The 121,546-nt window shown below is 40.6% G+C and overlaps 1 protein-coding gene across 2 annotated transcripts; it reads left to right on the plus strand.

Moving 5' to 3' along the window:
• The first annotated feature begins 60,836 nt into the window (after positions 1-60,836).
• On the plus strand, positions 60,837-109,470 carry BCHE (butyrylcholinesterase). Of its 2 annotated transcripts, XM_084638458.1 has the most exons (4): positions 60,837-60,953; positions 64,781-66,305; positions 96,987-97,153; positions 106,524-109,470. In XM_084638458.1, exons 2-4 carry the CDS (start codon positions 64,783-64,785, stop codon positions 106,646-106,648), a joined length of 1,815 nt encoding a protein of 604 aa, XP_084494584.1. In that variant the 5' UTR covers positions 60,837-60,953; positions 64,781-64,782; the 3' UTR covers positions 106,649-109,470. The 2 variants fall into 2 exon arrangements, with proteins under 2 accessions (XP_084494584.1, XP_084494585.1); XM_084638459.1 differs by lacking the exon at positions 96,987-97,153.
• The last annotated feature ends 12,076 nt before the right edge of the window (positions 109,471-121,546 follow it).

The following is a 121,546-nucleotide window of genomic DNA, read 5'->3' on the forward strand; positions in this document are numbered from 1 at the left end:
GGAAGAGGTGGGTAAAAGGCAAAAGTGTTTACTTAAGTTGCCTTTGTGCTTTCTCCTGGCATAACTGCGTCACAGCTCCATTGACTTCAGCTGAGCTAGGACAATTTACATGAATTTAAATTCTGTATTCTAGGGCTATGAAGGAGCCTGCTTAGTTTGTGGTATAACTTGGAGCAGCCTCAAAGCTGCTGTAAATTATGCTTTGCTTTCCATGGCCCCTTATGAAGTCTGGAAAGCAGAGAATAACCATAGTGAAGTGCACTCTGGCCAAGTCCTCTGACTGTTTTACACCAGTTCTGCGCCAGCCAGGGAGGCCCGAAATATAGAGGAGGGCATTGTCACTGGCCTAAAGGTTCCTTTATACTTCTAGAGTAGTGTAAAACAGCCTTCAAATATCTGCAAATCAAGCCCAATATCTCCTATAGAAATCCAGCTGTGCTAGTCGTATGCTGGTAAAACACGTAGGCCAACGGGTGGTGCAGCAGTACAACAGCTGTCTCTGTTTTTCAGTGGTGTTCAAACAATCTTATGTTCTGCTCCAGAATTAATTATTCATCAACTGCTGGGGTGAACAAGCCATGGACAGCTGCAGATGCTGGCTGAGTGGTAGATGATATATGCAGGGTGAAGGTCACCCACTATAGATAGCCTGGTTATGGCTGATGCTGCAGGTTTTGACATGCTTCTGTGGGCATAGTTTAAAATGTCCATTCTGATTTTTGAGATCTAGCCAGTTACTGGGAAATCCTTCTAAATAAAATGGAGACTACCATTAATACTAATAATAACTAGCTGTTATACAGCATTTTTCATCAATGGATCTCAAAGCGTTTTACAAAAGGGGTCAGTATCATTATCTTCATTATACAGATAGGAAAACTGAGGAATGAGGAAGTAAAGTGACTTTCCCAAACCCACCCAGCATGCCAGCAGTGGAGCCAGGAATAGAAATCAGTTCTTCTGAGTCCCAGTCTCTGTCCACTAGGTCACTAGCATTGGAATGAGCTTTTTAAGTGTGCCCACTGTAGCTGCATAAATAGATTTGTTTGTCAGTATAAAATACATAATATATTCAAATTATTGATTGAAAAGTTCACAACTTTTTCTTCTATTCTGGAGCACTTTGCCAATTTTCCTTGCTGCAGTGTGTCTAGCATGTAAGTATGCACTGGAACGTCCACCTAAAATAGAGGATAATATGTTCAAATTAATGTTTCTTTTCTAAGCATTGGTCATACATTCCGTATAGTCTTGCATTAATTTTCTCATTATGTGGAATACATAGGTATATTAGAACTGCCACTTAAAATGAAGTGTAACAAAATGCTTTGCCTCTGTTCTCACAAATCAATCATGTGTTGCATTGACTCAAAAGGAAAGGAATGTGAAAAAAGACAAATTCGACAGTAACTTATGAGCTGATTTTGTAGAAAATGTTGCAATGTTATAGACGTAATAGTGGTGCTGTATGTAATAGCTATATAAAAGGCATCACTTCTAATTATGAATGATACAGGTCATAAAATAAAACTGTTCGGGATACACACCAGTATCTGTAAAATTAACATGAAATATTTTGAAATGATCAAAGCACAATGTTTTGATTGAACCAATTAAGTTTGGTTTATCAATTCAAACATTTTTTGAGACTTTGACTTTTTAATCCTCATTTGGAATGGGATTTTTTTCTGAAATCTCAAAATTTTTTGTGGGACTGGAAAACAATTTCCCATCCAGCCCTACTACTAGGGACATTTGGCACATCAAAACATCGAGAAATATGTTCAACCCATTCAAGGCGGAGGGAATGTAAGTATCCCTTTCGGGGTTTGTTTTTTTTTTGGTAGGACTATGGACTTATTTTGATAAGAAGGTTGACTTATGGATAAGTCTGTTAAGAGTCAACTGTAGATCAGATCAAAAATGAAAAGTGAAGAGTAAACTTGACCTCTTGGAAGAATAGACCTGATAAAGAATAACATTTTAGCACAAAATAATTTTCCATATAGCACATTTCTGTTGAACAATGTAATATTTAATTGTTGTGATTTATGAGATGTTTAAATGCTAATTTTTATTATTGAAATTACAAAATGTTATTCCTCTAAATATATCTATTTTAATTACTCTTTTGTTGATTATGTAAGGAATTTCCATAAGTCAGTGACAATATAATGCTCATAGTACACAATATGAAATTTCAACTTTCCTTTTCTAGGACTTGATGTTATAACTCTTCAGTGAGCAATTGTAACATCAACAGATCCCAGTCGTCGGTGGGTGGGATTGAACCTGAGACATCTGGAGCTAAATGCATGCACCTCTACTGCAGGAGTTAAAAGCCACATGACTCTTAGCCATGGCTGTAGCAGGCCCATCAATCTGGCGCTTGTGTCAGTGTAATTTTGATGCTCGGGGGATGGTTTATTCACACCCCAAATGACATAAATTATGCCAACATAAGCTGTAGTGTGGACATAGCTTCAGTCAACATCAGACACAAAAGCTCTTTTGGTTTTTCAAGGGTGTCACTGTGCTTACAGGCTTCTGCTTGGCTTTTTCTTGTCTCTTTTAACTCTGCCTCTTTCTCTTTTTTTGTCTGTGACCTCAAATATCTGTGCGTTCTTTCACATTCCAACACACACCTACCAAAATAATACTCAGCACAAAAGCTCTTTGGTAGGTTCACACACACTTTTCTCTTGGGTGGGATTTATGTTTACAATTAGGTATGAACTCATCTTTCAATTAACCTATCAACCTCAATAGGGTTTTAACCCAACCCATAACAAGATTCCACCCAGCTCATAACAACATTCCAGTACCTCAGATTTAGTCAACAGTACTTATTTTACAAAGATATGAAGAAAGATATCTAGTGAAATCACTTTTAAAGAAAGTGATCTAGCGGATCTTAAACATAAGATCCTAGCGGATCTTAAACATAAAAAAGAAGCTTACAAGAAGTGGAAGGTTGGACATATGACCAGGGAAGAGTATAAAAATATTGCTCGGGCATGTAGGAATGTTATCAGGAGGGCCAAATCGCACCTGGAGCTGCAGCTAGCCAGAGATGTCAAGAGTAACAAGAAGGGTTTCTTCAGGTATGTTGGCAACAAGAAGAAAGCCAAGGAATGTGTGGGCCCCTTACTGAATGAGGGAGGCAACCTAGTGACAGAGGATGTGGAAAAAGCTAATGTACTCAATGCTTTTTTTGCCTCTGTTTTCACTAACAAGGTCAGCTCCCAGACTGCTGCGCTGGGCATCACAAAATGGGGAAGAGATGGCCAGCCCTCTGTGGAGATAGAGGTGGTTAGGGACTATTTAGAAAAGCTGGATGTGCACAAGTCCATGGGGCCGGACGAGTTGCATCCGAGAGTGCTGAAGGAATTGGCGGCTGTGATTGCAGAGCCATTGGCCATTATCTTTGAAAACTCGTGGCGAATGGGGGAAGTCCCGGATGACTGGAAAAAGGCTAATGTAGTGCCAATCTTTAAAAAAGGGAAGAAGGAGGATCCTGGGAACTACAGGCCAGTCAGCCTCACTTCAGTCCCTGGAAAAATCATGGAGCAGGTCCTCAAAGAATCAATCCTGAAGCACTTGCATGAGAGGAAAGTGATCAGGAACAGCCAGCATGGATTCACCAAGGGAAGGTCATGCCTGACTAATCTAATCGCCTTTTATGATGAGATTACTGGTTCTGTGGATGAAGGGAAAGCAGTGGATGTATTGTTTCTTGACTTTAGCAAAGCTTTTGACACGGTCTCCCACAGTATTCTTGTCAGCAAGTTAAGGAAGTATGGGCTGGATGAATGCACTACAAGGTGGGTAGAAAGCTGGCTAGATTGTCGGGATCAACGGGTAGTGATCAATGGCTCCATATCTAGTTGGCAGCCGGTATCAAGTGGAGTGCCCCAAGGGTTGGTCCTGGGCCCAGTTTTGTTCAATATCTTCATAAATGATCTGGAGGATGGTGTGGATTGCACTCTCGGCAAATTTGCGGATGATACTAAACTGGGAGGAGTGGTAGATACGCTGGAGGGGAGGGATAGGATACAGAAGGACCTAGACAAATTGGAGGATTGGGCCAAAAGAAATCTGATGAGGTTCAATAAGGATAAGTGCAGGGTCCTGCACTTAGGACGGAAGAACCCAATGCACAGCTACAGACTAGGGACCGAATGGCTAGGCAGCAGTTCTGCGGAAAAGGACCTAGGGGTGACAGTGGACGAGAAGCTGGATATGAGTCAGCAGTGTGCCCTTGTTGCCAAGAAGGCCAATGGCATTTTGGGATGTATAAGTAGGGGCATAGCGAGCAGATCGAGGGACGTGATCGTTCCCCTCTATTCGACATTGGTGAGGCCTCATCTGGAGTACTGTGTCCAGTTTTGGGCCCCACACTTCAAGAAGGATGTGGATAAATTGGAGAGAGTCCAGCGAAGGGCAACAAAAATGATTAGGGGACTGGAACACATGACTTATGAGGAGAGGCTGAGGGAGCTGGGATTGTTTAGCCTGCAGAAGGGAAGAATGAGGGGGGATTTGATAGCTGCTTTCAACTACCTGAAAGGGGGTTCCAAAGAGGATGGCTCTAGACTGTTCTCAATGGTAGCAGATGACAGAACGAGGAGTAATGGTCTCAAGTTGCAATGGGGGAGGTTTAGATTGGATATTAGGAAAAACTTTTTCACTATGAGGGTGGTGAAACACTGGAATGCGTTACCTAGGGAGGTGGTAGAATCTCCTTCCTTAGAGGTTTTTAAGGTCAGGCTTGACAAAGCCCTGGCTGGGATGATTTAACTGGGAATTGGTCCTGCTTCGAGCAGGGAGTTGGACTAGATGACCTTCTGGGGTCTCTTCCAACCCTGATATTCTATGATTCTATGATTCTATGAAAGGGAAAGGGTCAAATGAGTAATATCCTCCTATCCTTGCAATATTCAGGGGAAATTGTGCTATTAATGTGGGAAAAAATGTTTGGCGTAATGTACAATCTATATATTATTTTCATTTGAGTTTCCTTGTACAAATAGAAAATGAAGCACCTATGCATGTAATTCTTCACTGCATAAATCTCTTCTGGGGAAAGGTTAAAGAGTCAGAGACATTATTTTATTAGACAATTTCATAGTGAATTAGCAATTAAAATATAGGAAAATCTGCCCTGGTGAGATCTGACTTCTCATCTAGTATGAACAATAGGACATTTAAAAAAAACAATATTGGGATAGTATGACCCTGATTTTTAGAGGTGTCCAGGACCTAGAGTCTCCACTGATTTCGCTTTAGACTGTAAGCTCTTGGAACAGAGACTGTGATTTATGTGTTGGAATAATGCTCAAAAATGAGGGCTCAACTGTGACATTTTTAGGCACAGCCATGAACATGGGGAGATGCATAAACTGTGTAACACCAAGAGTAGCCCTGAGAGGCCTTTTGACTTGGAGACATGCCCCTGAGTCACAATTCCTCTTTGCTATGAGGAGACAGTACATTGCTGTTGATCTATACCAACAGCAAATTGAACTTTACTAAATTTGCCCAGTTAGCTGTGCTAGTTAGCGAGTCAGGGAGGGGGAGGAAGCAAGGTGTGAAAGATCTGGCAGTTTTCAGCAATGTCCTTGGGGAAAAAAAAACCTTATTGAATTAAATTAATTATCCTGGGAGTCCATTGCATTAAATGAAAAGATTTTGTGTTCTTTTGGGACTGAATGATCAAAGTACTCTATTGAACAATGTTGCAGACAAGAATGTGTTTTGGGACAATACATGTGAAGTGGAATTCCTGGAAATATCTAGGAGGGAGGTGCAGAAACCCAGCCTGTCAGTTATGCGAAAACTCATCCTTTTGAAACTATGCCTTGAGGAAGGGGCCTTTGTCTACTGATCACCTCTCCTGGAAACTATCATAGGTCCAAACTATATAAAGAAACAGGCTGCTCTGCCCAGCTGGTGTGCTTGTGCTGAGCTAAAGCTGCTACCACAGAAAAACTCCTTCGTAGGGTTTGAAAGACTGACTCCTACCAGAGCACCTGCTGGAGTTGGGCTGTGGAATGATCTCTGGTAAGCTTATTAGTATTTGTGTAGGTTTTACTGTTTTTAATGTTTTCTCTGTAAGGCTTTCACCTTACGAATAGATGTGTTTTCTTAGAAAGAACTATGTGGTAACTTATAATTGCAGACAATTATGTTGTTCATAGGCTCTGAAGAAAGAGCAAAGCACAGAGGCTGACCTGTTTAGGCTATCTGTCTTGCTGGTAATAACACAGTATAGACAGGGAACTGTGGAGCCTGGAAAACCCCCGTCAGGAGAGAGAGAGATGGATCTCCCCAGGCAAGGGAAAGAGAGATGACAGCTAGGACGTCAGAAGTTTAGAATGGGTGCCCCTGCTGGACCCATTCCCTGCTCCTCCCTTCCCACTCCCCTTTCACCTGTTGCTTGGGAGAGTAAGTGGCCATGCAATGTCAGTTTATTCCTACAAACCCAATCTCTGTAGCCAATGTGGGAGTCAAAGAAGAGTTCTTATTCCTGCCCATGCTCCCTTTTATGACAGTCAATATTAATAAAAACATTGAAACTGAGAGTTTTCTGAGCCTCTGGAAATCAGTCTTTAGGTCTATATCATCATCAGATCTTTCACTGAGATGCTTCTGGCTAAAGTACCATTGGCTACGAAAGTACAGCATATGGCAAAAAGGCCAGGAAAAATGTCAGAGCATCTGCATACTTCATCAAATGAAAAAGGAATTTCAGTGAATGGATGGGTTTCTAATTTGGCAGGATCAAGGGTCTTGCCTGGATTAGGTAAATGAAGAGCTACTTTTTTCAGAATCAGAATGGAAATCCAAAATATATCATGGATATGAGGAACAATGCATGCTAATAAAATTTGAAATTAGAATATGTTAAAATATGACTTTCTGTCATGGGTAGCATAGATGATCACATCATTTTAGGATTTTTCAAATGCAGATGAAATTATTATTATTATTATTATTATTATTAATAATATTATTATACATAGTATGTATTGTTGATCTGGAGAACCAGTTTGGAGCTCTCTCTGGTTACTAGGAGAACTGTTGTTTCATCTGGAAAGACAAACTTTAATATATATTCAAGAGACACAATAAAGTAATAGCCCTTTAATTCTCAGACAGTGCAAAAAACCATTACTTCTGTTGTAACTATATCTTTGCATTAATGCTAAACTACATCCTACACTCATAGCCCTCTTTCCTTTTGGTCTAAAACACAATTACTACCAGGACCGGCTCTAGGCACCAGCAAGCAGGCACATGCTTGGGATGGCACCATTCCAGGGGCAGCATTCCGGCCACCATTTTTTTTTTTTTTTTTGGCGTGGGCAGTTGTGCTCTCAGAGCCTGAGGTGGCAAATTTTTTGCTTGGGGCGGCAAAAAACACCAGAGCCGGCTCTGATTATTACTACTGCTCATGTAAATACTATAATAACGTCTTTTGGGGTTTAAAAATCTGTTTCTATTTCCTATTCCAGGAGGTTTGAAAGTTCAGGATGACAGCATCAGAATTCAATGTTTGTTTATTGGCAATAAATCATACTTGCTTAATATGTACCAAAACGATTGACAGGTGATGCTCAAATATAATGCTGCAATTATATTAAAAAGAGAAGGTCCGCAATGATTTGTGATACTTTATTTACCTCTGGACCTAGGGTGACTCAGGGATCTAATGGTATAGGTAGAATGGGTGGAATATTGGACCCAGGCTCAGGATGAATATCTGTACCAGGAGATGAAGTAAAATTCTGCAAAGTAAACTCTGGATTTAAATGGACTGTGGATTGTTCATCCCAGAATAACTATGCATACCTGAAATTTTGAGAATAAATCATTTACTGTTTGTGAGGTGTCCAGACACTACTAGATCAATAGCACAATAGTGATACCACCATCACATTTAACCACAATGACAGTTTGGGGAACTGCACGAGGTGTGAGTTGCACTCCTAGGCAAACTCAGGGGTACATGACACAAGTAGCAAACTTAATGAGTACATAAAATCTAGTACAAAGAAATATGAAGCTTAATTGATTCACTCTTGGGTGGGAGTGGAAACATCCTAAAGGAAAGTTAAACAGGGACTGATTTTTTAGCATACAGAAGATGATCCATAATACTGAATTATCAGGTCTCTTCCAGCTGCACAATAACTCTGTCTACCCATACTTACTGCTTGGTGTTTTTATCTAAATGCTACCAGTGAGTTGAAGGACTATTAGTTAGGGCTGAGCCAAATTCTTGATGACAAATTCAGATGAAAGATGGCAGTTTCTCCAATTCATTCCATGCAATGCACAAAAGAACTGCCATCTGGAAACACCTATCAGTCACCGGTGCTTTGAATGGGATTTAAACCAATCACTTCTCATCGACCTATTGAATAATCTTATAACTAGCTCCCATATCAACATCCTTTCAGCTGGAAATAAATTAATAGTTAAGGAGAGCAAAGGGGCAGAATTTTGTTTTTTTCAGATGTAATTTTCAAATTGTAATTTCCCTGCTTTTCTTTTATCTGAATGTTGGGTCTGTCCAAGTTTTGAAAACATTTGAACTGTATTTCTTTAGTGGACATGCCCATAAAGGTAGGTGAGCAAAATTTTATTTTAAAACTTCAGCTTAAATTAAAATCAAGTCTTGCTTAGGAGATAGTTGACAGCACTGTGCATCAGGTGTGACTTCCTTGTGCTCTTCATATGCTGGCCAGATAGGTGAGTTGCAATAGTCCAATGTGAGGTGATGAACACATAGGTCAACATCCTGGAGATGTCTTGCTAGTCAGGAATGGAAAATGACGATTAGGTGATGGCTGCAGTTTGTTTTACCAGAATCTTGTTTTAAAGGGCAAATTCTGTACTCAGTCACAAGGCTGAAATTCCCATTGATTTCAGGTTTCAGAGTGGTAGCCGTGTTATCAGCAAAAACAAAGAGGAGTACAAAAAGGAGTGGCACCTTAGAGACTAACACATTTATTTGGGCATAAGATTTCATGGGCTAAAACCCACTTCACCAGATGCATGGAGTGGAAAATACATGGATGCATGGAGTAGGAAGATATATATGTATTTCAGTACATGAAAAGATGGGAGTTGCCTCACCAAGTGGGGGGTCGAAAAAATTCAATTAAAGTGGGCTACCCTACTTGCACTACATTGATGTCATCTTCATTATCTGGACCCATGGGATTGCAGAGCCATTGGCCATTATCTTTGAAAACTCATGGTGATCAGGGTAGGTCCCGGACGACTAGAAAAAGGCTAATGTAGTGCCCATCTTTAAAAAAGGGAAGGAGGAGGATCCGGGGAACTACAGGCCAGTGACCCTCACCTCAGTCCCTCAAAAAATCATGGAGCAGGTCCTCAAGGAATCAATTCTGAAGCACTTAGAGGAGAGGAGAGTGATCAGAAACAGTCAGCATGGATTTACCAAGGGCAAGTCATGCCTGACTAACATAATTACCTTCTATGATGAGATAACTGGCTCTGTGGATGAGGGGAAAGCAGTGGACATGTTCTTCCTTGACTTTAGCAAAGCTTTTGACATGGTCTTCCACAGTATTCTTGCCAGCAAGTTAAAGAAGTATGGGCTGGATGAATGGACTATAAGATGGATAGAAAGTTGGCTAGATTGTTGGGCTCAATGGGTAGTGATCAATGGCTCCACGTCTAGTTGGCAGCCGGTATCAAGTGAAGTGACCCAGGGGTCGGTCCTGGGGCCGGTTTTGTTCAATATCTTCATTAATGATCTGAAGGATGGTGTGGATTGCACCCTCAGCAAGTTTGCAGATGACACTAAACTGGGAGGAGAGGTAGATATGCTGGAGGGTAGGGATAGGATACAGAGGGACCTAGACAAATTAGAGGATTGGGCCAAAAGAAATCTGATGAGGTTCAGCAAGGACAAGTGCAGAGTCCTGCACTTAGGACGGAAGAATCCCATGCACCGCTACAGTCTAGGGACCAAATGGCTAGGCAGCAGCTCTGCAGAAAAGGACCTAGGGGTTACAGTGGATGAGAAGCTGGATATGAGTTAACAGTGTGCCCTTGTTGCCAAGAAGGCCAATGGCATTTTGGGGTGTATAAGTAGGGGCATTGCCAGCAGATCGAGGGATGTGATCGTTCCCCTCTATTCGACATTGGTGAGGCCTCATCTGGAGTACTGTGTCCAGTATGGGCCCCATACTGCAAGAAGGATGTGGAAAAATTGGAAAGTGTCCAGCGGAGGGCAACAAAAATGATTAGGGGACTGGAACACATGACTTATGAGGAGAAGCTGAGGGAACTGGGATTGTTTAGTCTGTGGAAGAGAAGAATGAGGGGGGGATTTGATAGCTGCTTTCCACTACCTGAAAGGGGGTTCCAAAGAGGATGGATCTAGACTGTTCTTAGTGGTAGCAGATGACAGAACGAGGAGTAATGGTCTCAAGTTATAGTGGGGGAGGTTTAGGTTGGATAGTAGGAAAAACTTTTTCACTATGAGGGTGGTGAAACACTGGAATGCGTTACCTAGGGAGGTGGTGGAATCTCCTTCCATAGAAGTTTTTAAGGTCAGGCTTGACAAAGCCCTGGCTGGGATGATTTAGTTGGGGATTGGTCCTGCTTTGAGGAGGAGGTTGGACTAGATGACCTCCTAAGGTCCCTTCCAACCCTGATATTCTATGATTCTATGAAAGAGGCCCTTGAGGAATTCCACTAGGTTTTCAACAATTTCCACCCCACCATCAACCTCAGCCTGGACCAGTCCAAACAAGAGATCCACTTCCTGGACACTACAGTGCAAATAAGCAATGGTCACCGGAAACCTACTGACCACTATACTTACCTACATGCCTCCAGCTTTCATCCAGACCACATCACACAACCCATTATCTACAGCCGAGCTCTAAGATACAACTGCATCAGTTGCTCCAATCCTTCAGACAGAGACAAACACCTACAGGATCTCTATCAAGCGTTCTTAAAACTACAATACACACCTGGTGAAGTGAAGAAACAGATTGACAGAGCCAGAAGGGTATCCAGAAGTCACCTACTACAGGAAAGGACCAACAAAGTAACAGAACGCCACCAGCCGTCACCTTCAGCCCCCAACTAAAACCGCTCCAGTGCATCATCAAGTGTCTACAACAGGGGTCGGCAACCTATGGCACACGTGCCAAAGATGGCATGTGAGCCCATTTTTAATGGCACACTGCTGCCTGTCGGGGTCCCAGCAGGCAGCAGCGTGCCATTAAAAATCCAGCCCGGCCCGGCCCCCTCTTCTCAGCTCCCTGCCCCCTCCCGCGGGGGCAGGGGGCAAGGGGCAGAAGCTTGGTCCTGCCGGCTTCCCTGCCTCTTCCCGCAGTGTGCTGGGTTCCTGTCCCCCTCCTCCTCCTCTTCATCCCTCCCTCCCTGCCAGCCCTTGTGAGGGTGAGGGTGGGGGAGGAGCGGAGTCAGCATGCTCAATGCTCCCGGCGGAGGCAGAGAAGAAGCGGGAGCAGGGCCTTGGGGAAGCAGGGCATATCCCCTCCAGCCCCCTGCCATGAGCACCCCATGACCCCAGACCACACCCCCAGCCCTCTGCCCTGACCCCTTCACACACACCGAGCCCTCTGCCCTGAGCCCTGCAACCCCACACACCCCCAAGGCCCCTGCCTTGAGCCCTGTACCCCCCCACACACACCCCTCTGCTTGACTCCTTCACCCCCTCCTCACAAGCCCAGCCCTGACTCTTGCACCACTCCCCACATACCGAGCCCCCCCACGTCCCATGCACACCCACATCCCCACACCCACCCTGAGCACCAAACGGGAGCTCCTGCACACACACACCCACATTCCCACCTGCACCCCTCCCACCAAATGGGAGCTGCCAAGGTAAGCGCTCCAAACCCAAACCTCCTTCCCCAACCCTGAGCCCCCTCCTTCATTCTAGCTCCTGGCCAGACTCTACACCCCAACCCCCAGCCTGCTCCTTCACCCCCAGCCCTGTGCTCCGTGCACTCCCACCCTCAGCTCAGTGCAGAGAGAGAGGAAGAGAATGGGCCAGAACCAGGGAGAAGGTAGGTACCCTCTCTATGTGGGCAGGGCCAGGACCCCAGACCGGCATCAGGCCGAGCGGCTCCGGCAGCTGGGATCCCGGCTGGCAGGAGCCAGCGGATGGAACCCCTGAGTGGCAGCGGGCTGAGCCACTCAGCCCACTGCCGGTCTGGGGTTCTGGCTGCCGGCCCCTTGCCAGCTGGGGTCCCGGCCACAGGCCCCGCTCAGCCCTCTGCCAGACTAGGTGAACGGAACCCCAGACCAGCAGCGGGCTGAGCGGACCAGCAGTGTAAGATCAACATTTTAATTTAATTTTAAATGAAGCTTCTTAAACATTTTGAAAACCTTGTTTGTTTTACAATACAACAATAGTTTCGTTATATAATATATAGACTTATAGAGAGAGAGACCTTCTAAAAACATTAAAATGTATTACCGGCGCGTGAAACCTTGAATTAAAGTGAATAAATGAAGACTCGGCACATCACTTCTGAAAGGTTGCCGACCCCTGGTCGACAACATGTCCTGAAGGACAATCCCTCACTCTCACAGGTCTTGGGAGAAAGGCCAGTCCTCACTTACAGACAGTCCCCAACCTGAAGCAAATACTCACCAGCAACTCACACCACACAACAAAAACACTAATCCAGGAACTTATCCCTGCAACAAACCCTGTCCACATATCTATTCAAGGGAGACCATCATAGGACCTAGCCACATCAGCCATACTATCAGAGGCTCGTTCACCTGCACATCCACCAATGTGATATATGCCATCATATGCCAGCAATGCCCCTCTGCCGTGTACATTGGCCAAACTGGACAGTCTCTATGCAAAAGAATAAATGGACACAAATCAGATGTCAAGAATTATAACATTCAAAAACCATTCGGAGAACACTTCAACCTCCCTGGACAGTCAATAACAGACTTAAAAGTGGCAATTCTTCAACAAAAAAAAACTTCAAAAACAGACTCCAATGAGAAACTGCAGAACTGGAATTAATTTGCACACTGGACACCATCAGATTAGGCCTGAATAAAGACTGGGAGTGGATGGGTCACTACAAGAACTAAAAACTAATTTCCCCATGCTAATTTCCACCTACTGTTACTCACACCTTCTTGTCAACTGTTTGAAATGAGCCACCCTGATTACCACTACAAAAGTGATTTTTCATCCTGTTGATAATAGCACACTTTAAATTGAATTGTCTCAACCCCCCAACTTGGTAAGGCAACTCCCATCTTTCATGTACTGTTATATATCTTCCTTCTGTATTTTCCACTCCATGCATCTGATGAAGTGGGTTTTAACCCACAAATGCTTATGCCAAAATAAATGTGTTAGCCTCTAAGGTGCCACAAGTACTCCTCATTGTTTCCATTGATTTCAGTGGATTCAACAGCTCCAATTATGCGAGGTCTGCCAAATAATCTGAACGTTTTTGTGTACAGGTTAACATTTATTTTTTAACCAGCTTAGCCATGTTTTAATCTGGACCTATGGCAACTGCATTTGCTACCCCAGGAAATATGATGAGTTTTCTTTGCATCCAAATTTCAGTGTTTCTTCTGAATTGAAATGGATGACAGACATGTTTGTCAGTTCCTTTTAGAACAAGAAAATAGTAACAAAGAAGACTGCTATTTTTCTCATTACAATAAATTCAGGGTTTCATATCATTAGTTTAGGAATAAAAAAATGAGAAATAGCTACCCAAGTAAAAACATGATGTAGTACACTCAAAATTGCTGTTACTGTAAAAGTGGAAATGACTGCTCTTGATTAAACCTCACTGTATTTGCTAATTTGAAAAACAGGGAAATAGAGGAAAAATTACTTTCTTTGTAAACATGTATTTTTATTACAAAACTTAATTTAATTTAACAGTAATTACTCCAAGTTTTACAGTAATTTTAAGGTAACATTAAGGGATAGCTGATAACTTTTTTTTTTAACTGCAGCATCTGTTGGAGTTATTCTTTTTAAAGGTACTTACTTGCAAGTAATTTTATATCTAATATTAAATAAAATGTTACGTTATGATAATTTCTCTGTTAGCAACTTTTACTTGCAACTTTATTCATGCAAGCACAGTAGCTCTAATTTTACTCCTGCAAGTAGTCTCACAGATGTCAATGGGACTCCTTGCAGGAGTGAGGATTGTGGCCTGGGTCCTGTCATCATCATTCTTATTCACTGTCTATTCTTCTGTTTAGTTTGGGAAAACATGAATAGTGCAATCAGGCCCTAGAACCCAAGCAATAACAGTTACTGGATTTAAAATGTATTTCCTTTTCCACACTGAATAAAAAATTCTATTCTATAATAAATGAAAATAAAATGTTGTTGAAGAGCCAAAGCCATGTAAGAGACCAGAATGTTGTAACAATATTTAGGGGTGGGGAATGTCTTGGGCTTATCTTCTGGCCCATCCTTAGGCATCAATTGCCCCTCAACCATGCTGATTCTGTCCATAGATGGTGGAGCCATTGCTATGCTCTGCACACTGATTTCTTCAATGACACCGCTCCAAAACGAACATCATAAGCACATAAGACTGGTCATACTGGGTCAGACCAATGGTCCATCTCACCCAGGATCCTCCCTTCCAACACTATCCAAATGCTTCAGAGGGAATTAACAGAACAGGGCAATTATCAAGTGTTCCGTCCCAAGTCGTCCAGTCCCAGATTCTGGCAACCTGAGGTTTAAGGACACTCAGAGTATACGATTGTGTCCCTGACCATCTTGGCTAATAGCCATTGATACACCTGTCCTCCACATACTTATCTAATTCTTTTTCGAGCCCCGTTATATTTTTAGCCTTTACAACATCTCCTGGCAACAAGTTCCACAGGTTGACTGTGAAGAAGTTCTTCTTTATGAAATGAATAAACAGGAGGTTTAAAACAAACATAGAGTGACCACTGGTTCTCGTGTTATGTGAAGGGGTAAGTAAAAAGTCCCTATTCACTTTCCCCACATGACTTATGATTTTATAGACCTCTATCACAACCTCATTGGCCATTTCTTTCCTGAAATTAACAGTCCCAATCTTTTTAATCTCTCCTCATATGGAAACTGTTCCATACGCCTAATCGTTTTTGTTGCCCTTCTCTGACCTTTTGCAATTCTAATGTATCTTGGAGATGGGGAAACCAGAACTACACACTGTATTCAAGATGTGGGTGTACCATGGACTAATATGGTGGCATTGTGATATTTTTCTGTCTTATCGATCCCTTTCCTACTGGTTCCTAATATTTTGGTGTGTTTATATTGCCATTACTTATAAATGAGAGCCCTATAGTTAGCCAGCATCAATGCACAAAAATGATTATGCGAAAAGCAATTTAGAATCCAGAATGGAAGTAAAATAACATGTTTTATAAAAATTAATTCATCCATCTCACCCCTACCACTGTAATGGATCTTAGTAGGCTACTGTGTATGGTTGGTCTTACTGATGAGCCATAATCAGAACAAAAGGAGCACTTAAAGACGATAAAGTCATCGCGGAGAAACTAAATGAATTCTTTGCTTCAGTCTTCACGGCTGAGGATGTTAGGGAAATTCCCAAACCTGAGCCGTCTTTTGTAGGTGACAAATCTGAGGAATTGTCACAGATTGAAGTGACGCTAGAGGAGGTTTTGGAATTAATTGAGAAACTTAACAGTAACAAGTCACCGGGACCAGCTGGCATTCACCCAAGTGTTCTGAAAGAACTCAAATGTGAAATTGCAGAACTATTAACTATGGTTAATAGGGATGTTAAGAATCATTAAAAAAGGGATAGAGAATAAGACAGAGAATATCTTATTGCCCTTATATAAATCCATGGTACGCCCACAACTTGAATACTGTGTACAGACGTGGTCCCCTCATCTCAAAAAAGATATACTGGCATTAGAAAAGGTTCAGAAAAGGGTAACTAAAATGATTAGGGGTTTGGAACGGATCCCATGTAAGGAGAGATTAAAGAGGCTAGGTCTTTTTCAGCTTGGAAAAGAGGAGACTAAGGAGGGATATGATAGAGGTATATAAAATCATGAGTGTTATGGAGAAAGTGAATAAGGAAAAGTTATTTACTTGTTCCCATAATATAAGAACTAGGGGCCACCAAATGAAATTAATGGATAGCAGATATAAAGAAAGTTCTTCTTCACTCAGCGCACAGTCAACCTGTGGAACTCCTTCCTGAGAAGGTTGTGAAGGCTAGGACTGTAACAGGGTTTAAAAGAGAACTGGATAAATTCATGGAGGTTAAGTCCATTAATGGCTATTAGCCAGGATGGGGAAGGAATGGTGTCCCTAGCCTCTGTTTGTCAAAGGGTGGAAATGGATGGCAGGAGAGAGATCACTTGATCATTACCTGTTAGGTTCACTCCCTCTGGGGCACCTGGCATTGACCACTGTCGGTAGACAGGATACTGGGCTGGATGGACCTTTGGTTTGACTCAGTATGGCCATTCTCATGTTCTTATGTAACTCCACACCTAACTCTCATTCACAGATATAACTGACTCTCTCTCATCCTCTCTCTCTCAGGTGTGAGTGTGTGTGTCTTGGTTGAATCCCAAAATCAAAGAAGCCTATTTTTGGAGGAGACTGAAACCAAAGCCTCATACAGCATTTTTGAAAGATTAAAATTCCCCACGGCTGGGGGAATTTTATGAAAATATCTGATCTTGACATTCCTACCATTTTGAGACCCTTCTCACATGAGGTCCTGATTTGGATTAGAACCCAAACCTTGAACCCCAATCATGAACCTAATCCAGATTTGTATACCATCTACTTGATTTTCCTCTGGTCTTTAATGAAAAATTAACATGGCTTTGTTTTTTTCCATTATCTGAAATTTCCAGTAAAGATATGGCTTAGATCCATTCACAATTCATTTTTAAAACGAGAACTTGTCTAACAGTGGAGTAATGCACACTATAGGGGTGTGATTTCCAAAGTGCACTGACATGTTGCACAATAATTGCTCTGCGTAGCCCTTGCTGGTGTGCACTCAAAGTTCTCTAGTGGACTTTAACATTTAATGTGCAACAGCAGGGGCTTCATGGACGAATCAATGCACAGCCCATTAGTATACTTTAGAAATCATATCCCCGGCGTGTGCATTGGTGCTCCATGTAACACAAGCCCTGCGGTATCCTAAAACACTTTCAAATCATGTTTCCACAGTTTCACGTAACCTGAGTTCTGGATCAGTGTAGATGAATCCTGGTAGAGTTTACTAAACCAGCAGAAAACCTCGTAATGGCCTGCAAAGGACCTTCCAAGCATTTGAAAGTATTTAACAGAAGCGCTAACTATAACTACTGAAGGTAAAGCAAGCCAAAAAAATGTTTGCAATTTGCTGAGCAGCAATATGTTTAGACATATCTGATAGTCTCTGTGTAGCAATTTATGCTACAGCAGCTACAGCATAGAAAATGCTTTTGTATCCAATTTAAAAACATGAATGTTCTTGTCTTCACCCTAGAGCTCAAAGACAATTTACGGAAGTAGGACAGTATGAAGTATTGCCACAATAAACTGTTGTTTTACTTCCCTTTTATAGCAAAAATTAGGGGAACACTGCACTGCAACTGCTGTCAAGCCTTAAAATATGTCTGCAATAAAAAAAGAAGCTGTTGCCTTTATTTAATGTCAATGGTTTTCTTCATTATTCAAAGGCCTTTTTAAATCTTTCATAGATTCAAATGTGATTATTTGTGAAAATTATCATAAACCTTAACCAATTAATGTAAATTTCCAGTTCACGCAACTATAGAAAAGCATGGTCCTATTGTACTTTAAGTCATAAGAGAATGAGAAAGGATTTTAATTCCATAATTTCCTTCAAATACATAGTTTTGGATGCCCTGGCAGCACTTTGAATAGAATGTAAAACCATGGGCGGTGTATTTCGGTCCATGAGGAGAAATATGCCTTATAGCCACAGCAATGGGTGTGAATGTCTTCCAAAGTCAATGGGAAATCATTTTAATGCCCGGAGACCTTCATTTTTATTGTTGGCTTGGTTACAAATGACACACATTCTGGTTTATGCTCATCTGCTTTCTCTTCAATCACATGGACAGTTGGAAACATCAAGTGCTTTTGTCTGAGATTCTGGGATGGATAAAGTAGAAATACGGCCTGGATCAATCCCCTTCCTAACTGCTTTCAGGGAATGAAGGTGATTAAGTGAACGGGGGAAAATAGTTGAGGGGCCCTCTTTTGGAGAGTTTGATTATATCCCTATAACTCATTGGTGAGACTACTCAACTGCTAACTAGAGAGAAGTTACCAAGTGCAGAGTAGGAAGTTTGTATAACGTTTATGATCTTAAACTGAGAATATTGTATTTTTCTTTTTACTGCAGAGAGACTGTCCTCTGACAAGGAGGATTTCAGGAGCACCATGTTTAGCATAACAGTCTGAAATATATTTCTAGTCCTCAGAGATGGAGTAATCTCTGATGAAACAAGGGAAACTATACAGTGGGACTTGATTTTAATCTCACACTGATTTTATAGTGGAACATACCATTTACCTCAAGGGGTTAATTTTAGTTTACACCAGGGTAACTGAGATCAGACTCGGACCCATACGAAAGAAAACTAAAGACTGGAAAGAAGTTACAATGGGTATGATTAAATCTAAATTTAATTTAAATTCACAGCCCAAGATACTGAGTAATCAATAGTGTCTTTCTATATTTAAAACAGAAGATACCACAGTCAGTAGAAAATGACAAATGTTGTTTTTTAATAGTGCCCACTATCAGACTATTAGACTATCAGACTATTAGCATAAATCAAGGATTGGTGAAAAAGGAGCTCATATATGAAAACACATGAGAGGGAATAAAACGTAACTGATCTGCAAAGACCATTCCTGTACTTGCACTTGTGAATATAGAACTCAGCCAATCAATGCAAAGATTTACTCAAGCAAAAGGAAAGATTGGCCCTGGTTCTGGTGCAGCCATGGAAGGTGCACAGGTCAGTGGCCCTGCCTTCTCCCCTCTCCCTTCCTGTCTCCTTTGTGGCAAGTTGCTTCCAGTATGGGCAAAAACCTCAGAAGTAGCCCCTGTGCTATTCTGTACTTCCCTTATGTGAGGTTCTGCAAGGAAGGGGGTGGGGGCTTCTCAGCAGTGTGTGGGGGGGGGTTCTCAGCCCTGAATATAATGGGTCTTGTTTAGCTCCCTTTAAATCAACAGGAATGCCTGAGGAGTAAGGTACTACTCAGTGTAAATAAGGATGACAGAATCAAATCCTTAGGGCTTGGCTACACTTGCAAGTTAGAGCGCATTAAAGCAGCCCTGGGCGCCCTAACTCCTGAGGTGTCCACACTGGCAAGGCATGTAGAGCGCCTGGACTCTGCAGCTGGAGCGCTCCTGGTAATCCACCTCTACGAGAAGCATAATGCTTACTGCACTCTGGCTGAAACACCCGGACATCAGTGTGGACGAGCTGTTGCATTATTGCGCTGTGATTGGCCTCCGGAAACCTCCCATAATCCCCTGAAGTCAAGTGGCCACTCTTCTCATTGTTTTGAAATCGGCAGGAAGCATGTGGATATCCCCTTTCAAATCTCCGTTTCTGACATCCGGCATGCTTATCTGCTCCGGGAAAAAGCAACCATTACTGTGGAATGTTGCTGTTGTGAGTGTGTGGTGGGGAGGGGGGACTGCTGCAGTCTGAACTTACAAGAAAACATGCTGACGCGCTCTCAGCTCCCCAAAACACACTGTCTCTCCCCCCACATATACAGAAAACACTCCCTGTCACACTCCACCACTCCCCATTTGAAAAGCATGTTGCAGCCACTTGCACACTGGGATAGCTACCACAATGCACTGCTCTTTGTGGTGTTGCAAAAACTGCTAATGTGGCCACGCCAGTGCGCTTGCAGCTAACAGTGTAAATACACAGCAGCATTTTCCCTGCTGAGGTCTCTAAAGGCTGGTTTAACTCCCAGCGCTCTACATCTGCAAGTGTGGTGGCCTTCCATAGTAATGGAACCATGAACAATGAGAAGTATGGGTTTAGAAAGCCTGTGGGCCAGATTTTCAGTTCTAGGCTCAAGCACTACAAAGTAGCTGTTTTATGGTTTCAAGTGGAGGGGAGCTCCCCATTGACATAAAACCAATGGAGCAGACTATTATGCCAACTTCACCTCCTACCTCCAGCATAGAGGGCATATGGGTGTGTGTAAGGGGGGGCAGGTTTCCCAGAGCTCTGGCAACCCTCACTGGCATAGGGCCACTTAAGGACCTGGTAAAATGGAAGTGAGGTAAGCTTCTCTAACTCACAGGAGGGTTGCCCATTACAGCATGAGGCAGGGGTTCTGGAACAATTTGTCCAGTGTGGGTGCTGAGAGCCATTGAACCAAACTGTAAACCCTGGAAACCACTTCAATCCAGGGGCTGTTGCAGTACACTCAGCACCCCTAGTTCCAGCACCTATGGCATCAGGGAGCCATAATTGCCTCCTGAAAGGCCCCACACCCCTTGCACCAAATCATGCTCAGACACAAAGAACAATCAGTATTGACAAATACAGTTGATTGTGGTGTTGATTTACTTTGTTTGTTTGGGCTTTATTGCAAAACAAAGTCCTGATACATAAAGTGCTGTACCTAGGGAACAGCTACAATATCCCTGGGAGATTTAACTGCAGAGCACTTACAGGATTGTATCTTGAATTGGGGGGTGGGGATGGGGAGGCGCGGAAATGCAGTAGCGGGAAAATATTTGGACTTTAGGAAAGCATTTGATACTGTGTCTCCTGAAATCTTAATTGAAAATTTAATTTAAATTGGCTTGGTCAGGGTCACTTTCATATGGACTGAAAATTTGCTGAAAGGCAGGAAAAAAAAATATGATAAACAATGTTGTAGTAAGTTGGTGGGAATGTGTCCAGTGGGGGGTACTACAGAGGTCAGTGTTAGGTCTGGGATCATTTTCATCTTCATTAATTATCTGGAAGAGAGTGTAAACAGGATGTTAATGAAATACACACATTATACCAATCCAGAAGACCTTGGAAACACCAGTGAGGGTAGAAAAATAAATAAATAGATTAGGAAAATGGGCAGAATATGGCAAAACAAGATTCAGCTAGGGAAGAAAGCATGCTAATGCAAATGGAAGGAAAACAGCCCAAAACTCCCACATTCTGTGGGAAGAAGAAACCTATGAATTAGGAATACTACATAGTAGTGGACAGAAGTTTAGGCATGTGCATGCAATGCATTATGGTAAAAAGTGCAATGAAACTTTGGGATCCAGTGCCCTTTGAAGTCAATGTAGGTTGACCAGATAGCAAGTGTGAAAAATCAGGACGGGGTGGAGGGTAATAGACACCTATATAAGAAAAAGCCCCATATATTGGGACTGTCCCTATAAAATCGGGACATCCGGTCACCCTAAGTCAATGGGTAGACATCCGTTGACTTTAATAGGCTTTGGATCGGTGCTAAATGCAGAGGGTATAATGAAGCAATAGTCTCCCTATATAGGACTCCAGTTTGATGTCACTGAACACATTGCACTTAGTGCTGGACAATACCTTACCAATTAGCAGAGGAAGTTTTGTCACCATAAGCCTTGAACGAACTGACTCAGTCAGTTTCCATTCCAATGCATCCTGATATTTCACATGACATGGGGCTTCTTGTTTTTTATCTCAGATCATCTTCTCTGACCATTCCTTAATATATGTAGCTTCTCTAGCCTTTTAGCTAATAAAAAATATTTATTGCCCTACAAACTTGTAGATATTTCCACCTAGGCAGATCACAGCCATACTTCCTTAACATCAAATGAACCACTTTAGAAAATGGTATTAGGTACATAAGCCCCCGAGAACACAGATAACCTGTTAAGTATTCTGTATAAATATCAGGTTTCAGAGTAGCAGCCGTGTTAGTCTGTATTCGCAAAAAGAAAAGGAGTACTTGTGGCACCTTAGAGACTAACAAATTTATTTGAGCATAAGCTTTCGTGAGCTACAGTACTCCTTTTCTTTTTGTATAAATATCATTTCTCCAACTCCTCTGAAACTCCAAAATAGTATATTTTTCCACTTTATGTAGCCTCCCACAGGACTACATAAAACAACATTCCAGTGCAATTCACGCTAAAAAGTTAAAGCATCTCTAAAATAATCATCAGAGGATAAATGTTCACAATTCATTTTTCTTCCAAAACAAAATTAATATTCATGACTGGGAGAGTAATTGGTCACAATTAATAAACTGTTCCATTTTCCCCGTTTTATTTTTTTCTTCCAGTTCTTTGGGTTCAAATGCAAATGTGGGGGTAGAGAGGCATGGAGGAAGGCAATTTCAGTTTCAGATACACATTTGTATATTTGAAAATAAATAAATTTGACAATTTGATTTCAATGAAGCCATGAAAATACACAGCATCTGTGTTGGTCTCCACAGTGTTGGTCTTCTTGGCTTATAGTATGTATTGGTGTGTTCAAAAGATATAGAGGGCTTGAGTTTTATTCACAATGGATAAAATCTGGCCCTGTGCCAAGGACCATCTATAGGCATATGTAACACTTAAACCCTATCTTTAGAGCTTAAATGCCAAATGTAGCCCATATTAAATGGATTAAAAACTGATTTCCTTTGGGGTCCTGCAAGGATCTGTCACAGCTCATTCTCTTCCTTATGTTAATAAATGATTACAAAAAAAATAAAAAATCCCTGGTGGTAATACTTGAAGATGATAGAAAAATTGTTGGAGTGGTCAGTAATGATTGGTAAGGCTACGTTTTAGTCATAGGTATTTTTAGTAAAAGTCATGGACAGGTTCATGGGCAGTGTCATAAATATAAAGGGAAGGGTAAACCCCTTTGAAATCCCTCCTGGCCAGGGGAAAGCTCCTCTCACCTGTAAAGGGTTAAGAAGCTAAAGGTAACCTCGCTGGCACCTGACCAAAATGACCAATGAGGAGACAAGATACTTTCAAAAGCTGGGAGGAGGGAGAGAAACAAAGGGTCTGTGTGTCTGTCTATATGCTGGTTTCTGCCGGGGATAGACCAGGAATGGAGTCTTAGAACTTTTAGTAAGTAATCTAGCTAGGTATGTGTTAGATTATGATTTCTTTAAATGGCTGAGAAAAGGATTGTGCTGAATAGAATAACTATTTCTGTCTGTGTATCTTTTTTGTAACTTAAGGTTTTGCCTAGAGGGGTTCTCTATGTTTTTGAATCTAATTACCCTGTAAGATATCTACCATCCTGATTTTACAGGGGGGATTTCTTTATTTCTATTTACTTCTATTTTTATTAAAAATCTTCTTGTAAGAAACTGAATGCTTTTTCATTGTTCTCAGATCCAAGGGTTTGGGTCTGTGGTCACCTATGCAAATTGGTGAGGCTTTTTATCCAACATTTCCCAGGAAAGGGGGGGTGCAAGTGTTGGGAGGATTGTTCATTGTTCTTAAGATCCAAGGGTCTGGGTCTGTAGTCACCTAGGCAAATTGGTGAGGCTTTTTACCAAACCTTGTCCAGGAAGTGGGGTGCAAGGTTTTGGGAAGTATTTTGGGGGGAAGGACGCGTCCAAACAGCTCTTCCCCAGTAACCAGTATTAGTTTGGTGGTGGTAGCGGCCTGTCCAAGGTGTAATATTTTGTACCTTGGGGAAGTTTTGACCTAAGCTGGTAAAGATAAGCTTAGGAGGTTTTTCATGCAGGTCCCCACATCTGTACCCTAGAGTTCAGAGTGGGGGAGGAACCTTGACAGGCAGTAAACAAAAAATCATGTCCCGTGACCTCTCCATGACTTTTATTATATACCCCTGACTAAAACTTGGGGGGGCCCTCAGGAGGATGTCCTGGGGGGTGCGATGGGAGCTGAGGGGGAATGGCTCGGGAGGGTGCCACGGCTGCTCGAGGGGGTGCCGCGGCTGCTTGACGGGGGATGTGGGCCCGGGGCAGGCGTCCTACCAGGCTCCTGGGAAGAGAGGACCCCAGTTCCTAGCTCCACATGTTGCCTCTGCTCCTCCCCAAGCCCCAGTTCTGCAGCTCCCATTGGCTGGGAACTGCAGCGAATGGGAACTGTGGGGGCGGTGCCTGTGGGCAAGGCAGCATGTGGAGCTAGGAGCTGAGGGAGGGGAGTTGCCATCGCCCTTCCAGAGAGCCCCCCTCCCAGGGAAGCACCACCCCAACCCCCAGCCCTGAGCCCCCCCCCCCCCATCGAAACACTTCCTGATGGGAGCCAGGGGTCCTGAGACTGCCCCAGCAGTGGCTGATGCTCCTGGCCCAAGCTGCTCAGGTCACCCCCAGGCCAGGTCACTGGCTGCTGCAGAAGTCACAGAGGTCACGGAAAGTCATGTAATCTGTGACCTCCATAACAAACACAGAGCCTTAATGATGGGTACTGGCCAATAAGATGGGATCATTTGATCAACATGTATTTTAATACAATCAAATGCAAGGTCATATTTCTCAGAACAAAGAATGAGAGACAGTATCCTGGAATGCTGTGACACTGAAAAGGACTTGCATTGGTGGTAGATAATCATTTGAACATCTGCTGTCAGTACAATGCCGTACCTTAGGGGGCAAATGTGATCCTCTTCGGCATAAGCAGAGAAGTAGAAAGAAAGTAGGAAGGTGAAATCACCTCTGTATACAGCATTAGTGAGACTATTTCTGGACTGCTATGTCCAGTTCTAGCACTCACACTTCAAAATGGATATTGAAAAATTTGAATGGGTTCAGAAAGAAGGGGAGAGTTGACAAACCTGTCTTACACTGAAAGACTTAAGAAGCTCGGTATATTTAGTTTATCTCAGAGATGGTTAAAAGATAACTGGATGATCTTCTTACATTAGGAAGAGATATGATAGCAGATGGCTCTTTAACTTATCAGAAAAAAGGCATACTGCGATCCAGTGCTGGACGCTGAAGCTGGACTAATTTAGGCTGGGGAAACGAACAAATTGTTAACAGAGAGGATAAGTAATTTTTGGAACAACTTACCTAGTAATGTGGCAAAGTCAGGAAGTCAGACTAGATTATATTATTGTCCATTCTGGCATTAATATCAATGAACCTACTAAATCCTCGGCTGATGTAAATCATGATAGTTGCAGTGGAATCAGTGGAGCTATGCCAATTTACATCAACAGAGGATCAGGCCCTAAGTCAGACTTAACTGGTGCTAAATGCAAAAGCCTGGAATTTACGCTCGGCTCAGGGCTCAATTTCACCTACAATGTTTTAAAATCATTGACTTTACTGAAGTTACTTCTGATCTGCAGACACCAGAATGCAGTTTAGATATATATATTTTAAGTGGCATATACCTGAAATTCAGGCACGTGAAAAGTAGATGAGAGAGAGAAACGCAAAAATGAAAACTGAAAAATATAGTGACATTCCATCCGGAATAAAATTCTGTGCTTCTGCATATCTCTAGTAATACATACTTAAGAGCATGGCATATATTGTATTCTTTTGTTCATTTATTTTAGGAAAACATTGATTCTGTTCCCTATTTTCACTGGAGCTAAAATTAACCTGGCTGTTTTTGTTCAAAAAAACAACTTGACTCACAATATGCATCATTTTATCATGCCAAAATATCTTTGTGCAGAAGCATGATGCTAGCAAACAGCTAGGAATAGTTTGTTGATAGTTGTTGCAGAGCCAGCACAAAGATCAAAACTGTTATTGTAACTTCTTTGGAATATACCTTTTCTATCTCTGCATATTTGATCTATCTAAATATGTACATCCAAAACTTTAATATTCGGTAGTTCAGATGCTGTGCCTTTTTAGTGTCCCTTAATAATGTCACTTCTTTTTGGCCTGAGCAGTTAGCCAATATTTAGGGCCTTGCCAGTTGTTTCCTTTAGAAATGCTAATTGTTGATATGAGTTATATATTTCTTTGTTGCAATCCTGTGTATTTACAATGTCTGCACACAAAGCCCTGTTTCCCTGAACACAGTACAAGCAAACAACAACAGGTGGAATATCTTTATAATGTACAGATTCAAGTCTGCCTTTCCAGGGAGAAGTGCACCCAAAAGAACCTCTGTTTCTCAGCTCCCTCCCAGGCCCACACTCACCATTGCTTCTCGCACTTTCTGCAGCGTTCTGTCTCTCATGCACACAAGGCATGGCTACACTTGCAGCTGTAGAGCGCTTTGAGTTAAACCCGCCTTCGGAGAGCGCAGTAGGGAAAGCGCTGCAGTCTGTCCACACTGAGAGCTGCAAGTGCACTGGCGTGGCCACATTTGTGGCACTTGCAGCGGCATTGGGAGCCGTGCATTATGGGCAGCTGTCCCACAGAGCACCTCTTCCCATTCTGGCGCTGTGGCTTGTGGGAGGGGGACGGCGGGGCATTCTGGGTCGTGTCCCAACCCCCCATGATGCATCAGTTTGCATCCCAGCAATTCCTGTGCTTCCGTCCCCATTTGGCGCCATCTTTCAACGCTTTTTGTACTGCGCGCTCTGTCTTCCCTTTCGGTCTGCGGGGATGGAGCCTGAACTGCTGAGGAATATGCTGACGAGACTCGCCAGCATGTCATGTTTGGCAGTCGAGTTATTCCTTATGATCCAAAGTGACAATGAGGGCTCCGACGATATTGATTCGAGTAACGCATATGACGCGAGATTGCTTGTGGCATTCACGGGCATGCTCACCACCGTGGATCGCCACTTTGGGGCTCGGGAAACAAGCACTGAATGGAGGGATCACGTTGTCATGCAAGTCTGGGATGACGAGCAGTGGCGGCAGAACTTTCGGATGAGAAAAGCCACTGTCATGGGACTGTGTGATGAGTTCGCCCCGACCCTGTGGGGCAAGGACACAAGATTGAGAGCTGCCCTGACGGTGAAGAAGTGGGTGGCTATTGCAGTCTGAAAGCTGGCAACTCCAGACAGCTACTGATCGGTCGCTAACCAGTTTGGAGTGGGAAAATCAACCGATGGAATCACGTTGATGCAAGTTTGCAGGGCTATTAATCGCATCCTGCTCAAAAGAACTCTGACTCTGGGTAACGTGCATGACATTGTGGCTGGCTTTGCACAAATGGGTTTCCCTAACTGCAGAGAGGTGATAGATGGCACACACATTCCAATTCTGGCACCAGCCCACTTAGCCTCCAAGTATGTTAATCGGAAGGGATATTTCTCTATGGTTCTCCAAGCACTTGTGGATCACCGTGGGCGTTTCATTGACATTAACGCAGGCTGGTCCGGAAAGGTGCATGACGCACACATCTTTCGGAACACTGGCCTGTTCAGGAAGCTGTAAGCTGGGACCTTTTTCCCAGACCAGAACATCACTGTAAGGTAAGTTGAAATGCCCACTGTGATCCTTGCAGACTGCGCTTGCCCTTTAATGCTGTGGCTTATGAAAGCCTACACAGGGAGCCTTGACAGCAGCAAGGAGCAGTTCAACAACAGGCTGAGCCGGTGCAGAATGACTGTGGAGTGTGCTTTTGGCCGTTTAAAGGGCTGCTGGCGCTCTCTGTAAGGAAGCTGGACTTGGCCAATGACAGCATCCCCATGATTATATCCACATGCTGTACCCTCCATAACTTTTTTGAAGGGAAAGGTGAATGATTCACTCAGGCATGGAACTCAGAGGTTCAACACCTGGAGGCTGAATTTGAACAGCCAGAGAGCAGGGCTATTAGAGGGGCCCAGCGCAGCGCTGCAAGGATTAGGGATGCCTTGAGGGAGCAATTTGAGTCTGAAAGCCACCAGTAATGTCTCGTGCCCTGCACGGGAGTGAAGTGCAGTGGTTCCAAAGTTAGTAGGAATCTGTGTTTGCTATGCTGACTTGCAGTGCCTGTTTCTTTCCTGGGCTAAGGTATCTTTTACTTTATGCAATAATAAAGAATGTTTTCAAAGCCAAAAAATCCATTTATTGAAAAGAAAATTCATTTATTGAAAAGGAACACAACTGTTTGGGAAACAGAAAGGGCAAGGGGGTGGGGTGGGGAATGGTACAATCACAGATTTGCGTATGTCCTGTCGTCATACTCAGCCTTCCTGTCTGGAGTGCTGTGCAATGAGTTCTGCACTTCAGGATGGCTATACTGCATGGTGATGGGAGTTGAGTGCAGAGGTTAAGGGTTGTAGTTTTCAGGGCCAGGTGGTGAAGCTACAGGTGTTGGAGGCAGCTGGTGGCTGTAAGAACCCGGATGTTGGGGAAAGTGGGTTGGAGGTGGCATGGGGGCACAAGGGAAAGAGTTTTGGGACAAGTGCTGTGGGGGGAAGGGAGGCAGGCACGGTAGTGTGCTACCTGCATGGCTATGAGTGCCTGGATAGAGTCTGCTTGGTGCCCCATTATGCTTATCAACCGATCCGTGCTTTGCTGCCAGAGCACCGCGCTTTTGTGCCGGCGCTCCTCATTCTGCTGGTGGATCCTCCTTTCACTGTCCCGCCACTCCTGCACTTTTTGATTTTCATGACTTGAATGCTGCATTACTTCATGCAACATGTCTTCCTTGCTTCTACATGGCCTCTTTCTGATTCTTTGAAGTCTTTCGGTCAGTGATAACATGGACAGCTGAGATCTCAAGGTTGCATCTGTAAAGGCAAAATGCAACACTTAACAGAGGCAGCATTGTTCACACCAGACAGAGCAATGATTCCCCCATACTTAAGGGCGAGCACAGTCAACACAATAGCATAATTTGCCCATCCCAAAGCAAGTGCACGTAACCCACGGAAGCCCCAAAATGGTGAGTAAGCACAAGGTCAAGCATGACTGATTGTTTCACGGCTGTACTGTCCTCTGGGTTTCTGTGCCTTGGGGAGAGCCAACAGTGGCAGGAGGCCCCTACACTGAACACTGTCCCCACATTTTCCACAGGAGTTTGTCCTGGAAGATATCTTGCTGCTGAGGGTTACCCTGGAAGCAAGGGAGGGTCTTCTACTGCAATGCGGATTCCGCCCTGGCCCATATGCAGCTTGCCTGTGTGCAGCAATGGTCCCCCTGCCCCTCACGGTACAGTGGAGCGGACAAGTTAGCCTTACTGGAACCAGGACCACAGTGGCTCTCCCGAGAAACCTGTACAAGCGCATTGCCATGTTCTGGATGAGACCTTTCAAGAGATCACTGAGGCTGCTTCCCGCGATGTGAGAGAGCACATCAATGCCCTATTCCGCATCTAGGCATGCATGCAGCCCTAATCCTCCTCACCCCAAGAGCCTGCACTGAATAACTTCCTTCCCAAAATAAAAGCCGCTTACTGGGAAACTCCTCTGGTGTTTATCCTTCCCTAAGCACCAGCCACCGTGACTGGCTACCTTCCTCCGGGCTTGAGAACAGCTCCTGGCTGCATGCATCGAGGGATGCCGGAGTGTATTCCTCTGCCTCAGCACCCTCGCTCCCACTTTGCTCCTCCTCCTCCTGCCTTGTTGAACTGGGCTCTGAAGTGTCCATGGTGGTACTCGTAGTGGAGGTGGGGTCGGCCCCAAGTATCATGTCCAGCTCTTTTAGAAACGGCAGGTTTGGACCTTTGTGGTAGGCATTCCGCAGCTCCTTCACTTTAATCCTCCACTGCAGTGCCTCCCGGTCATGGCTCCTTTCCATCATGTCCCTTGATATCCTCCTGAAGATATTGTAATTCCTGGGGCTGGAGCGCAGCTGGGACTGGACAGCTTTCTCCCCCTAAACACTGATGAGGTCCAGCACCTCACCATTGCTCCATACGATCGCCTGGCACGTGGAGGCATGGTCACCTGGAAAGATTCACTGAGAGCACTCTATGCCTGGCTGAGCAAACAGGAAGGGGATTTTCAAAATTCCCAGTGAATTTAAAGGGTGGGTCTGACGATTGGTCACCTGAGGGCAGGGCAGTAGAGTTCAAAGTGATGACCAGAGTGGCTAGCACTGGCATTGTGGGACACTTCTGGAGGCCGATCAGAGCGCACTATAGGGCCAGGGTGTCCACACTGGTGCTGCGGTGCTCCAGCAGGAGCTCAGCAAACATTATTTTACTCGCCGAGATGGAGTACCAGCAGCGCTGTAGCTGCAGAGTCAGAGCGCTCTACGTGCCTTGCCAGTGTGGACGGGTAGTGAGCTAGTGCGCCCGGGGCTCCTTTAATGCATTCTAACTCGCAAGTGTAGCCAAGCCCACAGACACACACAGCCGCAGCCAGGCAATCCCATAGTGCCCTGCATTTTACAATCACTCTCAGGAATCCCTAAGCCCACAAACCCCAGCTGACAGTCAGTTCTACCACAGCATCCATTGCCTTGGGCAGTGGCTTCTTATTCTTTCTAGCTATCACTACACAAAGGGGCATCCAATTGTTCCTTCCATTTAGCTGGAAAGAAAGGTTCTGAGCACATCCATCAGCTTCAGTGAGGTCTGTGATTGTCTATAGATCAAAGACCCACTGGATGGCATCCACCAACACCTTCAGCATAAAAATACAATTGAAATCTACAAGACAATTACACTGTTTGGGTCTTACATCATTTAGGCTTGATAGTTCAAACCTCTCCAAAGACAAAATTCCCACTGGATTCTAGGGGAGCCCTTGCTCCAGTCCTTGTGCAGTACAGCAACTTCCATGGGTGAGCAGAGCCAATTAGGCACCCAGCGGAGAGTTTGCTCTAGTATGTCAACTCCATTCATAAAGCCTCCACACCTAGTTGGCCGGTGCACATCTTTCTTTCAGCGCTCAGGCTCTTTCAGTCACAACTGAGCCTTTTATTATGTTTATGCTTTGTCTGAGCAGAGATGCCCGATTATAATACCATCTACAAGCCTAGGCATGCTTTTGCATGCATTTCACACTGTGGTCTTTCTTTTGAAGCTCTGCCTTTAGACTAGGTTTTGCTCTGAAAATTTTGGGCTTGATTCCCCTGCAGATCTGATGAAATACAGGTTTATTCTTATTTGTTCTATGTTACTGTGGCAGGGTGAAACAGCAAGGAAAGGGTTATACGATGCAGCCAGGGGATTGACAAAATGGGCGTGTCCACTTTCTGGGGCTGAGACAGGCAAGGAGAAAGGTCTCTGGGGACTGCAGCCTGCTGTGGTCAGAAGAATCCCTTTATTTTTTGTTTCTTCATGACTCTTTGTGTTTGGATAATAAATGCTGTCCTAGAACAGACTCAGGAAAGGCACTGATCCTTTCTTGGGCTGGTGAGATAGCCCACCAGTTTTCAGTCACTTTCTTAGATTCTCAGTGTGTATTTGTAATTGAGAATCTAACTGTAATCTAGAGGGTCTAGTTGTCACAGTTCAGGGCAACCGCTCCTGTGTTTCCATTCTGTGGTCCAGCCAGGGCACCTACTCTAGGCTCCAGGCTCCTCAGTCATCACCTCTCTTGGGTGTGATATCTGCAGCAACAGATAGACTGCCTATGTTGACCTGTTTTGCTTCTCTCCAGTGAACAGTCCTTCAAACCTCACCCATGTTTTTTTTCCCTTTGATCACAACTTCATAACAGCTTTTGGTCAGAACAAGCCCCCTCAGTCTTATGGTGCCTTACTATGCCAAAATCCTGCTAACCTTTCCTTAAGGACTGGGACCCTCTTGGATCAGAGGTCTTATCTTGCTGGATCAGAAAGAAGGCTCTGAGTCAATTTAAACTCAGGCTATTTAACCAAAAATGCTTTTTTTTATTTGTTGGTCCCTGGAGAATCTAGTCAGAACCAGTACATGCAAGCCTTTCTCCAGGAGGTGGTAGCTCTTTGGAGGTGTTACAACTTGAGTGAATTTGCCTAACTGCCCCGCACTGTTCTTAGTTCCTGGAGGGGTATGGCAGCCTTTCCCCATGGAGTTACAGGCAGTCTCTCAATAGTACAATGACATTTGCATTGTTAATACAATTAGCTCCTAACATATTTAAACTTAATTCAATAACGTCTCTCTAGGATGTTGCAGGATATTTTCTTATCTGTCACAGTGGTTATGGCTAAAATCTCACTTACAGACATTGTCATCTTCAGCACTGCTTACCTGTCTGTCTCACAGTGACCTTGAGCTCTGTTCTTGCCCTGTATTTAATACTGCAATTATCCATTAGCTGGCCTCTCTTTCTGCTCTATGTCAAAATTGTAATATTTCAGAACAGCACATCAAACAGCCTCTTCAGTGACTTTCCTCAGTTGAAGCTATTTATGGGCTTGTCTCCGAAGCTTATTCACACAATGAAGTTCTGTTATTTTTTCTGCATCATGTCACACGCTGGCAGAAAAATTATGGACCTGGTAAGAACCATATGGGATTCTACTGAAGTCATAAAAGAGGAATGTCAAAATAGCTTTAATTGTTGTATTTCTTATGTCATTTTCTTCAGCTACTGCTAATATAATAAAAAATACCTTGCACTTTACCCGCAGTTCTCAGCACACTTTACCAATATTCACTAAGCCCCATGACACCACCGTGAAATTCATCCTGCTGTGGAGAGCTCTCACAAGGAATTATGTACTGCTTTCTCTTCCCTGAGACTGGGGAAGTCTCATAGGGGGCCTCTGTCTCCCATCCATGCTGGACCCAAATATGTGAGCATGGAAGCAATGATTGGTGGGTGGCCAAAGACATTAGTGTCCCAAAAACCCACACAAGGAATGCAGAGGGACTGCAGCCACCATTCCAACCCATGGGCTAGATCAGCAACCACAGAGGGACTGTATTCCAATACTGCAACCTGGCAGAGGCTTGTGGGTGGTGATTCCCATACCCCAACCCTCACAGACAAGACTGGTTGGAAAATTTCGGTCAATGACTAAATGAAAATGTTCACAGAAACTATTGGCTTGCCTCAAAAAAATTAGATTTTTATCTCAGAAATCTGAAAATTCAAAAACTGACACATTTTCAGCTGAAAAGCAAAATAATTTTGGTTTGGGGGGATTTTTTTTAATTCAAAATTTCCCACAGACACCCCTCCCTCTCTCCCTCCTCCCCCCCCCCCTGCCATTTTTCTCACTAGCTCTATCTCAGAGTTTTCTGCAAAAAGTCTAATTATTCAGTCTGGGGGTGGGGGAGACAGATATGTCAGATTCAGTCAGCAGGACAGTGCTAGACACAAGAATTGAGTCTAGGAGTTCTGAACTCCAGTCCAGCGCTATAAAGCAGGGGTGGAAATCTAGGAAATGGAGTAAAAAGACATCCATGCCAAATAAAGCAATCACATGATGTGCAACTAAGGGGGAAAAAAGGAGGGGGGAACCAAAATTCTGGAGCTGCAAAGAAGATTGAAAATTCATAAAAACGAGTTTGTAATATGAACCCCAATGATAAAGTAACACAAACCACAATGGTTCACAGCAAAGAGAGAAAGTAACAAGCAAACACAGAAAGTGCAGGACAGCTATTTGAATCTTGTACCACAGCTTGATATAGAGAGAGTCATACCACATTGCTTAAAAAGTAAATAAATAGGCTTATCTCACTGGTCACTTGTTAAGCCATCACTGACCTACCTAGCTCCTTGCCCTGATGTTCATCTGATTGTTTATGCCAGGTCAAACAGAAATTGCTGATATTACTAGCTTGTACCTCTGGTCTGGAGAAAACAGCTCTGGTAAGTGTTATGGAGAAATAGTCTGGAAAGTCAGTGGGAGAGGTATGTGGGTTTTTTTTTCCTTAATGAACTATTTCTGTAAAGCAGGGCTAAAAGCAGGGATGAAGGTGTCAATCTAGAGTCGGGTGGGGGATGCCAGAAGAAGCAAGCGGGGAGATGATTGTCTGTTGCTGGGTATGTGAAGTTTTAGTGCTTAAGAAACTGATGGTTATACCAAGAGCTAAAGCCAGAGACAGTGTGGACAGGAGCTGGATAATCTGTCCCATACAGCTCAATGTACTTCCAGATCGCCTTCCTTTTAGGGCCTGATCCAAAGTCCATTGCAGGTCAAAGACTCCCACTGACTTTAGTTTGGCCCCTCAGTCTTAAACTGTTCTGAGCAAAGAACACTGATCATGCCACGCTGGAGATAGTTTTGTAAGGTGGACCAATTTACGCTAAGGAAGTGAATGACAACAGGATCTAGATCCTGCCATGAGAAGTGCTAAGAGGACAGAGAAAGCTGTCTAAATGGGAAGTTGGTCAGTTCCTCATTGTGCGGAATCCCCACATAGTATAAAACCAATACAGATGGCTACACTCCTCCCTTTGTTGTCCCCTATTTATGTCCCTCTCTCCCCAGCTTTTTCAGTTTGTGGGCAATTCCTAAAAATCAACAAAGAATTAGTTACAGGTTGATGCAAAACAAATTAAAAAAAAAAAGATGAAAACTTCTGTGAAAGGAAATATTTTGAGGAACCCGAAATGAAACATTTCATTTAGTTTTTGAGCCTTTCTTTACATTTATAAATTTTTTATAAAATTAAAGGAAATTTCTGAACAAAAACTCATTTTGAATAAAAAAGTTTTTATTTCAAAAATGTCTCTGTGGAAAAATGTTGCCCAGCTCTAATGTTAATAACACTGTCAACTGTGGTGCGTGTTATAAACAAAAGAAATGGAATAAACATTTTTGTCTGTTGATTTTTTGTTATACCATGTGAGTGTATCAGTTAGCAGTGCCATCAAATGAGCACATCCTGAGCACTTGAGTTTTACAGCAACTAATATTATGGTGCTTCATATGCTGCACTAATGTATTACTCTTCATTTATATTTGGGGGTGGGGGAGCTTGGTGGAGATTGAGTTTGTGTGTGTGATGACGGCTGGTTGCTGCTAATCCATGGACATGGCTCATCAATGCACAGCCTGCTGTCCTGGAGTTTTCACTATTACTAATTCAGTTATTAATTTCACATGCCTAACACTTTACTGCTTGGAGCTGAACACTCATAGAAAAGCCTCTTCTAAGTCCTCCGGAGATGCATTCAGTTTGTTCCCACTCCTCTGTTTCCTTCCCTCCCTTTCCAGTAAACTAAAAGAGCTATGATCAGTTCTGTTCTATGAAACAGTATTGGACAAACACACAAGGATGCTTAGCACCAGGATGAGCAGGTTCAAGACTGAAGCATACTGCAGACTAAAACATACTTTAGGTAATAGTGTTTATTAGCATGAGATAATGTGTGAAAACGTAGAATCCTGTGTTAAAACATCCATTTGAGTAATACCAATCATGCCATAGATGATGCACCTGTATGTATAACCATGCTCCATAACAGCTTGATCATAAGAAAGAACAAGGAGTACTTGTGGCACCTTAGAGACTAACAAATTTATTTGAGCATAAGCTTTCACGGGCTAAAGCCCACTTCATGAGATGCAGGCAGTGGAAATTCAGTAGGAAGATTTTATATATATATATATATATATATACAGAGAACATGAAAAAATGGGGGTTGCCATACCAACTCTTATTGAGACCAATCAATTAAGGTGGGCTATTATCAGCAGGAGAAAAAAAACTTTTGTAATGATAATCAGGATGGCCTATTTCAGACAGTTGACAAGAAGGTGTGAGTAACAGTAGGGGGAAAATTAGCATGAGGAAATAGTTTTTAGTTAGTGTAATGACTCATCCACTCCCAGTCTTTATTCAAGCTTAATTTAATGGTGTCCAGTTTGCAGATTAATTCCAGTTCTGCTGTTTCTTGTTGGAGTCTGTTTTTGAAGTTCTTTTGTTAAATAATTGCGACTTTTAGGCCTGTAACTGAGTGTCCAGGGAGGTTGAAGTGTTCTCCGACTGGTTTTTGAATGTTACCTTTTATGTATTCATTAGTCCAAGGGCTGGCAAATGAGGAAAACACTGGCAAAGGACTCTAACAAGTGACTTATAGGTTGTGTTGATGAAGACAACCTGAATGATACTACAGACCCTAATGCCCTCTATCTACAGTTGTAGATGTTCATTGGAGACATAAAAAGCACTATGTCATGATAGGGGAAATCACTATTCCCAAAAACAAGCTTATATTTCTGGTGTTAGAAGAAAATCAAATTTAAATGCCCCACCAAGTGCGATCTCAGATGGATGGGTGTTTAGCTAAATCCTCAGCTGCTTTCGTAAGCCATTGTGGCCAAGTAAGAGTCATGTGGTTCTGGTAATCAGGCACTTGCTTCCCAGATCTTTGTATGAGGTACTGGATGGTATAGCTTGTGTCTCAGGTCCCCACAGGTGGTCAACCTGGTCACTATTTGCACAAAACCCTGCCTTGCCTCTGTTACACAAATAAACTGTTTGGACTCAGGACAGGTACCTGTTGGGTGCATTATGGCATTGAATCTTTACCTTTCCATAAATTATAAAAATAAGTTTCTAGCCTTCCTGGATTGTAGAACTGTTGCCTTTCCAATACCTGATCTCTCAAAATCACAGCTATGGTGGGTATTAACTTTTCTTCCAGAATTCCTAAACATCAGGCCCTAACTATGATTAATTTTAGTTTCCTGTTACACATTTTCTCTCTCTTTCTGTCTCTTTAAGTTAGACTTGATATTCTGACTTTAATAACTCTCCTTCTCCTTTCTTTCTTTTCTGACGGCTTTTGCCTAATTTCACATTCTCTTGATTTTGCCCTGTATCATAAATATAAAGGGAAGGGTAACCACCTTTCTGTATACAGTGCTATAAAATCCCTCCTGGCCAGAGGCAAAATCCTTTCACCTGTAAAGGGTTAAGAAGCTAAGGTGACCCTGCTGTCACCTGACCCAAAATGGCCAATGAGGGGACAAGATTCTTTCAAATCTGGAAGGGGAGGGACAAAGGGTTTGGGCTGTCTGTGTGATGCTTTTGCCAGGAACAGATCAGGAATGCAAGCCTTACAACTCCTGTAAAGTTAGTAAGTAATCTAGCTAGAAAATGCATTAGATTTTCTTTTGTTTAATGGCTTGTAAAATAAGCTGTGCTGGAGGGAATGTGTATTCCTGTTTTTGTGTCTTTTTTGTAACTTAAGGTTTTGCCTGGAGGGATTCTCTATGTTTTGAATCTGATTTCCCTGTAAGGTATTTACCATCCTGATTTTACAGAGGTGATTCTTTTATCTTTTCTTTAATTAAAATTCTTCTTTTAAGAACCTGATTGACTTTTCATTGTTTTTAAGATCCAAGGGTTTGGTCTGTGTTCACCTATACCAATTGGTGAGGATTATTATCAAACCTTCCCCAGGAAAGGGAGCGTAGGGCTTGAGGGGGGGGATATTTTGGGGGAAGATGTCTCCAAGTGGTCTCTTTCCCTGTTCTTTGTTTAAAACGCTTGGTGGTGGCAGCAAACTGTTCAAGGACAAGGCAAAGTTTGTACCTAAAGGAAGTTTAAGAATAAGCTTAGGGGGTCTTTCCTGCAGATCCCCACATCTGTACCCTAGAGTTCAGAGTGGGGAAGGAACTTTGACACTCTGTGATGGTTCGACTTTATGGTTTCTTCTACCTTTTGAACCTCGTCTTAGGGCCTGTTTCACACTGGTATAAATCTATTGTCATCAGTGGAGCTACTCCTAATTTACATCAATGGAACTACAACCAGAATTTGGCCGTTTAGAGCATCCTGTTAAGGATTACAGTTCTTTAGGTCTGAATAACTGGTATGATTTGTACTAGTCTGGACCAATAGATTGTCTTGTTTTTCATTTACACCAGTGGAATCCAGAGTAACTCTGAAGTCAATGGTGTGACATTGGTGTAAAACTGATGTTAGTGGAAAATCAAATCAGTGTGAAACTAGACACTGGGGATGGAATTCATTCCTGAACTAGTGCTGTGCCTTGTGCAAGGACAGAATTTTGCACTGCACTCAATCTATCTTCTTTCCTCCATTACTGTGAGTGAAGGTAGAAGGACCTGTGTGGGGTGCCTGATGTCTTACCTGCTGTCAGCAGCAGTCAGATTGTAAGGGTACTATAGCATCAGGGAAGGTATCCTAAAAGGAAAGGGGAAAGCTGGGAGATAACAAAAATGAGCCAGATGTTTACTAGGCAAGGGGGATTTGCAACCTGCCAAAACAACCTCCTTAGGGCTACTGAGGGCTATTTTATCTGGATTTAGAGGCCAATTAACAAATAATAATATTTTTCAACATTATCCACTTCCAATGATCAAGGTTTGCCACCAAATCCTCACAACTGGTCTTCCTGGTATCAATATATTTTTAAGTAGTACCACTAAAGGGAAAAGGATGGCTTCATCAAAGTATCCCCTTGTAAGCCAGGACAACTTCCACTGAGGTAATATTCTGCCTCTTCTGCCAAACTCTAAACTCTCAAACATTGGTCTTCTCTACTGGTTCAGTGTTTTGACGCAACATAAGAGGGATCAATCCTGAGTCCCCACCATAGCCTCCTTTGCTCCATCACATTTCTTATACTACTTTATCTTGTGGAACTGAGGCCTGTTCTACACTACAATGTTGGGTCAGTGTAAGGCAGCTTACCTTGACCTAACTCTGTAAGTGTCTACACTACAGTGTTGGGTCAGTGTAAGGCAGCTTACTTCGACCTAACTCTGTAAGTGTCTACACTACAGTGTTGGGTCAGTGTAAGGCAGCTTACCTCGACCTAACTCTGTAAGTGTCTACACTACAGTGTTGGGTCAGTGTAAGGCAGCTTACCTCGACCTAACTCTGTAAGTGTCTACACTACAGTGTTGCTCCTGCCCATGTAAGTCGCCCACTACACAAACTTAATAACTCCACCTCAGCGAGGGGCATACTGCTTAGGTTGATGTAGTTAGCTTGATGCAGTGTCAATATAGATGCTGTGTTGATTATAGCAGACTATCCCAGCTGTCAGTCCCTGAGTTGCCTGCAGAACATTCAAAAATTCAGTGGGATATATGCTTACTAAACATGTCACTATCTCCATTATCAGACTTCTCTTTAACCAGACATACTGAGGAACACACTGGATAGTGAAAAATTTCAGAACTTTCAATATCTAATTACCATCAGACCAGATCTTGAAGTGATCGGCACTCCGGCAGGTTCCCCTGGTTACTTCTGATGTTTCCTTCACCTTAGAAACCACACAGCAGGGAGTCAGCCAGACAGCCTGCAGGAAATTGCCACAAGTAACTGAAAGAAACAGATACACTTTAAAAGACTAACAAGTAGAGAAATAGCATGGGGAATGTCAGGAAAGTGAAAACAGGACCACGCTAAAGAATTACTCTGAAAAAATAACAAGGAATACTTGTGACATCTTGGAGACTAACATGTTTATTTGAGCATAAGCTTTCATGGGCTAAAATCCACTTCATTGGATGCATGCAGTGGAAAATACAGTGTGTATATATATATATATATATATAGACACAGAGAACATGAAAAAATGGGTGTTGTCATACCCACTATAATGAGAGTGATCAGTTAAGATGAGCTATTATCAACAGGAGAAAAAAAACCTTTTGTAGTGATAATCAGGATGGCCTATTTCCAACACCTGACAAGAAGGTGTGAGTAACAGTAGGGGGGAAAAATAAGCAAGGGGAAATAGTTTTACTTTGTGTAATGACCCATCCACTCCCAGTCTTTATTCAAGCCTAATTTAATGGTGTCCAGTTTGCAAATTAATTCCAATTCAGCAGTTTCTTGTTGGAGTCTGTTTTTGAAGTTTTTGTTGTTGCACTATTGCGACACTAAACTATCTAAACTATTACATGCCTTAAGGGGCCACAACAGTGGTTCCCTTAACCCACCCAGCAATATTGTTAATCTATCCAGCTATACTCTTAGCCCAGCAGAAGAATCTGCCTATCTCGGGGCCTCTCCTTCTGCCCCCTCCACCCCCACGAACACAACACAGTTCTGTGGTGACCTAGAAACCTATTTTCAATGTTTCCGACTCAAGGAATATTTCCAACACACCTCTGAACAGCATACTAAGCCACAGAATCCTGGGTGGACTCCTCCTGAAGGTCAAAACAACAGACAGGACTTCTACATAGAGTGCTTCTGTTGGATCATATTAAAGACGTTCTGTATTAAAATCACAAATGAGTTTGATTCCCCATAGTTTAAATTCCAGTGTATTACTAATTAAGAGGTCTCTTGGTTTTTGGTACTGTTTCTCTCCCTCTATGTGTGAAACTTGCAAGCTGCTAATTGTGTTAGTACATTCTAAGACAGAGTCTGTTCTCAGGGCAATTCTTTGTAACAACAACTACTCACACAGAGAGAGACTCAAAGCAATACTCTGTAACAACAGAAACAGCACCCAGAGACTCCCCGCCCTTTTGTTGTATTCGTCTTGCTTTGTTAACAATTGTGATTAAAATAGAGATAGAGGATGGATGTGGATGGATGCTTGGTGTGGATAATAACTGAATGATCAGGGACGTGCCAGCCTAAGAATCCAGTGTCCATCGGCTGAAGAAGGCGTCAAGTGGAAATAACTAGAGAACCCCCTGGAGGGCAGACTGGATTCCACCCAACAGCCTCAAGAATGGGAGAACCAAAGAACAAGATAATATCTGGCAGCACAGAGCTGGCAGGAATGTGCCATCTGCTGATTGATTCAGCAACAGCATGATGAAGCAATTCCCATAGACTGGCATAGGAAGAAATTCCTATAAAAATGGACTCTAGAAAGTGAGAACTTTGGGGTCTGATTCTGCAAACCAACTTCTAGGAGCATCAGATGAGCATCTGACAAGGCCCTGCTCCCTCCTCATGTCCAGGCCACCTGGCCAGTGGCTTGGCATGAGTAACTCTAAGGCTGGTAACTATGATAACAACCTTGCAGAACCTGTGTGTGTGTGTGTGTGTGTGTGTGTATGAATGAATGTGTGAATAAATATGAAATTGAATAGAATGTTATAGCTATAACTAACTGCTTACTATGATTCTTTCTGTACTCACAATAAATGTGGCATTTTGCCTTTTCACCTTTAATAAGATCCTGCTGGTTTTTATTTTATTGGTATGACACTTCCGCCAACATGCATGGGCTGAAATTATGGAAAAGCATCACTTGCCCCATAACCTCAGCCGTACAGAACACAATACCATCCACAGCCTCAGAAACAACTCTGACATCATAATCAACAAGGCTGACAAAGTAGGTGCTGTAGTCATCATGAATAGGTCGGAATATGAACGAGGGGCTGCTAAGAGCTCTCTAACCCACATTCTACAAGCCATTACCCTCTGATCCCACTGAGGATTACCAAAAGAAACTACTCCATCTGCTCAAGAAACTTCCTGAAACAGGACAAGAACAAATCTGCACAGACACACCCCTAGAAACCCGACCAGGGGTATTCTGTCAGCTACCCAAGATCCATAAACCTGGAAATCCAAAATCCAAAACCTGGACGTCCCATCATCTCAGGCATTGGCACCCTGACAGCAGGATTGTCTGGCTATGTAGACTCCCTTCTCAGACCCTATGCTACCAGCACTCCTAGCTATCTTTGTGACCACTGACTTCCTGAGGAAACTACAATCCGTTGGTGATCTTTCTGAAAACACTATCCTGGCCACTATGGATGTATAAGCCCTCTACACCAACATTCCACACAAAGATGGACTACAAGCCGTCAGGAACAGTATCCCCGATAATGTCACGGCAAACCTGGTGGCTGAATTTTGTGACTTTTTCCTCACCCATTACTATTTCACATTTGGGGACAATGTCTACCTTCAAGTCAGTGGCACTGCTATGGGTACCTGCATGGCCCGCATAGTATGCCAACATTTTTATGGCTGACTTAGAACAAAGCTTCCTCAGCTCTCGTCCCCTAATGCCCCTACTCTACTTGCGCTACACTGATGACATCGTCATCATCTGGACCCATGGAAAAGAAGCCCTTGAGGAATTCCACCATGATTTCAACAATTTCCATCCCACCATCAACCTCAGCCTGGACCAGTCCACACAAGAGATCCATTTCCTGGACACTACAGTGCTAATAAGTGATGGTCACATAAAAACCACCCCATACTGGAAACCTACTGACCACTATACTTACCTACATGCCTCCAGCTTTCATCCAGACCACACCACACAATCCATTGTCTACAGCCAAGCTCTAAGATACAACTGCATCAGTTGCTCCAACCCCTCAGACAGAGACAAACACCTACAAGATCTCTATCAAGTGTTCTTACAACTATAATAGTCGCCTGCTGAAGTGAAGAAACAGATTGACAGAGCCAGAAGAGTGACCAGAAGTCACCTACTACAGGACAAGTCCAACAAAGAAAGTAACAGAATGCACTGGCCATCACCTTCAGCCCCCAACTAAAACCTCTCCAGCGCATCATCAAGGATCTACAACCTATCCTGAAGGACAATCCCTCACTCTCACAGATCTTGGGAGACAGGTCAGTCCTTGCTTACAGACAGCCCCCCAACCTGAAGCAAATACTCACCAGCAACTACACACCACACAACAAAAACACTAACCCAGGAACCTATCCTTGCAACAAAGCCTGTTGCCAACTGTGTCCACATATCTATTCAGGGGGCACCATCATAGGACCTAATCACATCAGCCACACTATCAGAGGCCCATTCACCTGCACATCTACCAATGAGATATATGCCATCATGTGCCAGAAATGCCCCTCTGCCATGTACATTGGCCAAATCACACAGTCTGTACGTACACAAATAAATGGACACAGATCAGATGTCAAGAATTATAACATTCAAAAACCAGTTGGAGAACACTTCAATCTCCCTGGTCGCTCGATTACAGACCTAAAAGTCTCAATACTACAATAAAAAAACTTCAAAAACAGACTCCAATGAGAAACTGCTGAATTGGAATTAATTTGTAAACTGGAGACCATTAAATTAGGCTTGAACAAAGACTGGGAGTGGATGGGTCATTACACAAAGTAAAACTATTTCCCCATGCTTATTTTTCCCCCTACTGTTCCTCACACCTTCTTGTCAACTGTTGGAAATGGGCCATCCTGATTATCACTACAAAAGTTTTTTTTTCTCCTGCTAATAATAGCCCACCTTAACTGATCACTCTCGTAATAGTGGGTATGTCTCTCTATATATATCTTCCTATTGTATTTTCTACTGCATGCATCCGATGAAGTGGGTTTTAGCCCACGAAAGCTTATGCCCAAATAAATTTTTTAGTCTCTAAGGTGCCACAAGTCCTCCTCATTATTTTTGCTGATACAGACTAACATGGCTACCACTCTGAAATCTGAAAAAATGGTGTGCCAGTAAGTGTACACCAGAAACACACTGGGGCAAAATAATGATGTGCAGCAAGCAGCACTGCTCTACAGCATCATAACAAAGAGGCTCCTTTATTGTCACCCTTTCAAATGCAAGTTTGGGTTTCGTTGGCTTGGTTGTTTGTTCCTCCTAATATACATATTGGAGGTGGTGTTTATACTCAGTCCTCGGTGTGCTTCAGATTTTGAATATAGTATATGGCTTTAAAAAAGCTGCAAAAAGGGCCATTTCCAAAAAGGAAAAAAGAAAGTAAGGCAATGAACTTAATGGATGGTTTGCTGGAAACTGCACTAAATGTTACATCAATCTAGAGCTCGGCTTTGCAGTGTTTGCATCCTAAGCCCGTGCAGATGGGTATTCTATTTTGTACCTGAATTTCATGGCCCAGAAACACTGCCAGTGGTTTACAAAACAAGCCAAAGATCTCTGAGAAAAAAAATGAGCAGTAAAACCAGGAAGAAAATGAGTCTGAAAGACTTCTTTTTCTGGTTTTAAGGGTTTGAGGCTCCTCCCAGATAAATAATGTCCACAGGCTGAACATAGTAGCACAATTCCATTGTAATGTATCCTGCATAAGGGCAACAGCACAACCTCGTGGTATATGGTTGTTATGATACCTCAATCCAGATTTCTACACAGGAAAATGCAGGACTTTCAAATGTCACACAAACTATCTAATTGCCTGTGCAAGTTTGAAACTATGTTTTATTTTGTTTTATTAGCTTGTTTGCAGAATACACATTTTACGCAGGTTTGCCTGATAAACAAAAAGGACCTGCAAATGCTGGGAGATTAAAGGGAGTTTTACAAACTAGATTGGACTGCAGGGTTTTTTGCAAAGAGACAGATTAATAGGTCTTTTCCATTTCTAATGTATCTCATTCCAAAACCTGTAGATGTAGCTGTGGCCAACTATTTCATGTGATTTTATGCTGGATACGTTTGGAGTTAAGCTTTGTTCCAAAATAATAGCCTGAGGCGGCTAGCTAAAAAGAAAAGCTTGCAATGAGTTACAGAATGCACTATGCAAAATAAGAACATGTGTGAAGTGTTTGGGGAAAAAAAGTTTATCTTGCTTGCTTTTTCCATGATGATGAAGCTGAGCAAAGTATAATACATTTGCATAGACTGACTATGCAAACACAAAAAAATAATATTTTTTCTCTTTCTTCTGTTTCTTTGGGATATGTGACATTACACAGAGTGTATCTTGTGATGAAGATGCAATGAAACAGGCAGAAAAGTGCTCAGACAGGATTTTCAAATAAAATTCATTATATGTTCTATTTTGCTTTGTACTGAGGAATGGGCTATGTTACTATTATGAATGCAGCTGGGCAAGTGATGCGGTATTTGAATGAAATTCCTGCCAACTATAATTGATTTCCAATAAAGTACTTATTTAGCATACAGTGGTTCAAACACTGCTCACCTTGCTCAGATGAGTAGTCCGACTAAATGAGTAGTCCTAATACACTGGTGGCACTACTCTCAGGAGAAAGCCAGTGGAGTCTCCGGTTTACATACGAAACACAGGGAGTCCAATTCACCTCCCACTGAAATCAGTAGGAATACTCCCATTTATTCCAATGTGAGCTAGATTGTGACAGGAGAGAAAAGACTCTCAAGAGATGGTTATTAATAATCGACTGAGAGAGAAACTCTACACACACTTAGAATAAGTCACATGGATGGTGCCTACAGCTGAAAAGTAATTGTTTGTTATACCGTATAAATCTTATAGGAAGGTCACTATAAATAAATGCTATAATTTATTTCTCACATATCAATCTTTCTGTGCTCTTAGGCACCCGACCTTTCAGCACTGAACTCAATGGGAGCTTTGCTACTGACTTCAAAGCACGCAGGTACTTCAAAGCACGGCCCTACTTCAGGAAAGCACTTAACCATGTGCATAAGCCCTTCCATAGTCAGCAAAGCGTTTAAGCTTTGACTTCAGTGAGACTTAAATATGCACTTAAATGTAAGCATGTGCTTAAGTGCCTTTCTTGAATAGATCTGGTCTCCTGAACTGAGGAATTACAGGGGAAATGTTAACACACAAGCTGTGAAAAATATTCTCTGCATCAGTGAAGCCAGGAAAAATCACGTTTTTGAGAAACTGCAAAAGATTATGGCAGATTTTGCTTCTTTTTTCCCGTTGATAGTATTTTTTAGGATAATTCTTTATTCTTTCCCTAGGGGCAGGGATGTGAGAGGCAAAATATCCTAAAAATGGTAAAAAAAAATTTCCATACTGCAATTCATTACCTTTCTCCAAAATGTAGCCAAGGGCATGTAAGGTGATACCATTTCATCATACTCAATTCAAACACTTGGGAGAAATGTACAAAATTTTGCCCTTTGCACATGTAACCCCCAAGGAGATTACCTAGATGCCTGGGACTCTGTCTGCCGGCAGCTCAGGGAGAGGCATGTTGTCCCTGGTAGGGATGGGGAGCCAAGGCAGACTCAGAGTCCGCTCGGCAACCAATAGGGAGTGAGAGGCCCTCCCAGGGAGAAGCCATTTGGGAGTCAGTCTGGAGCTGGCCAGGAAAAGGGCAGGACTGGCCGTGTGGGGAGCTGGTGAGGCCTGCATGCAGGGTTCCTTCTGAGAACAGGCCTCTAGGGACCTGACAGCAGATCTTGCAGCTGGGTTTTTTCCTTCCCCACTGATGATTCCCAATTTGTAGCATTTGCTGGGAAACTTCCCAGCCAGGCTGAGTTCACCCTCCAGCTCCCTAGGTGAGACCAGTCACCACATGGTCAGCTCTGCTCTGTCTGCTAGTCCAGGGATGCTGCCTGCTGAGTGTGTGACTGGAGGCTGGGCTAGGAGCCTAACATTTGGATGTTAGTGTAGTTGTGTAATCTACACCTTGAGCCCTGCACCCCTTTGTGGTGAGGGGAAATCCTGGGACTGATGCAGCCTGATTCCTGTCTGAGGAGGATCCCTGCCAGCAGAAAGCAGCCCCTCTGCAGTGACTGAGGAGTCCAGAGTCATCTTCAAACCTGAGGATCATTCATGGAGTTTGTGAGCACACCATCGTTTAGTTAGTTAGTCAGGGAATTAGTTCTGGGGACCCCCTACTCCCTGAACTGTGTCCTCAAGCCAGGGAGTAAGGGTTTGAGCATTTTATAACCTGCTGCATATTGCACCTGTGGACGGATTTACCACCTTCTCCCACTTGTGAGTCCTTTGGGCTGTCCTGAACCCAGTCAGCCACGATGCTAAACCACTGCAGAGAAAAATTTTGTGGTTATAGGTCATCAAGGGCCCCAGCAAAGTACGCATACAAATGGAACCCTAATTTTACATTTGCTACATCAAGTCATGGGTATTTGCAGTGTGGGCAACGGTGACCCTAAAAGTAGTGTTTTACCGTGTTGTGTTGATTTGTCTCCTGTTTAATATAATTATTGTGTTGAATATATTTTTATGTGCTTGTGTTATGTCTTGGAAGTCTCTAACTATCTGGCAAGTAAGTGGGGATTACTCTGTAGTTAGAGTTTTCTGCCCAAGCTGCCCTGGTGACTCTGCCAGGAAGGAATGAGGGGGGTGAAGGCACCGCCAAATAATTTCATAGGAAAAAATGAAAGGAAATACACCCCGCTGAGTGGGTGGCGGGATCCAAAAGAACCCAGACCTGTCCATCAAAACCTGTAAGCGGATTGGCATTAAAGGAGGTAACCAGGTGGAGAGGGGGCGCTACACACAAATGTCATTAACAATTCAAGGAATCATAGAGTCATAGAATCATAGAATCATAGAATATCAGGGTTGGAAGGGACCTCAGGAGGTCATCTAGTCCAACCCCCTGCTCAAAGCAGGACCAATCCCCAATTAAATCATCCCAGCCAGGGCTTTGTCAAGCCTGACCTTAAAAACTTCTAAGGAAGGAGATTCTACCACCTCCCAGCTTCTTGCAAGTAAATATATGTGAAACCAAATGTGCTGTCCACAGTGCTTTCCCACACCTCTGTCCTCTTAGTATTTGTCAATAACACCAGAAAAATACCTTGGCATTAGCTGACTAACTGAGAATTACTGATGTGTACATTGACTTTAGGTTTACCAAGATAACACTTAATATATTTTCTTTCTAACACATATTAGTTATTATCCATCACTCTAGATAATAGCAAATAGCTTTGAAGTTTTGTTTCTATCACACTGTAAGTGACAATGCTAATTATTAGTTTAGCAGTGTAAAACTCTGTAGATTAGATCTGATGAGTCAATCAACATTTGCTATTGTAACTTTCTGCCAGTGTCTGAAGGAGTATGGCCATCATAATCATTGACGTGATCATTCCTCCACTCGGCTCCCCCTCCTACTTCCTGACACCACTTGGCATTGTTACATTATGCAAAATGAATTATGCTGCAACAATTTGACATACCATTTGGGGACGTCTGTCAATCTGGGCAAACAATGATAATTGACTTTTAGCATCAAACACCTACTCAGTGAATAAGCGTGAAACCAATTTTTGTGTTCTGAGAAGGAGGAACCTATCCTCCTTTGCTAGCTAAATTAAGTAAACATTCATAGATACTGTATTATTATAAAGGTGCCAGTTATGCCATAAAAGTTCATACTGTGTCAGCATCTACCATACACTCAGAGAAATGTACTTTGTTTCTCACAGTAGTAACAATTATATCATACCCATTCAACTTGCTGTCTTGAATTGTTTTCAGACACATTTTGTTGTTGCAAGTTTTGAATCATATTATTTTGACCACTTTATAGTTAAAGAAGAACAAAATAAACATGAATGTTTGGACTCAATTATGTCTGTGTAACCGTAATAATGAAGTTTAATTCCTAAATTGAAAAGGATGCAAGCGGTTTGCCAGGAATGTGAATTGGATTGTTCTGCTTGTTCTGTTTTTGGAAGGCTGGTAGTACCAAGATATTAACATTAGAAAAGGCCTCTGCATGGAAAGTAACAACTGTCCATTACATATTTAGCCTGCACTGAATGTGATGGCATCTCAATTATGACAATGCACAATTTCCCTTTGATTTAATGAGTTTCTGAATATTCACTTAATGGCTTCATAATATGCTATTGCAAATATGGTTATAGCACTTTGACTCTATACTTCTTAATGGCTGCTTCAGAGCCATTAGGGTTGGCATATCAATAACAGGGATACAATGATTAAGGGTTGCCTAATAGCATGCATTGTCGTGATATGGTATATTGCATTAAATGTCTGCTAGTTAAGAGCTCTATAGTATGCATTGACATGATATATTGTAACGGCTGTCCTGTGAAGAAGCTCTTAAAAGGCATCCTGTCAAAGAAAGACATGTTAATGATCCTATAGCACACATTGGCACAGTGCATCAGGAGAGCTTTAAAACCCTACTTGTTAAGGGCTCCATAGTAATTATTGACACAATATATAGTGTTAAATATCCATGTAATGACTCTATTTTATGCACTGTCATAGTACTCTATATACTGTCAAAGATCTAGAGTAGAAGAGCTGAGGAAATCCAAGCCATGATTTATTTCAGCACACTTTGAAAATGTTTAAATGAAACATTTTTACTATTTTGGATTTTTTTATCACACGAAATATGACAAAATCAACACAAATTCATGAACCGTTTCAAGGTTGCCAAATATGCATTTTTTCCTTTCCAAAAAAAGTTTCAGATGAAAAATTTTGCTGAGCTGTACACCCCATAAACTTTCACAAAGCCACCTCTTTGTCCTCCTTCTAATCCCTCCTTTACCATAATGCCTATATCAAAGTTGAGTGCTGAGACTACTGCTGATCATGCAGACCAACATTGTCTCGTTGTTTCCTTGTTCTTCTCTGTCTGTCTCCACTATTGTCTTATATTTGGACTGTAAGATCTTTGAGGCAGGGACCATCTTTTTATTCTCTGTTTGTACAACACCTAGCACAGTGGAGTACTTGTCTATGACTGGGGCTCTGTCATAAATATAAAGGGAAGGGCAAACCCCTTTGAAATCCCTCCTGGTCAGGGGAAAGCTCCTCTCACCTGTAAAGGGTCAAGAAGCTAAAGGTAACCTCGCTGGCACCTGACCAAAATGACCAATGAGGAGACAAGATACTTTCAAAAGCTGGGAGGAGGGAGAGAAACAAAGGGTCTGTGTGTCTGTCTATATGCTGGTTTCTGCCAGGGATAGACCAGGAATGGAGTCTTAGAACTTTTAGTAAGTAATCTAGCTAGGTATGTGTTAGATTATGATTTCTTTAAATGGCTGAGAAAAGAATTGTGCTGAATAGAATAACTATTTCTGTCTGTGTATCTTTTTTGTAACTTAAGGTTTTGCCTAGAGGGGTTCTCTATGTTTTTGAATCTAATTACCCTGTAAGATATCTACCATCCTGATTTTACAGGGGGGATTTCTTTATTTCTATTTACTTCTATTTTTATTAAAAGTCTTCTTGTAAGAAAACTGAATGCTTTTTCATTGTTCTCAGATCCAAGGGTTTGGGTCTGTGGTCACCTATGCAAATTGGTGAGGCTTTTATTCCAACATTTCCCAGGAAAGGGGGGGTGCAAGTGTTGGGAGGATTGTTCATTGTTCTTAAGATCCAAGGGTCTGGGTCTGTAGTCACCTAGGCAAATTGGTGAGGCTTTTTACCAAACCTTGTCCAGGAAGTGGGGTGCAAGGTTTTGGGAAGTATTTTGGGGGGAAGGACGCGTCCAAACAGCTCTTCCCCAGTAACCAGTATTAGTTTGGTGGTGGTAGCGGCCAGTCCAAGGACAACGGGTGGAATATTTTGTACCTTGGGGAAGTTTTGACCTAAGCTGGTAAAGATAAGCTTAGGAGGTTTTTTCATGCAGGTCCCCACATCTGTACCCTAGAGTTCAGAGTGGGGGAGGAACCTTGACAGGCTCCAAGGTACTACCGCAATATAAATAATAATAGTCACAAGCAGAAATCATAGTTCTGCAATGGTTGAGCTTTTAGGGGGAGGGCATTTTTCTGTTAGTAAAAGTCAACTTTCAAATTAAATGAGGTGATGTCAAAAGTGGTGTCCTGTCTCTGTGCTAGGAGTTTACTAGTCCCCCGTCACTGTAAAGTATCTGCTCTGGGGTCTCCACTGCATCCTCTAACCACAAGACCCTTCCAGTAAAGGTCACCACAGGCTCCACCATTGGATAAGTTTTATTAGAGTATGTTGTCCCTTATCATGGTCATCAGGTGACAGTACTAGTAGACAAGGCCCATGGTGGTTTATTTCAGTATGTGTCTAGCTTAGATAAAGCAGGTATAGGAAGTACTTATGCATCCTGTAGAATCATGTCCCTGCCTGCAATTGGACAGTGAAAAGCATGAAACTCTCTACTCAGCTGCTCACCACTCCCTTGGTTCCTCACTGGTATTTGGAGTGAAAAAAATGACATTCAATATATTTTATTTGAAATCAAGATATAATAGTTCGCCTACATTATCAATACAATGGTTGGGCTCAAGAACAGCAAACCATATGATCCGGACCCATCTCCTTCTTCGTCTCCTCTGTGCAATAGCCCTTTCATAGTTACAAAATTCCACAGCACAGATAGAATCCTGTGATTTAAGAGGATTGGCTTAATGATAGCCAAGATAATTGAGGGATGACAGGGCCTTAGTCCACCATAGCCATGTGGACATGTTAGAAAATGGGGCAGAACCCAGTTAGTTACTTGCTTGTAAATCCTGTTATTTGCTGTTCATATGATAGTCTAACCCAGTAGACTGCACTGAGGCCAACATCCCATTAGCTTAAATTTGGAGATTGCCTGGGGCTGGCTTTAGACAGTGCCATTTTCTGTCTAAGAGTTTCTTTTTCCTATTTCCTTGTGAGGACCAGACGGCCATAATTAGAGCAGGCTCCAGCCATAGTAGATTCCTCAGGGAGTGGCCTATTGAACAATCAGCCTAAACCCCAGCATCACTATCACTTGCATGGTGATATTTTGGGACCACCTGATGCCAAGAGGACAGCAGCCTAGGAGGGAGGGGAAACAATCTACTGAGTTGTTTCTTCTTACACACAGCCTCCAGCATGCAGTTCACTCCTAGTTATATTGTATGAGTGCTGCAGCCAGCCAGTCTTGAATTACATTACAGAGCAACACTACTCCCAGTCTTTCTCTTCTTTGAGAAGCATCTCCAGCTGAGGTTCAGGAGACAGAAAGTTTGTGTGGACGGAAACCCGAAACTGTTTCTTTTGTCAAGATGTAGATTTTTCACCCACACCCTCTTTCCTGCCAAAAAGTGGCCACTTACTCAGGTGATGGTCCATTTGTATTTGATGACACCTGTCTGAGGTGTCAGCTTGCCTTTTGTTTCTGAGGAACTGGTTTATAGCCACTCCCCAGACTTGAAACATGTCTTACTAATACCATATGGTAGAATCTTCTAACCTTACAATGTTGCCACATGTATTTTACCAGGACAATAATGGTCAGCAAATTCTGAGTTACAAGTCATACTTTGTACAAAATTTATCATAATCTTTTAAAAGGTGTGAACACGGGTACAGATCATCACAGGAACATATAAAGTTCTGCTTTTCCAAATGCAAGAAAACCAAAGACAAAAGGAGTAGTTTCTTAGCTTACAAGCCCAGGCTTCTTTTCAGCCAATCCTTGACCCAAAACCTCTCTCTAAGTTTCTCTTGGGGTCACGTTGTGCATAAGGCTTCTGCTTGGATTTTTTTCCTCTGCTCTCATCTCTCTCAGTTGTTTGTGTTCTGCATACATACATCCCATTAGCCAAAACAATACTCAGCAAAAGCATCCACTTACACAGTCCAAATCTCCTGGGTTCACATTGCCCTTTTGTCTGAGGTTGGGGATTTTGATTAACTTACCTACAGTTATGTAAATGAAGGGTGGGTTCATACCCGTCAGACTCAACAAGGTTTTAACTCAACCCACAGCAAGGTTTCACCCAGTTCATAACATTAAGTTGCAGCTTCAATCACTGAACACAGCATCTTGAGGTAGCTGCCAGACCCATATTAAGTAAATGTGAACTCTCTCTGTCTGGGTCTATATTTTCTACATATTTCTCCATATTTTATATGCTATTTACTTAGTAAGAAATTTATTCAGGTATTGTTTATTGTTTTTCTTACTATGTGGTTTTTCTTATACTTGTTCCTACTGTTATTCTTGTTAATATTTACTGGTAAAATTATCTTCCTCACATTGGTTAGAATGTTCCATTCTATGCATCTGATGAAGTGAGCTGTAGCCCATGAAAGCTTATGCTCTAATAAATATGTTAGTCTCTAATGTGCCACAAGTCCTCCTGTCCTTTTCACACTGGTTTGTGTGCATTCAAGGGCTGCACTTGTACACTGGTTTTACTTTCAACAGTGCCAAGAGCTGTCTGCTAAATACGAGAACCTCTTTGGCCTCATGCAAGGGAGGAGAAGGTGAGCAAGAGGCTGTGAGCACAAAGCAACTGCTGATTTACATGGCTGAGTGATAACCACTGTTAAATATTTTCTCATTGGGGAGGACAGTTTGGAAGTACAAGTGTCTCCAGAGTACAAACTCAGACTACATTTGCACTACTTTGTGGTCCATGTCAAAATCTTAGTTCGCTTTCATCAGCTGGTGTCACAGCTTTATGTGTGCACATGAAAATTAGAAGCACTCTAATGTTCTCATTATCATTCAATCCTTAACCATTCCTATTTGTGCCTCCAATGACATTAGAGAATATTCTTATCCCCACATTTTCACACAGGAAACACAAGGCTTGAGCTGCTGAAGTGCAAAGTCGGCAACAAATGGTGCAAAATGACTGCCTATTTGTCTCTGGCTGCAATGCAAGCCAGTTGGGGCAGCATTTGTGTAGTACAAGCATACTCATGTGCAAATTATTGTGCAAACATTTCTCATTTGGCCCTTTGGTCTGGGGGCTCATTTTTCAGGCCATGCTCTCACTACACCTCTTATTAATAAATATTATGTATTGCATAATAGCTCCTCCTGGCTGCTGCTTTTGGAAACTTTTACCAAGCACAATTCCCTATATCCCTAGTTTGATCTCCATGGACAGTGGTCGTTAGGAGCAAACACCACTATTGCCTATTAACTGCAGATCCAAAAAAATTTTTTTAATGTGGCATATTAAAAATGCAACCCTATTTATTATATTTACAGAACTAAGAAGGAATTAAAATAAGCAATGGTCTTGTGATTAAAGCTCTGGAGATCTGAATACAAGTCAAACTTCTTGAGTGACCTTGGGCAAGTCTCTTCACCTCTGTGCCTCAATTCTCCATCTGTAAAAAGGGGGTAATAGCACTCTCTTTCCCTAATCTTTGTCTGTCTCATTAATTTCTTCCTGTCCGGGACTGTCCTCACTGTGTGTTTGTAAAGACCCCCACCCAATGGGCAAAAGTAAGGGAATGGGTGGAGTGCCTCCCTTCATTGCTGAAAACAGAGGGAGAGCTACTCTCTTCTCCCTGGCTAGGCAGTGCTCCCCTAGTGCTCCCCTTCCTCCTTGGATGATGCAACAAGAGCTCCCCCTCCTTGTTCAACCTATTTTAACCACTGAAAACCCCCAATCACAGATGGGGTCTCTAGGTGTTACCATAAAACAATAACAAGCAGCCGGTGATGCGGGGTAAAGAAATATTGAGCTAAGTGCCTGCATTCCATCCTTAATTTTTATTCTTGTACCTATGTACTGAGTATATTTTGGAAAGATGCCACCATCTTTCTGAGAATGCTACTTCTTAAAAGTAAATTAACTTGGGATTTTTAGAGTTAATTGACAAAAAAACGCAAACAGAGGGAGGGGGAAAACACGTCCATAGCAATGTTATTTCAGACTTGAATGATTTCATCAGCCCATGTCAAAGTGAGAGGAAAAAAAGAAAACTAACTGTGTACCATTCATGGAGTGAGTTAATAAGGAAAATGATCATTAGCAAGTTATATGCTTAAGAAATTAATGAAAGTGACTGAACCAATCCCTTTATCCCTACGCAAAATAGGTTGGAATATTTAGGAATGATTCATGGTTTAAGGTCTTTGTGAGACAGCAACTCAAAATTCCCTTTGTAGGGTTATAATCATAGAGTTTAAGGCCAGAAGGGACCACCAGATCATCTAGTCTGACCTTCTGTATATTACAATTTGTATTCCCCTCATTGTATTATTTTAACATCCTTTTTATTTTAATGTTCTGCGCTTTATATATGTACTTTATATAACCTGAAGGAGTTTACTGTACTTTACCAATAAACCACCTGTCCTGACAGCTCAGTTTTTCAAACAGATGGTACTGTGATGAATTACCTAATATGTAGGAATGATGGCATGTTTCTGGGAAATTTGCACAGATGCTTATAATGAGATGTTCATGGTCACACACTGCTTGCCCATTCACAGAATGATGCTACCTCCTGTTACGAAAGGCTCTCCTACTGCCTTTATGCTTTTATGACTACATTATAACAGCCTGTATCATCAGAGGTCTGATAGGCTTTTGACGACATAAGTGATGTCAGTGGTTCAAAACATGAATGTAATTTTTCCCTATTTGTAGAAACTGGATAAAGAACAAATCAGCTCAGAGTAATCTTGTTTTTACAAAATGAAATCAATTTAATAAAATTTGGTGGAGGGGAAGAGCTAAATCAGTTTTGAATGATTGGAACTAAATAAAAAGATACTATGGATTGAAGAACAGTTTTTAGTTTTGTCCTAGTGCACTTGAAAAAGCCTTGAGAAACCTGCACTTGATGCTAACAATTTAATGTCATTGTGGCCTCCTATCTCTTGAGCAAGGTTACTGAGGAAATAGTAGAACTAAGATGCTGTTGAAGATAGCTAGTCACTAAGACCTTCTCTTGTTCAAGCTTCTGACTTGGTTGTACCAATAAGATGGTATTGGTTGATCTGATAATAGACCTCATGACTAGGAACAAACATCTGAACTAATGTTATTAGTAATTTTCAGCATCATCACAAGGTAATGCTGCCCTGTTCACTGGACCTTACAAGAGTGGACTAAGTTGGATTGAACTGGTTTTACTTATTCCTCCAGAGAGATCCCAGAGGATCATGATTCTATTCTGCAAGCATTTAAATTTCAATTATTTTGAAAAATTTACTCTTATCACCCCTCCTTCTAAAAGCCTGTGTCAAACCTTTGGGGGAGATGGGAAAATGCTATAAAAATGCAATGTCATTTAATTCTGAGGTCATCTAGCTGCACATCTCTTTCCAGCCAGATCTGAAAATTGCTGTTTCTCCACTGTTCCAGTGTCAGACGTAACTCAGAATGTGGATAAAATATTGGATTCAACTGATTTGAGGTAGATGGTGTGACTTATTTACATAGTGCTTTATATTTCAAAGTGCTGTACAAAAATTTACTACTTCAATCTTACAACAACCCTATGAAATAGGTCATTAAAAATTGTTATATCTCTTTTACTGTTAGAGAAACTGAAATATGGAGAGGTTAGTTCACAAATTGGCTAAAACCACACAGAGAGAAGCAGAATTAGGTCTCAGGAGTTCCTGGCTTCCAGCCCCATGCTCACCCTACTAGATCCAAACATACTCACTTGTCTGTATCCCAGTCAGGGTCTTATCATTGACCAGAGTCTGTTCAAGAGTCTGTTTGCTTGTAGTACTTATAAATTGTCAGAAAATTGAAATAATTTGGGACATCAATTATTTTCACAAGTGATCTTTGAACAAACACCTGGATCTACTTTTGTGCCAAGTCAGAACAGCTTGGATACCTACCCAGTGGAGTGGTTGCTACCTGTTGGACGCAAATCTATTTCCCAGATGGACAAAAACTTAACTAGTAGAAGTGGAAAACAGCACAGCTGTAACATCTATGCAAAGACTGAATCTCTTGCAGAATGCACTGGAACCTAGACTATAATTTAATTAGCCCCAACACATTAACATAACATTTCAACTGTGTGCTGACACTTAATTTTGTCTGTTTTCTTATAAGCCAAAGACGGGAAATGTAAAAGTGTTTTGCAAGCCATTTTGTGTATATATTAATCTTGTTTTAAATTCTGTTTATTGAAACAGGTCCCCATAAAAAGACAGAAAAGATTAGATTATTGAATGATACCATCGGGAACTAAGACTAAATAAACAAACAAAATGAATAAAAATAAAAAATGTATCTTACAATTAGCAATATTTTTTTTCATTTACACTGATTTCCCCAGAATTTTTGTAAAACAGCCACCGATAATTGTACTAACAAGGAGAAAATTATAGCAGCCTATAATTAGAGTAATAGGGAGAAAATTATAGCACCATATAATTGTACCAATAATGAGAATGAATAAGAACGCAATGGTTTTTATAAAGTGCAGTGACGTCCATTTTCAAGATATTCACCATAGGTATCTTTTCTAATATTAGCCAATTTCTCCAAGGATAATGTGGCTCCATGTGACTTTTAAAACCATTTATTAATGGAAATATTATTGGGGAATTTCTATTTAGCAGCTCTCACTGATTAATAGCTAATAATAAATAACGTAGACAGGGCAAGAAGGATCAGTGTTAAGATTGTTGTCACATTCCAAAAGTGCTAGACATGTTGTTAGGTTGATTTGAGATTCAAAAATATTTGAAGAGTGGAATGGTATTTGTCTCTGGAAGATTTTCATTATGTGGTGGACACAGCTATGTGATCAATGTCACCAATACATACGGCATCCTCTTCAGTATAAGGCCTCAGTTCTGCATCACACTGAGAGATTTTCTGCATCCTCACCAAGCCTCACTGAAATCCATTTATAGAAATAATTCTATAGAGAACGTTTTGAGCTGTAGGTTTTGAATCCTAGATTTACAATTGAGTAAGTTACTATGGTGAGTGTCACTTTTGTGAGTGTGTTGGCTAGTCCATCTATTTTCACACTGCTGGCTGCCCTCTTAAATTTCATCATTCTTGGAATTACCACCATCAAAGGAATAGCTTTGGAATTGGACTAGGAGAGCTTTGGAATAGGAAAAAGGAATGAGAAAAATTATCGCAGTGTTGGTCCAACCACTGGCCACCAATCACCTTTATAGCCTTAAACTCTATTAAAGGAAAACTGTATCTGCAGTGATATTGGTTTACATTCACTGCAATGTGGAAGAGTTAAATTAAACATATGAGAGTCCTTAAATGCAATTCAACATGCTGAGAATTCCAAAAAATGTATGGCAGAAGAGGCAATAGAAGAGCTAGAGAATTTAAACAAAACGTTCACTTCTTCAGACCCAGGGCAACAATTCATACAAATCAGTCATAATTTACTGTGCATTTTTGTTCCTCACTGATGAAGTAAGATGAAGAGAGAGAATATAGGTTTTCTACTTTTTAACTACATTTAAATGTAAGTATACATTTCTCCATAAATAAGGCACTTATTAAAATAACACTTTCTATATGGTTCTTTAAGAGTTCTTTTGAAGGGCCTTATCAAAGCCTTTTGAAAAAGTTAAGTAAATGTTGTCCACACTGTTACCTTCATCATGTAATTTTCCACAGAGCTGCAAACGGTTGAAGTAGAACAATTTTTGCTTAAAGCTGTGCTGTTTACACCCTATGAATAAGGAAATATCTTGACATGGAGGCATGTAAGTCAGATAAAATGTGTTTCCTCCTCTCTTCCACCCCCGAACACTTTCTGTGTGATATTTCCATTGATGATGGTGGTGGCTATCAGTGCGACTTGAAAAAATATGACCCCCATTGTTCTATAGATCAGAGCAGCCAAAAAGCAGGATTGAGTCAGGGATGGGATGAAAGGAGGAGGGTGTTTAAGTCAGAGAGTATCCTTAAAGTTCAGAGCAACACCTAGTGAGTGAAATATTCTTACTGGTGTGATATAGTCATATCTGTTGTAAAACAATCAAGTCTATCATTTGTAATAACTTCCACTGGCATATTGGCCACTCTGGGCTACTCCCTGATTCATCCAGGTATTCAAGCATATGTATAATTTAAGGCTACTCACATGCTAAAAATTATACATATGCTTAGGTAATTTGCTGATCTGGGGCCTCAGTTATGAAATAATAATACATAATAATATTTTGCACTCCTGTAGTATCTTCCTTTGAGGATCTCCAAGTCCTTGGCATACTTCAAGTAGTTCCTCTGAGTATTTTGGTATTTACATTAGAGACTGTCTAGATACAGAGGTAAGATCACTCAAACAACAGTAATTCTGCCCTAATAGTGCCTGAGGTAACTTACCAACACACAAGACTGGTCTTAAAGTAATCTCCTTATTAGGAAGGAAACTGCACAGAAATAAGGTAAAAAACACTTCCTAATGTTCCTAACTTCCTAATGATCTCAAGCAGCAGGCTGTGCTGTGCTTCTTCTTTATTTCTATTACCCATCAAACAGTGCCTCACCAAAAAAACAAATCATAGCATCTAGAGTCTACAGTAGGTGTGACATCTCTACAGTTCCTGGAGGACTTACTCATAGCACACACAGTGACTCCTACTAAGAGAGTCTGAGACAGCTTGATCTGTCAGTCACACAGGTTCACAAAGACCTTATACATTGAGTTTAATAAATCCCTGTGTTGGACAGAATTTATAGTTGTTTTCAGGGTGGTCGCATCGGGGCACATTAAGGGTGTTTGATTGACCTTAGCATTGTATACTTTATTTGGGAAGTGTAAATGTTACTGTTTTTCTGTGTCAGAACCAGTGATAGGGCAGATCCAGGGGACAGATGTTTACGGGATGGTGGTGACCCATCTTGCTGGGCCTCAAAACTATCAGTTACAAAGCAGCTGAATGTGAAGTAATGCATAAATCCATCTTCTTGTTATTTCAGCATGTTCAAAATAAAAGTTTACTATCCGCTCTCCCTTACTCCAGTGTAAATCTATTGCAATACTTGGGATTTATACTTGTGTAACTGAGCTCAGAATCTAGGTTGAGAAGCTTTAATCGAAAATGAGTGTGCATCTTTGACACTTTCACACTAAAGTTCCAGGGATATATAACAGAGATTTGGGTTCAGGTTGATGATACATTATCACAAGGGCATGTCCCAAGAGTATGCCTAACAGACATGTGAACCTGAACGATACATGGTAAATCCTCACTATGAAAAATCCCATTTATCATGATTTTTTTCTAGAATTTTCTCTGTCTTCACATTAGAGTATAAGCTCAATATTTTAACTTTTTATTTGTGCTTTCTATCTGTTCTGTAATTGCCAATATTGTATTTTTTTTCTAATCAAAATAGAACTCTAGTTTGATCATTATATCCAGGGAAATGTATTGCCTTGAGCTCTCAAAGGCAACAAAGTTCTGTGCTGTCCAGGATGAAGCTGGCTGTCTTTGTAGTAGTTGACGGCATGTAAAAGTCTGAGGTCTTCCTTCAGAGCAGTGCCAGAGAAAGTTGAGTGAGATAGTAGCATGGACACAGAGCCAAAGGATGGTGTTGTGGTTAAGGCACTTGAGTGGTACTCAGGAGATCTGGCTTTAATTTTTGGCTCTGCCATAGGTTCACTGTGTGACCTTAGGTAAATCCCTTAATCGCTGTGTGCCTCTCTTTCCCATCTGTAAAATGGGATTAATAATAATTAATAAAATAATTAATAATTCCTTCTCGCCATGCCGTGTCTGTCTTATTTATTTAGACTGATATAGGGACTGCCTCTTATTCTGTGTCTGTACGGTGCCTAGCACAAAAGGATCCTGAAACTCCTGATCTCAGTTGATGTTTTTAGGTGCCGTCCATAATATAAATAATAATAAATTTAAAAGTGACAAACAAGCAAAAGACAGATGGCCCCACCATAAATACCTCCCAGTCCTGTTAATGTCTTATTTCTCCAGTTGAAACAGTGATACTGTGTAGAATAAGGCCAGGCAAATATACATTTTTTAAAAACTAAAATTAGAATGAGAAGATACAGTATTGTACAACGGGCATTTGACAGCAGAGCCAATCAAAACTCAGAACTTCCATTTCACAGGAAATTCCAGCATTTCAGAATTTGCTTGTATTCCAAATCAGAATGGAAACAATTTTGTTTAACTCCATTTTTGTCAAAATAAACACAATTTTGTGAAATATTTTGGTTTTGATTAAACTGCATTTTCTGATGGAAAACTGTTTTGTAGAAAATTTTATGACTAGCTCTTTTAGACAATCAAATTCAGTTAATACTATGGATTGTTGTTGCTTGCTAGTATATCTGTATAAAATGTTCTCATTTTCTCTCCTTCCACTATTTGTAGTGGAAATAGCCAATTGACCTGGGCTGGAAAGATATTTTCAATATTTTGCCAGATCATTATAGAAATCTTGAACTTTTGCAAAAGAGAAAAAAATACAAGTAGGAATAGTTCTTCATGAAAGAAAAACAAAAAAAGAAGCAAGATTTATACTTCTACTGTTGTGTTTTGTAGTCTGATTTGTTATAAAGTTGTAGCCTTGTATTAAGGATAATTTTATTTTTCTCTTTCCAATACAATCTAATGCTTGATTTAATCAAAACTGGTATAATTCTGAAGCATTTCTACAACTATACCATTACCCTTTGAACAGATGTCAGATACTAAAGAACAGCTGCCTACAGATCAAGTTGCTGTTGCCAACTCTCGCGAGCTTTCTGACAGAAACAGTTGATTATAATGTCAGTACTGTCCAATTTACAGGCTTAAAGTAGCAGCCGCACACTGCTTTTCACTGAAGTATACAAAGATCTTGACTCTTTTAAAAACTTTGTAGTCTTTGTTATACAAACTGGGGTAAGTGATTCTCTATTTGCATGTTTCTATGCCAGTTAAACTCAATTTGTATGGGGATTCTGATCTTTTAAAATGTTATGCTCTGACCATTTGTTGCTCTGTTGGAGATACTCACTCTGCTCTGCAAATGGAACTGATGGAACAAGTGAGCAGGCATGTGTATCAGACCTTGGTATTATTCAAGGGATTCTGGGCTAAGTAAATTGAACTAAGCAATAAATCATTTATTAATTCAACCATCTTTTCTATTTAAATAGAGATTACGTAGCCTTGTGCATAGATTTCTTGGTTGGGTAAAGATTTGCAAGGAGAGAAAATAATCTTTGAAATAAATTATATTCCCTCACTGAATAAGAATACAAAAGTATATTCTTTTTAATTTTTATTGGATTAAACAAATACAGAAGCAACTTTTTAAAATATACAAATATAGTAAATGACATATCTCTACTTGGTTAAGGGTGGCAGGCTAAAGCAATCTTCTGACCTCCTTTATGCTTGTAGTAATAATCAAGTCATATTTATTTAGCTCAGTGTGTTTTATGTTGCTGACTTTGTTTTAATGCAACATTAAAATTATTACAAAATGTAATATTTCACCACCAAGTGCAGTAGCATACCTTTCAATTGCTAGTTTTGTCACTATTAGCAGGAAACATTACTTGAAACTACCATGCTTTCATTTAGCACTGTAGAAGTTTTGTACTTTTCCCAAAGTTTGACTTATTTCATTTGCTCATTAAAATGATCAGATAGTTCATTGGAGAGCCAATTATAACATGTACAGTGTTGAATTTTTTACTTTAACTGTTTCTTTAACATTTGCATTAATAGCTAAAACATTTTAGGATTGTGGATCAAAAGTTCAGGGTCTGTTTTATATTTGCGGATTTTTACTTTTGTCTCTATTAGTTTTTGTGTGTGTGTGTGTGTGTGTATGTGTATATATATATATATATATATGGAGTCTAAAGGTTCTGCATGAACCCCATATTCCTGATGTTCACATCTCCCCTTTATGATTTATAATTATAATTTCACTTTTCTTATGCCTATAATATTACCATTGATTATTTGAATCTTTTACAGTTCCAGATAGCACTTTAAATGCTACATTAAATGCTTGCTTTCAGTGTGACATATTGGATTGTTTTAAAAATTACCCTCCTTATCCAGTTTACTGTATATTGGATAATTGTTGACCTCCTATGCTGCTAGGTCCTTAGCCCAATACCGATGCAATCTCCTGATCACTTAATTCATGAATTAACTTAAAAGTAATACAACCAGGATTTGACTCATGCATAATCCTTAACCCCTATAGAACATTTTTCATTTGTAGCTCTTTAAAGTGCTTTACAAAGATAGGAGCTCTCACTGTAACCTTTGAATGGGTAGGTAAACTGATGTACAAAGCAATAAGTGATATTATTTTACCTAAGGATTGCAGCTTGGTGCAGTAAATCCCTGATTCTGCAAACACTTGAAGTAATTCTATTGGTCTGAGGCTGCTCACACCAGTAAAGTTTAGCATGGGTGTGTTTGCAGGATTCTAGGTAAGTAAATATTAAGGTTTGGTTATTGTTGGATAAATCACCTGAGCCCTTTATCTTTATGAATCACACTGAGAAGCTTCTACATTCTATTGCTTTATATCTTTTTGCACAATAGATCATCTGTGTACTATAGATTTTTATTTGCTCATGCGTTGAACGCAAGCGTGAAATATTGTCTGTGATAATTTATCTCTCTGAGTTACTTTGATTCTATCTCATATTTAGGAATCACTTTAACAAGAAAGAAGAAAAGGAGTACTTGTGGCACCTTAGAGACTAACCAATTTAGTTGAGCATAAGCTTTCGTGGGCTACAGCTCACTTAGCTCAGGAAAGCTCATGCTCAAATAAATTGGTTAGTCTCTAAGGTGCCACAAGGACTCCTTTTCTTTTTGCGATTACAGACTAACACGGCTGCTACTCTGAAACCTGTCATTTAACAAGAAACTTCCCCATTTTTTCTATTCACCCTCAACTTTCCAACAATAAACAAACAAATTAAGTGTTCTTAGATCAAGCATTCAGCTATACTTTCCACAGAAATTAGCCTCACTCCTTGTAAGGAGAGAAGTGCTGCTCATTAACAAAGAATGAACTATTTAAAGTGGCAATGCTGAATACGCTACTTACAACAGGACAGAAGCGGGGGGGGGGGGGGGGGGAGGGGGCGGTAGGAAGAACAAAAAGAGAAGACAAGCTTTGTTGAATATATTCACTGAAGCAGACTATAGGATTGGGCCAAATGAGGGTTTTCTTCTTTTTTGACATTTGGCTTTTGAGAGGAAGAGAACGTTTTTATAACAGAGTTAATAAGTCCAACTTTAAATGACTAAGATCAATGGGGCTACTCACATGCATAAGCACATGATTAAGTACTTTACCTAATCAGGGTCTAAATGCCTAGAATTACCAGCACCTAGAGGCCCCAATCAAGGACTGTACCAAGCACTGCAAAAATAAAGAAAAAATATAGTCCCTGCCCAAATAAATATACAATCTCAGCAAGAACAATAATGTTAATTGTTATGGCGAACAATGTCTATAAAACATTTATTTGTTCATGATTTTGGCATAACTATGTATGTGAATACATACAAGAACTGAAGTTATAGAGTATTACAGACATACAAATCAACTGAAGTACAGACTTATGAAAAATACCTCCAATTCCCAGGCAGTACTGTTCAGTTTATAGCGAAGTTATTTTGATGTTTTGCTATTGCATTTCAACCCGCTTGGGTTCTGTATCATAAATACATGGTTCAATATCTACAGTTTCACATGGTCCCTGAAACAAAAATAGAGATCTGAACACCCCCACAAAATTCTAATTCAAATGAGAGAAGCTGCTTTTTTGGGGTTAATAATGTGTCTGTTTATTTGTGAAGAAATTGGTACATGGGCTGAATTTTGTCCCATAGTTCTAGTAGGAGTTTCCTCGATATCCTTAAGATTGTGCACATTGTTACTAGCTCTCTCTATTTACGGGATAGTATGAATTAGAAAACTAACCACCGCCAGAATAATTTCTAATCATGCATTATGTTTTGCATGATGTTCTTCTCATGTACTACCACCAATTTAAAGGGTAAATATTATGAAAAGGCCTGAAGAGCATATTTTTGTGTGCTAAACCAAATGAAATAGTGTTTGTTCAGTGATTGTGTGTGGGACGAAAACAGATACTCCTTAGCAAAGCAACCTATGTATGGCTACTTCTAGTGACTTTTACTGTGATGCCATACAAGGCACCTGCTGCATTGGGCATATGGCTAATGGTTCATATAGTCACAAACTCACTGGCAATATACTTTCCTCTCTTTCGCCCACCCCTACCTAGCCCTCAACCTCCTACCTCCTTCCATGCTGTGGTGGACAGAACTCTTGTGGAACACTTAGGGGCAGCAAAGTCCATGTGGATCCTCTCCACGTCTATCCCCTCTGTATATAGGGACATCTATGCCAATGTTAGGAGAGAAAGCAGGATTATGATCCAAAAGCATTGTCTGACTCTAGACTATAAAATTTACCTATTGCTGGAAAACCATGTCAGAACGGGGTGAAGTGAGATCGTTACTGAATATGATTCAGCAGCAAGTGTAGCCAAGGACAAGCCATGGCTAAAATCTGCTCTGTTGCTCTGTGCAGCAGAACCACCCCAGTTTCAGTGCCTTTGGGGTCTTCCACATTCCTTCTGCATGCAGCAAGGTTTGGCCCTTGTACTGATACATTAAAATGCATGCTCCTAAACTTCATTTTTATTTTATTTCAGGAATGATGACATGCAGCAATGGGACAAGTGTCTGCACAAGATTTCTGATGTGGTTTCTTCTACTGTATATGTTTGTCAGGAAGGTGCTACCTGAAGACGACATTATAGTTACCACTAAGAAAGGAAAAGTAAGAGGGATTCACTTGCCTGTACTTGGGGGAACTGTGACAGCCTTTCTGGGAATTCCTTATGGAGAGCCACCACTTGGTAGACTACGATTCAAAAAACCAGAGCCCCGCAACAAGTGGACAGAGATTTGGGATGCCACAAAACATGCAAACTCTTGTTATCAGAATATAGATAAAACTTTTCCTGGATTCTCCGGGTCAGAGATGTGGAATCCAAACACTAACCTTAGTGAAGACTGCTTATACCTCAATGTATGGGTTCCTTCTCCAAAACCCAAAAATGCAACTGTCATGGTATGGATTTATGGGGGTGGATTTCAATCAGGGACATCCTCTTTACCTGTCTATGATGGCAAATTTCTGGCACGTGTTGAAAGAGTCATTGTAGTTTCAGTGAACTATAGAACAGGGGCACTAGGATTCTTGGCTTTACCAGGAAACCAGGAAGCTCCAGGAAATGCAGGTTTATTTGATCAAAGGTTAGCACTTCAGTGGGTCCAGGAGAACATAGCCGTCTTTGGTGGCAATTCTAGAAGTGTGACTTTATTTGGAGAGAGTGCCGGGGCTGCTTCCGTTAGCTACCATATCCTTTCTTCCAAAAGCCATCCTCTTTTCACAAGAGCCATCATGCAAAGTGGTTCTGCTAATGCTCCCTGGGCCACACTAACACATTCTGAGGCAAGGAAGAGAACTTTGACTTTAGCTAAATTACTCAGCTGCTCTGGTAGCAATGAGACAGACATAATTCTCTGTCTCCGAAACAAGGATCCCCATGATGTCCTTGAGAATGAAGTTTCTGTTTTAACACACAACTCTCTTTTAAAAATGTATTTCTGTCCCATAGTTGATGGTGACTTTCTCACTGAAATGCCACAAACATTGATCCAGCATGGGCTCTTTAAACAAACCCAACTCTTAGTGGGAGTTAACAAAAATGAAGGGACAGCTTTTCTAGTGTATGGGGCACCTGGTTTCAGCAAAGATAATGATAGCCTGATCAATAAAACAGAATTTCAAGTAGGTTTAAGTCTGTCCTTTCCAGAAGCAAGTGAACTTGGGGTGGAATCAATCATTTTTCACTACACAGACTGGGAAGATGAGCAGAACCCTGACAATTATCGTGATGCTATGGATGACATTATTGGGGATTACAATATCATATGTCCTGTAATGGAGTTCACAAATTTTTTTGCTCAACTAGGAAATAATGTATTCTTCTACTTCTTTGAACATCGGTCCTCAAAACTTGCTTGGCCAGAATGGATGGGAGTAATGCATGGTTATGAGATTGAGTTTGTATTTGGATTACCTCTAGAGAGAAGAGTTAATTATACCAAAGCTGAACAAATCTTGAGTAGATCCATATTGAGATACTGGGCAAGTTTTGCGAAAACTGGGTAAGTTTAACTTTTGCTGGTTGATTTTTATGTCAGATGCACACACTAAAAATACTGATTCTATTGATTGTGTTCTGGAGGCTAGTGAGGACTGTGAAGAAGGATTAATTGTCTAGCTAGCTGGGACTTCTCTTTTATTATTGATAAAAAAAATAGCATCTCAGTCAAATAAAGTGTTGAAATGCAGCTGACAGTATCATATGAGTTTAAGAAAATGTTGTGTACCCTTCAAAGTTGTTAATCATCTGCTGCCCACTTATGGCAGCAGCTGTTGCAAATGAAGGCAAGCATTTCAAGCTTCAAAAACATAATACATACACCTCATACACACTATGGGTGAAATCCTGACCTTATTGAGGTCAATGGCAAAACTCTGGTTGACTTAAGTGTGACTCACCTTGAGATTGAAATTTATCACAAAACCCAAAGAACAAAATTTTATGTGCGGCACTAAGTGGGGCTTGGGGGAGGGAATCCAACCCCCTCAAGCTGTGTACCCAGTTTCTGTTCCAGCATATAGACTGGAATAGTGGCTATAACACCTATTGTCCCCATATGGTGGGGAAAGGTATCTGTATTAGTGGATCTGTGTAAGACTTCTATAGTCGCCATAGAAATATCCTTTAGGTTTGAAGACATTTACACTAACGATAGCAATTAGTAGATCCATACAGAGTTAGTCTTAATGTTATAACTCTAGTGCAGTGGTTTTCAAACTTGGATATGTATATCCCTAGGGGTATGTGAGCTCTCATCAGGGGTATGCGAGAAAAATTCTGTAATGGCAGACAATGGATCACGTCATGCCTTACATACCTTTCTTTTTTTCTGTTTTCATAGGTATATTATGACCCTATCTCAGATGGGTATATATGGTAGACTACATTATTTGAAAGGGGTATGCAGCCTAAAAAGTTTGAAAACCATTGCTTTAGTGGTATGTTGAGAATTGACCTGCCTTCTGGTTACTTTCTCCATATCTACTAAGGAAAAAAAAAAACATCTTGTAAATAGAAAACTGTATCCATGGCAATGCACACTTCAGTATTTAACTTATCCGCACATTAAAAAGAAATCACTTTATCTATATTTTTTTATCCTCACAGTAACTGGCTTCTGACATGGCTATTTCCTTAAACTCATTTATGCCCCGATACAAAACACACTGAGGTCAATAAAAAAATTCCCATTGACTTCAACTTTGGATCATGTCCTAACCATTTTTCATTCATAGATTCATAGCTTACAAGCCAGAGTAGACCACTGTTGTCATCTAGTCTGATCTCATACATAACATATGCCATAGTACTTCCATGAATTAATTTCACTTTGAACTATACCATATAATTTAGAAAAATTATCCAATCTTGTTTTAAAATTGTCAGTGATGGAGAACCCATCACAACCCTTGGTAAGTTGTTCCATTGGTAATTTAGTCTCACTTCTAAAAATGTCTGCCTTATTTTTAGTCTGAATTTGTCTAGTTTCAATTTCCAGCCATTGGGTCTTGTTTTACCTTTATCTATTAAATTGAAAAGCCTTTTACTATCTATTTTCTGTTCTTCATTTAAATACCTATAGACTATGATCCCCTTAACCTTCTCTTTGTTAAACTAAACAGGCTGTGCTCATGGAGTCTTTCACAATATAGCATATTTTCCCAATCCTTTAATCATGCTAATGACCCTTCTCTGAACTCTCTCCTACTTAGCAACATCCTTTGTGAATTGTTTATATAGTCAAGAATTACATTAGCTCTTTTGGCCATAACATCACATTGGGAGCTCATGTTTAGTTGATTATTCACCATGACCCCATGTCCTTTTCAGAGTCACTGCTTCCCAAGACAGGCCTGCATTCTTTGTTCCAAGGTGTATGTATGACTTTACATTGAATCTGGGACCTTTCTTCTTCATTATTTACCACTCCCCCAATCTTTGTCCTCTGCAAACTGTTAGGACCTTTCCTCTTTGGTCATATTGCTTACTTAGAAACAAATTCATGTTCAGAAACTGTTGCCTCACATTTCTGACCCAAACTATTCTTTTGAGTTGATTATGCGTTTATAAGGTATTTAAGAGGGCAGTATTATTTCATGAATGATAAGAATGGTAAAAATTGATTTGGTGAACTGTATTTAATAGGCCTAGTTTTGTATTCATTTTACATTACACGTTGAGGGGAACTAACAGTCTGTTTAAATGCATCATTCCTTTAACAGATTTTCCGTTTAAGAGGTGTAATTATTTGGCTACATGGATGGAAAAAATAATTCATTTAGCCAGTCTATTCCTTTAGCAGGCTTGAATGGGGGCTTTCTTGATGGTACTTGATGAGCATTATAAAAGGAATTAAGATACTACATATTTGCCATCTCTCTGAATTCTAGCATACACCACAGATAAATAAACTCTTCAAATGAATAGTATTTTAATCTAATTTTTATATTACTGAAAAATTATTTTAATCTAAGAACTCTTTTCATTAGCATTGAGGCAGTACGCTACATGCATTTTAGGCAATAAAATGTGCTTGCATTGAGTAATTTTTTAACGTTGGGCTGCATTTTAGAAAAGGAATGCATTTGATGCTTTACTGTCATTTATGCATTAATTTTTTGCAATAAATTGCTGCTATGGAGCCTATACAGTGAGGTCAGCTAAAACTTGGTAATCCTTTCTGCTTAAGGGTTAAGGGTGGATCCAATATCCATAGCACTCTGAAACCAGTGGAGATCAGACCTTTCAACAGGAATTAAGAAAATGCACTGAATTAGGGATCTCCACTAGATTCTACAGCTTTTACAAACCTATCCTGCAGGAAATTGCAGATAATAACAATGCTGTAGCCACCACAATGATATCTAAAAGTGTAGAAGTTTCAATTTAAATCAAAACATTTATTTCTTTTAAAAATGAGCTTCTCTTTTCATAGAGATTTTGCAGAGCAATATTTAGATATGTGCTTTTGGTATTAGCATAGTTTCAGAGGTATAATACATAGTTTCCTGTTTCTCAATATCTGCTTGGTAAGATGAAGTTACAGAGATAAGGGCACAGTGCAAGCTAAAATTAGGCAACTTAAGGTGTGTGTGTGCAAGTTTAAATTTGTGAAAGACTGTCAGCCAATAGTCTTGTCATCTAGTCTGATTATCATTTGGACTATAATTAGATTAGCTGGTGGATAGTATTTCAAGTGGTTTCCACAGCAAACAGAAAATACTCAGTATCTGCTTCTACCACAAGTACTGAAAACATGACTATTTATGGTAGATAATACATCTATGCAATTCTAATCCCCAGCAAAACAGTCACATTGGTATGTTTTCTACTGAGTTAATCTGTTAGATGTCACTCACTTCATAAACAAACACATGGCTCTAACCAATGTACACTGCCCATAGTTTAGAATAAGTGGATCAAATTGATTCTAAAAATTATCAGGAGTAGAGTATGCCTCCCCTCTTCCTGACATATCTGAACACACGCTACAGATTCATAAAAAATACAAATACTCCTTGCATTTGACATATTGTGCATAGTAAATTCTAGTGCAATAAAAGGGTAAGTATATAGGGGGCAAAAGTGCCTTTGCCATTGAGTACCAGAGGAGAAAACTGGGCCAAAAAGATGAAAATCAGAACGATTATACAGCACAGTTATTACTGCAGGCGTTTGACCTAATATTCTAATGTGCACTAATACCAAAGCATGAGGAAAGAAACAGAAGCCTGCATATGAAAAGAGATATTAAAAACTCAGCAAAAGCTGAAAGTTTTTTTTTTTTTATCTCAATGACTTTACACTTGGAGGTAATTTCGAGGTGGCTCAACTTACCTCAGAAAGGACAGAGTGCTTCATTTAGCCTTCAGTGCTGTGGCTTGTAACTGCATGTTCCTCATGGGTTCTCTTTGAGCTTGCAGTTTGGCCCTATATTTTTCATCCAGACATGAGTGCTGGGATTAAGGGTGTTCATTATGAAACAGGCAGGTTCAATGACCCTAAAGGAGCCGTCTTCCATTCTCAAGAAATACCTGATGTCATGTAAAACCAGAAAAAAAAAGTTATCAACAAAAGACAAATGATTCCTTCAAAACGTACCCTAGTGATATATAAATCCTTGATTCTTTTGTTTGCTAAATAAAATAGGGCTGTCAACTGGCCTGACGTTTTCCAAGACCAATGAATGTTTTACACAAGACAGTTGCTTCAATTTTCCAAGTCTGTAGGCACTTTTATCTGGCAACCTCACTAAAAATAAAGGTGTCAATCATGACTGGCCACTTTGCCAGGAGACACTCTCAGGGATTAGGATTTTCTGTTTTTTTAATCAGGATGCAGAAAATAGTACTCTTGTCGATGAAAAGACATTAAGAGCCAGAAACAAACCGGTTAGATAATTTTGGCCAAAATATTCAAAGTTGGATGGCTAAAGTTACACACCAAAATTCCTATTTAGGACCCTAAGGAAATGGCCTGATTTTAGGATGCAAATTATATGTTGAGGTACTGATCTTTAGGCACCCAGTTTTGCCTTTCATGCTTTTGAGTGGTACAGGATTGATTGCCCGGGAGACTGAACTCCTCTATTTATCCACAGATGCAATATGAGCCACTGTAGTGCAGACTTCTCTACACTGTATGCCAGTGTACCTCAACCCTGATCTGAAAGGACATCTCTAAGGGTGAGAAAGTAGTTCAGTCAATGGTCTCTCTTATGAGTCTGCCAAGAAGAGCAATAATTGGTGTCCAATAGGGTGAGCTCTTTGTGAACTCTCCTCCATTGAAAATTGCATCAAGACCATAGATTTGCATAATTTTCAATAATCACCCAGGGATCTGTATTTTCCAGTGCTGCTTGACTCAAGGGAATAGAAATCTCATGCTATCAGCTGATTTACTTAGATTTCTTCCATTTTGGGACAAAATCTCCAGGGAATCTTGCAAGACTTCCAGGACTGCAAATGCAATCCAAACCTACACTCTGATTTGGCCTTCAGCCTGGTACTCAAATCCTAGCCTGAGCCTAATTCAGATCCAATCCAAATGCCTCCTCTTTAGCCCAATTTTGCTAAAAAATAAGAGTTATTTTTAAAATATTTATTTGCTATCTTGCTAAAAATTCAGAATAAATCCATCTTTGAATAGATTCCATGTAATCTGAGTACATTTCTAAATTATCTCACATGATAATGAAAAAGATTTCTCACAACTTCTGATGTCTTCACTATGGTAGTTCAAACAGAAGCCACCATTCTTTACCAAAAAGAGTTAAGTCCAAAGTCTATCTTATAATAAAGTGGCCTCTTTGCTCTTGTGTTGGTAGAATAGGTATCATTTTATATTTTCTTTTTCCTACTACTCAGCCACATCAGTGGTGATTGTGTGAATAGTTGGAGAACAGGATACAGTTTGAGATTAACCCTCTCATACTAGGATGATACTGAATTTTACTGATGAAAAGAATCTTTTGACAGCTGGATTTTTTTTTAATAGAACAATAGCTCTCTGTCATTTTGTTGATACAAATATTGTTCTGTTGTTGTGACCATTTCCCTAGAAATCTTTCCTAAGTGCTTTGCATGAAGATTAAGGGCAAAATTATGACTGCTTTTGTGCAGTATGCTAGGAGTAGGATGAGGGTTTAAAAGGTCTTTTCCTCCAACTGGAGAATCCAGGCAGTATACAATCCTGAGCAATAAGATCATGGAGCAGGCTAGTATGCAGCACAGAGACCACACTATCCTGGGATGTGGCCAGTTGCATTAGCAACATGGACAAGATACCAACCAATTGCATACCTACTAACATCTGATCTCTGAGAGGCAAGTGCATGATACTTATGGGGGAAAAAAACAGGGATAAGGAATGCTATTTTGTATAATCCATTCCCTCAGTACTCCCTGAATTATTCTACCTGCTTCTGGTCTGTGCAAGCACATGACATCAGAGCACCTTTATCTGGCTGCTATGGCTCTCCAACACATTGAGCACTCCAAAGCAAGAAGAGACCAGATAAATATCCTTGGAAAACACTGACTAGGGTATGAATTGGGCAAGGGTCCACAAGAAAATGTTGGTGATGAATAAAGATAACATGGTCTGATATACACTCTGTCTACAGGAGCCACATTCTAATATTCAGTATTTTTGTTTCCTTGGAAAAGCCACAGAGTTATTGGCCTTTATGATGTGACTCGAGTGCTTTTATCTTTCAATAACTATATGCCTTTTATTGTATCTCTGATGTTTTTTCATCTGAAGTTTATTGACAGGTAAACAGTTGTATTTTCCAGCAACCTTTTTGCTTTCAAACTGAATTCTTTTTATTGAAGCAGAAAGTGCAGATACTTAGGAGTGGCCTCTGTTGAACAATATGTCATCAGCACCAGGCTCACAACTAATGCTCTTTAAAGGGCAGAGAAAGGTAAATATTACTAAACTGTCAATAAGATTCCAGTGAATGGAAGTCAAAGCCCTACCTATTTTCTACTTACATTCACTGTCACCTGCAGCTTTTTGCTATTGCATTAGTCATTTCAGCTTTTAATAGGCTGAACTGGAACATTGGGTCAGATTCTTCCATGTTTTTCAAATGCTGTAGTTCACTCAGAGCATTTCTAGTTTCATAAACTTAATTTTAGGGAATATCTTTCTCCACAACTTTGAGCAAGGAGGAGACAACATTGTTTTTGGTTTCCCTAAAAAAAAAAGCCCACTCTCCTGGCTGGAGTAGAGAAAGAGCTTTTGTTTCTTCTTTGTAAAGAAATAAGAAAATAACTGGATTGGGGGAAGATGGTAGCTCCAGAACAAAATCATAATTAATTTATTTTTGTTTTAAATAATATTTCACTTATCCTGACTCAGTTGCTATTGTTTCTATTGTTACTTGGGACCATTTGCAACTGGACCTAGTTCAAACCAGGGTCTGAACCAGGCCTCAGCCAGCCTGAGACTTGAATGGGTACCCCTTTCAAGCCTGCACCTAGCAGAGCTCAGCAGAATGGATTCAGCCAAGTTGTGCTTGATGAAGACCCAGTCAAGTCACCAGTGGAATAAGACTCCTTGAAAAAGTTGGGATCTGGATATTAGGCTCTGTATATCTATCTATGTTCAGACATGAAGACATAGTCAATATGGATTGAGGTTTTTGGTGGGCTTTATCTGGGAGTTTTTCCTGTATGTTTTATTTTAAGTGAGGTCCATGATGACAGACACATTTGTTATTCTCATTTTTCTTTGCCACTTTTGCTGCTCTTCAGAAAGCTTTTGGAAGCAAATGAGTGACACTAACTAGTACTATTAATCATAGTCAGCTGAATGTTCTGCTACCTTCTAGTAAGATGAGGCTTTATTTATCATGGAAAAAAATATATGGCATCCCAAATCAGTTGCTGCTAGGTTATGTCTTTTGCATTCTTTTATTCATTATGTTTATTCAGTGTATTTTTCTAGACACGAGTGAAGGAAAATTGACAAGGAGACAGAAATCAGATGAGACAAAAGCTCAAGTAAGAATGTAGTAGAACATATAAATATAATATTTTAAAGCTTTGAGAAAAATGTCTCCGATAAAAAGAAACTTGCAAACTTTGTCTCACTGTTTTCACAAATGGTTAAACAAATCTTTTGAAGCTTTTTAAAAACAAAACAAAAAAAACAAGCCTTTGAAATATTCACCCCTATGTTTTAGGGGAACCTGTGTGGCTTTGATTGTTAAAGCTCTGAAGGATCTTACATGGTTATTATCGTCTTCCCCGATGTTCCTGTGGTGGACATATGACAAATGTCAGTGCTTTTCTTACCAATTTATCACACTATACTTACAGGGAGTAGTTTCATAACAGTGAGAACAAAAACAGAAGCCTCATCTTGAGTCTAGACAGCAGACTGAACTAAAGATCCAAGACTTTGTTGTGTAGAAAGGAACATATATCGTAGAAAACAGAAAATTTAGGAACTCAGTTTTTACCTTCCCAACACTCTGGACAAAGAGTAGGAAGCTAGCTTGTGGAAACAAACTAAGCATGGGCCATAGATACTAGTGCAATGAGGGCTACATACATTCATAGAAAGATAGACGTATGACTGGGCCCAAGCCACAAAACTCTGATTCAGATATGGATTTGCACAAAATTCAGGGGTGCATGGGCCCAGGATTCAAAGCATATTTAAACATAGCCCAGAGATTGTTGGACTGGAGCTTATGGTTTCAGCCCTTTTCAAAGAAGAAACCCATGCCTTGTCATGAAACCTTCACCTTCTGATCTAGAGCCAAATGTCATGGTCCATATTGGCAGATCGAGCCCTCATGTTGCCTTTTTTCTGCCATATAGATGACAGAAAAATGTAGGTGAGATCAAGGAGTTTGAACCAAATGCAAAATATGGTAGGAAGACAGTGGAGTAATTCACATGTGTTTAGGGATGTATGGGAAGACACATTGTTGGAGCCACGGAAGAGAAAGATGCCTTTAGCAGGCGAGTAGGGAAGCTTCTTCTGGTGTATGGCTTCTGATGGCACAAAGAATTAATTAAATATTGGGTAAGTGATGCAGCCACTCCATCAGATCAGCAGCACCCGGAGACATAAATCACATCCATCCATCATCAAGATGATAAAGAGAGCAGTCCATAACCAAATGGCATACTGTTTGTTCTTGAGCTCCACAGAGGCAGAACAGGGAGATGAAGAAGCTGCAATGGTAAAGATGTAAGTTAAACCACCCATGACCAGAATGAATCCTGTTTTAATGAAGAAGGATCTTTTGGTTCATATGGTTGCTCTGAAGCAGTCCCAAATGGCATGCCAAAAGTTCCATCTCTTCCATTTCTTTAATTTGGCCACTGCAATCTTTAGCCCTGCTACCACCATTAAAATGGGACATTGCTGAGAGTGTGGGAGGTTAACAAATGTATGCTGAGAGATGGAAAATGGAGTGTCAACAGTGGTGAAAACAAGATCTGGCAATAACTCAGTACCCCAGCGGGATGACTGAAAGTATGAGACTGCTTGAGGTCATAAAGGCAGAATGGATTGGCAGCACTTGTCCAATCAAGAAGTGTTTTGCCACCAGGAGAGTCAGTGGCATTATCAACGTTTATGTGAGAGGTACTGAACTCTCCACACACTACTGCAGGAAGGTAAGCAAGGAGGCTGGAAAGGATGTGGCCACAATAATTAAGACAAAAGATGACTAAGGTATGGGCAAGACTTTTAGCAATGGGTAAAGTTGTTCAAAACTAGGAAATTTCCTTTCCTCAATTTCCTCAAGTCTGACATTTCAAAATTAAGTTTTCATTCCAAATTGGAAAGAAAACAAAAAAAAATAAAAATTTCCCATGAAATGAAATTTCCAAACTAATTTTGCTTCAGATCTGTAGAAATGTTCTGAGTTTGACTATTTTATATTATAATATAAAGTAACATTTTGAAATGAAAAACTTGAAATGTTTCATTTCAATCTTATCAAAAAATCTTAATTTCAATGTGTTTTTAAAGGAAATTTCATTAAAATTGACACATTTCCTTGGAAATTTTCAGTTTCAACTAAAAGAATTTTCTATCAGAAAAACATTCCATTAGGAAAAAATTTCACCCACTCTGGTAATGGGAAGAGAGACAAAAAGATAGACTGTGACAAGATTATACAAGAAGAAATATTAGATACATATATATATCTATATATAAATTGTGGGAGCAGAAGGAGAGTGAGAGTTAAAAAGATGAGACTCTATAAGTTTGGGAGATGCACAGCTGTCCATCTGGGTTGAGAAAGGAGGAAATGAAGAAGAGTTAGAAGGAAAGACAAGGACATACAGAAGGAGCTATCTGACAGACTGCAGGTGTGAGATTGGACAGAAATGGAGAGCAATATTTCAACCATCTTCATAATATGGTTGAAACTCTTGGTGTCAATGAGATGATCTAAAGAGAGATTGTTCAGCAAGGAGGAGACAGAAGAAAGAACCCTGTGGGATACCAAGAGACAGAGAGGATGAGAAGACACATTAAGTCATAAAGGAAGGACAAGAACTAGGATAGCACAGTATCACCAAAGTGTAAGGGGAAAGGAGCTGGAAGAGGAGAGTGATCAGTGGTGTTGCAAGCAGCAGACAGATTAAAGATAATAAGGACACAGAATCACCCCTATCGTTTAGCTAGTGCAAGACACTAGTCACCTTAGTCAGGTGGCTTTGGTCAAGTCAAGAGGGCAGAAGCCAGACTGGAAGGGAACATGATTTAGGGGAGAGGAATCCTTGGCAATGTGAGGCATACTGGAGCCATTTTATAATTCCAGAAAGAGAATGGGAGGAGGAAGCCCTTATAAATATGTTTATTAGGTACTGAAGCACAAAGAGGAAAATCTAATTTATTCCTACCCTCTCCTCTCCATATCCTATAGAGATAGTCCCAATTTTGGGGTCTTTTTCTTATATAGACTCCTATTACCCCCCACCCCATCCCGATTTTTAACATTTGCTGTCTGATCACCCTACCACATCCTGGCTATGGAACATCCATAATACGGTCTCTTTTTCCACGTGACTCATTTTAGAGCCACAAACAAATCTGTGGAAATCATGCTTTCTTCACAGATAGTTCATAAACAAAATTATGGACTACGCCTAACAAATACATTGTTTATTATAAACAGTTGGTTCCACTTTATTCAGGAGTCTTTTAAATGACTCGGCATCATTCAACATCAGTACTGATGTCCACACATATTGTTATATTAAAAAGCAGTAATGGGAACCACTGTTTACCTATTTGGTACGTTGGGCTCTAGTACATCATGCATGAAGCCAATAACTGGAGACACACGTTTGGCAGTCATCTGAGGTTCTGGCTTGCAAACTGACAAGCTGTCATAGAATTTCAAAACTGAAAACAGGAATATTTGGCTTAGTCATTTTATTTCAAATGGGGCAGGGTTACAAAATGTTTAGACTAGCTTAATATCATCTCCAACATAAATAAAAGGTACACATTTTTTCCCATATGTACAGAAAATCAGACTCAGAAAATAGAAGTTTTGTTTTTGACAAGAGATGGGTCAAATCATTGCTGAAAAAGTTTGCACACTTCCAAATGGTAAATCAGAGCTTCATTTAAAAACTGTGTAAGCATCATAGTGAACAATCAAATGAAGTAACAGACTAGCAACTAAAAATACAATATAACACTTTGTCTTGAATTGTGCCACTCAGTGCTGTATATATGATGGTCCCATCTAACAAAATGTAAAACCCATTGCAGTAAGTAAAGAGTCTCTCCCTAATGAAGACAGGCCAAAGATGGTTTTGTGATTAAAGCATTGGACTGAGACTCAGGAGATGTAGGTTCCATTCTTGATTATGCTGTGGGATCTTTGTGTGACCTTGTGCACATCACTTTGTCTCTCTGTGCCTCTGTTCCCCATCTCTAAGATTATAAAAAATAGTAAAAAGAAAAGGAGTACTTGTGGCACCTTAGAGACTAACCAATTTATTTGAGCATAAGCTTTCGTGAGCTACATTTCGTGAGCTTATGCTCAAATAAATTGGTTAGTCTCTAAGGTGCCACAAGTACTCCTTTTCTTTTTGTGAATACAGACTAACACGGCTGTTACTCTGAAACCTGTCATAAAAAATAGTGTTTGTCAGGTGTTCAGATACCAAAATGAGGGGAGCTATATAAAACTTACAGGTAGATAGTAGATAGTAAATATACTGAACCACTTTGGAAGACATCAGGATTCATCACAATCTTGCCTATGTGGAAAAAGTATAGGCCCATGAAAAGTCAAAGAGCGAATCAAGTTGGTGGGCGTGACTGCCCCACTTGCCCCAAAGTAAAGGACGCCCCAGGGGCAGAGGGACACACTTTTTCACATGATTGACTTCTCTTTGTATTTGTGAAGGATGGGAATTGCATAAATATATATTTATGTGTATGTGCAAATTGTGACCACATTAAGATCTGTGCATGTCTAAGATGGTGCACACTTAAGTTTTTCACATACACTTTTGGAGATGTACTAGGGAGCGGAAAGCATGGGTCCAACATTAGTACTTAGTTTCATTAGACCATAACTTTCTACAACAGCATTTTTAGAGAAGAACCAAATTGTGTTGCTCTTTCGTGTGAACATCTACCTGTAATCAGTGTTAATCGAGGGTAAAATCCTAATTTTATAGACCCTGGTCTTCTGCCATAGACATAACTTAAGTTCAAAAATGTTCTGCTTTCCATTTTTGTATGACTGGACAATGCCATGTGAGTTTAGCTCATAAGAGACTGAAACTGCAGAGGAAATTTTTTGCAAACCATTATTTTTCTGGATAATCCTAGCATTTTTAACTGAAATCCTGATGAGAAACATGAGGAACAGAAACCTGCACATTTCAATTCACTCACAAACACAAGAGAATGGTTTCCATGGAGAGTAATCTGTGTCAGAGAAGAGGCAATGAGGAATGATAGAGAGATAACTATGAATCTAAGGCCAAATTGTCACAGGGGCCTCAATCTGGTGTCTAATTCTGTGCCTGCAGTTTTGTTCCCATCAGCCACAGGTGCAGTCAATTAAGGGTGAAAATGGTAGCAGTTAGCAATCTAGCTGCATGATTTGTGGGAGCAGTTGTTTTTTGGGCTCACAAATCTGGAAGTTTGATGTCTAAATTCAGTCATTTCATGCTCACAGTTGATTGAACTCACAAAACTGTATTTTAGTGTAGGCATAAAATTAGAAGCTGTTAGTCTTCTCTCCCAGATGCTTCAGCCCTCATGTTTGTTCAGCATTTGCCCCTAGGACAAAGCCTGAACCATTTAAAGACTGTCTATGGTTACACCACAGCAGTTCAAAATTCCAAGGTCTGTTGTCTCCAGTTTACAACAAAGAGATCCTTTTGGGGCTGAGGCTGCGATACAAATACTCTGACCGTTGTCTCGATTACCAGAGTCTAACAAATCTGCCTGTGATGGATCTGATTTGGTAAGGTGGCAGCCTAGGGATGAACTTCCTGGAATCCCAGTACTTCGAAGGTTATTGTGGATATAACATGATATTTCTACAAGGCCAAAACATAATAGAAAACATTAGAACATTACATGGATTATACAGAAATTAATAGATTCATAGCATATCATTTCTGCTGTCATTACTAAAGAAAGCTAAAGATGTATACAGATGATAACAACCCATTCTTCTCTAAGCTCTCATAGCATCTGGACTGTGGGAAAAGGAAACCATCACTTCATGTCACATTCCCTCTGTTAGTCCTCACAAACTTGCCCCTCCCCCCTTGCTTTCTCTGGTAAGATTCCCCTTCAGCTTTTCAAATCTAATGTATTTTATGGTGCCAGATGTAATTTAAATTCCTAAGGGGATGTTTGTATTCTGCCTCCTTGTGGACATCTTACTTCATTGCTCCACAATGGGTTTAGCCTTGAGATCATGAAAGACTTAGATATCACTTTACTCTGGTTGAAGTGGCTTGTTCCAGCATTTTACTCAGCTCTGCTTTCCTGGGCTATGAGTACACAAGCATTTTTTCTTGAAATTTCCCATTGTTGCATTACCACCAGTGCAACTCCATATGTGGGAGTAAAGGTAGAAGTTCTAGGCTAAACCTGCCACTGGTCATCCTGCATATCTAACCCTGCTCAGAGTAGGTCTAGATTACACAGCATTTAGACACTGGTGGGCCACACTCGCACTCCCACTATTCCTACCACTGGTGGAACTTCAAAAGTGGTAAATGTCAAGAAAAATGCTTTTGTAGACAAGGCCACAGGGGACCAACAAATTTCAACCATTTTACTCAGTTGTGAATGGAGTATCCAGTCGAGGAAGAAATAATAATTAGGGTATTAGTATAAAACCAAATATCAGATATCACATCCTGCCATATTTGCTGCACAGAGGCTGTTTTTGAAAGTTTGATCCTTGGAGATCAGGAAAGCACTGAAACCATTTATCTGACAGTCTGTGAGTGACTGGGAATGTACTCCACTAATGGTGGAGAAGCAGATAGCCAAATACAGTAATTATATGCATATGAGTACCGTATTACTCTTCTCTCACAACCAATGGCACCAATACATTTTTACCAAAGCCACTGGGGATTTAAAAGACTCTTAGTACTTCTACAGTAGTTAACACTTTTTTCTCCCCCTTTGACCGCTACAAAGTAATCCTGATTTATAGTTTAATCTTATTTCTAATGGCAACTAAGAGAGAGTGTGAAGAGTAAGTTTGAAAGGTAGTCCTTGAAAGCTTTAATTGGCACCACATGAAAGGGCTTTCAGATCGACAAACCACAAAGGCTCATTGATGGCCACACATTTCTGGTGACTAGAGTTTATGCATACAGCAAGTGGAGACTAGACCCACAAAGAAGTTGTTATGCCAGTACTGTAAATTCTATCTGCAAGTGAAGAAGAGAGTTTTCTATACAGCTCTATACATTTATGCATTAAGGGCCTGCTCCAAAACACAATGAAGTCAAGGGCAGTCTGATTGAGATCAGCTTCTAAGATACTCCTTGACTTTATCGGGAATTGGATCAGGCCTCAAATGCCATCTCAAACAACAGTATCAGCTCCATTTAGATTAAGACAGAGGAAGACGATACAGAATGAAAAATTGTCTGCTTCTTTATTTGCAGATATTCACAAATACAGTCTGAGATACACATGTGATTATTCTTATATGTGTTAGACAGCCTGTGTTAACTGTCCTTTATGTTGGAGCACCTCAGCATAACTGTGAATTAATAACAGTGTCTGTTAAAAGAGCGGTGAGCGAACCTCAAAATGTTTGGAAATTCAATTTGCATAAATACCCCAAAGTTCAAATGTTTACTTAAAGCTGACCTAAACTGAAGTTGTCTCTCCCGACACCCTCAAATGTCCCATCTATTTTTTTAAATTATTATTATTTCATTCATTCCTGTCAATCTTGCTTTTCCTTACTCCTCCACAATGCGAGGCCTTTCTTATCCAAGACACTCCAAAGTGACCCTGAGTTAGGGGCCTGTGGTAAGGGGTTGCATAGAGGGATTGGGAGGTATGAGAATGTGTTAGGAGGTCATGAAGAGAAAGGTTCTGCCAGCTGAGAAATAAGAGGGCCTGGAGCATATTGGGAGGAAGGACTCTTTTTCATAGGGTGACCAGACAGCAAGTGTGAAAAATTGGGACAAGGGTTGGGGGGGGTGATAAGAACCTATATAAGACAAAGCCCCAAATATCGTGACTGTCCCTATAAAATCAGGACATCTGGTCACCCTACTTTTTCTAAACCAGTACAAACCTTAAAAAAAAAAAAAAAAAAAGCAGAGTTTGGTTTAATTCAAAATAACCCCTGAGATTCAAGCTGTTTAAGTGATTAATTGTCCATTAAGGGGGTTTTGCACTTGGCAGCACACGCTGACTTCCCTATACATTATTTATTTGTTTTAGTCCCAATATTTTGAAGACCAGTCTTGAGGACATTAAATGTGTGAGAAAATTTGACAAATGAGGCCCACGCAATTCACCCAGAAGAACCATCTCAACTTTTGTGGCTTGTTGCACTTTTTAAGTCTTTTCTAGAGTAGAACAGAATCAGACAAAAACAGAAGGTGCAGAATGTTACTTCTGTGGAATGCCACAATAATTTATGGCTTCAGATGTTTATACACACCACTGTTGTCATCAAGTAAGAATCTGGAAGGAATATCCTGAGCCTTATATAGCATGTATAAGTGATAGAAAGCTAGCTGTCAGGTCCTTCTCCAGTTTCTGGGAGTTAAAATGAGAGCCAGTTGGATCACACAGATTTCTCCAGGGATCAGCAGAAGAAATAATGTTTGCTTTTGATATTCCTCTTTCAGTTATACTGCAGTTTTCTTACGACAGGGCAATGGAGCCACTTCCTGGTCATTAGATTACAACCTCTATTTTGTTTGGGGATGGGGGAGTGGGGAAGACTGAGTACAGCAATAAAAGCCAAACTTTCCATAAATACCTTTTTAATATAGAAAGTAACCGAGGGCCTCATTCTGCAACCCTTACTCAAGTTAAATAGTATTCACATGTTTTTTCTACTCAGTTCAATGTGAATACTCACCTATGTCAGACTCAATGTAAAGGTTGCAGAATCAAGACCTAAGAGGGTTGGTGTTTTTGTGTCATCTTCCACTTAAGGAACAATGCAGAATTTCAGAAATCCCTTCTTACAAAGATCAAATTAAATTAGATTCAACAAGTACATTAATACCTTTAAAAACTGCCTGCATTATACATGTACCTAGTGCTATAGGAACCTGGGGTCAGATTGTGGCTTGTTGTTTGAAAGGTGGCTGAGGTGGGAAAGAGTGCAAGGGAACTGGATTTTTAAGAATAATATTACTGCATCTTTTCCCATCCACACTAAATATTCCACATGGTGATAATGACACCAATGGAGTTACCACTTTTCAAATGGGTACTTACTTTAGTCTCACTATTGTAAATGGCACCACACATAATCTTTGGATAAGAGACAGAATAGTGAAATACTTCTGTTATCACAGTAGCAGCCATGTTAGTCTGTATTCGCAAAAAGAAAAGGAGTACTTGTGGCACCTTAGAGACTAACCAATTTATTTGAGCATAAGCTTTCATGAGCTACAGCTCACTTCATCGTGTCTTTTATTTTAGCCTTGTGAGAATCAAAGCCCCAAAGAGACCATTTTTGAATAAAATTTTAAGTATGGTGCATTTTCACAGGGAGTCCATCAGATCATTTGGTTAGCTGATGTGGAGGAATATTCTGAAGTGTGTTAATTCTAAAAATCTGGAGAATACACTCATTATGCCAGGTTTCAGAGTAACAGCCATGTTAGTCTGTATTCGCAAAAAGAAAAGGAGTACTTGTGGCACCTTAGAGACTAACCAATTTATTTGAGCATAAGCTTTCGTGAGCTACAGCTCACTTCATCATTATGCCAACTCACATACTGGTAGCCCCAGTTGGTAATGATATTGACATTAAAGGTAGTCTATGTATTTGTGAAGTGATAGTGTGTCACGTTACCATTTTATTCATTCAGGAGTGGTGCTTCCCACAGTCTTGTTATTCTAAATGGCACATTCACAAACTTTGGATAATAGACCGAGTAGCAAAATGCTTCTGTCATCTTGTCTTTTCTCTCAGAGTTACTGAAAAAACAGCGGGATGGAAGAGGGCATTTTAGTATAAAATATTTTGGCACAGTAGAAAGTATTTACCCAGTAAGCCCATGAGATCATTTTATTAGAAGGTAAATGATTAGTTGACTTGGGAAAATGTGCTGAATAGCTGTCTGAATTTAAAAAATCTGGAGAGTCAACTCATTATACTGAATCACACATAGGTGGCCCCAATTCGTAGTGATATTGGCATCAAATGTAATCTATTTATTCATGCAGTGAAAGCCTTTCACATTTGTGCAGACCCCTCTTCTTGAATGAAAAGTTTACACAATAATTAGAGCTTCTGGGGATATTTTGTGTTTATTTTTCCAAACATTTGAAGTATTCTTCAGCATCTGTCTATGCTGCCATGAAGCAGAGTTTCCAGAACTATTTTTTTCTGACACTGTATAGTATTGCTCCTCAAGCTGAGAGGGTTTGAGCTATCAAATTTGTGGTACTCCCCAGTGCCTACTTGACAAGAAATAGTGTGAACCTGATATCTGAGTTTGAGGAAAACAGAAGATAGGCCAAATTGTTTTAGCAGGGTTTGGGGAGATTGAACCAAGATTTAACACCAAATCTGCAACTCCTTTCAATAAGATCCAGCAGGTAAATATCCATTTAGCTCCCAGTGTCATCCTCCGGTCTAAGAAAAAACCCTTGTAAGTGTTATACCATATGCATGATGCAAATGTGAGCTGTCACAGGTTTGTAATCTCTCTGGGAATCAAACCACAGCCCTGAATTGTTATTAGCCTAGCAGTTGTTATGTTGTGACTAGAAAGTGAAAATAGGTATAAATATCATACATCATGGCCTTTAGAAATTATGTGAGACATCTGGATACATGTGCCTGACTAATGCAACAAATACTTCCTGCCACTCTCTGAAATGATCTAGTGTCCCACACAGCTAGTTACATTTTGAAGGGCTGGAACACCATAAACATGCCTGGTGCTCCTCTTCAGCTCTCCAGCTAATTAAGAGTGCCCTTCTGTCCAAATAGAAGAGAGAGAGAACAGCAAAACCACCTCTTCCAGACCATAAAATGTACTGTTCATCCATCTTGCCCAAAAGCCTAGTTAAGATATTAAAGATATTTTATTTGGCTAGTTTGCTCAACTCTCAGCATGGTTAACTCTCAGCAATGCAATTTAATCATTAGCATAGAACTGAGTGTTAAGAGGTATCACTGGGGGTCCCAATTCCATAGTCCTTAATTCCTTCCTCAAACTGCAGGACTCTCATCAAGTAGTCTCTGTCTACACTGAAATTAATTGAACTACTCCCCCAGAGTGACCGGTTGTTAAAGTCTGGCTCTTTGTGTCTGTTTATTTCTAAAGAGCCAGAGTCTGCTGTCCTTACTCTCACTAAGTAATTCACTATTCTATTAATATTCCCACTGAAATCAGTAGGCTAGATTGGCTGAGCAGGGGTGAAAGATCCCTCATCCTTTTGCTCATCCTACCTGCGTCGTATCTGAAGGGCAGTCCCTCTTTCTGAAACGGTGGGATGGAAGAGCGTGGGACCTTACTTGAGATGGGAAATAAGCTATATTAATTCAAGAGCCACACAATCACTTTTGTGACACTGAGTCAGTTTCTTCCCACAACTTGCCCCTGGGGTGAAGTATTTGTTTATCAACCCTTACTCACTGCTGAACCTAAACAGAGCAAACCTTACTATTGCTCCTAGCTACTTTCATAGTTCTTAAAGCCTTTGTAAAATCAACTATAGGGAATGTAAGAGACAGAAGTCATTCTTGCTTCCCATTGTCATGATACCATACAGCAGAATAGGACCCACTGAACAACAGCCTGGTGTTGAGTAAATCATGAAAACTAGACATAAAATAGAAATTGACACTCACCTTCTCCTCCCTTAAAGAAACTGTTTAAAGATTGGGGTCAAATTGGAACCTAGTGCTAGCATGGTCACTGTTATTATTATTATAGCACCACAGAAGCCTTGAATAATTACCCACCCAGTTTCACAGAATGGTAAGAAATGTGACAGTGACTGATTCAGGGCATAGATGAAGAGATAAGGAATTGGGCAGTGTTTCAGCATATGAGCCTATTAAAAGAGAAATACTTGTATATTCTGCCCATGTTCAGCATATGAAGGGAAACGTTTCTCCTTACTATTTTATTCCATACACATGTAAACACATACACAAATCCAAATAACTGTGTGTATAAGCTATGAAAATGTATTTTACTATGTGCTACTACCAGTACTGAAAGCATATGAGCAAAAAGCTTCCATATGAGGAGAGATTAATAAGAATGGGACTTACCAGCTTGGGAAAGAGATGATTAAGGGGAGGATATGATAGAGGTCTATAAAATTATGACTGGTGTGGAGAAAAGTAAATAATGAAGTGTTATTTACTCCTTCTCATAACACAAGAACTAGGGGTCACCAAATGAAATTAATAGGCATTGGGTTTACAGAAAACAAAAGGAAGTATTTATTCATGCAATACACAGTTAACCTGTGGAACTTTCTGCAAGAGGATGTTGTGAAGGCCAAGACAGCAACAGGGTTCAAAAAAGAACTAGATAAGTTCTTGGAGGATAGGTCCATCAATGGCTATTAGCCAGGATGGGCAGGGATGCAAAACCATGCTCTGAAGAGTCCCGAGCCTCTGTTTGCCAGAAGCTGGCAATGGGCCCCAGGGGTAGATCCCTTGATGATTACCTGTTCTGTTCATTCCCTCTGAGGCACCTGGCATTGGTCACTGTCAGAAGACAGGATGCTGGGGTAGATGGACCATTGGTCTGACCCAGTATGGCTGTTCTTATGTTCTTAAGTTAAAGGATAACTAAACACTTCTAAGCCATTTTCAGCTGTATTTTCCCCTGAGAAATTTGTAAAATTGAGCATAGAAAACTTTCCTCTGGAGCATTTCAGCATCCAACAGCACATTTGTGTTGGGGATTGGTAAAGGGGCAAAGCAGAAAGCCAACTGAAGCTCTTTCACTGAAATTAAGTGCACTAATTTACAGGTCTTGGAGAATTCATTTCTTGAATGCTAGTAAAAAAATGTAATGAGTTGTTGGAAAATGATGACCAAACCCTATTCATCACATCTTAGATTAAGGTGTATCTAATTGTGTGTGCGATTGATAAATCATCCATAAAAGTAATGCTGAGGAGATACCAATAAAAATGTAATGAATGCTTATATTGTGTTCTCAAATAGTATCAGTCATATTACTGAGAAAAATAAGGTAATGGAAATATATTTATTATGATTAATAAAGCTCTGTGTACAAGGATGTCACAATTTCCATTTTAACTAAGTTCATTTTGTTCTACTCAAGAAGTTGTTAATATTAAAACCGGTTGGGAATTGTTGCCAAACCTTTTTTTTTTTTTAATGCTGATTCATCACAACCAAAACTTTTTGCAGAAACACGGATGTTTTGGTGCAACTTTTATTGGGAAGGATTCTCAAGTCCAGGATGGAATATCTGATCAAAATCACCGAGAGAGCATGGTTAGAGCTCTCCCTTGAGATGTGGGAGATATAGGTTCAAGTTCCTGCCCTGAATCAGGGAGACCAGGAAATTAAACCGTGACCTCCCACATCCCATGCATTGGCCTAACCGGGGGGTATTGGCTATTCTGGGGTATAGTTCTTCCTCTCCAGAAATTCTGAAAGGTGTCCTGTTTGGTTTTAAGTAGAATGAAAACCAATTCTGAAACCTCAAAATTTGTTGCAAAAAGGAATTCTTTGGCTAGGACTACTATATATGAGCATGGAATATACAGAAATTATCAATGAACAACCCCTGTTAAAATTGTATAGATTTCTAAAAGTTCCCTCTGTAAGCCAAATCTGCCATGTTTTATGATGCATGAACTCTGAGGGGCAAATTTTGCTACCAGTTAATGGATAAATAATGTCCAAAGGGTCAGATTCTCATCTCAGTTACACTGATGTAATTCTAGTCTAGCTCCTGTGACTTCAATGTAGCTATTCTTCTATTACTCCAGTGAGACTGAGATTAAAATCAAGCCCACAGACTTCAGTGGGAGCATGTATATGTTCAAAGATCGAATAGGGCCTGTATGTGTACCCTGTATATGACGTATGGAAATGTGACTTTAATACAATCTAGCTTTGCTCTGTTGTTCGCATACATTGTGTGAGGTGGATACAACATGTTGATGAGATTTTGGCTCTATTTTTGTCTGAAACTGATCCTACTAAGTTGGATGAGATACCTGAATTACTTGGCTCCAGTCATGCAACTCAAGATGGAGATCAAATCAGAGGAACAGTTTCCCTTTCATCAATGTAGTGTTGTGGAGACCAGGAAATAAGTTTGGCTGCCTCATGTTTTTTAAGGACTTATCATCATGAAACAGATGAGTGTCTATGAATGACAGCATGCTGTGCCACAGTCAGAATCCAGAGAAGCTCTGCATGGTTTCAGGGCATTTCCTTAGACAAAAAGATATAATGGAAAATAGAATATGAGGGTTGGAAGCATCTAGTCCAATCCCCTGCTCAAAGTAGGACCAAGCCCCAACTTTTGCCCCAGATTCCTAAATGGCCCCTTCAGGGATTGAACTCATAACCCTGGATTTAGCAGGCCAATGCTTTTTCAAACCACTGTGCTGTCCCTCCTGCAAATCATAGAAAATGTAGGGCTGGAAGGGACCTCAAGAAGACATTTAGTCAGCCCTCTGTGCTAAGGTAGGACCAAGTACACCTAGACCATCCCTGACATGTGTTTGTCTAACCTGTTCTTAAAAACCTCCAGTGATGGGGATTCCACAACTTCCTTTGGACACCTATTCCATGCTTAAATATCCTTATAGTTAGAAAGTTTTTCCTAATATCTAACCTAAATCTCCCTTGCTGCAGATTAAGGCCATGACTTTTTTTTCTATTTAAAGTGGGCATGGAGAACAATTGATCATCTTCCTCTTTATAACACATATTTGAAGACTGTTACTAAGTCTCCCCTCAATCTTCTTCTCAAGACTAAATATGCCCAGTTTTTTTAACCTTTCCTCATAGGTCAGGTTGTAAAACCTTTTCTCATTTTTGTTGCTGTCCTCTGGACTCTCTCTAGTTAGTCCACATCTTTCTTAAAGTGTGGCGCCCAGAACTGGACACAGTACCCCAGCTGATGCCTCACCAGTGTTGAATAGAATGGGACAATTACCTACCATGTCTTACCTACAACACTGCTATTAATACACCCCAGAATAATTTAGCCTTTTTTGCCAGTGCATCACATTGTTGACTCACATTGAACCTCTGATTCACTACACCCCCCATATCTTTTTCTGACTAGTCAGTTATTCCCCATTTTGTAGTTGTGCATTTGATTTTTTCTTCCTAAGCATAGTGCTGTACTTTGCACTTGTCTTTACTGAATGTCATTTTGTTGAATTCAAACCAATTCTCCAATTTCTCAAGGTTGGTTTGCATTCTAATCCTGTACTCCAAAGTGCTGGCAACCCCGCCCAGCTTGGTGTCATCCACACATTTTATAAGAATACTCTCCATTCCATTATCCAAGTCATTAATGAAAATATTTTATAGTACTGGACCCAGGACTGACCCCTGCAGGCCCCCACTAGATATGGCCCCCAGACTGACAACAAACCATTGATAACTACTCTTTGAGTATGGTCTTTAAACCAGTTTTGCACACACCTTATAGCATTTTCACCTAGGTCATATTTCTCTAGTTTTCTTATAAGAATGTCATGTCAAAAGCCTGACTAAAATCAAGATCTATCAAATTTACAATTTCACTCCTATCGACAAAGTCAGTAACCCTGTCCAAAAAAAAATTTGGTTGGTCTCGCATGATTTGTTCTGGTCAAATCCGTGTTGGCTATCATGTATAACCCTCTTATCCTCAAGGTGGTTACAAATTTATTGTTTAATAATTTGTTCCAGTATCTTTCCAGGTATCAAATTAGGCTGACTGGTCTTTATGATTCCACAGGTACTCTTTGTTCCCCTTTTGTTCCCATAGATGAAATGTATCAAAGTTTGGTTACTTTCCAAAGTTTGAGGTGGGTTTTGACATTGAAAAATTGCCCTTCATAGGGAAAAGATGCAAAATAACTGCATTTCCTAAAGTACACGAAAGAAGCTCCTGTGGATATTAGGGGAGTGCAGAGGGGAGCTACTCTCCTCCTAAGATGTGCAAAAGAAGATCTCTTTTCTCCATCCAAAATAAAGTTGGAGGCTGTGGCTGACCAGAGCTTGTAGGAAGATATTGGGGACAAGTGTGTAGGGACATGCCCAAGCACTGATGAAGCAACTGTAAAAGAAGAAAGCTTATTAAAAAGATATGTTCCAGGGGAGATCTAAGTTCTACTTGCAAGCATTACCCCAGCTGTAGACCTGGCAAGGAGCATAGGGCATGGGCGGCAAGTATCAGAGGCTGGGGGAGGCTGAGTCTCCCCAAACAACCAGGTGTGGCCCTGCCCACACTTCACCCCCAGTCCTGTCCTGTTTCCCACTCTCTGGGTGGCTCTTCTCTTGTGCTATGTCCCCAGCTGGGGCCAGCACTGGGGCTGTGCTGCCCAGCCACCCAGTGCTCCAGGGCTGCGGCCCAGCTCTCCAAGGCTGGAGTGGGCTGGGGCCATGCTGCCCAGCCTCCCAGCGCTCTGAAGCCAGAAGGGGCTGGGGCCATGCTGCTTGGCCTCCTGGCACTCTGGGGCTGAGATGAGGGGAGGCTGGGGCCACGTTCTAGGGCTGGGGGTGCTGGGACTGTGCTGCCTGGCCTCCCAGCACTCTGGGGTTAGGGGGGCTGGGGCCACACTGCCCGGCCTCCTGACACTCCGGGGCTGGAGGTGCTCCGAGGCTGAGGGCACTAGCCTGGTGAGGGGGCCAGCGGCTGCAGTGGGGGGGGGTTCTGGGCATGGAAGGAGCGGGCCTGGGGGGCTAGCCTTCCTGAGGCAGTGGTTCACCTGCCGCCCTTGAGCATAGGAGTGGCTTCTCCCTTCCTTTGCTCTTTAGTATGTGGGCAAACTGTGGAGTTTCCTGGGGAAGAGGCATCAGAAATTGGGGTTGATTAGGGAGTGGGAGTTTTGGGGAGATGGTGAAGAGGAGACTTTGGAGATAGGCAGCCACTGAAACTGGAGTCAGGTTTCCATGGATCATGATGAGCCCTACACAGAAAATTTTCAGCAGGACCAGGTTCCCACCAGTTACATAGAACTCTGCTTCCACAAGGGGGCAGAGTTCATGCTGTGCATACAACCTCATCTTTGTCATTGCTTGGCACTTGATTTCTTGCCCATGCAATCATAGCATTATCTTAATACAGTTAATTTCTATTAACTGTATTAACTTCATAAACCATGGAATTTTCCAGATTATATTGGGAATAACAATGATCATGGCAACATTATTAACAAGAAGGAATGAAAAATAGGTGTGATGTGTGCAGATAGATTACAACCCTAAATAATTGTTTCAAATTGAAAATATTATAATCCTGTAGTCTTTTTGTATTGTTGAATCTGGGAACTGTTTTTTAATCTTTGGAAGTTTTCAGTAAGAAGGGAGTTACAGTACATTTCTTGTTAAGATGGTAAGTGCTCTAGCAATGTAGAGAGAATGTTATAATCAGCATGTTCTTGTATGGCAATATGCTGTATTAATCTGATCATGTTTTCAATCACTTTTAGTAAAGTGTATCTGCATTCATAGGTATAAACCTCCTTATTATCTGTAAATTACAATTTGGAATGTCATGATTTATTTTATAGCATAAAGCTATTAAATGAATACTGACAGCACTATTAGTTCTCTGATTTTGAACTGAAGTACAAGTCAACTCTATTTAAGTCACTGTCTTCAGAAGCCACAAATAAATGTGCAGTTAAAAGGGTTCCATAAGTTAATAAGAGCAGAATTAGTAAAGAAGTGAGCAAGTTAGGAACATAGAAATTGTCATGCCAGATCAGATTAATGGATCTTTTAGTCTAATATCCTGTCTCCACCAGTGGCCAGTACCCAATGCTTTAAAATAAAGCAAAACACTAGAGATGGGTCAATAACTAGATTCATTCGGAATACAGAGAATAGGCCTGGTGTTCTATAAATATTTAGATAACTGAATATGAGTATTACTTATCCTCCAACCACCCCCACCCGCATCACTGGAAAGTAGAACCCATCTGAATTCCATACCCTTTGGGATTCTCTACTTATTTTTGTCCTCTGAAAGAGGTCAGTTATGGCCTGAACTATGTACTCCTCTTATTTACTTTTCCATGTTGAATGCCACCCCTCCTCCTCAACAGCTATTCAGGAAGCTGCATGTGGTTGGAATTGCCCTCATACCATGAAAAAGACTTCTGATGTGGCGTCAGGGGACTGTCCTGTGTACATAATGCATCAGATGCCAGGCAGAAAAGCTACTGTCCAGGACTTCACCATTGTACTGACTATCTGAGGTGAAGACACTCCAGACTCCTAGGCAGCAGTTTCCAGCAAGGAAAGCAAAAGTGTTTGCCTACTTGAAGCACTGAAGTAGGATGTTTAATTACCTGTTTTTCCACCCTGCCTAAGGGCATGGCTACACTTGCAGATGTAGAGTGCTTTGAGTTAAACCGGCCTTCAGAGAGCGCAGTAGGGAAAGCGCTGCAGTCTTCCCACACTGACAGAAACAAGCGCACTGGCGTGGCCACATTTGCGGCACTTGCAGCAGTATTGGGAGCAGTGCATTATGGGCAGCTATCCCACAGAACACCTCTTCTTATTCTGGCACTGTGGCTTGTGGGAATGGGGCGGGGAGTGCGGGGCATTCTGGGTCCTGTCCCAACCCCCCCGTGATGCATCGGTTCGCATCCCAGTGATCCCTGTGCTTCCGTCCACATTTGGCGCCATCTTTCAACGCTTTTTGTATTGCGCGCTCTGTCTTCCCTTTTGGTCTGCGGGCATGGAGCCCAAACTGCTGAGGAGTATGCTGACGAGTCTCACCAGCATGTCATGTTTGGCAGTCGAGTTATTCCTTATGATCCAAAGTGACAGTGAGGGCTCCAACAATGATATCAACTCGAGTAACACATATGACACGAGTTTGCTTGTGGCATTCACGGACATGCTCACCACCACGGAACACCGCTTTTGGGCTCAGGAAACAAGCACTGAGTGGAGGGATCACATAGTCATGCAAGTCTGGAATGACGAGCAGTGGCTGCAGAACTTTCAGATGAGAAAAGCCACTGTCATGGGACTGTATGAGGAGCTCGCCCCCACCCTGCGGTGCAAGGACACGAGATTGAGAGCTGCCCGATGGTGGAGAAGCAGGTGGCTATTGCAGTCTGGAAGCTGGCAACTCCAGACAGCTACCGATCGGTCATTAACCAGTTTAGAATGGGGAAGTCGACCACTGGAATCGAATTGATGCAAGTTGGCAGGGCCATTAATCGCATCCTGCTCAGAAGAACTGTGACTCTGGGTAACATGTATGACATTGTGGATGGCTTTGCACAAATTAGTTTCCCTAACTGTGGAGGGGCGATAGATGGCACACATATTCCAGTTCTGGCACCAGCCCACCTAGCCTTCAGGATGGCTATACTGCATGGTGATGGGAGTTGAGTGCAGAGAGTAAGGGTCGTAGTTTTCAGGGCTGGGTGGTGAAGCTACAGGTGTTGGAGGCAGCTGGTGGTGGTAAGAACCCAGATGTTGGGGAAAATGGGTTGGAGGTGACATGGGGGCACAAGGGAAAGAGTTTTGGGACCAGGGCTGCGGGGGGGTCGGGCACATTAGTGTTCTGCCTGCATGGCTACGAGCGCCTGGATCAAGTCTTGGCGTTCCATTATGCTTATCAGCTGATCCGTGCTTTGCTGTCAGAGCACCACGCTTTTGTGCCGGCGCTCCTCATTCTGCTGGTGGATCCTCCTTTCAGGGTCCCACCGCTCCTGCAGTTTTTGATTTTCATGACTTGAATGCTGCATTACTTCATGCAACATATCTTCCTTGCTTCTACGTGGCCTCTTTCTGATTCTTTGGAGTCTTTTGGCCAGTGATAATACGTACAGCTGAGATCTCAAGGTTGCATCTGTAAAGGCAAAATGCAACACTTAACAGAGGCAGCATTGTTCACACCAGACAGAGCAATGATTCCCCCATACTTAAGGGCAAACACAGTCTGCACAATAGCATAATTTGCCCATCCCAAAGCAAGCGCACATAACCCCCGGGAGTCCCAAAATGGTGAGTAAGCACAGGGTCAAGCGTGACTGACTGTTTCACAGCTGTACTGTCCTCTGGGTTTCTGTGCCTTGAGGAGAGCCAACAGTGGCAGGAGGCCCCTACACTGAACACTGTCCCCACATTTTCCACAGCGGTTCATCATGGAAGATATCTCGCTGCTGAGGGTTACCTGGGAAGCAAGGGAGGGTCTTCTACTGCAATGCGGATTCCGCCCTGGCCCATATACAGCTTGCCTATGTGCAGCAATGGTCCCCCTGCCCCTCATGGCACAGTGGCGCGGACAAGTTATTCCTACTGGAACAAGGACCACAGTAGCTCTCCCGAGAAACCTGTGCAAGCACATTGCCCATGTTCTGGATGAGACCTGTGAAGAGATCACCGAGGCTGATTAACGCAATGTGAGAGAGCACATCAACGCCCTATTCCGCATCTAGGCATGCATGCAGCCCTAATCCTCCTCACCCCAAGAGCCCACACCAAATAACTTCCTTCCCAAAATAAAAGCTGCTTACTGGGAACCTCCTCTGGTGTTTGTCCTTCCCCAAGCACCAGCCACCACGACTGGCTACCTTCCTCCGGGCTTGAGAACAGCTCCTGGCTGCATGCATCTAGGGATTCCAGGGTGTCTTCCTCCACCTCAGCACCCTCGCTCCCATTTTGCTCCTCCTCCTCCCGCCTTGTTGCACTGGCTTCCGAGATGTCGATGATGGTACTCGGAGTGGAGGTGTGGTTGGCCCCAAATATCGCGTCCAGCTCTTTGTAGAAATGGCAGGTCTCAGGGGCAGCACCGGAACGGCTGTTTGCCTTGCGGGCTTTGCGGTAGGCATTCTGCAGCTCCTTCGCTTTAATCCTCCACTGCAGTGCGTCCCAGTCATGGCCCCTTTCCATCATGTCCCTTGATATCTGCGCGAAGGTATCGTAATTCTTACGGCTGGAGCGCAGCTGGGACTGGACAGCTTCCTCCCCGCAAACACTAATGAAGTCCAGCACCTCGCCATTGCTCCGTACTGGGGATCGCCTGGCACGTGGAGGCATGGTCACCTGGAAAGATTCGCTGCGAGCACTCCATGCCTGGCTGAGCAAACAGGAAGGGGATTTTCAGAATTCCCAGCGAATTTAAAGGGCGGGTCTGACGGTTGGTCACCTGAGGGCAGGGCAGTAGAGTTCAAAGTGATGACCCGAGTGGCTAGCACTGGCATTGTGGGACACTCCTGGAGGCCGATCAGAGCGCACTATAGGACCAGGGCGTCCACACTGGAGCCGCGGCGCTCCAGCAGGGGCTCAGCAAACGTTATTCCACTCGCCAAGGTGGAGTACTAGCAGCGCTGTAGCCATGGAGTCAGAGCGCTCTACGTGCCTTGCCAGTGTGGACGGGTAGTGAGCTAATGCGCCCGGGGCTCCTCTAATGCATTCTCACTCACAAGTGTAGCCAAGCCCTAAGCTGCCAAGCCCTAAGCCATGCCTTTTAATAGTCAAAAAACACCCATCTTTATGTAAATCATACTCTATCTCAAAGGCCTCCTGCACCAATAAATGATTTTAAGACTTCCTCTCTTCTACAACTTAAACCAACTTCTTTTTCATCAAGTCCTATCTGTTTCTACACAATAAAACTCACCCCTCTCTGGAAAAAAGATTAATAAAAATCTTTATGGCCTTAAACCACATCCCCATCTTAAATTCAGTTTATCCCTTGGTCCTATTATAATATTTACCACCACTACAACTAATAATAATCATGGCCCTGTTCCGGTTGGAAGTTAATTGCATCCTACTAGATCAGAGGTGGGCAAACTAAGGCCCATGGGCCACATCCAGCCCACGGGACTCGCCTGCCCGGCCCCTGAGATCTTGGCTTGGGAGACTAGCCCCTGGCCCTTCTTCCCCTGTTGTTCCCCCTCTCCTGCAACCTCAGCTCACTGTGCCACCAGCACAGTGCTCTGGGCGGCAGAGCTGCGAGCTCCTGCCGGGCAGCGCAGTTACAGAGCCGCCGCCTGACCCGGTGCTCTGTGCTGCGCGGTGGCATGGCTGGCTCTGGCTGCGCGGCACAGCTGCCTGTCCTGGTACTATGGGCGGCTCGTCTGTAGGGCCGCCAGCCACCAGTGCTCCAGGCAGCGCGGTAAGGGGGCAGGGAGCAGGGGGTCTTGGATAAAGGACAAGGGAGTTCAGGGTGGTGGTCAGGGGGCGGTGGTGTGGATAGGGGTCGAGGCGGTCAGAGGGCAGGGAACAGGGGGTTTGAATGGGGGCAGGGATCCCAGGGGGGCAGTCAGGAAGGGGAGATTGGATGGGGTGGCGGGGGGCAGTCAGGGGCAGGGGTTCTGGGGGCAGTCAGAGGATGGGGGGGTGGATGGGGCAGGGGTCCCGGGGGGGCAGCCAGGAATGACAGGAGGGGTTGGATCGGGTGGGGGGGGCAGTCAGGGGACGGATGGGGTGGATGGGGCAAGAGTCCCAGGGAGGGACATCAGGGGGCAAGAAGCAGGGGGGGTCAGATAGGGGTCGGGGGCCGGGCCACGCCTGGCTGTTTGGGGAGGCAAGACCACCCCTAACCGGCCCTCCATACAATTTCGGAAACCCAATGTGGCCCTCAGGCCAAAAAGTTTGCTCGCCCCTGTACTAGATGCTGAGCACCTTTTAATTCTCTTTGGGTTCAGAATGAGTTGTGATTCAGTGTGCTCAATTACACAATGGGGGTATTTAGCACATTGTAGTTAAGGGCCTTTTCTTCTAATACAAAATACATCATCTTCCTCTTTTCGACCTTGCTTTAACCAAGGTGGAGTCCAGTCACTTCATTTACACAGATGCAAACCTTTACTTGTAGACCTTTCAGATCTACCTGAACAATGCAATCCAATGGACTCATTAGAATTAGATGTTAGCATTTATATTAAAATATATGTAATGCAAGCTCCTAAATTTACTGTTTTGGGGTCACCTGTAACAGATTATATCTTCTGTCAGACCTTCTGGGTTCAACATATGCAATTTATGTAGGTTGGTTTTATTAACTTCATTTTTCCATTAGGATAAGAAAAAAACAAAAACTAATCTGAATATATTTAGTTTTACTTTGTTAATTAACCTTAGTGATATGTAAAATTTAAAGTTTTACTGTTTTGGGTAGTGGCTTTATTTCTATCATGTACAAAAGGTGCTCCAGTAATTCCAAACTAACATGCTGATGTCTGAAATAAAATAACTTGTCAATAGTATAATTTTATTCTATTGATGTGCACAGGTAATTTCCCATGAGAAATGAAATATTTCTCTTTAATCATTTAGAACTCCAAATGGGACTCAGATTAATGGAACCAGATGGCCAATCTTCACTACCACTGAACAAAAATACTTAACATTAAACACTGATGCTTCAAAGATATATACAAAATTACGTGCCCAGCAGTGTCGATTCTGGAATGTATTTTTTCCCAAAGTCCTGGAGATAACAGGTAAACTTTTGGTAAATATGCATACATAGGGTATGCTGCTCAATACAAGCTCACTTTCCTGATAGTAACACTGTATTTCAATTTGAATCTCCAAGCTTATATTTGAAAATGTTATTTCAATGGAATCAAATCCTGATGTCTTTTCTCAAGCAAACTCTTATTCACTTCAGCAGGAGTTTGCCTTGTTACTCTTCAGTGTGTTATGCAAACTCAAATGTGTCTGATAGAGAACAGGTCTGTCTGCTTCCATGTGAGGGGCTTTTGGTGAAGCTATAGTGCAGCAGGCTGTTAATGCTGGAAGTACCAAGTTCGGTCCTCAGTGATGACCATGATGGCCAAAAATGGGAGCTTGTCTGGGATTTGAACTGCCACGGGTGCAGATGCTTAGACTGGGTTTTCTCTACCCTTTGTACCTAATCCACAGAGGATGTGAGTTTACTGCTGCTGCTGCCAGCTGCGGGATTTGGTTCTTTAGGACCACGCTGTAGAAGCTTGTGATTTATTTCTGGAGTTCCAGGGCTCAATCTCTGGTGACAACCATGCAGTAGTTATATAAAGACTGTGTAAAAAGAACGGAGAGACCTCAGGGTTTAGCCAATGCAAAATATCACTGGATTTTAATTAAGATTGTCTGCATAGTGCTTTAGGAGTGTTTTTCTAAATCACTTTTCATAATTTTTTTATTAGTGATGGATAATTGTCACCAGGTTTGGAGTTATAGTTTCAGGGAGGTTTGGAGTTTGGGTTTAGTTATGAAGACTGAAAATTTTGGAAACTTTGCTCTGTGATCCAAATCCATTCAGACTTCAATACCTGGCTAGATATCTCTTGAAAACTGATTTTCCTGTCAGGGTTCTGGTAGTTTGCATTTTAATGAGCCAATGGTACAGATGAGGGTTGTGAGCCTCTGGATGTTCTTCAGGAACAGTCTTTATAAAAAAAATGTCAGAGTTCCAACCCTCATCTAAGCCTAGAAGGAAAGAAGTGTGTGAAAAGCAAATCAGGGTTTGGAAAGGTTAAATCATAATTTCACACCCTTCCATAAGGTTCAGTTTAAGGTTGGCTCTAGAAGTGGGTAAGTGTCCGTGGCGGCAATAGTTCGTTTTTGTTCTGTTTTTCTGAAATGGTTAATTCATTCCCATTTTGTGCCCTTTGGTCTGTTACAGCTCTGATCGTACTCCTACTGAAATCATTATTACTTTTCCCATTTACTTCAAAGGGAGTGTGATGAGATCAATATTTTTATACTCGATTGAGATCATATCACGGCAGTTTACTGGACTTGAAATCACAGAATCTAAAGGGATAGGACTGGATCATGGGAATGGTCTCAAATTGTCTATTGAAACCATTTGCTTTAATCTATTCTGATTTATTTAGGTTCTTATAACTATGCCACATTATCGGAGTGCAGTGTTCCCATTCACTTCAATAGAAGTAGGTTGGGCTCATTAGTATGTTGTAGGTGATGCTCAGTAGCTCTCAGCATCAGACCTCATTTTATTAAATTAAAAAGAGAAAGGAAGCAGCATTTGTAACCAATTCAAAGTATTATTTGCTGATTGGGTGACGCTTTGCTGTGTCTCTTATCACGACACCCTGCCATTTGGCGACTACGTGGGAGATTTTACAAAATAGCAAGTATATTTTTTGTGTGTGCGAATTTGGGTCATTTTCAGGTGAGACATGGGTATTTCAGATGTACACAAAGTTGGTTTAATCCGTGTTTTGATCATTAGGCATTACTCATAAAAATGATAATTGTATACTCCATCTGTTTGGATGATGTTATTGATATACGAATGTACTGTGTATACCAAATGTTCTGTGACACGATTTATATCAACACACATGCTTCAGCATCTCTTGGCAGGCCAGCAGAGTTGCCTTGCATGGCCTTGGGCTGGGAAGGATTACAAACCACCTCTCGCAATCTGCCTAGAAAAATGAAAGTATGTTTCTTGATCTACCATAAATCATTTCTTTTAACCCCTAATTTAATATGCATGCTTAAAATATTTTTTGAAAGATTCCATAACATACTCTTGACAAAAGTAAAGGAAGGAGACTGAATGTTGCTAGTGGGTGGTGGTGTTTTGGCACTGCCAGTCTTTAGAACAGAAACGTTAGACCTTTGTATATTTATGTTTCCTACACACAAACTATTCCAGCTGTGAGAAAAAAATCATTTTAATTTCCACTGATAAACTTCCTAGGCTGCACTTTCATTGCAAAGGTTCCTTTCAATGAACCACTGAGTACAAAATAATATTTTTGAAATCTCTTTAGTTCCCAAAGGACTCAAAGCACTTTACATACCATAGACAGAGATACATCTGCAGATCACTTTACCCAGCACTGAAACACAGCCACCTCTTAGGTGGAAAGTCACAACTGCTTTAATGTACAGCAACACTGCACAACATTAGGACAGAAGTGAAGAAAAATATCATATCCAGTTGAAAGTGCAGCTGGAATTTAGGTAGACAGGAGCGTAATGATTCCAACTGGAATCTGAAGAGGACACCCAAACTGACATGTCTACTCTTGCAAAAAGTGCAGTTGAATATTTTAATTACCTCAAGTGGTCAGAGCCTCAGTTTTATCTGAAAAATGGCACCTCCCGCTATGATGTGTCCTCTGTCACGATGCTGGGGAATCAGTTTGGTACTGAGCCACCCACTAGCTCATCTTCCTTTGCTATTCTGTTTATTACTTTGAGGTCTCCTATCTACATAATGACCAGCACCAGTGCTGCTCAACATGTAATCAAAGCTTGGTCGACCACACTCTAGGCAAGACAGACAGTTGGCTAAAGAAGTAAAATATAAGAGACAGCAAAATGTTTAGTGACTCCAGGCTGCAAGGGTGGATCTTTTCCAGTTTCCTAGAGAAGTAAAATGCCCAGAGCTGGCAAAGCTTATAGTATGGCTGCAGATTTAGAAAATTAATAAGAGAAAAACAAATCTCATATATCCAGATAGCAGGAAGAGACACAAATGGAAATGCTAGTCTCTGAATATTTCTAAAGTATTTACTGTTGGTACAGTTTTGTGGGTTTTCTAGTGTCTTTACTTTGGGGTGGATTATCACGCTATCATTGAGGGCCTTAGTGGCAATATATATATATTTTTGTTCTGACAATACAAGTAGCCTGGTAAATTGGGCCCTGGAATTGTCGGGCGCGTGCTCTTGATTCTGAAGAAGACAGAACTCTTGCTGCCTCAGGTTGCAGTCCTGCCGGGAGCTGACGTGTCCAGCAGGGGACTGAAAACCCTCAACTCTCACTGGCCTTAAGAAAAACTCAGGGCGCTCAACACCATGGGAGGAACAGGCTTAAATATTTATCGTGCACAAAGGCAAAAAGATTAGTCTGCGGGTATTAGCACTGGCACAATTCACAGCAGTTTTCCTGATGACAGATTCTAAAAGGGTTATCAGGTTTAAGAGCCAGAAGACATTAGTCCTTAACTGTAAGGAATAGGAACTAGAATCATGGATTCATTTTCTCAAAAGAAGTTTGTTAACTCTTTAGCAGCCTCCAGTTCTAAAAGATCTTAATGATCAAAATATTGTGTATCCAAATGAATGTTCCTTCCAATACTCCAACAACCTGTAATGCATCCAGAGCCCTAACTACCACTGTGTCTGTTTCCCCTTGAGCTGGCTATAGGTAGAACAACTTTTAGTTCCTCTGGTCTTTTTAAAAATATATATATTTTTAATTTATAGTGAGATTGTGTCATTATATATTACCTATGAAATAACAAAACAAAGATAAAATGTCAGAATAGTCCTATCAATGGATTTTGTGAATGTGCTAAGAAAAATATCCTAAGAAAACTAAGAATTAAACTTGAACATCTTACATGTACAAAAATAGTATCCAAAAGTATTATACATTAGACAAATAGTCAGCTGTATGTAGATCATTAAAATGCCTTCTCATAACACAAGAACTAGGGGTCACAAAACAAAATTAATAGGCATCAAGTTTAAAACAAACAAAAGGAAGACGTTCTTATGTTCTTATGCCACAAGTCAGAAAGTTCAATATCAGAACCAGTTTCCATATTACTTTGGGTTAGATTCAGCAACCATAACTCATGTTGAGTAGTCCCATTGATGCCAGTGGGACTAGTCTCAGAGTAAGGCAATACTTAATATAAGGGTGGTAGGATATGGCCCCTAAAGTCCTCTGCCCATTCATTTTATTTGTCTAACCCCACCCTCCTGCACCCTAGTTAGTAAGGGAGGTAAAACTTATTACGATATTGTATCATCCAAACATTTCTACTTACTGTTAGAAGAAAATAAAAATCTGGTGATTTCCTTAAAAACAAACAAGCAAACAATAAAACCTGCTTTGTTGGTTAAAGATGCACAGATCTCCCGAAATTGTATGGATGACTAAAGAATATCCAAGAGAGATTTCAAAATACACCTAATCCTCCAGAGCCTTGTACCTGGACAGTTCTTAATATTTATCAGAGCTAAGAGTCAGGAAGATATTTGCAGGTACAGTACCTAATAGCAACTGGGTAGGAAGGAAATATTACTCCTGCCTTATGTTTCCTAGTAAATTATACTATATCATAACTGTTACATGACCTCTGTCCAGCTCCTAGTGTCCATAACACAAAAATACATTCACAACTGGTGCCCTTTTGGCAGATTTAACAGAGGGGCAAATAAGGGCATGGAGCCAAATTTATCTCTGATGTAACTCCACTGAAATTAGGGTACTGTGACATCACCAAAGCCATGTGGGAAGGGATGTGCTGCCAACTGTTTGATCTGTGGGTATCTTGAACACTTTGCTTTCTTGCTTTGTCAAACCAGCCCCTTTCATGAGCATTAAAGGCCTGATCCAAAAAAGATTCTCTTTAGCGTTAATTATTATGTATCTATTGTTCATTATTATTATTTATTGTTATTTTTTATAATTTATAATTTTTATTTATAATCATGTCCTGCAAATCTTTTTGGATAATCAACTACAAAACTTTTCGAGATTTGCAAATATAAGGAGATTTGGCCATATAAAACTGCATTTATGCTGTTGCATCTGTTAAAATGTATTAATTATTTCATTGGTTGACTTTTGTTATATGGTAGTGAATTCAAGTAACCTCATGCTCTGAATTGTAATTATTGGTCAAGATGAATTCTCTAATCTCTTTTTGCCTTCTTTCTGCCAGCCCATCTAAGTCACAGGTGGTTGCTTCAAAGAGATTGATGATGTTGGTGATAATGGGATGCATTGACTTGTGACTTCAATTTTGATCTTATCACTGAAAAAGAGCAAACAAATGGGAACCCAGGTTCTTATTTCAGGGCTTTAGTGTCTCTCTTTCCTTTTTAGATTCATAATGGTGGCTAGTTTGAATTTCTCATTCTCCGTTTTCTATAGCTCACTCACTTTTTATTAATGTCATTAGGTAGCACTGAAGTGTCTCATAATTTATGGTCCAGATAAATTATTTCTGATTAGAGATGTATGGACAGGAGATGTATTCAACTTTATAAAAAATTTGGGCATGAATACTTTCCAGTCATTAAGACTTCACAAATATCTGAGCCTCTGTACCTGAAATATTCAGGAAGAAATGTAACAGTTGTCTGAATCAATAATTGGGCAACTTTGCATGGATAAATGAGACTGGATAATCATAATCAAGCCTAAGAAAAGCAATAAGATCCAGGTGTTTTTCTCAAAATAGTACTAGTAATGGTCCAAAGCTAAATTACCCATCCATTTGACATAGTTGCAAATAATCTGGCTTTATCTAAGAGTCTGATTTCTTATTTAAAGTAAAAAATATATATATAAGCAGAGAGCAACACTTTATGGTGAAAAAAAAGTGACTGTAAAAGTAGAACATTTAGTATTGAGTATATCTGCTCCTTATAGGTCTTATGAATCATATTTACATAGTTTATTGACCAAAAAAAGTTTTTAATGTTATCAATATTGGGAAAGCCCAAGTTTTGGGGGGATTGATAATGAGAAAACTGGCCAGGAGAAAATAAGAAATTACCTGAAATTTTCCCAAAACTCAAATCTAGTGAAGCCCTAACTATTTTGGAGCTTTGAAAACAAAAAGTTTGGTTCATCTATTTTTTTTATTTTTTGCACATCTTCATTCTTCTTGCCTTCACTATGTTCCGGAAGCAAAGGTACTGAATTACTTCTGCTATAATTGAAACTAGGAAGGAATTAAAATCTTATTTAAAAGTCTCTTATCATTAAATTACCAACCTGATTTCCAGACCAAACAGGCTTGGAAAAATTCAGCTGACCTGCAAATAAATAAACTTTATCCCTTCTGACATAAGAATGGCCATACTGGGCTAGACCATTGGTCCATCTAGTCCTGTAACCTGTCTTCTGACAATAACCAGTGCCAGACGCTTAAAAGAGAATGAACACAGCAGGGCAATTATCAAATGATCCCTTTGCTATCATCCACTCCCAGCTGCTAGCAGTCAAAGCATGAGGTTGTATTCCTGACCATCTTGGCTAATAGCCATTAATGGACCAATCCTCCATGAACTTATCTAATTCTTTTTTAAACCCAGTTATACTTTTGTCCTTCATAACATCCCTTTGCAAAGTGTTCCACAGTTGACTGTGAAGTACTTCCTTATGTTTGTTTTAAACCTGCTAATTATTAATTTCATTGAGTAACTTCTGGTTCTTGTGTTAAGGGGTAAATAACTCTTCCCTATTCACTTTCTCCACCCCATTCATGATTTTATAGACCTCTCTCATATCACCACTTAGTCATCTCATTTCTAAAATGAACACTCCCAGTCTTTTTAATCTGCCTTTTATGGAAGCTGTTCCATGATCCTAATTATTTTTGTTTCCCTTGTTTGTACCTCTTGCATTTTAATATATCTCTTTTTTTTCAGATGGAGAGGTCAAAACTGCACTCAGTATTCAACCTATGGGCATATCATGTAGTAGCATTATGATATTTTCAGTCTTATTATGTACCCCTGTCCTAATAGTTGCTAACATTCTGTACATTAATGAAAACATTAAGCAGATATTTTCAGAGAACTATCGACAATGACTCCAAGATCTTTTTGAGTGGTAGCAGCTAATTTAGATCCTATCATTTGGTATGTATAGTTGGGATTATGTTTTCCCATGTATATCACTTTGCACTTCTTAACATTAAATTTCTTCTTAAAAAAAATTCATTTTTTTGCCCAGTCACCCACTTTTGTGTGATCACTCTGTAACTCTTCACAGTCAGCTTTGAATTTATCTTAAGTAATTTATTATTGCCTGAAAACTTCCCAGATAAATTATGAATATGTTGAACAGCGCAGATCCCAGCACAGGTCTTTGGGGGACTCCACTATTTACCCCTCTCCACTGTGAAAACTGACCAATTGTTCCTATCCTTTGTTTCCTAACTTTTAACTAGTTACAGATCCATGAGAGGACCTTTCCTCTTATCCCAGGACTGGTTACTTTGATTAAGGTCCTTTGGTATGGGACCATGTCAAAGGCTTTCTGAAAGTTCAGATACACTATATCAACTTGCAAGGATCATTCTTGTCCACATGCTTGTTGACACCTTCAAATAATTCTAACAGATTGATGAGGCATGATTTCCCTTTACAAAAGCCATCTTGACTCTACCCTATCATGATCATCTCTGTATCTGGTAATTCTGTTCTCTAGTATAGCTTCAATCAATTTTCCTGGTACTGAAGTTAGGCTTACCAACCTGTACATAGCAGTGGGGGAGGTTTAGGCTGGATATTAGGAAGCTTTTTCACTAGAGGGTGGTGAAGCACTGGAATGGGTTACCTAGGGAGGTGGTGGAATCTCCTTCCTTAGATGTTTTTAAGGTCAGGCTTGACAAAGCCCTGGCTGGGATGCTTTAGTTGGGGATTGGTCCTGCTTTGAGCAGGAGGTTGTACTAGATGACCTCCTGAGGTCCCTTCCAACTCTGATATTCTATGATTCTCTGTAATTGCCATCACCTTTGGAGCCTTTTTTAAAAATTGGCATTACATTAACTATCCTCCAGTCATCTGGTACAGAGTCTGATTTAAGTGATAGGTAATATACCACAATTCATAGTTCTTCAATTTAATATCTGAGTTCATTCAGAACCTTTAGATGAATATCATCCAGTCCTGGAGAATTGTTACTGTTTAATTTATCTATTTGTTCCAAAACTTCCTCTACTGACACCTCAATCTGGGACAGTTCCTTTGATATGTTACCTAAAAAGAATGGCTCAGGTGCAAATATTTCATTTAACTTCTCTGCCACAGCCTTAACTTGAATGGATCCGTGATTCCACCACATATCTCTATAAGTTTTTGTACAGCACTGCCATAAATCTGTTGGTGGTAGAGTGCCCCCTGTAGGAGCTATGTGGGGAGTGCAGACATGAGTTAAATTGCCCCCACCCCAACAGGTGCTGCAAGGTGTGTCTTTCTAGCTGACCACAGCTCATCTCTTCGACCAAGGCCTCTTGGTTGTTTCATCCCCTCTCAGGGTCTCAGGTGACTCAACAAAACAGCCCTCAGATAGCAAATGAGGTTAAACAAAAGAAAGGAAAAGAAAAATCTGTCAACAGTTCCCTCCAGGACATGGGCTGTTGTTACTTCAGAGGGCCCTGGGAGGATTACTGTCCACTTCAGAGTTCCCTGGTCTCCACTGCAAGTCTCAGTCCCCCCCTCTCCCTTTTAGCTCAGGTGATCTGCACCCTCTTTCTGCAGGCTATCACCTCTCCTGGGGCTGGAGAAATTCAACAGTCTGTTTCCTTCCCAGGGTGTTACCCTATCTGAGTGGAGTTCCCTCCCTTTAACAACTCCTCCTGTCTTGGAATGATTTACAGGTGAGGAGGCAGTGCCACTCCAGCCCAAAGCAGCTCCTTAACCCCTTCCATACCACTGTAGGGTTTATATACTCCATCACAAGCACCTAGCACAGTGGAGATATGATCCTTATTGGGGCTTCTGGGCTGTACTCTAAACTATGTATTAAATAATTCTATTTTGATGAAAATAAACAGAGGTTGCTTTTAAAAGCTGAGATAAACCGTACACGTTTATTTGATAAACATATATACAGTGTAAAGAGAACAAATTCATCTTCATCAATGTATAACACCTAAGATTATGCCAGAATGATAGTTCTTCATTTTAAGTCGCTACTTTCTGATGCAGTGCTAAAATATTAGCCACTAAATTTCCAATAGTTAGGGATGAGAGAGAGGGAGGAGAAACTGTTGTGCCATTTAGAGAAAATGGCACTGGTAATCAACATTATTTTTCAATTAATGTAAAAAAAGATTCAAATTTAGATTAATACAACCCATTATGTGTTTTACAGGAAATATTGATGAAGCAGAACGAGAATGGAAAGCAGGATTCCATCGCTGGAACAATTACATGATGGACTGGAAAAATCAATTTAATGATTACACTAGCAAGAAGGAAAGCTGTGCAGGTCTCTAATTAATAGGTTTACCCTTTTGAGAATGTCCATATTACCATTGATCAAGGCAAACATACAAGGAACTATCTAACATGTTTAGCAATAAAGCATATTTTGTAAATTAAATAAAATGTCATGAATATAATATTGATTCCCCAGATCTTTTAGTTTATATTCTCTCTTGTATCTCAATAAACAATATAAGGCACTCATACCCTTCAGCGTATGTCAAATAGGACTATAGAGATTAAAGTATGAAGATTAATGATGTACATGTTATCATAAACACTAGCGGCTTAAAGTCTCACTTCAAGGAAACATTGTAATCTATTACAGAAAGTGTAATTTTTTAAATAGAAATATCAGTATTTTATAATATTGTCTGGAAAGCACAGCTGATGTAGATCTTTAGCAGCATTATGCTAAAGCATTATGTCACAGCATTATGAACCTTGCTTCAGTTGTAATTTAGTTGACATAAACAAACGATAACTTTTCTGGACACAACAAATGTTAACTGCTTGTTAAAGCAAAGGGGTTTTTAAGAGAGTTATTAAACCTTGAATAATTGCTTCTTTAAGGCCCAGTCCCTGGGAATCACCACACAGTTCATATATTCTCACACATTAATATTCCCTACTAGGAGCCAAGGATAAAAAGAATCCTTCCCCTATGTTATAGAACCACTGTGCAGCCAGTCTGTGTAGCACCTCTGCTTATCAGGCAGCAATGGCTCAAAGTAATGGATCCACAGCCAGTGCCAGCCTTTCCCTGCTCATCTCTCCCTCTTTACCCTGTGCACCTAGCTGGTTAGGTGATGCAAATGCCCACTGAGCACCCCAACCCTTGAATAATTCTGTCCTTCTTCACCCAATGGAACCAGCCCATATTCACTGTAGCGAGGAGCTCTCTGCACATTGAAGGATGGATTCAGATTTACTCCTAAGTGACTAGATTTGACATAGTGTCAGTCGAATCAGTTTCCCAAAGACCAGAAATATAACCTCAGTTTTCCTGATTAGGTAGAAAAATTACAATCTGTAGATCATGGGCCCTATCCTGTAGTGTGTAGTCATTATTCAGGCAAGTCCCTCAGTGAAGTTATTGGGAGCTGAAGGAGAACACTATTTTGCAGAAGTGGGCCCTTAGGTTTGTAGGACTGAGCCCCAGATTTGGTTCATATAAATCCCCACTAATGTTTTCCACAAACTCCAAAGGAATCTTTTTTGTGGCTTCAAAACAAAAATGTAGATAATTATTTCCCCATTAATCTGTACTTCTTGGTTCTGGCTTGAATGTGAAGCAAAATACAGTAAGATGCTATCCTTGGTCCAATCTAGAAGGAAGTATTATCAGAATTTTCCTGAGACAGCAGGCTTTGGTGAAATTTATAGTCCATTTTGGCAGACTAAAGAGATCTGAATAACACTGAGATGATGGAGAAGCAGATGAAAATAAAGATGTAAACGCCAAGAGAAAGGTCTGACAGCTTCCTTTGCAACAAGCACTTTAGCTGATAAAATATGTTCACACTTTTGAAAAGGGAATATAAATTTCTTATACAAATTCTTGGAAGTCAGTACCAGAACTTTTATCACAATTTCTTGGAAGACCAGTTTCCTGGATTACAACCTGCACAATCAAAAGGCCATCAGTTTTTTGGCCAGGCAATTACCATACATAGAGTAAGGAATGCAAATGTTTAACTAGGACCTGGTCTACGCTAAAAAGTTAGGTCAACTCAGCTATTGCACTCCAGGTTTTAAAATATCCACTCCCTTGAGCGGTGTAATTAATCCAAGCTAATCGCTGATGTAGACAGTGCTAGGTCTACTGAAGAATTCTTCCGTCAACCTAACTATCACATCTCGGGAAGGTGACTTACCTACACCAATGGGAGAACCCCTCGCATTAGTGTAAGAATATAAGAATGGTCAGACCAATGGTCCATCTAGCCCAGTATCCTGTCTTCCCACAGTGACTGGTGCCAGATTCTTCAGAAGGAGTGAGCAAAAGAGGACAGTTTATCGAGTGAGCCATTGCCTGTCATCCAGTCCCAGCTTCTAGCAGCCAGAAGTTGGGGTTGCCTTCCTGACCATTTTAACTAATAGAGGAGGTAGTGTCTACATTGAAGAGCTACAGAGGTGCAGCTGTAGACAAGCCCTAGATTTTGCAAAAACCCTGTGTATAGTGTATCATGTTTATAGTATATACACATTTATGGCACTATATAAATTACTATTGTTACTGATGATAATATTATAACATGCAGGATTGTGGTGATGTACAGAGTGTTGAATGTTTAGCACCTGCTATCTGCCTATCCCCTGCTATTCAGACCATTGGAAAAATTTACCAAAAGGTTATGAGTCTCTGTGCATCACCCAGCTGGTTCTTTTGGTTCAGAAGGCAGTCCTTTTTTATTGACTTAATTGGTATGATTTTCAAAAGGGCTCAGTGTGGGCTTAACGCTGTCAAAAGTGTCAATAGTGAATCTCAAAGGAAGCAAAGTAAGGTCAACCCTAAGTACTTCTGAAAAATCAAACCCAAATTCTTGGTGTCATCATTTCAAACCTTTTCAGTTTGTTTCTGAAAATGAGACGAGCAACAACACTTTTTTTAAAAAAAAATTCAGGGCTAACAAGCATAATTTTTTTTTAAATTAAGCATTTAAAAGATATGTAGTATTTTTCATCTGTTTGTACAGCGTGGGGCTGGATGAGTGTATCTGAAGAATAAAACTCTTTTTACAATTTGTAGCTGGACATTGTAACATGAAACCCTAACAGAGGTTGGAGAAAGGGAGGGGAAGAAAAACTGAATAAAATGAAACTTAAACCCATTCATTTGTTGGCTTGCTAACTTTGTTGGTGTGAATATATTGTATGCTTTCATTTTTCTTGCCCTGGGAAAGGATTTTGTAAAATACCATTACTACATCGTTCCTATGCTGTGCTGATTTCATTTAGTCATATGTCTCTATCCTACACTTATGCAAATACAATAAAAGCTGTCATAAGTGACTAATGAAGGGAACAGCAAAAAATCAGTCACCCACTGTAGGTGGTTTTATAGCTAAATGTTGAACAAAATTGTACTAGAAATTGCATAAGGATATTTTAAAGTAGTTGCTTAAGACAGTCATTGCCTATTGGGAAGATACCTTAATATAGATCTCACTGTGTATGTATTATGGTTAATGATATTTATATTGGCTCAAAGGGGGCTTGCAACCAGGGGTTGATGGGGAAAATATGCTGCTACTCTACTGACACACCCTCTCAGGATCCAAAGACTACCATACCTGAGTGGTTTTTAGTTTCTGAAAACATGGTTAGCCCTGCAATTAACAGTGATGACATTTAAATTAATGCCATCAGACATTTAAATTAATGTGATTATGAGTTAACATCACACTGACTTGAGTGGGGTCAGCTGACACCTAGCTCAGAGACATTGGGTTAACTTCATCATGGTGTTGCCACAGGCCTAGGTACCAAAGTGATTGTTGCTCTGTAAACACATAAACGGATAGAATTTGGGTCATTGTTTCTATCTATCAACAGACTTAGTAAAACAACACTAAGACAGCTACCCCTCTGATACTTAAAACAACACTGTGTCAATTCATATTTGGAAAATGAAATTTAAATGTAAACTATGGAGAAATTGATGGAGTAACCAAAACATTGCCTTTACATTGTACAATGTACAGACTCAATATGAATTCCATACTTTTAGGCCTCTGTACCATTCCTATTATATAGGATGCAATGGACGTATTATCTTTTAAACTACATCATAATGTTGTAATTTTTAATTGATCAAATATTCTGGGGTCTGAACTCCACTGTGTAACTTAATATCAAAGCAATCTAGCCCATTGCCACAGACAGATAACATTCAGCTTAGTCTGAAAAATAATATTAAAAGTGGAAATATTTATATCAGAAAGTTGTCTTCATCTCAGCCATTGTTATGGGTCACACTTCCACTGGCTCTACACAGGTTCTGTGACATCAGCAATAGCTGATTCAGATGGACATAATAACCATCATAGTACCGCTGTTACACTTGCAATATGTCCAACTATTAAAAAACAGCATGTGTCATCAGTACCAGCCACCACACTGAAAACCTCACAGCCCCCTTGCTCTTCCTGCTCCTCCAGTGAATTAACTGTTAAAAAAACAAGACATGTTCCAGAGTTAGCAAGAATTAGAGGACGTGGAGGAGCTTGCTTATATGGATGCATTAAGCGTTATGGTATCTCTGTTCTGCTAATTTCAGCTATAACTTTGTTCCACTGAGTTAAAGAAATAGGTTAGGAATCTGACAGTGATTCAGAATATGGGTGAGGAATGAGAGGAGCAGCTCTGGCCCAAGCGTGCAGATTACTGGGGAGACGTGTTTGTGCCAGCTGACTACTTTCTTGCTTGTCTTTCTCTCTCACTCTCTGTGCAGCGATGGGGATTTGCCAACAAATCTGTCTGCTCTTGGCTAGCTAGCAATTACAAAACCAAGCATCTGCGTAACAGATATGTGCAGCTGTATATGTTTACCATTGCTGATCCATCTGTAGTACATGCCACATGCCAGTTGATTCACTCTGGGTGGATTGGAAGCAAGAATCCATTAGAGAAAATCCCTTAACAAGCATTTTTCTCTCTCCTCAGTAACTTACGTTTCTAGGTGGTTTTCTGGTTCTCTGTAATTGTTGCTAAATACTAATCAGGAAACATTTACTCTAACCTTTTGGCAACAAGTTTTTCACCATTCGAATACCACATCCCAATGATCTATAGACACTATTTGAAAGCAGCTAACATGTATGGCTAGCAAGGCTTAGGGGGAAGAATTTATCATAGCCTTTGATAACATAGGTCCTTCAACCTGGTGAGCTAAGACAGCCACTGCACTGATTCAGCCTGTAGAGATAACAGATGTTAACTTCAGAGGTTCTGTGTCCATCCAATAGACCTATACCCTCTTTTTTGTCTTAAAATTTCTTTTAGGGCTTTCATTCTTCCCCTAGCAAATGATAGAAGCTCTCACATGCTTTTCTAGTCTAGTTCTAGGAGCTTTTAAATTTGACTATGTTTATTCCCTAGAGCTTTCCATTTTATATATAAAAACAATGGAAAGTTCTAGAGAATATTTTCTCTCTCTCTCTCTCTCTATATATATATATATATATTCCCTCAATCACTTTATCCCTCCATCTCTTTCCATTTTAGTACAGTGCATTTTACTTTTCCATTTAATCATTTCTTTTTTTAAGGCTGATGCAGTTTTAAAAAAAATATCATTCACAGTCCAATCCAGTTTACTCTTTTTCTCTTAGACACTGTAGCGTTCCTTTAATAAGAGCTCATAACAGCCAATCAGATAGCTGGATTTTTTGAAAGAGCAGGTAATTTTCTGAGCAAGAAAACATTTTGCAGTTGTGCATAATAAGGTAGGAGTAATCAAAACCCAAGGTGATTACTGCAAGAATTGGAAGAAATTTCTCAGTATATACATCACTGCAAAATTGGCAGGGTACGTTACAGGGTTTTTCTTTTTCCTCAGGGCCACTGCCACAGACAAAATACTGGGCTTGATTAGGCAATGGCTAAGTTCCTAAACTACTGTGTGTTGTTCATATGCACAATACTTATGAATAATCTCCTTAGTACATTGTATCCCACAAATATATTTCAACCTTTGTAAGAAATATTGATTTGTCTGATGAAAACTTACTTTTAAAAACATGATGTGTAAAGCACATATATACCATCTATTACTCTATTTCCAAATCCTATTGGTTTAAATATGGTCACAGAACTTTCTGATATAATGCACAAAGCAGGCAAATTACTCATTCAACCAGTTAAAAGTCCAAAAGCATTTACAGAGACTTCAGTTGATTTAGGACCAAATCTTATGCCCTAAAGTAATTAACTGATTTAGTAATGCTCATAAGGAGAGATAATTCCTTCCTGATCCCTGCTGAAATCTTGCTGCATGAATATTGATTACCCCTGTCTTTGTATGCAAGCCTACACATGTTTCTGATAGACTAAATTAGATGTACAATATTCAGAAAACCTTTGATGCATAGACTTAATGACTATAATGCAGTGATGTGATGCTAAAGTCAATGCAGGTGTGCACTTTAACAGGGTTTTAGTTGGGTTGCTGGTGATTATAAATAAGGCTCACAAACATTATGAAAGGAAAAAATGGGTGATGGTAGATTAGGGCAGGAGAGGAGGATACTTCACATCACTTTGTTTCTTCTGGAGCCCAAAATATAGTCTAATTGTAATACAGTAGTTGCTATGCCAATCTCAATAAAGGGAGAAAGGTTGTTTGATATTTGTTCTGCTCCCCAGCAGCATCACAAAATATATGACTAACCCAGTGGCTTCATTGTAGCGATACATACCTCTGGAGGTCAGTCATACTTTTCCAGTCAAATCCTTGTGCTGAACATATTACCTTTTCCTTAACAATACTGAAAGACAGGATAGAGTCCTTGACCTTAACAGATGTTATATTCATTTCAGATCTGAATAGCAACTAATCTCTTGTATGGTACCTCCCAATTAACATACATACAAGTAAGAGAACACATTCTCCTGTCTCTTCAAGTTCTGCTTCCATTTTAATTTATTCCAGAGCTTCAACAGCTAATGCTTTAGCCACTATTAATAGAATAATGTACAAATGGTGTAGGTGGTTCTTGCAGTTTGGAGTGCTGCGGTTAATTTCTTTAATTTATAAAGTATTTATAAGTCTTAGTTATACTGAGCAGTGGTAAAAATGTGTAGGCAGAAAGCAGTTATCTACACACCTCTTAATCTTCCAAATTAAATCCACTCTTGCTGCATGTCTAATCACTTCAGGCACCTCATCATCTTCTCTCTATTACAGGCTAGATAGCACCATTTCTTGCAAAATAGATATGTATATTTCAGTGAAGGTCTTCAGACTGATCTTATTTTATTATCTCATCTGTGAGGAGAGAATTAAGGGGGTTAACTCAGAACCAGCCCCAAGAGATTTGACTGATCATTCATCAAGAATTGTTTAGAAAGTAATTCATGTCGATTTTATTTAGGACAGGGGAGCTAGTATGAATTACACATCCAAAACAATATTTCTGAAATATTCAAACTTTCTCCCACTCACTAATTACAGAGCTGCACATTTTATAGGTATAGCTAGTTGGAGTTACCCCAGAGCCACTAAATAATACTGATGTGCATGACTGTTAAGATATTTGTTTGAAACCAGGAGAAATGAGGCATAGTGGAAAGATTGTATGTATGTATTTATTTATTTATTTATTCATTTGTAAGTAAATTTATATTTGCAGGATTTATTTGTCTGGAAAAATTACTTTTTTTTCTGTTTCAACAGGTTAGATTGCTAGCTAGGAATTCATTCCATTCCGTATTTCACCTGTAGTGCTGTAATGTAATGTAATGTAAGTGAAAATATACTTCAGGAAACTATCCTGACCTGCAGGGAGGGAAGAAGTTGATGGATTAATAGTTTTATTTTTCCCCATCTCTTCTTTCTGTGATTATATCATAATAAAGAACTTCTCCTTCTGATTCAGATAGAACTCCCACTGAAGTCACAAATTTGGAGTCAGCAAGAGTTCTTAGAAACCAAAACAACAGGCTCAAATTCAAGTTTATAATAGAAACGGTCAGCCTGTCTTAGGGAATGACCTTGTGTTGTCTGTTCCCTTAATCAAAAAATTCTGGGGCCCAGATCTTTTGCCATTGAACTAATGAAAGTTTTGCCATTGCAGGAAGAGATCTTTGACTGATATTTACAAATCTTTTTACTCTAGCCTCCTCTCCCAGTTCTTCAGGTGAGAGACATTTAATATCATATTCGGAAAAACCCCTGTTGCACATACTTATGCTCATGGGAAAACATACTTTCTCTTAGTGACAAGGTCAGTGGGAGAGCAAAGCTGGGGACTAACTGGATCACATGCTGCCTTTCAGGGGAAAATTCCTTGGAAGTTAAAAATTAAATCCATCTGCTTTACATTTTCTGAATTCCTGTCCAATTCTTCCCATGAAGAGGGAAGGATTTGAAATGGGACAAGGTATGGAGAGAAAGATGAGAGAAGGAAGCAGAAATATGGAGAACTAGTCCCTCAGAATCCTTGGCCAATTCTATAAAGTATCTTCAGTTCTGCCTAGCTATACTCTCCTCCCAGCTCCTCAAAGCTCTTAAAAGCCTGTTGCCACAGATTTTTTCTCTGGGTTTGAATCAACCTAAACTTATGAGGGAATTGGAAGTTATGGATGAGGAGTGATGACTGACTGTGGTACTTTTGAGTAGATTTGACTAGCCACAACCTTCTTGGAGATTTTTTTCAAAAAAAGGGGATAAGAAAGGGAACTAAAAGGAGGACTAAATCATCAATTTTCATCATGTCACAAGTGTGTCATGTCATGTCATGTCATGTCATGCCTCACAGCTCTGTGCTGGGACTGGCATTCTCTAATATATTTGTTAATTATCTGGAAAGGAGATGAATAGTGAGGTGGCAACATCTGTAGATGACACAAAATTATTTAGGTTCATCTAGTCCAAGAAACTTCAAAAACTAACTAAGCTGCATGGGCAATTCAGTGTTGACAAATACATAATAATGAATGGTGGAGGGGAAATATGAACTATTCATAAATCTTGCAGGTTTCTAATTTAACTGTACCAATTCAGGAAAGGGACCTGGCATCAATGTGGACAGTTTAGTGAATACCATGACTCAATGTGCAGCTATGGTCAAATAGGCAGACAAGATGTTAAGTTACATAAGAAATGGGATGGAGAGTAATATGGAAAATATTATAATATCATTAAATAAATCAGTGATCCAGCCTTTACTGGGGTTTTACTGAGCCTTGGGGAGTGGGTGTGTCGGGGGCGGTGGCAATGAGAATCAATTGAGGCTTGGCAGGCCTCACATGTGAGGAGATACCGAAAAGTTAGTGCTAAAAAGAGTTTTGAAAGGGATATAAAACCTCATACTCCAGGGCTAAAACCAATCTTCAATTACTAGATCTCACCATATGACTTCATTGTGGGGGAGGAGGTAATCCCACATATGTCTACGGAAGGTGTTTCGTTTCTTTTTCTAAAGTTTCTAGTGCTGGCCACTGTCAGAGGCAGGAAACTAGGCTAGATGAACTGTGAGTCTAATCCAGTCTAGCAGTTCCTACGTGCCTTATAATTCCCCACAAGACAGAGTGGTCTGCCATTAAACCCAGTCCTTCTCTCTGATGAGTATGGGTGTCCCCCAGCCTCATAATATATGATAGATAGCCACCACTGATAGATCTTTGGGAGTCTTTTGAATAACAGAGAGATTTCCATAATTCAGTGAGAACACTGGGACGTAAATTTGCACAGACTCATTTAAATTATGATGTCATCACCTCCTCTTGCAGATAAACTGTGCAATTTATATTAATATAAAAGCATGCTTTGTGCCAAGCCATTTAATATTGCACTCTCTTTTATCTATATTTTTCCAAGAAAAGTTGTCCATGCAGCATAATCAGTAACAAAGGCCATATTATCTTGCACCTCATCCAAAAGATCCTAAAAATAGTGTACCATGAGGCTATAGCTTTGCAAGGAATTTGCTGCTGTCTAGACACACACAAGTTTAGATTTGTAAAATGCATTAAGGACCTTGTTAATGTAGTTAATGGATTTAACAAAGCGGATATTACCTAAAGTGGTACAACTATTGGTCAATAACTCCTCCTTAACTGCCTATATTACTACCACTTTATTTCAACATTTGGCTTCTTACCCTTTGATCTGCTAATTATCTTTTTACCCTTTGATACTCTTTGTAATTCATTGGAATACAAATTGACCCATTAATTATATTATCCAAACTCCATACATTTTACAGAATGTACATTTCTTCTGACCAGCCATCATAAAAATATTTATAATCTTTCCATTCAGTGTATCTGACATAGTAAGTATTCTTTGGGGTGAAATGTACAATTAAAGGTACAATCAGACTTCCATTTATAACCCTTTGGGTTGGAAGTTCCAAAGGGGCTTGGTGGAGTTAAGACCTGACTCTCCTTTAATTTCAATTAAATATGGATGCCTAATGCCCTCAAGTTCTTTTGAAAATCCCCACCTTCGTTATCACCACTTCATAACTTTCTGAAACTTCCCCAGATGTTCATTATTGGGGTTTGGGTTCCATGCTTGCTTTATTTCATTTTGGAGAATCTGAGAAAAATACATTTAAGTGCTTTGAGCTGTGTAATGTGGACAAAATGGATTTCCTTATGTAAAAAATTTTCTATGATTTTTTTTTCATATGTGCGCATGTGTAACTCATGAAAAACAAAATTTTACAAGTAGAAGTTTCCATCTTCTCTCAGACACTGTCTAATAGTTTAAGTGGATTCTAAGCATGTTTTAAAGTAGAAGAGTTTGAGCAATTAAAAATCACTCATTCACTTGTGCAGTACAGAAGTTAAAGTACAAGGATGGAATTCTGGTGTTTATGGGACTTATGGAGAAAAGGGAGGGCTCAGTGGTTGGGGCAGTAGCCTGGGCCTTAAGAGACCAATATTCAATTCCTGCTATGACATAGACTTTCTGCGTGAACTTGGGCAAATCATTTATCCTCTCTGTGTCTCCGTTTCCAGTCTGCAACATGGGAATAGTAGCACTTCCCTGCTTCACAGAAATGCTGTAATTTATAAATGCATTAGGGATTTCTTCGGATATCAGCACCACCACTTGGTAACAGGTCAGCTTGCCAGTAGAGGAGAGATTAGTTACAAGGAGTTTGGGTTAATTTCTAAGTGTAACTAATTTTATTTATACACTAGCCTTGGAACAGAAGAGGTCAGACAGCATTCAGGCAATCTCTTTTCAGGAATCTCAGCCCAACACCAATGCTTTGTTCCCAGGGAGCAACACTGCCTTCAGAATTAACCTTAATCAGAGACCAAGGCGTACAGCAAATTCTCCTTCTGCTCACACAAATCCCTCTCTCCAGAAATTGCCTGTACAAAGAACATTGCATGATCCCCAAATGAACAAGATTATAGCATTTTTTCCCATTTGCTCACATGCTAAGAAAGATAATGTTGAAGACTGCGTGGAACAGTGCCACCTGGCCATGCTTGCTATAATGATATCCGTATATAATGCCAAAGCCAGTTAGATATATAGCGCTTCTGTTTCACTGTGGAGTTCCATTCTTATCTAACCAGAATTTTTATACCTGAAGATTAATATAATTTACACCATTTTGCAGTGGATCCTTCCAGCTCAGCATACAGAACAGCAATCGATACAAGACCCTTATACTGTTCCACCAGTCTGCCCAAGAAGACTGACATGGATTTGGAGCTTAGTCTGGGCTGATTTACTGGTTTAAGCATAAGGTGGGATCTAGTAACTCCTTGAGGTCTAATCTGGTCTATTTAAATTAACTGAGTCCCAGTTGCACCGTCTAGTGAGGATAAGTGAAGATTTCTTGGGCATTTTTTTTGCATGGGATTTCAAAATCTCTGATTTCACCCTTCACTTGAGTGGGAGCAGAGTGACACCAATCCTTAGCACTTTTGAAAATCTCGCCCGTAAAGCACTACATAGCATAAATGTTAAGGTCTATTTTTGTGAGGATAACATGACACTTCAGCTCACATATCCATTCAGTACATCAGTTGAGATTGCCAGCCAAATTTGTGATGTGTCCACTCAGAAATAGAATGAGACAACCACTCATTTCCCAAAACCCACTGAACTGCCATCAGATGGCTACCATTGTTTATGGAATATGTTTTTCTTCAACATCTTTTCTACTGCAAAGATATTTGAGTAAACCTTCCTTGTTAATTGAAATAATCCTTGCTGTGTTCAACATGCAGGAATCATTTGAGCTCCTTTAATGTGCCATGCTTCTCATTTGTCTGACTCCCAATCCCCATTATCAAACTATTTCTGTGAGCTACAAAGAATGCAAGGAGTAAAACATGCTGTGTGAAAAAGATGCTGTTCTCTAGAAAAAATTGAAAAATCTTTTATGAATTACCTTTCTTTCACTACATAAAATATTTTAAACGCAACTTGTGTTTATTGAATAAAGTCTTTGCACAGTCATACTTAATTGTACTGGCCTATGTTCCCCTTTCCCTTTTTAGACTCACTTGACTGCATTTAAGTTGCTGACTTTCACATTAGTTCTTAAATATTTCACATTTTCCTGCACTATGAAGCACTTACAGTTGTTCAGTAATCGGGTTGTTCAATTGGCTGAAGATTCCTTGCCATGTAAAAGTGAACAGAGAGGTCCTCCAGAAAGAGAATGGTCTCTGAAATACAACGGGCCATTTCACTGTAACTGAAGCAAGTAATGGAGACTTTGTAAAATAAAATGTAAAGGAATGAATTGTGGTCTGTAATAAATACATGCATTGCTCCAAGGGTATTTCCTTGTGAATTATAGGATTTCTCATTCACTGTTTGAGAATTAGGGTTTATCTGCTCAACTTCACTTATAGTCCCCTAGCCAGATATTTTATCTGCTTCTGAGGCACACTATAATTCAATAATATCAGAGCAGCTCAATACATTTATTGTAGATCTGAGGTTTTCCTAACATATCCAGAAATATGATCAAAAATGCTGAGACTGAAGATTTTCTTCTGTATCAGCTATACTAAAGGGCAAAACTTTTTGTTGCTTGCTTTGCTAGCACTCAACACCAGCAAGTATTTTGAAGTGAATGATAATGTGACCACCAATTTTGCTTCCCAGTTTCAGTTTTATCCTACTTGGCTTGCTGCCTAAATTGAGATCTAAAAGACCCTCTGACTGAACTGGCTAATCAACAAGCCGTATAAGGAAGAGAACTTACACTGCCACCAGAAATATGTTCCCTTCTTTAATTTTTACACAATAGTATTCATAATGAATATTTTAATAATTAAAATCCAGCAAGTGACAAGTGTTGGCTCTCTTAATGTGAACCCATTTCCAAAGCTGCTATTTCCAACTGCCCTGGCGGATCTAGAGCAACATCTAAGGATTGTAACATTTTTATGCTCTTTAAATTTCTGTCCAAACTGCCTCAGCCAAAACATTTATATGATTTCTCTCTGAAGATTAATATCAACTCTCACTAATAGCCACCTCATTTTGTCCTTTTCCCCCTCTCTCCCTCCAGTAAATTGCACCTGGTATTTTAGTCCCGTGTTCATTTTCATGGTTCAGCCATACCTCTGTTAGTCTGATAATATAGTAATTTTTGAAAATATGTATCTCCCATTCAGCAGTCTTATTATGTATGCCCCAAGCACTGGAATAGGAGGAGGAGGAGTTGTTGTTTTTTCCCTCTCTTTCTCTCTTACTGTAGCTTTCCTTTGCTTTCCCTTGCCCCTATTTCCTATGCTGTTAATCAGTGATTATGTTACCTAAAGATATTGGCAGTACTTCTTTAAATCCTTTTGCTCCATCACTACTTATCAAACAAAAAAAACAAAGTAATTTTCCATAGTGGTTGCCAATCTCTGTATTTCCATATACAGGATTTCAGCTGCAGTCCGTCTCTTAAAAATGTTGCTTTCCCTCCCTCCCTCAAGTTGTTTAAACTTATAAAAGCTTCAGGCTAACACAGTATACCTATTGTTCTTGCTTTTCCAAAGTCTAGTTTTTGACCTCATGGCTCCCATTGGTAATTAACATTCCAAGATGTTTATTAAGGTCCCAGGAAAATGAAAGGAGAATCATTTAAGTATCTGTGCTTTCCTTAGCATTATTTGTTTCAATCAAGTTCGATTCTCTCCATTGGGGGCCTAATCCAAAGGCTTTTGAAGTCAAGGAGAGCCTTTCATTTGACTTCTGTGGGCTTTGGATCAAGCCCTAACTGTGCAGTTGGGCACCTTGTTGGCTGTATAGCAATAATTAAGGAATTTATTTATGACAAGGAGGAAGAATGTGTGGGGCATCTCATATAACAGCACATGTGGCATGTGCCTAAGAACAGCTATGCTTGTTGACTGTCTCTTTATCCTTGATACCAGGAAGGCTTTATAAAGACTGAGACGCCAATTTAGTATGACGTAAAACTACTATCTGTAAAATTTAGCATTGCATCTCTTATTACCAATGCTCAGGGGTTGGATGGTAATGATTTAATAGTGTAAATACCCTTCCTTTCTGGTCTCTTCTCATATTAGTTAAGCAAGCCACTTTATGTTAACCAAGGGAACTAGATTAGCCCCGCCACATTATTTTTATTGGTATTTTGACCCTCTGCCTTGTGAACTGAACTCCACGCAACTTATTATCACTGAATTTTGCAGCTGGTAACCGCCACTAGCATCCTTGTGGCCATTCTGGAGTTGTGGTGCCCAGCACCTCTGAAAATCAGTCCCTAGGCATATAATATTAGGCTTTCAAAAGTTGAAACCCCCCAAGTTTATGGATCCTTTTAATATTTTAGTCCTCTTTGCTCTCCCAAGGAGAACTTAATTTTATTATTTCTTGTTTTTTTAAAATATGAAATAAAGCCAACTTCATTGAAAACACTTGTTTGCTCTTTGTGTATGACAAAACAAGCACCTACAACAGGTACTTATATATCCACGCCCCATTGCGTGGAATTCTGGCTTTATTGAAGTTAATGGTAAATTTGCCATTTAATTCAATGGGGCAAGGATTTGACCCATTGATTTTCATTGGCACTGCTTCTGGAGAAAGGTACTAGTCAGCACATAGTAATCTGGCCCAGAATTTGTAAATAGTGTTATACTGTAACTACTGACGCAGCCAAAGTATTTTACACCTGTTTAAAGACATATAATTTATCTATGCTAATACTTTTATTTGGAATTTGGTGATAAATCCCACCT

This window comes from Lepidochelys olivacea, assembly GCF_965140295.1.
Source record: "Lepidochelys olivacea isolate rLepOli2 genome assembly, chromosome: 9".
In the NCBI taxonomy this organism is placed as follows: Eukaryota; Metazoa; Chordata; order Testudines; family Cheloniidae; genus Lepidochelys; species Lepidochelys olivacea.

Coding starts and splice junctions, on each gene's coding strand:
- BCHE (XM_084638458.1), top strand. CDS start 64,783: ATGATGACATGCAGCAATGGGACAAGTGTCTGCACAAGATTTCTGATG. Junction 66,306..96,986: donor GCAAGTTTTGCGAAAACTGG/GTAAGTTTAACT, acceptor TTAATCATTTAG/AACTCCAAATGGGACTCAGA. Junction 97,154..106,523: donor CAAAGTCCTGGAGATAACAG/GTAAACTTTTGG, acceptor TGTGTTTTACAG/GAAATATTGATGAAGCAGAA.